This window comes from Pelobates fuscus, chromosome 3 (genome assembly GCF_036172605.1).
Source record: "Pelobates fuscus isolate aPelFus1 chromosome 3, aPelFus1.pri, whole genome shotgun sequence".
Lineage (NCBI taxonomy): Eukaryota > Metazoa > Chordata > Amphibia > Anura > Pelobatidae > Pelobates > Pelobates fuscus.
The window spans coordinates 381,446,728-381,590,906 of record NC_086319.1 but is presented as its reverse complement, the minus strand read 5'-3'; the positions used below and the strand labels follow the sequence as shown (position 1 = coordinate 381,590,906).

At 42.7% G+C, this 144,179-nt stretch overlaps 6 protein-coding genes and 4 non-coding genes across 11 annotated transcripts; 3 read left to right on the top strand and 7 right to left on the bottom strand.

Moving 5' to 3' along the window:
- Window positions 1-29,928: 29,928 nt before the first annotated feature.
- FBXW9 (F-box and WD repeat domain containing 9) lies at window positions 29,929-38,023 on the bottom strand. Its single transcript, XM_063445961.1, has 11 exons — window positions 37,997-38,023; window positions 36,889-37,346; window positions 36,219-36,358; window positions 35,937-36,065; window positions 35,067-35,179; window positions 34,883-34,974; window positions 34,589-34,737; window positions 34,218-34,331; window positions 31,545-31,634; window positions 30,650-30,715; window positions 29,929-30,342 (listed from the first exon to the last, which is right to left on the bottom strand). Exons 2-11 carry the CDS (start codon window positions 37,304-37,306, stop codon window positions 30,268-30,270), a joined length of 1,386 nt encoding a protein of 461 aa, XP_063302031.1. The 5' UTR covers window positions 37,307-37,346; window positions 37,997-38,023; the 3' UTR covers window positions 29,929-30,267.
- Window positions 38,024-40,184: 2,161 nt separating this feature from the next.
- Window positions 40,185-62,943, bottom strand: TNPO2 (transportin 2). Of its 2 annotated transcripts, none has more exons than XM_063449588.1 (25): window positions 62,831-62,943; window positions 58,416-58,529; window positions 56,365-56,440; window positions 54,974-55,123; window positions 54,354-54,460; window positions 53,944-54,077; window positions 53,773-53,854; window positions 53,030-53,152; window positions 52,819-52,937; window positions 52,664-52,724; window positions 50,812-50,980; window positions 50,457-50,609; window positions 50,113-50,338; window positions 49,659-49,830; window positions 48,728-48,814; window positions 48,216-48,323; window positions 47,940-48,098; window positions 47,749-47,836; window positions 46,873-46,971; window positions 46,666-46,761; window positions 45,170-45,245; window positions 44,974-45,073; window positions 43,800-43,874; window positions 42,661-42,807; window positions 40,185-42,184 (listed from the first exon to the last, which is right to left on the bottom strand). In XM_063449588.1, exons 1-24 carry the CDS (start codon window positions 62,900-62,902, stop codon window positions 42,700-42,702), a joined length of 2,754 nt encoding a protein of 917 aa, XP_063305658.1. In that variant the 5' UTR covers window positions 62,903-62,943; the 3' UTR covers window positions 40,185-42,184; window positions 42,661-42,699. The 2 variants fall into 2 exon arrangements, with proteins under 2 accessions (XP_063305658.1, XP_063305659.1); XM_063449589.1 differs by having other exon boundaries at window positions 58,416-58,525.
- On the bottom strand, window positions 49,365-49,434 carry LOC134603918 (small nucleolar RNA SNORD41). Its single transcript, XR_010090655.1, has one exon. It is a non-coding gene; the product is annotated as a small nucleolar RNA SNORD41 (small nucleolar RNA).
- LOC134603917 (small nucleolar RNA SNORD41) lies at window positions 50,691-50,759 on the bottom strand. The gene has a single exon (XR_010090654.1). It is a non-coding gene; the product is annotated as a small nucleolar RNA SNORD41 (small nucleolar RNA).
- Window positions 54,809-54,877, bottom strand: LOC134603916 (small nucleolar RNA SNORD41). Its single transcript, XR_010090653.1, has one exon. It is a non-coding gene; the product is annotated as a small nucleolar RNA SNORD41 (small nucleolar RNA).
- On the bottom strand, window positions 59,956-60,023 carry LOC134603919 (small nucleolar RNA SNORD41). The gene has a single exon (XR_010090656.1). It is a non-coding gene; the product is annotated as a small nucleolar RNA SNORD41 (small nucleolar RNA).
- Window positions 62,944-74,104: 11,161 nt separating the features above from the next.
- Window positions 74,105-80,442, top strand: LOC134601466 (RING finger protein 11-like). Its single transcript, XM_063445960.1, has 3 exons — window positions 74,105-74,297; window positions 78,698-78,867; window positions 79,922-80,442. Exons 1-3 carry the CDS (start codon window positions 74,199-74,201, stop codon window positions 80,091-80,093), a joined length of 441 nt encoding a protein of 146 aa, XP_063302030.1. The 5' UTR covers window positions 74,105-74,198; the 3' UTR covers window positions 80,094-80,442.
- A 5,450-nt stretch (window positions 80,443-85,892) lies between these two features.
- Window positions 85,893-93,677, bottom strand: TRIR (telomerase RNA component interacting RNase). The gene is made up of 3 exons (XM_063449587.1): window positions 93,180-93,677; window positions 89,807-89,887; window positions 85,893-86,681 (listed from the first exon to the last, which is right to left on the bottom strand). Exons 1-3 carry the CDS (start codon window positions 93,543-93,545, stop codon window positions 86,574-86,576), a joined length of 555 nt encoding a protein of 184 aa, XP_063305657.1. The 5' UTR covers window positions 93,546-93,677; the 3' UTR covers window positions 85,893-86,573.
- Window positions 93,678-94,101: 424 nt separating this feature from the next.
- On the top strand, window positions 94,102-111,912 carry GET3 (guided entry of tail-anchored proteins factor 3, ATPase). Its single transcript, XM_063449586.1, has 8 exons — window positions 94,102-94,294; window positions 104,089-104,236; window positions 104,372-104,520; window positions 106,577-106,727; window positions 106,810-106,917; window positions 109,844-110,041; window positions 110,825-111,392; window positions 111,424-111,912. The coding sequence occupies exons 1-7, from the start codon at window positions 94,152-94,154 to the stop codon at window positions 110,954-110,956; spliced, it is 1,029 nt and encodes a 342-aa protein (XP_063305656.1). The 5' UTR covers window positions 94,102-94,151; the 3' UTR covers window positions 110,957-111,392; window positions 111,424-111,912.
- An 11,950-nt stretch (window positions 111,913-123,862) lies between these two features.
- Window positions 123,863-142,038, top strand: BEST2 (bestrophin 2). The gene is made up of 10 exons (XM_063449584.1): window positions 123,863-124,012; window positions 134,147-134,335; window positions 134,826-134,920; window positions 135,222-135,455; window positions 135,619-135,773; window positions 137,887-137,964; window positions 138,361-138,513; window positions 139,588-139,668; window positions 140,086-140,240; window positions 140,315-142,038. The coding sequence occupies exons 2-10, from the start codon at window positions 134,184-134,186 to the stop codon at window positions 140,739-140,741; spliced, it is 1,530 nt and encodes a 509-aa protein (XP_063305654.1). The 5' UTR covers window positions 123,863-124,012; window positions 134,147-134,183; the 3' UTR covers window positions 140,742-142,038.
- Window positions 142,039-144,179: the final 2,141 nt, after the last annotated feature.

Sequence of the window (144,179 nt, the reverse complement as noted above, 5' to 3'; positions counted from 1 at the left end):
TGGATCATAGGATGGATCAGATGGCTCTAGCACTACAGGCGCTGCTGTCTCGCCCTATTAATCCACCTGAGGAGAGGCGTAATACTTCTGCTTCCTCTGTGGGTTCGGGGTTAGAGGTAGATACTGTAGGTGCTTCTTCCCGAGTTACCCCACCTGTACGTTATGCTGGTTCTCCTGAGAGGTGTCGTGGCTTTTTGAACCAGATCAGTATTCATTTCGAGCTACAGCCCCGTTCATACCCTACTGATAGGGCAAAGGTGGGATTTATTATTACCTTACTCATTGAGAAAGCTCTGAGATGGGCTAATCCGTTGTGGGAGAATGATAATCCATTAGTCTATAACTATAATTCCTTTGTAGCTGCTTTTAAAAGAACTTTTGACCCTCCTGGCAGGAAGGCCAATGCAGCCAGATTACTGTTGCGCCTTAGACAAGACAACCAAACACTTGTGGATTATGCACTAGAGTTCAGGTCTTTGGCGGCAGAGGTAAAATGGAATGAACAGGCCTATATAGACGTATTCTTAAATGGATTATCTGATGTAATACTTGATGAGGTAGCGACAAGAGAGCTTCCCGAGAATCTGGAGGACTTAATTTCCTTTATCTCTCGTATTGACGAACGTCTAAGGGAGAGACAGAATACTCGAGATAGAACCGCTAAATCTTTCTCTAGACTAGCATCATCATTTCAAGCTTCTGAAACCAAAGATCCACAGGTTTCAGAACCTATGCAGTTAGGCCTTACTCGTCTCTCAGAGGAGGAGAGACAGTACAGGAGAAGAGAGGGACTGTGTATGTATTGTGGGTTCAGAGGTCATGTACGTTTGAGCTGTCCCAGCCGTCCGGGAAACGCTCGCACCTAAGTTTCTCTAGAGGACAGACCTTGGGTGTTTCGATTTTGTCCTCTACTCATAACTACAAAGAACATAGACTCCTATTACCGGTCTCTTTAACTTGGGAGAAGGGAACTTTAGAAACTATGGCATTGATAGACTCCGGCGCTGCTGAGAGTTTTATCGACCAAAAGTTTCTCACCAAACACACTATCCCATCCCAGTTAAGGAAGACACCCTTGACGGTTGAAGCCATTGATGGTAGACCTTTAGTTGAGCCTGTGATTTTCCGGGAGACCACACCTCTTTACTTAACTACTGGTATTCTACACAAGGAGGAGATATCCCTACTACTCATTTCATCCCCTTCTGTTCCCATAGTCCTGGGATACTCCTGGCTTAAGAAACATAACCCCGTGATAGATTGGAGATCAGGGGAAATAGTTTCATGGGGTCAGAATTGTCAAGAGAATTGTTTAAAGAAAGTGTCACCTCTTTGTAGTGTCAACTCACTTAATAACGCTACTGACTCTACCAAAGTACAGATACCGTCCTTGTATCAGGATTTAAAGGCAGTATTTGACAAAAGAAAGGCTGATACCTTACCACCACATAGGCCTTTTGATTGCAAAATTAATTTACTTTCTGGTACCATGCCCCCCAGGGGTCATGTATACCCTTTGTCCACGAATGAAAACTTAGTTCTAGAAGAGTATATTCGTGAAAACCTAGACAAGGGGTTCATTAGAAGATCCTCCTCTCCTGCTGGGGCTGGATTCTTTTTTGTTAAAAAGAAGGATGGTTCTTTAAGACCTTGCATTGACTACCGAGGTCTTAACAAAATAACCATCAGAAATGTTTATCCGATTCCCTTGATCACCGAGCTTTTTGATCGATTAAAAAGTTCTAAAATTTTCACTAAGTTAGACCTTAGAGGTGCTTATAATTTGGTGAGAATCCACGACGGTGACGAGTGGAAAACTGCATTCAATACTCGATATGGGCACTATGAGTATACTGTAATGCCTTTTGGTCTCTGCAATGCTCCGGCAGTATTTCAGGACCTTATTAATGAGGTTCTTAGGGAGTTTCAAGATGACTGTGTGATTGTATACCTTGATGATATTCTTATACATTCCAGGGATATTGAGACTCACCACAGCCAAGTCAGAAGGGTTTTACACAAACTTCTTCAGCATGGCCTGTACTGCAAACTAGAGAAATGCAGCTTTGACCAATCCCAAACTACCTTTCTTGGTTATGTGATTTCTGGGGAGGGGTTTGAAATGGACCCGGAGAAACTCCAATCCATATTAGAGTGGCCTTTACCTAAGGGGCTCAAGGCTATCCAGAGATTCATTGGTTTCTCTAATTACTACAGACGTTTCATTAAGGGATACTCCTCTATCATTGCTCCCATCACCAACATGACCAAACAAGGGGCTGAGACTAAGAATTGGTCTACTGAAGCACTTCTGGCTTTTAAGACACTCAAAGAGTTGTTTGCTTCCGCACCAATTTTAGTTCACCCTGATACTACTCTACCTTTCCTACTCGAAGTTGACGCTTCTGAGACAGGTATAGGTGCTGTTCTGTCCCAAAGGTTGGGGGTAGATAAACCATTACATCCTTGTGGATACTTTTCCAAAAAATTGTCAGGTACCGAAAGCAGATATGACATTGGTGACAGGGAACTACTAGCGGTTATAATGGCCTTGAAGGAGTGGAGACATTTATTGGAGGGTACTTTGCATCCTGTTACTATTTTGACAGATCATAAAAACTTATCCTATATTGGAGAGGCTAAACGACTATCATCTAGACAGGTTCGTTGGTCCATATTTCTCACTCACTTCAACTACGTGCTCACATATAGGCCAGGTTCTAAGAATTCTAAAGCCGACGCCTTATCTCGCCAATATGAACCTGCCGCCGTATCTGAACCGGTTTTGTCCTCTATAGTTCCCAAATGTAACATTATCGCTAACACTACTCTCAAGGTTCATTCTCCGCTACTTGATCAGATAAGGAACTTGCAGCATCTGGCACCTAGACTGACTCCAGTTTCCAGACTTTTCGTTCCTCCTGAACTTCAATTGGAGCTCTTACAGTGCCTTCACGAGAGTAAGGTGGCTGGTCATCCGGGTGTCCGCAAGACGTATTCTTTGATCTCCAAGGATTTCTGGTGGCCGTCGTTACGGAAGGATGTTAAGGATTTTATCGGGGTTTGTGTGGTCTGTACTAAAACTAAACTACCGCATTCGCTTCCTTGTGGTCTTCTACAACCGCTGGAGATTCCTGACAAACCTTGGTCCTGTGTGGCAATGGACTTTATTGTGGATCTGCCTGTTTCTAAAAAGCACACTGTTATCCTTACCGTAGTCGATAGGTTTACCAAGATGGCACATTTCGTACCTTTGCCTAAACTCCCGACTTCCCCTGAATTGGCGGAGGTCTTTGCTAAGGAGATTTTTCGCTTGCATGGGATTCCTTGGGAGATCACTTCTGATAGAGGCTCCCAATTTGTTTCACGTTTTTGGAGGTCGTTCTGTTCTCAATTAGGCATCAAATTGAATTTTTCGTCCGCCTATCATCCTCAGTCTAACGGAGCTGCTGAACGAACCAACCAGAAGATTGAGCAATACTTACGTTGTTTTGTTTCCGAACACCAGGACGATTGGGTCGGTTTGATTCCTTGGGCAGAGTTTGCGCACAACAATCTCGTTTGTGACTCCACGCATTCAAGTCCCTTCTTCATGAACTATGGCTTTCATCCATCCATTCTTCCCCCGGTTTCCTCTTCCCAAGGAGTGCCGTCGGTTGATGTCCATGTGGCCAATTTGAAGAAGTTGTGGGATCAGACTCGACAGATTCTTCTACACAATTCTGTACTGGTTAAGAAACATGCTGACAAACGTAGAAGGGCGGCTCCGAATTTTGTTCCGGGCGATAGAGTGTGGTTGAGCACTAGGAATATTCGTCTTAAAGTTCCTTCCATGAAATTCGCTCCTCGTTATATTGGTCCCTACAGGATCTTGACTCGAATTAACCCAGTGGCATATCGTCTAGCTCTTCCAGCTACTTTACGCATCCCGAATTCCTTTCACGTCTCATTACTAAAGCCTCTAATCTGTAACAGATTATCCTCCACAATCGCCCCTCCGCGCCCTGTTCAGGTGGAGGGTCAGGAGGAGTATGAGGTTAACTCCATTATTGATTCTCGTATCTCCCGGGGGCGAGTACAATATTTAGTTGACTGGAAGGGATATGGTCCTGAGGAGAGGAGTTGGGTACCACAAGAAGATGTTCATGCTCCCCGTCTTCGCAGGGCATTTCACTCCCGCTTTCCATCTCGCCCCGGCTCCTTCCGCCCGGTGGGCGTATCTGAGGGGGGGGGTACTGTCAGGGTACCTGGAGTCTCTACCTTTGAGAGAGGTAGAGACTTAGAAGCTTATCCGTCCGGACGCCATCTCCTCTCGGTCTCCCGCGGTTCACTCGGTCGTGCTAACGCCGGCCGCGAGGGAGTCTCTTCCTTTTATAACAGGAAGACCGGAGGTAGACGTCATGACGCCAACCCGGAGCATCCTGCCACTCAAATCTCGGGAGACGAATCAGGACTCGCCGGAGGCGTGTCCTCTCTCCCTAGCCAGGATACTTAACGGTGGTTCTCTCATTCACTCATTGCCCTGTCGTGGTTCTAGTCCGCCTAGTCACACAGTGCTTTGTGATTCACTTGTCTTTTGGTTCTGACCCGGCTTTGTTGTTTACTCTCCTGCCTTTCTGTTATCCTTGACCCGGCTTGTCTCTCGCTTACCTGTCCTCTGTTATCCTCGACCTCGGCTTGTCTCTGACCATTCTATTGTAGTTATACGTTAGTCCGGCCATTCTAAGGACCGGTATACGTATCAGCTACTCTTTGTACTCTGCGTGTTGGATCCCTGACCCGATCCTGACAGTATGTCTACAAGAGACCCACTTTGTAAACTTCAGAGTGCCCACCTTAGGCGCACAACATTACCCACATCAATTCCATGCAACACACTCCTCCAAATCCAGGGGGGCCTCCATTCTACTGCACTCCTCCTTAACAGTCGTAACACTACGCATTATCAGAGACAAACAGGGCAGATTTGTACTGCTGCAATGCATTATAAATAACTTGCCCTATACAATAGTAAGTTTTTATGCCCCTAACGTGCATCAACGGAATTTTCTACATAAGGTGCTCTCCATGCTCCCACCCTGTCAGACAGCCTCAATTATATTATGCGGAGACCTAAACCACCCCCTTGACCCACACTTGGATACCACACTACAGACCACGTCTCCAAGACACAAAGCACTCAAAACACAAAGCAAAGCCTCAACAAATTATTAGGGGAATATGGTCTATACGACCCCTGGAGGGCACTCCATCCAAACGAGAAATCATTCTCTTTCTATTCAGCAGTACATAAATCCTATTCAAGGATTGACTTCATTCTCATAACCGGACCGCTACTCACTAGGGTGACTCACAGCGAGATTGGGGACATCACATGGTCCGACCATGCCCCGACCACAATAGAGATGACTGAGGACTATCAACACAGGGGCAGGCCACCATGGCGGCTGGATGATTCACTTTTATGTGACCAAAAATTCTCTGCCACAATGTCAGAAGCTTTGACATCATACTTCCAAATTAATGATACACCAGATGTGCTCCCAACTACCGTGTGGCAAGCACATAAAGCGGTCATTAGAGGGCTTTTGATCAGCAGGGCATCCTATCTAAAAAAGAAAGCGCAACAAGAACACCTAACCCTGCTACGCACCTTAAGAGATACAACGGCGGCAAATATAGTAAGCCCCTCAGCACACCTAGCAAGACTAATACAAGACACCACAACAAACAACCTAGCAATCTCTAAAACAGTACACATATCGCATAGGCTGAAACAAAAATATTATTCACAAGGTAATAAAGCAGGAAAACACCTGGCAACCCTACTACGTCAGAAACTATCCAGCGCAAAAATCACGTATTTACTAACACCCAAAGGCTCTAAAATACATAACCCGCAGGACATTAACGACACAATGGCAGACTACTACCACACACTATACAACCTCAAAGACGACCCTAAACTACACCAACCCACGCCACAGGAAATACAAAGTTTCCTACAACTGTCCACGTTGCCAACACTGACGGAACAACAGAAAACTATACTGCAAAATCCTGTCACACACGAAGAAATACATACAGCCATACACACACTCCCCCACGGAAAATCACCGGGACCCGACGGGCTTACAAATTCCTACTATAAAAAGCTGGCCACGGGGCGGGGCCGAACCGCAGAGCTGAGCAGCAGCAGCCATTAACAGCTCCTGCATCACACTACTTAAAAAGCGAGATAACCCTACCAAAACGGCACCTAGAAGCCAGACCGGGACCACCAAGCGATGGGGGAAATCGGGACAAACAAAATGATGCCTTACAAGCGACGATCGACCCGACCCACGCCACTCGCACCGGTGAGGCCTACTAGCTTGGCGGGAGAAGTGGCCGCCCTCCTGCAGCCGAAAACTAAGGGACAACCAACTCAGGGCCCTCGTTCCCCCCCCCCTGGACCGGCGGGGGATATCCCGGTCCTACCCCACATACCCATCCAGCCACACCAGACCCAAGCATCAAGACCACAAAGTCCGGGGAACGCAGATGGAGCCTACAAAATGGCGGTCGGCACATGCTCCACTGCCGTGCACACGATCAAGAGGGAAACGGAGCTACGGTACGACCGCATATTCAGGGCGACCTGGGAGAAGCTGCAGGCTCTACTGTGGCCCCAGCAAACGGAATCCTCCTCTGGCGGGACGCTGCAGGGACTGAAGCGAATGAGCACAGCGACAAAGGGAACTAACCCCACTCTTAAAACGGACACTCACGAGAAAGGGCCCGGCCCACCACTGCCCAAACGGAGCATTGCCGCAACTAAACTCAAACCCCACCAAACTAAGGGGACTCCCACTGCACAACACCACAGCCAGCCTCGCTGCAAAGCGATGACCCAACGAAGATCCAAAAGATCCAAAAGGGGCAAAACCCACCCAGGCAGACTAAGGGGATGGCAGACCGTCAAGCCTGAACTGACGAACACCGCCACACGGCCACAGCATCGCTCAGCGCAACTTACAGCCAGGACCCCAGGAAGTTTACCAGGCGAGCCTGTAACCTCCACGGCCGCTCCTTTCCTCTGCACATCCAGACCGCGGAGCAAGGAGCCCAGACACCCACAGCAGGGACCAGCACGGAGGGAGCCATCGAGACCAAGCGCTGGATCCCCTCAAACGCCCATCACATTGTGGGGCACCCTACTCCAGCCGCATGGTCCAGCCTACCGACTACAAACAAACCCGCTCGACCACTGCACCACAGCGCGGCGTCATGGACGACCACGGCAGGGCCCTGTACAGCCCCAACGAGGCATAGGGTGAACCATGCTGGGGAAATCGGGACTCTAGTTCTCTAGCCGGGTGTCCTGCCAAAACACCTTAAGCCACAGCACGAACTTGGGGAACCGTTATTTTATCTCCCGGCTTGTTTGGTGAGGGACTCCTGCCTGGGGGGCCTCAGGGGGTTTATTATTTTTCTTATCCTTCTACCTTTTTATGTTTACCACTCGCAATCTAAGTGAGTCCAAACAACTTACCTAATCAGCCAATGTTACCTTTTACATGTACTCTACCAAATCGTGTTTCTGCATGCTTAATAACATAAAAGTGTTTACTTTCCTAAAAATGCTATGCAACATGCCCTAAGTTCTCAGCATAACTACTATTGAAACCTGCATAGATAGCCTAGCTACTCTACTATCATTTACTCCAGCGTTCCTAGCCTGTTATTTCTAACAATATAAAATGTGCTATTTTATCTGCCATGTCATTGATTGCTATTGAATTGCTTGCATCTGCTGTCGTGGCTCTGCAAGCTTGTATGTTATCTTATGCACAAAAAAAATAAAGAATTAATAAATTGGAAAAAGCTGGCCACAATCCTCACTCCACACTTAGAAAAAACTTTTAATCATATCCTCACAACGGGACACATGCCCCAAGACATGCTTATGGCACACGTAGCTACGCTACCAAAACCAGGCAAGCCTCCCACGAAATGGCAAAACCTAAGACCAATTTCCCTTCTCAACACAGACATCAAACTGCTGGCAAAGATTTTCTCAAACAGATTGATGAATATTATTCCGACCTTAATACATGAAGACCAGGTGGGATTCGTCAGTGGTAGGCAGGGAGCGGACGGGACGCGAAAGGTCCTGAACCTGCTACAGGGGGGGCGCGGGGGAGGGGCCCAGTGCGTCATGTTATCACTTGATGCTGAAAAAGCCTTTGACAGGCTGCACTGGCCCTTCCTCCGAGCCGTCCTGCTTAAATATGGCTTTCCAGACACCTTTTTGAGGTTGGTAGGAGCGTTATACTCCAAGCCGACACCAAAAGTCACCAATGGAGGATTCAGCTCGAAACAATTCCACATAACCAATGGATCACGACAAGGCTGCCCACTATCGCCTCTCCTTTATATCCTATCCCTGGAACCACTCACACAACTCATTAGAGACAACCCCAATATACACGGCATCACAAGACAAGGGAAGGAATATAAACTCACACTTTTTGCAGATGACATACTTTTAACACTGGAACAACCACACATATCCTTGCCTAACTTCCACGACACACTCTCCCAATATAGCAGATGCTCTTTCTATAAACTAAACATGACCAAAACCCAAGCAATGGGTATCAATATCCCAGCAGGTGACCTAGATAGGCTGCGCTCCTCCTTCAGCTACGATTGGCGCAACGACCATCTAAAATTCTTAGGAATCAATATCACCCCAACTTTAACAAACCTATATAAAACCAACTATCAGAAAACACTGAATGAAATAAAAAACATATTGCTAGGCTGGAAGGGGAAATTTATATCCTGGTCGGGGAAAATAGCCGCAATCAAAATGATTATTGTACCAAAATTACAATATCTGTTCAGAACACTGCCTATAAAGATTCCACCCAAATTCCTACAAGACGCACAACAAACGCTACTAAACTTTATCTGGGACAAACACAAAGCAAGAGTGGCGAAAAGTACATTATACCTACCACGCAAGGCGGGAGGCATGGGAGTACCCAATTGTAGCGGATTGGTACCGGGCTGTCCCACGACATGTATGAGAATAAGTGTATTTGGTCATATGGCTGGTTTAATGTGTATGTACATGTATAGAAAGCATGGTATCCGGGTATAATGACAGTTAAATGTATGTAAAGAATTGTATTCCTCTAGTTGTTTAGTAGAATCATTCAAATAAAACAAGGGAATGAAACTACCGAACAACCAGACCACCCAGGAATGAGTGTGCCTCCAATTACCGTTTGCAACAATGTTACAAACAGGTAATTGGCAATCAGTGCAGTGTGGTCTTTGTCCTCTGGGTGGCCGCCATTCGGGAAACAAACACGTGGCGGCGGCCATCTTAAACTACCGAACAGCGGTGTTTTGCCGTCGAGTGTCTGGAACTAAAATCGGACACTTGACTGGGCAAACACCGCTGAGACCTCCATACTTCCAGAAATTCGTATGGAAACTACTGAATGACCCGCCGTTCGGTAGAAAGAGCCCCATAAACAAGGGAATTCATTCAAACCCTCTCCAGGCTCTATAACACAGGCAATTCGCCTGTTTTCATTCCCTTGTTTGTGACCGACCGCAGGGCCAAAATGCATGGAACTGTTTTCGGATACTTTACCCATGCGGTCGGTCAAATCTTTGGAACCCCATATCTCACGAACCATTCATCCGAATGGGCTAATTTTTAAGTATGTTGGTCCCCCAGAATAGAGCTATCTGGGGATGTTGGATTTGTGGATGTACCCCAAGTATTTAGGGTACATCCAAAACTCGGGGAAAACTGTGTACACAATAAGGGGATTATGATGCTAGAGGAGGGGAGGAGATCTGTGGGAGGTTACTACTTAGAGATTGGATAATGTCTTAAGTGATAGAACCTCCTCCCTTGCATGGGAGAGGGCTTTATAAGGAACTGTGGAATAAAGCTTGTCAGTCTACTCCTGAAACTGTGTGTCGTCCAGTTATTGGGATTGCGATGGGGATACTGCTGTATTACTTTACCTGCTGGAAACCTTGCCTATGGACTTAACATCACCTTGTTCCTGAGCCTCACTGAAATCTCTAGTGGAGAATAGCTGTGCAAGATCGGCTCTCCGCTACATTGGTTGGCAGCGCTGGGATCCAAACTCACAGAGGAACAAGCGTAAATGGAGTACGGATGGAGATTGATTTTTCTGCGCTAAAACGCTCCACGCTAAAGGACCTCCTAGAGGCAAGGGGTATACAAGCCAGCAATAAGAAGAAAGCAGTACTTGTTACAGAACTCATGGCAGAGTACAGAATGGAGGGCGATTCAGTTCCGGCACAGAGGGAGCCGGGAGGAACACCACAAGGATCGGAATTCCAGAGGCAGGTTCAGTTCAGGCTATCCTTTTATGGGGAAAACCCCCCAACAGAAATTGTTACCAGGACAATGGCCGAGGTACAAGAATTCATCCTAAGGACACAGGCACCAGAACAAAGCTCTGCAATTAATGTGCCACAGGAAGGTAAGCCTAAAATACCATACCAGGCTTTTAAAACATATGTGGAGGCAGAGGAAGATATAGACGCTTTCCTGCAAGACTTTGAAAGACTGTGTGCACTGCATAAAATTAACGCAGAGGACTGGGTACCTATTTTGGCCGGAAGGTTAACCGGGAGGGCAGCAGAGGCATATCGGACTGTACCTAATGACGAAATAAGGAATTACAGTAAAGTGAAAGAAATTATACTCGCCAGGTATGCTATAACACCCGAGGCATACCGGCGGAGGTTCCGGGATCTAAAGAAAACAGAGAAGGACTCGCACGCAGAGTGGGCATGCCGATTACAGGGGGCAGCGCTCGGGTGGGTGCAAGCTAGCAAGGCACGTTCTATGGAGGATGTAATACAAATGTTGCTGATGGAGCAGTTCTATGAGGGAGTAACCAATGAGGTCCAGGAATGGGTAAGGGACAGAAACCCTACTTCCCTTACCGAGGCGGCTAGGAAAGCGGATGACTACCTGGATGCACGCAGGTCACAAAAACCTGCAGCTCCAAAAGCAACCTTTAAAACATTCGGGGGAAACAACTACACCCCAGCTCCACCGAGACCGCTACCACCACCTCCACCACCCGCTGCACAGCCCCGGTTCCGACAACCCACCGCTGGCCCCTGTCATCACTGCCAGAAGTGGGGACATTATAAAAGGGAATGCCCACAGCTACGGGACCGTTCCACCTGGATTCGTCCAGGCCCACCTCCACCCAGGGCGGCCGCAGCCCACCACTACCAGGACCTAGTCACCACCCCATATGGTTCCGCAGTCCCCATTACTACTGTGGAACAATGGGAGATACTGCACGAGGCAGATCCGGTCCAGGCCAATGTGGATAATCTACGGCACCATCGACAGACGGTATATCTGAATGGTACAGCAGTCCGGGGATTACGAGATTCGGGAGCCACCATCACTTTGGTACAGAGCCACCTGATTTCAGATCAGGCAAAACTGAACAAAACTGTTGCCGTCCGGGTAGCTGGGGGAGCAGTGTACCGGCTACCTACAGCAAGGGTACATTTACATTGGGGAGCGGGGGCAGGGGAAGTGGAGGTGGGGTTGATGCCACATTTACCGGCGGAGGTTTTATTGGGGAACGATCTGGGGAGGCTCACTTCTGCTTTTGAGCCCCAGTCACCCACCACAGGAGAGGTCAACCCTGTAGTCACCCGACAACAGGCCCGCACCCAGGACCACAACACACTGCCGGAGGTCCAGGTAAGCAACCCTACCCCCCCTCTAGAATGTGTCCCCTGGGCTCCACCTAATGAATTTGTAGCTGAAGTCGCAACAGACCCCACGCTTCAGGTGTATAGGGACAAGGTTGGCACGGGTTCCCCCGGGGCGGAGGGAGAGAAGTTTATCTGGGATAAACAACTTTTATACAGGGAAACAACCAAACAGATTACGGGGTTAGACCCGATAGCGAGGAGACAATTAGTGGTACCACAGCGGTACCGGGCTGAATTACTCCGGATAGCGCATGATATTCCGCTATCCGGACATCTAGGGGTTAGTCGCACCAGGTACAGACTAACCCAGAGTTTCTTCTGGCCAGGGATTAGCCAGGAAGTACGCAGATATTGCACGACTTGCGATACCTGCCAGAGAGTGGGAAAAAGGGGGGATCGCAGGAAGGCTAAACTTCACCCCTTACCCATAATAGAGGAACCTTTTAGCCGAATAGCGGTGGATCTGATAGGCCCCCTCAATAAAGTTAGCCCGTCAGGAAAACGGTATATTTTAACGGTCGTAGATTATGCCACCAGGTATCCAGAAGCAGTGGCTCTGACCAACATCCACGCTGAGACGGTCGCGGATGCCCTCATGCGGATATTCTCCCGGATGGGATTACCCAGGGAGATTATCTCGGATCAGGGTACCCAGTTTACCGCAGAATTCACCCAACACCTCTGGAGGATCTGTGGCATTAAGCCTATTATCAGCGCCCCTTACCACCCCCAGACGAACGGGCTCTGCGAACGATTCAATGGTACCTTGAAGCAGATGCTCCGAACCTTCGCAGAGACCCACAAGGACTGGGAACGATTCCTGCCGCACCTCCTATTTGCATACCGGGAGGTGCCGCAGGAATCCACAGGGTTCTCCCCGTTTGAATTATTGTTTGGAAGGAGGGTCCGAGGCCCATTGGATCTTATTAGAGAGCATTGGGAGGGAGACCGGAGCACAGATGGCACTCCCATCCTACCATATGTGTTGGCCTTTCGGGACCGCCTAGAAGCGTTGACCAAGACGGTACGGGAAAACCTTCAGGAGGCCCAGACCCGCCAGCGTACATGGTATGATCGGGGAGCCAGGGACCGTAGCTTTCAGGTCGGGCAGAAGGTACTAATTTTAAAACCTGTCCGACATGATAAGTTACAGGCCGCCTGGCAGGGCCCATATAAGGTGGTGGAGCAAAGATGCGATACCACCTATATTATCGGCCCCTGCACAGGGACTGGGGGGCGACGCATGCTCCATGTGAACATGCTGAAGCCCTACCACGAGCGTACTGAGGAGGTAACCGCCATCTGTGCCCCTAACACGGAAGAGTTTGACAGCTTACCCCTCCCCGATTTGCTGGGGGATGGGCAGCTGTCCGGAGATTTAGGGCGAGGTTACGCTGGGAGATCGGCTGAGCCCACAGGAGCGGATCGAGGTACAGCAACTATTGGAAGAGAAACGCGACACGTTCTCTAATGTACCTGGATACACGCCTCTGGCAACTCACCGGGTCGAGACCCCAGGGCAACTACGCATGCGCCAGACGCCATACCGCATTCCAGAAGCGGTACGGGCAAACATGCGTAAGGAGATCGACGAAATGCTCCAACTGGGGGTGATTGAACCCTCAGACAGTCCTTGGGCATCTCCTGTAGTCCTCGTACCAAAGCGAGACGGTACGACCCGCTTCTGCGTGGACTATAGGAGATTGAACGAGAAGACTGTATCTGACGCCTATCCGATGCCCCGGATAGACGAGTTACTGGACAGAATGGCCAGGGGCCAATACCTCACCACTATTGACTTGTGTAAAGGGTATTGGCAAATCCCCCTGGCCCCAGACGCCATCCCGAAGTCGGCCTTTGTCACCCCATTTGGCTTGTACCAGTTTAAGGTCATGCCATTTGGGATGAAAAACGCCCCAGCCACCTTCCAAAGGATGGTGGATCGACTCCTAGATGGATTCCAGGACTATACATGTGCCTACCTGGACGATATTGCTATTTTTAGCAATACGTGGCAGGAACACTTAGCTCACATCGGAGCTGTACTAGATAGGATAAGGGAAGCAGGTCTGACCTTGAAGCCGGCCAAGTGTAGTATCGGCATGGCTGAGGTACAATACCTGGGACATAGAGTAGGGTGCGGTAAACAAAAACCCGAACCCGCCAAAGTAGAGGCTGTAGCCCAGTGGCCCACCCCTAGGACTAAGACCCAGGTTTTAGCGTTTCTAGGGACAGCAGGGTATTACCGGAAGTTTGTTCCCAATTATAGCGCCCTGGCCAAACCCCTCACTGACCTGACCCGTAAAAACCTTCCCCGCCAAGTAAACTGGACCCCGGAGTGTGAGCAGGCATTCCAACAATTGAAAAATGCACTGATAAATGCCCCTGTCTTGGCAGCTCCCAATCCAACTAAACGTTTTCTTGTTCACACAGACGCTTCTATGTTTGGATTGGGGGCAGTACTGAGTCAAGTCGGGGCCGATGGCGGGGAACATCCAGTGGCTTACATCAGTCGCAAACTGTTACCTCGAGAAGTAAGCTACGCCGCCATCGAAAAGGAATGCCTGGCTGTGGTGTGGGCCCTAAAGAAGCTACAACCCTATTTATATGGACAGCCCTTTTCCTTGCTCACGGATCACAACCCGTTAGTCTGGCTGAACCGGGTGGCTGGAGACAACGCCAGGCTGCTGCGCTGGAGTTTGGCGCTACAGCCTTTTGACTTTAATATCCAGTACCGGCCGGGTAAGCAGAATGGAAATGCTGACGGGTTGTCAAGACAAACTGACTTAGAGAAATGATCCGTGAGCCCCCGGACATCCCCAAGCCAATCCGTGTTGGATCAGACTGTGTATGCCGGCTTGTGGGCAAGGGGGAGCAGTGTAGCGGATTGGTACCGGGCTGTCCCACGACATGTATGAGAATAAGTGTATTTGGTCATATGGCTGGTTTAATGTGTATGTACATGTATAGAAAGCATGGTATCCGGGTATAATGACAGTTAAATGTATGTAAAGAATTGTATTCCTCTAGTTGTTTAGTAGAATCATTCAAATAAAACAAGGGAATGAAACTACCGAACAACCAGACCACCCAGGAATGAGTGTGCCTCCAATTACCGTTTGCAACAATGTTACAAACAGGTAATTGGCAATCAGTGCAGTGTGGTCTTTGTCCTCTGGGTGGCCGCCATTCGGGAAACAAACACGTGGCGGCGGCCATCTTAAACTACCGAACAGCGGTGTTTTGCCGTCGAGTGTCTGGAACTAAAATCGGACACTTGACTGGGCAAACACCGCTGAGACCTCCATACTTCCAGAAATTCGTATGGAAACTACCGAATGACCCGCCGTTCGGTAGAAAGAGCCCCATAAACAAGGGAATTCATTCAAACCCTCTCCAGGCTCTATAACACAGGCAATTCGCCTGTTTTCATTCCCTTGTTTGTGACCGACCGCAGGGCCAAAATGCATGGAACTGTTTTCGGATACTTTACCCATGCGGTCGGTCAAATCTTTGGAACCCCATATCTCACGAACCATTCATCCGAATGGGCTAATTTTTAAGTATGTTGGTCCCCCAGAATAGAGCTATCTGGGGATGTTGGATTTGTGGATGTACCCCAAGTATTTAGGGTACATCCAAAACTCGGGGAAAACTGTGTACACAATAAGGGGATTATGATGCTAGAGGAGGGGAGGAGATCTGTGGGAGGTTACTACTTAGAGATTGGATAATGTCTTAAGTGATAGAACCTCCTCCCTTGCATGGGAGAGGGCTTTATAAGGAACTGTGGAATAAAGCTTGTCAGTCTACTCCTGAAACTGTGTGTCGTCCAGTTATTGGGATTGCGATGGGGATACTGCTGTATTACTTTACCTGCTGGAAACCTTGCCTATGGACTTAACATCACCTTGTTCCTGAGCCTCACTGGAATCTCTAGTGGAGAATAGCTGTGCAAGATCGGCTCTCCGCTACACCAATCTAACCAACTACTACAAAGCAGCTAACTTAGGCCCCCTACTAGCAGCATGCAACCGACAAAGCCCAACCCAATGGATGGACCTGGAGGCACAACATGCTAATAATATACCCATTTCCATACTAGCATGGCTCCCCCGACACAACAGGCCGCTATGACCGAGCTGCTGCCAACCACGGCGCTTACCCTGTCCATCTGGGACAAGTACTGCCGCACAGTGGGATGGTTAGACAAAATTTCACCAGCAATACCTATGAAAGCATTACACTATATGATACCAAATTTCAACTATGCAATATGGCATAGACATGGAGTGACACACTTACACCAATTGCTTCAGGAACACACACTCCGAAGTTTCAAAGATTTAACAACCTCATACCAACTAACCCAGATGGCCTCATTCTCTTATATGCAGTTAAGGTCATGGTTTCTTAAGCAAACCTTGACAGGGTCTAACAATGTAAAAGGGCCACAGCTGACGGTGGTAGAGAAAATATGCTCACATCTCGCAATTCCAAAAAAACTCATTTCGGAACTATACATAAAAATGCAAACCCCCAAAACACACGCACAACTCATTTATTGCAGCATGGGAAAAAGAATTTAAGTATACTCTTGACGAACAACAATGGAATGAGATTCTCCTTGCACACAATTCCCTTTCTAAATGTGCCTCCCACATGGAACTGTCCCGGAAAATCTTATACCGGTGGTACCTAGTACCTACACGCATAAAAGCTACCTACCCACAGGCTTCCGACATCCGCTGGAGATGCCAACAACACAAAGGCACAATGCTCCACATTTGGTGGGATTGTCCCTCCTTAACACCATATTGGGACGATATCACTGCCATTATACATGATGGCGCCAAAACACTTATAACCCGCAAGCCAGAGACGTACCTCCTCCAACTATTTCCGAAACATGTGCAGGGTAGGCAAAAATATCTAATCTACCATATACTTATGGCTGCGCTAACAATTATTAGCAGACACTGGAAATCCACTACCCCGCCCATAGCAACAGAATGCATAAAAACCATAGAAACGACTAAGCTCTATGAGCTCGCAGCCAGACGCTCAAGCCACTCCAAAAAAGATTGGTCACAAGCCTGGAACATCTGGCAATCATATATGGAGCGTGACACTATACCCCCCAAGCGAGACGAATGAGGCAGAGACCTACGGACCTACAGCTGTGCCCTTCCTCAAACCAATTGTACATACAAACATAATGGTGACTGAACACATGAAACTACAAATAAATGTGGACGCTACAAAATGAAAATAGCAACACTACCTTTAGAAAAACCATATGCCTAAGGGAACAATAACTTGACAGATGTAACCACCAACGACCGACTGCCTGGGAAAACCCTAAAACCCCACCCCCCCACCCACTTAACCCTCTTTTGTTCCCCTCTTATTCGTTACTTAGACCCCCCTAATTCCCCCCCTACAAGAGGTGTACGCAATACGAAGAATCTAGACAAACCTAGATACCTAGGTACCTTGCAAGGTTCAGCATGAGTTCCCCCACAATGCTGGGAAGACCTGACATGTCAAATACACCTAGTACGACACACTGATGACGTATCAAAATGTTGGTTATAATATGTGTGTATAATGTCCTTTTTTTTTTTCTTTTCTTTTAAGCCAATGTATGTATGATACGTTACCTTACCACTACTTCCCCATCCATATTCTCTTCTGTACCCTTATAAAACTTCAATAAAAATTTTCGAAATAAAAAAAAAAAAAAATTGTCAGGCGACAGACAGTGCTGGGTCAGTCGCACTTTTGTAACTGCTAAACCTATAGCAGGAACACAAAATCACGCATGAACTATATTTTTTGGCATACCTGGAAATCCCCAAAATTTGAAATCTTGAAGGATTTCAACCAGCACAATGTACAGTATAATTTCGATTTTACCAATGGCAGCTGGTAAAGTTTAAAGATGGCGGGCACTGCCCCCTTCTCGACTTGTTGGCATCTCATGCGGCTAAGCGGTAAAGCCCATGTCCTGATCTAAACCAACTGCACTTTCAGTCATCAATGAAGCGGAGATATAATCATTATCGACACTTACAAATAGTCCCAACAGATTAAGGTTTCTCCCACAAAATTGGCCTTTATGGAGTAATTCTGGTTCAACATCTTAAAAATTGCTAGTTGTGCTCATTTTCTTCTAAAATAAATCGTAACTGATCCTGACAAAGACGTACCTTTGTACAAAATGTTCTTTCGTTGCATGGAGCAGTAAAACAAAAATGAAACTCTGCACCAAGGGCCGCTTTTCTGCAGCGATTACCATTTATTTTCACGAGTTCTCCCCGTCCCTACGGTTTATTTTATTCAATCTTATGTCTAAAGTGAACATTTTTTGGAAATTCAAAGTCAAGTTAAAATTTGACACCAAAATAGTGCTGTGGGAATTAGTTACTCCGACCATCGTGACCACTTCAGATGTAGGAGTTTGTATGCGCAGTGTTTCAGAGTGATACCCAGCATATACAGAGTTATTGTGGGACTCGAGAAGCAGCGAAACTGGAAAATTTGACGAATTGGAGAATCATTTTCAGAAATCGAATTCTCTCTCTATTTTTAATTTTTTTGTCCATCTTTTTTTATTGAGGGAAGGAGTAATTATGATACATATACACAAAATAGGGGATAATCTGCTAAGCCAGTAAAAAACAGTAAAACATAGCGATTAACTGTGTAGGTAATAAACCACGAATGTTGTGTTCCCAAATGGCCAACATTTGTGGTTTATTACCTACACAGTTAATCGCTATGTTTTACTGTTTTTTACTGGTTAGCAGATTATCCCCTATTTAGTGTATATATTTCGTGGAAAACAGGAGGAAGTTTTCGGGGTACCTTTGGAAGCTTCATCTTATTTGCACTAATTGTACTTTTGGTTTGTATATACACATATTTTGTTTTTCCTGCACCTTTTGTAATTATGATACAGACCGTAAGGAGTCATATTATACATGCATAGAGAAGAATGAATTAAACATGTGTAAGAGCATGAGCCCTTTAAGGCTGGTAAGGGCAATCAAATAGACACCTAGCGGAGACTGCCCTATTCTTTAAATTAAAAACAACACGAAATGTAAGAAGTAAATACATAGAAAGTGTTAACATGCTAGTTATCATGATAGTACAGGTACCACTGGATATGAGTAAATAACGAAGGTGGCCAAGATTATATTACACGTGTAAGTAGCTTGCAGTATTAACTAAACAAAGTAAAAACCATCATAACATCTGATAGCCAACTGGTCTGTTCATGAAATGCCTTGGATGGCAAAAACCTCTGCCCCCTGTCAGAAACAGCATCCCTGCTCCCTGTTGAGTGCTTCTCAAACCAAAAGACAACTGTGCTGCATTTCTTCGGCTCCAGGCCTGAACAGGAATGTCCATAGATCCCCCGTACCAAGGTGGGAGGATCGTGATCTTGCAGGTGCACTGACTTCCATGACGGCCTTCAGGGGTTAAGTGGAGATTTCTCCATGTAGGACCCTGGCCCCGAAGAGGAACATGCGGCTGGAATATCACTCCAGATGTGTGTCAGGGGTGTGTGTGAGGGATCTGCAAGCAGCATTAAGCCAGAATCTTTGACAAAGGGCATCAAATTTTGTTAGGAAGAGGTCTCTCCATTGTTGACCCTTCAAGCTCAGTTGGCCATGGCAGCCATTTTGATTGCGGCACGTGGCTATGATGGCTTCAAGCTTTATTTTTCCTGTGAGTGGAGAGTTAAGCTAACCCAGTGGGGTCCAGGATCACCCCGCCGGTCCAGGAGTGAGAGAGGGAATGGTAACGGGGCTCCTTGAAATCTGTAGTTGCGTGCACACACAGCTGTGGGAGATCGTCCGCCTCTCACCCCAGCCTGCGTGTCAACACCAGTAGTCCACAAAGATGGACACAGTTGCTAGTCGGCAGGTGATTCTGGATTGAGCTGAGGAATTTGTGCTTGGCTATAATAGCAATCTGTTTGCAGCTCATGAATCTTATGGTGCAGGATTTTGAGGCGTTTTCCCCTTGATTTTTGACCAATTTTCCAGGATCTGCAGAAAAGCACAACCGGCCATCTTGTAGGTCAGGCTCTGCCCCCCTCTTTAGATATAGTAATTGAAGTCATACTCTCAGGATGCTGACACCACGTGTGGATGCTGTCATTAAGTCCGTCTGCTTATTCATGTGCCAGGTGATGGACTGGAGGGGAAGAGAGAATCAGGCCTATTCACTAAAATGCAAAGTGACAGGTGTTCACCCAGAAATTCAGTTTCAAATCTTAGGACAGATCGATTGCAAACTTTCTTCAATTAAGTTAAGATTCCATCAATTCTCTGGTAAAGTCCAAGCTGTCATTGCGATAGCCTGAAAGGGGAACCAAAAAGTGAGGTAAAATGAGGTAAAATCCAATTTCTGGGAACGATACAAACATGTATTCCTAATGCTATAGTGTCCTTCCCAGCCACTTACATTTTCTCCATCACCACTCTAGCATCTCTGCAGCCGAAATGCCACTTTGGCTGAGATCGTCAATCTTGATTATCTCGGCCAATCCAATGCGTCCCCATAATTTGATTGTTGCCACGTTGCACTAGGAGAAGCATGTTACTGAGAACAGAGTCTGACTCAGGCAGACAGCCACTATAGGGGTGTTTAATCCCCTATACAAAACTACGTTTTACATTAAATGGTTAAAACTACAGGGTCTCTACATCTCCATGGTTTGCGTGCCTTTAGTGTCCCTTTAATGTTTAACATTGTTAAGCTGATCTGGTCTTTAATGAATTCAGCTGTTGAACCAATTCACACGGACATCAAATACGATTTTTGTTTTGCACTATTTATCCTTAAGACCCACAGTTTAGTGTACCCATCTCACTGAACAGACCCCCGCACTGTGCACACTAACAAACTCAATGTTAGAATTTTATTTTCTATCTGAATATATCGATAACTTAGGGATTTTTTTTTCCCAGTTCATCTAATGGGCCCTGAATTTGAAATTCATTTGGGAGTTAAATTACGGTGAATTGTAGACTGAATTACAAAATTGAGGCTGAAGCAGACAGGCTGTCACTATGTCCGAGCTGGATTTTTCTCTCAAATGTTTCCACTGGCAGTGTTACTTGTGAAAATGACAATCGTTGGGAATTAAAAAGAAATTTCAACATTTAAGGCCAAAGTAATCGAATTGGAAGCAGAGCGAATAAAAATGCTTTTTATTTTAGCTTCGACCTTAAATTTGAAATTCACCTTAAATACCCACTATTTCTCACCTTAGTAAATAACCCACTGGGTTTTTATTTTTCTACAACTTTTTTTTGTTGTTGAAATTCTTTACAATTCACACTTAAGTGAATAACCACAACCGGTTTACAGACTGAGCAATCTATCAATCTAGTGATGGTGTGTATAGAGGGCGCTTGAAAAAAAGTTAAATATCTAATATATATGTAATTTAAATCTTTCAACTGCTAACCATACCTTGTGTAAACCTTTAAAGGATCACTATAGTGTCAGGCAAGCAAACTTGTTTTCATGGCACTATAGGGTCATTAGCCCCCCCCCCCCCCCCCCCCATTAGTGCCCCCCTCCTGCTGGGCTGAAGGTGTTAAAACCCCTTCAGCCACTTACCTCTATACAGCGCCGGGCTCCCTCGGCGCTGGTGACCTCTCCTGCCCCTCCAACGTCAGCTCCCGAGTGGTGCCGAATACGCATGCGAGGCCAGAGCCGCGCCTACATTAAAAACTCCCAGAGGAAAGCATTTCTCAATGCTTTCCTATGGACGTTCTGCGTGCTCAATCCGATTTTCGCATTGAGCTTCGGGGAAGCGCCTCTAGCGGCTGTCAGGAAGACAGCCACTAGAAGCTGGATTAACCCCAAATGTAAACATAGTTTCTCTGAAACTGCTATGTTTACAGCTGCAGGGTTAAAACCTGGAGGACCTGGCACCCAGACCACTTCATTGAGCTGAAGTGGTCTGGGTGACTATAGTGTCCCTTTAAACACTCAGTAACATACAGAACACTAAAACAATAAAAATGTAGTGTAGAGCTTTAAATTAAAAAAATAAATAAATAAAGTTTTTGTTTTGTACTATCAATATATCACATGAGTAACTGAACACCAAAACACGATACAGTATCCACATACATTTATTGTCAATAATCATATAAACATTTAAAACGTAGGATCAATAATTTCATACAACTTCAGACAGCAACACAATATCACAACGTGTAAAGCCATTATAGAGATGTAAACGGAATCGGTCACAATACCAAAGGATGGGAGGGGTGAACCCTTCAAAGCACAACATCCTTATATCATTACAGAGCACATCACATTTTGAGAGCAGCCAAGTTAAAAACCTGGAAGCATGATTTATATAGAAACAAAGTGCAATAGTAAGATGTTCCGATACAAATCCTCGCAGGGGAGCTTTGCAGAATGTAATGGAGCACGTAAACACATTAGTGACGGTCAAAATTGGACGGAAATTAAAAGGAACAGAAGGAGATGGTGTCTGGAACACTAGCACACTAAAGAAATTGTGCTACACTCGACCTATAAATGTAACCTAGCAACAGCCACAGATTAAAAATAAATAAATAAAAGGTTTCAATGAGACCTAAATTATTTGAATGGCATAAGGATCGATCAATTCTTCCTCTACTGTTGTAGATCTCTAGGACACAAGATGTCTTTGCACTGCCATCTAGTGGTGACTTTGGGGTATGTAGTAGACCGGTCCTTAGTGCATGCTACTTTGGAGGTAAATCGTCATATTCACAGTTAACACTGCCTGACCCACAATGTTTCTTGAAAATATTTAACTTTTACATATTTGTCTTGGCCTACACTGTAGGGCAAGACATGAAAATTCCTGCCCGGCCTTACGCAGTGATCTTATATTGATATTGCAAGAGAAATAGCAATTTTAAGGAGAAACTATATTGTCAGTAGTCCTCTCGTTTTTATGAATACATATATATTTTTAAATAAACAAATTAATAATGCAGAAAAATTTACTTAGGGGTCAGCTACAAGCTCACTGCTGCCTAATCAGAAGGATGCGGGGGGCAAGAACAGCTAAATAGCGAGTAGGACATTCTAGCATAAGGAACACATTTCTGTTAAGTGCGAAGTTTCAAGAAGCTCAATTAAAAGATTGGATAAAAATCGATAAATAGATCTTTCACAGGGGTGAAAGAGACCCAGTTTGGGATTATTTTAATTAAATTCCTCTACCTATCGGTAATGGGGTGATGTAAGGCACGCTGGCCTTAGTAATACAATAAGTGCTGTGATTAAACATTCAGGACCGTCAGGTTGGTAAACCTTTATTTTCTTTACATTATGTCGTAGAGCCCGCCATGAAGAACTGTCACGTTTGAACAAAAATACATATCTTATTAGTGTGTATATGGCACAACGAACAATGCCAGACATCTCGGGTGTAATGTTAGGTGGTAGCACTTAACATCTACAGATACGCAGGACCAATAAGAGTAAAGCATACGGGATCCTGCGCAGGAAAGAACTGGTTCCATTACAAACACAATTAGACTCGGAGAGTCTAGACAGGGCATTGTAACAACTATCCGATGGTTTCCAAAAAGCTATTTCTACTGATTGTCTACGTAACAAGTATAGAAAGATTTAACCCCAAGACAAAGTTGTGTTGGCCCCGGCAACCTGTTATTCTACCACTCTGAAAGTCGTTACTACCTGGCATTGGCATCTTTATACCATTCTTACAACAAAGTAATTCAATAGGCAAATATTGTTTTTTGAAAATAAAGCCGTAATAACTTTTATTTCTAGGGGACTCCACCATCAACATAAAAGATTTGGGAAATTATCTCCCTCCTAGCTCACCCCCTTTTTGTTTTACAGTTTTATAGTTACCTGTCTAGGATAGGGAGTCAATTATATCCTTTACATATATTTGGCGGAAAATGTAAAATTGTCGGAAGTCATTTAAGCATTGGGATTGTAATGATTTCATTTTTTGCCGCAGTGGCCTCTTCTGCTGGCATCAAAAGAATATCCTCTCTCTTTGGGCTGGTTCATTCTAAATGTAGAAATGGTTTGGGATAGAACAGGAAAGCCTTTGTTTTTCCAGATTATGAATAAACAAAATGATTAAGACGAGTAAAGCTGCAGAATGCAGAGTTTAAATTTTTTTATGCGGATGTAGTCAGTTCAGGTTTTTTATTTATTTTTTTATATATTTTGCCACTTCAGTTAACAAACATTGATGTGTAGGCAAATAAAAGAATGTGCGTGTTATATAATGTTATATATGGTAACTGCTTGTACCATATTACATGGGTATTCTGTTGGTGCTGCATATTAACCCACGACTGGTTTTTAGTTATTTAGTCTGCGCGCCAGCTTATCTACTTGGTATTTTATAGAATGTTATATTAACCTATTAAACCTTATCTGCATTATCTATGTATTTCTAATGGTTCATAAGAAAATCCGTTTTGGTATGTGTTTAATGAATCTGAAAAGTTATTATTCTGAATATGAAATCTCCATCTGGTAGAAATATTAAAGATTATTACAACCAGCAAAAAGCAGTGTTTACTTTTAAAAATCCTGATTTAAATTAAATCTAAAGAAAAACATGTTACTTGCGCTCTCTCCTTTATCCCTATATATTTTTAAAACAAATGCGGGTTTTTTAGTTACCTCCAATGGCCATGAGAGGATGAGCCCACCTGCCAACGTCAAGGCAGACCCCCCTAGGTGGGTCCTAACTCTAACCATTCACCTTGCTTCCTTGAGCCTCTGGCAAAAATCTCTACTGAGACAGAAAGGGGTATTTTTTATATACAGCCCTCTACATTATTAACCCTTAAAGGAACACTATAGTCACCTAAATTACTTTAGCTAAATAAAGCAGTTTTAGTGTATAGATTTCATTGCTCAATTCTCTGCCATTTAGGAGTTAAATCACTTTGTTTCTGTTTATGCAGCCCTAGCCACACCTCCCCTGGCTATGATTGACAGAGCCTGCATGAAAAAAAAAATGGTTTCACTTTCAAACAGATGTAATTTACCTTAAATAATTGTATCTCAATCTCTAAATTGAACTTTAATCACACACAGGAGGCTCTTGCAGGGTCTAGCAAGCTATTAACATAGCAGGGGATAAGAAAACCTTAATTAAACAGAACTTGCAATAAAGAAAGCCTAAATAGGGCTCTCTTTACAGGAAGTGTTTATGGAATGCTGTGCAAGTCACATGCAGGGAGGTGTGACTAGGGTTCATAAACAAAGGGATTTAACTCCTAAATGGCAGAGGATTGAGCACTGAGGCTGCAGGGGCATGTTCTATACAACAAAACTGCTTCATTAAGCTAAAGTTGTTCAGGTGACTATAGTGTCCCTTTAATAGGGAACACATGGGATGGGCGGCTGCATTGTAACAAGGCTGAGTGATACAAAAAATGGATACAAATGCAGAAAGATAAGTCCTGCGCTCACTCCCATCACTGGGCGGCTGCAAATGACTACAGTACACATCAGCCCCAATATATACCTAGGGGGGTCTGCCTTGACGTTGGCAGGTGGGCTCATCCTCTCATGGCCATTGGAGGTAACTAAAAAACCTCCATTTGTTTAAAAATACATAGGGATTAAGGAGAGAGCGCAGGTTACTTGTTTTTCTTTGGTTTTTACTATATATTGGGGCTGATGTGTACTGTAGTCATTTGCAGCCGCCCAGTGATGGGAGTGAGCGCAGGACTTATCTTTCTGCATTTAAATTAAATCTACTCCAAAATAAATCCAAGAGCTATTCCAAGCCAATCAATATTCTCATTACTTAGAAAGCACAAACAAACAGTTCCAGCAACATTTTATATCAGGAATGTATTAACGAAGGGCATATATTGAAGGGACACTATAGTCACCAGAACAACTACAGCTTATTGAATTTGTTCTGGTGAGTAGAATCATTCCCTTCAGGCTTTTTGCAATAAACACAGTTTTCAGAGAAAATGCAGTGTTTACATTACAGCCTAGGGATACCTCCACTGGCCACTCCTCAGATGGCTCCTAAAGGTGTTTCCTGGGGCAGTGCTGCACATTGTGACTGTCATGGAGACACTAAACTTTCCTCATAGAGCTGCATTGATTGAATGCATCTCTATGAGGAGATGCTGATTGGCCAGGGCTGTGTTTGGCCTATGGGAAAGCAGATCAGGGGCAGAGCTAGCACCAGCATACTGGAATAAAAGTAAGATTTTACTATATTTAGGGGGTAAGGGGAGGCAGGGGGCTTGATGGTGTTTTAACACTATAGTTTAAGGAATACATGTTTTTGTTCCTGACCCTATAATGTTCCTTTGAAATAAACAGAGCACATGCTCGCAACCAAAATGTACTAGTTCGTTCCAATGGGTGGATTCCCTGACACCAACACCTTTAACTGCTCAAAAATACAGGATGTCTGTGAGAAGCTGAAACATTTTAATCAACAGGATAAAAATGTGCATTTTGTAGGTTGAACTCTATGGACTAGAGTCTTTCTTCAACCTAGATTACTATGCAACTCCATTGCTACCAAAGTTATAGCTTAACTTCCAGTAGTCACTGGGGCGTCATTAGCCAGCCTAGAATAAGGGATCTGCACTGGCTAATGTCAATTCTGTGCATATTGCTATACATAGAATGTCACTCATTGGCTGAGAACAGTCAGCTGATTCTCAAAAGCAATGCCATCCAGCCGCTTTGGCTCTGCAAATGACAGATGCATGTCACAAGACATGCAAGGAGGCCTGGCCCCTGACACGAATCCAGGTAATAGAGCAAGGTTACTTATTATAACCACTACAATGGGCTGTAGTGGTTATGGTTCTTGGAGTAACCCTTTAAGGGCTTATAATATAAGTCAGGCAAAGTAGTAAGAGAAATGTAATTAAACATCCAGCATGTCAAGATTAAATATCAATGACTTAGATTTACACTGTGGATAATAGAAGGCTGTTTAAAAAAAAATTCTATATTTAGCTGACACTATTGCTTTCATTTTTTTTTTTACACACACATTGGATCTGAAATTATTTACAAATTTATTAAGTTATAGTACATTCAGCTGTAATTACCATTTAAATATTTGATTGATCAAACTGCACCATAATTTTTATAAGAGACATAATGAACATAAAATCCTGCTAAGAACGTGTCATTTCAGTAGCCAATCAGAGGCATGGATTTCCAGCTACTCGGCTTTGCTTTTCCGCTGAAAAGCAAAGATGGAATTTCAGACCTGCGTGATGATGTAACAGAACGGTTTCTATCCGAGTTAGGTGGGGAAAATGTTTTCATTTTATAGTGCTTGGAATAATCACACACCTTGAACCATTTAATATTTTATAGAGTTACAGTCTGAATTTAAAATAGGGTTTGTTGTATTTTTTTACCATTTGAGTTTCCCAACATTTCAAAGGTGCAAATATATATATTTTTTTTATTGTGACACAGAAGTTAAACAAATTGCCTTCAGAATTCATATAATTGGTTGCAAGTTGACCAACTATGAGTAATTAAAGGGATAATCCAGCCTCCATCGGGCTTTAGAAGTGGTTATGGTGCAAGCAATCTATGTGCAGTGTTTCTGGTTGAAATGCGCTCTATAAAAAGAAAACTGATTTGTGTCGGTATGTAGTTACGCCTCCAGCACACGTCACTAAATCAACTCGGAACCAATGTGAATCCTGTACAAAAAAAAAAAAAAAGCGGCCAGGGTCTGGCTGTTTGCTGGTAACAAATGTCATCAGCTTCTTTCTTTGCAGGCAGTGCTGTGTGCGCACCTTTAAGGAGGAGCTTTAAGGACTGTGAGCGTGTGGCTGATGCACACACAGTCAGACGACATGCCTCAACTACAGTTTTTTTCTCCTCTCATCCTTACACAGGATTAAAAAACACAAACAAAACAGCATCGTAAGACCAAGGAGTGATCAAAAACTATTCAGATAGGGGGCGGGGCTGGTCCACCATGCTGTGAGGATGCAAGAACAAGCAGCTCCTGCAGTTTTTTAATTATTAAGCTCACCACGGCGATTAACTTGCCTATGTAACACCTGGAAACTGCGGTCCAAGTTGCAGAGCAGTACTGGTTCCGAGGCTGAGCCTGAAAATTGCCTCTCGGTCTCTGGGAGGGAGATCCTTGGTCCACGCAGCTGAGGCCTACTCTTGCAGTGAGTGTGGTGGGCGGCCACAACCCTGCTATCCTGTCCAATTGCAGCAGATCGGATCCTCGGTCCCACACAGTGCTGGACCCGTTCACCCTCCCTTTGGACCGGCAGGGGTCATCCCGGTTCTCAGCTTGGGGGGGTCCACTGCTACTAACAATCCAGAGTTGCTGAAACCAACTAGAGTGGCAGAGAAGCCGCACCTAAAATGGCAGTTGCTGCATGTCGGAACGACAAGGAGCATGACGATTTCCTCTTGCCTACCAAGGTCTCTGTTGGCTCTTGGGACAATTTGAAATGGCGCCTCGGCCTTATTGCGAGTCGGGAGCGGATTGACAGCCCACCCCACGACCTACCAGCCGGGTTCCAACACATGGCTCCGGTCCGAGAGTTAGCCCAAATAGGGATGCGGTGTCGGAGACACCCCAGTACAGCTGCCACACTGCATGGCCCACCTGGGAGCCTACATCTTGCAGTCGCCAGGGAGGCCAGTGTGCCGTGGAAGGGACCAGTGCCCTCAACCAGCCTCTTTCTCCACACCATCTGGATGCTGCTCTGGCCTTGGCTGGGGCTATGGAGCCTCCTGCTCCTTAAGAAATGTGTATTTCATAGCTCTCACTTTGGTGCGTGATCCCCCGGGTGACATTTCAGTATGTTTCTAAAGCTACTCAACTTTTTTTTTTAACTCACTCTCCATGCATAAGCCTCAACGAGTTACTAGAGTTTCATTGACAAGCCTAGCACTGTTAATTTTGTCAATTTTTACGTTTATTACGCACAAGTTAAATTAGTACATACAACTTACTCACGCATTGAGCAAACCTTTTCCTTCACATGTACTATATCTTCTCTTGTTTCAGCTTAATTATATAAAAATTTATAGGTTTCTCAATTACACAAAGATGTTTTACTATGTTTTCTCCAGCTGTCGTGATAAAGCAAACTTGCTTGATTAACCTATGCACAAAAAAAACTATTCAGATATAACATTCTGAAGAAGAGAGAGAAAAAGAATATAAAAATAAATACATGAATTCCCAACCTTTGAACCATTAGTAGGGTTTTTTCGCTGGTTGGATGAGACCAAAAGCGTGGCCTAAAACCAACACTGCTGATCACCCGGAGAAAACCAAGCCGACAGTGTAGCGGTGGTGGTGTTATGGTGCAGATTTTCATCTTAAGGGACTGTTAGACTGGCCACGGTGCCTATAGAGTTTCTTTTAATGCCAAAATACTCGTTAAAACCACCATTGGCTGAAGTTACAACAACTGACTGCGCCAAAACCCTGAGACGTGACGCAAGCAACTCTTAATGTAGCTTGCACCTTCACGTTTTGCAATTTGCATAAATGAAATGGTCGAAAATCCAATAAAACCCATTTTAATCTCAGACTGTAAAACTACCTTTTCAAAAAATAAAATACGGTAACATTAAAATTAACAAGACAAGATATAGAATAGTGCAAATACCCCTTCTGATGACACAGCTACTTTAAAGGAACACTACAGTCACCAGAACAACTTAATGTAGTGGTTCTGGTGTCTAGTCTGTCCCTGCAGGCTGTTTAATGTAAACATTGCCTTTTCAGAGAAAAGTCAGCGTTTACATTACTGCCTTGTGACACCTCTAGTGGCAGTCACTCAGGCGGCCACTAGAGGTGCTTCCTAGGTCAGTGCTGTACAATGTGCAGCACTGACATTCAGCGTCTCCACAGTCTGCATGGAGGCACTGAATGTACCCCATAGAGATTAATTGATGCAATGCAGCTCTATCAGGAGATGTTGATTGGCACAGTGTTTTGCCGCACATGCGCAATAGTCTTCCAATGTTTTCCTATGGGAAAGGATTGGACTGGCAGAGAGCATCAAAATGTATGATCTCCGCCATGAAGGCAGAGCGTTTGTAAAAGCACCTTTTCAGAACATTCTGAGGGGGGGGGGAGTGACCTAAATAGCCACACCAGCACCATACGGTCAGAAATTCAGGTTTCTATTCCTGACATTATAGTGTTCCTTTAAACTATGTTTACAGCAGAGAACATGAAATGAGAATTAGTCTGACATTACAAAAGAGAATTAGTACATTAATGTTTTTGTTTTTTAAAATTATTTGGTCACTGAGTGAGGTCTCGTTTCATTTGTTTCCAAATCAAAAGCCAATCATTTAGCTCAGTTTCACCTATTGTGATTGTTCTTCCCTGAAAGACTGCGCTCTCCAGCAACGATTTTGGTTTTGTATTCGGAAACAATTCCGTTATTCTTTAAATCTCCAGATCTCCACAGTTTGTCCTCCAGAGGCAGCTGCAACAGTTTGCCCGGCTACACTCACCTGAGAAACAAAAGGTAGAGAGAGAGAGAGAGAGAGAGAGACAAGGGAGAAGACCATGGAAGGCACGCAGAACACAGAGAGGAGAGCAGAAATGATAATGGAGAAGGAAAGAGAAATGGAAACAAAATTAAAACCTTGAGCACATTGTGAAGGACTCTAAAAAGGTAAATAATGGCCACAAAGATCATCAACAGTTCCCACATCAGTAACAGAAGCTAAACCTTTCCCCTGCTCCAGGACTGAAGGACTAACTGATTAAATGTCAGTGTGGGCCAGATACTCGCTCATGATGCTCTGATAATCTTACCCCATTGACCACACTGCTGTGCACCTCCGTGTAGATTGTCCGAGGGGGATCAGTGGGAATATGAACCTGGAGACAAGAATAGAGTGATTATCTAATGGCCCAGGGGGACCCAATACCAGTAAGTAGGGAGAGGAAAAAAAAAAGAAAAAAGAAACTCAAAGAACTCCATTAACGAAAATAAATAATGACAGAAACTCAAGATATTGCTGCTGCTGGCCATGGTGTTTTTGTGGTAACCGGCCCAATGTCTCCTTCATCTAGATACCTAATAACTGTGAAACATTTAATGGGTTAAAGTGTCAGTCCAATTACAAAACACAGAGGCATGTTTGAAGGGACTCTAATGTAGTGGTTCTGGTGGATATAGCCTGTCCCTGCAGGCTTTTCAATATAAAAACTGTAATTTTAGAAAAAAAAAGGCAGTGTTTATATTGCTGCCTAGTAACACCTCTAGGTACACTTACTCAGACAGCCACTAGAGATGCTTCCTATTTCAGTGCTGCACTATGTGCAGCACCTACATTCAGCGTTGTCACGATCTGCATGGAGATGCTGAATGCTTCACTGATTCAATGCAGTACTATAAGGACATTCTGAATGGCGCAGGGTGGCGTTTTGCTGGCCATTCGCAATAGAATTCCAATACTTTTCTATGTGAAAGCATTGGATAGGCTGATATTATCTCACATGGAGGTGTGACCAGCTACTGCAAGACCTTTTATCCCCACTCTGAGGGGGGCAGAGTACCTAAATAACTAGTCCAACACTATCGTGTTCCTTTAACCCCTTAAGGACCAAACTTCTGGAATAAAATGGAATCATGACGTGTCAGACATGTCATGTGTCCTTAAGGGGTTAAAGGGTCAGTCCCTAATTTCACCCAATTCTTGCTCACCTTCATGGTTTTGTCAGTGGAAGTGGTATAAAGTGTACCCGCTGAATGGAAAACGTCAGTGACCTGGGAAGAGTGGCCAACATCAAAGCACTGGGACAAGAGACAAAGAAAAAAAAAAAAAAAATACAAGAGGATGAAGATACGATATACGCTAACAAATTGTTTGTCACTACAACTACACTCTGTTTTTCTTTTAACAAATGATCAAGTGAATATAATATGTTATACCAATATAGCCTAACTGGAGGGATAGAATATTTCCAATTCAGCCAATTTGGCCTTAAAGGATCACTATAGTGTCAGGAAAACTGTGGTGAAGGACTCTAAAAGGTAAATAATGGCCACAAAATCATCAACAGTTCCCACATCAGAGGCTGGCTTAATCCTGCAATGTAAACATAGTTTCTCTGAAACGGCTATGTTTGCATCTGCAGGGTTAAAACCGGTGGGACCTGGCACCTAAACCACTTCATTGAGCTGAAGTGGTCTGGGTGACTATAGTGATGTAGATTAATTTAGAAATAAACAAATATGTTTAAATGACTGTTCCTGTCCAAATCTGAGATGATTAAATTGCGTATACGCAGAAGTAAGTTCACACTGACACACGGAGTTCAGGTTAAAAGCACTTCGAGAAGATTTAATGGCATCTGGCAAAAAACAGGCTTGCAAGCCCTTATAAGAGCAAAATTACATCATCATTGAATATCAAGATAACAACAAATAAACATCATTAATTGGTCTATGTATTAAGTGGTAAGTTAAATGCCCTCCCATCTGTATTAGTAATTGGCTTAGGGATTTGAGTGGCTAGTGGGGCATCCTCCCATCATGGGATGTCGTAATTTCTGACAAGGATTCAGTCGCCATTGCTCTTTAGCACGAGGCTCTCTCGATGGGAGGGGGAATCTGGCAGCTAGCCATTTTGAGTACTTGGCACCGTTTTAGCTCCAAGGTTAGTTTCTCAGTCTTTTTAGAGAATGGACATTTCATTAGAGCAGCTTTCTCATGGCCTAGCTATGATATACTTTGTTTCATGTTACAGGAATTTCATAATTCCGGTGTTAGTCATATTCTTCTAGAAAATACATTCTCTATTCAGTATTCTAAATGCTGTTAGGAAATCTTGTCATGTAATGAAGTTAAATGGAGTTAGTGCAATAATTCTAATTTAAAGGTTTAATGAAGGTTTTTAATAATTCTACATCAATAGTGTCCCTTTAAATTTGAAATTCCCTTTGAATTTCCCACAATTCTCACTTAAGTTAATCACTCTGTAATTTATCAAATCATGGATGAAAGCTCTGTGCAGAGATATGATACTGATATGAACTGATACCAGAAACCAGGAGCCATGTTTAAATCACTCATAGTACAACCAATGCCATTTTAATAGTAACTAGTGCAGGACTCGGCAACCTATGACACATGCCATGCACGGCACTCCAGGCTGCCAGTGCAAAATAGGCTCTGGCCTATCAGGAGTCCCAGTGAGACTTCAGATATCTGCTAGTGCAACCCAAGCGTTGATTGCAGGCGGTGAGAGACAATCCTTAATTTACATGTTGCAGCACTTAGATGAAGTGATCACCTCCTCCCAACACTTGTGAACGGGAACCCACACTGGAGTAGAGCAGTTATTGCAGCTCCTGCCCTTGACCTGTACATGGCCAACCCGGTCCCCACTGATAGATAGACACCCACCCACACTGATAGATATACACTGCAAAATAAGCCTCCCCCTCATACAACTAATACAAACAACCCACACACACAGTCCTCATAACACCGCTGACATACACTCACAACTTCACAAGCAGCCTCTCACTTGCAATACTATAAGCAGCTCCACCCAAACACTCACATCACCAAACACACTAGGTGACATATCATACACACACACACACACACACAATACCACAAACTACTCATGAACATATACGCACAAATACAATGTTACCAAGAAACTGGAGCACCTATAAATAACACAAGCAGAATACGGCAACATACACACCTCGATTTAAATAAATATATATTTTTTTAAAATAGGGCCGGCATGGCAAGGGGCTTTATGAACTTGTTTTGGCACAGTACTACTAAAAGGTAATATTTTAGTAATACTGTGTGAACATCATATAGAGAGCACCCAGTGTATTATACCGTAACATTACATACAGATCACCGAATGCATTACAAAGGAGCTGGTGATTTTAAAAGTCTTGGCTCTCTCTTTCCTGGGTGTATCCCGACCATCAGGTAAAGATAAAGCACGCAAAGTAATGTAAATAAAAGGGTTACAACTTTCTGGGTTGTTTGTTTATGATGCCAGGGGTATTCCTAGTACTGGGGCAAATCATTTTGCAACGGTCTGCCCTCTTACCTGGTCCTGTCATGTTCCTGATGCCAATCCGGCTGCTCATTGACTGGCTCAGAGCATCACCTGAATGCTTTCAGCCAATCAATAAGCGTCTGTACAATGAAATTTACACAGAATTGCCATTAGCCAGAAACCTTGCTCCGTGCCGGCTGATGATGCCCCAGCGAGAGGTGCAATCACAACTCCAGCAACAGAGGGGTTAATCTCGCTATGCGCATTTCATAGTGAAATCACTGATTACGGTGCTTGAAACAAACCTTTAATCTTTACTTATGTAAAAATTATTACTATAATACCCGTAGTTTCTGGAATGTCCCACTGTGGCTTCCATACACATGAATTAGACCTTGATTGTCACCAGCCCACAGCTGAGGAGATTCATACGACATGCAAAAGAGGTAATTTTCAAGCTGGAAAAGTAAGAGTTAAAAAAATAAATTAAAAAAAAAAAAACAACATTTAAAAATGGTGTACCATACATAAACCTTTTGGGTTTTTAAAATTGCAAGTAGTATTTTACCCTGTCCTCATCTCTAGACATTGAAATGTTCATCTGAAGGACAACCATGGGGTTAGTATAGAAATCAATGGTGAACATATAAGACAAAATGGTTTAACTTCTTAATCAGATAGGATTAAAACATAGATAAACAATGCCCCTTCTTACCTGTATCCTCTGTAATACTGCATTAGCTCTGCGGTCAAACACCACCAAGGTTCGGTCCTCGCCCCCGGACACAATGTGACGCTCATCGGCCACCAGGGACAGCACCGGACTGGAATGGATCTTCCGAGAACGGATCAATGGATTGGAAGCTGCACACAAAGGATTTAAATAGGTAAGAGCCTAAACCTTTATCTGACATTATGAAGACTAGACAACTAGACAGTAATGTAGAACAGCAAATTTACTCATCCACAAATTCAAATAATAACCAAGAAAATATGCATGGCTCCTCACCTCTTGGATCATATACACTCACTCTCTTGTCATATGATCCAGCCACCAGTATATCCGGAAGGAGTGCTAGACACAGCACTGCTGCCCGTCCCCTAGATGCAGAGATCGTGATGTTATCGTTTGGTTCACAAGGCCTTACCAAGCAATAAAGGATATAAAACCATATGTCACACAGCTCTCGTACCTGATCTGTCCCACCTGCTGGCCCTCAGCTCCGATGTCCCAGATCTTCACAGTGCTGTCCCAGGACCCCGAACCTAATAGATTTCCACAGGAAGCAAGACACCAGGCCCAACCCTGCAGAATGCACAGAACCAAGTATCACCTCTACTGCGCAGGCACGTCTAGTCTCAGTGCATACACAGGTATTAGAATGATATATGTCTCAGAGGGAGCAGCTACAGATTAAATTATTTTAAGACTATATCAGAGTGAAAGTCAGAGCACATAGATCTTCCAACATTTTTGCAGAAAATCCTTGGACAGTTACAGGCAAACCGTTGGTGGATCACTGAGTCTGCCCTCTTCAGGTCTCATCACATAAAAAGGTTATTCACTAAACAGTGACTTTTAGGGATTGCATTTAAATTTAAAAAAAAAAAAAAGCATCTTGTGGAGGGGGAGAAATCCCCAACTCCAACACCTGTAAGCGACAAACATTAACACTAAGCGAATGAATGGAGACAAGAACATGTCCGATATGAAGCTCTGTTCTTAACTTGCACTAACCAACCACGTTTCCCTTTTGTAAAACAAACAATACTTGAACAATGATTTTGGATTCTGTGAAAGCCTTTTACTGTTGTCTAAATGCACTTCTGTTTATGCAAAAATAAAGAACTAAAAAAAAATTTACAGTAATTTTACAAGACCTACGCAAGTATACAACGTATGTTGAACGGGATACATGTATACCTGACAAATACATAAATAAATTCAAGGTATTCACACAAAATTAGTATGCAATCTGAAAAAGCTGTGAGATGGAATTTTTCTCCACTAAGCAATGCATATGGTTACAATATATGTACTGGTTATAGAGATCAACCTCTACCTTATGGGTTCCAGTTTTCTCTGTTCCCAATGCCTTCACTTTAAATTTCTCTTGCCCTGGTTCCAGATCTCTCAAGTCCCAGAGGCTGACGTTCCTGTCTCGGGATCCAGAGACGCATAAGGAGCCCCCCTGAGGGTAGCAAAGCCAAATGAAGGAGAGTCACTCGCACCTAATGCAACTGTACAAGACACCAATGCATTACAGTCTTATGACAGTATGCTAAACTTTGCTCTCCGTGTAACTATCACAATTACCAGACCATGACTGAGCCACCCACTTTACCTGAAGCAATAGCACTGCATCTACAGAGGCGTAGTGTCCGTCACTTAATGTGAAATGCTCTGCCTTCTTCCCATTGTCTGACCAATGAGAGAGCTGCTCTTCAAGTTCCATACAGGCAGTTGGCCAATCAAAATTCTCTTCTGTGAAAAAAAACTTGGATTTAATTCCTGGTTTCAGGAGAGCTCGCTGAAAATGTGCCAACACAAAAAGAAAATTCAAAAGTACCTGTACATAAATATTGGTTTTTTTTTTGCCTAGGTTCTTTTTTGGGGTGTTAAAAAAATAAATAAAAATAAAATGTAAAAAGGAATAAAATCGGTAAGCTTTGAAGTTGCGGTTTAGTGCATGAGTGACCGTGTGTGTGTGTCGAATATATATATCTAATATATATTCGGAAAGTCAGTAGTTGAGACAGTTGCAGTCTGGCGTGTCCCTTAAATATTCATTTTTAAAGAAGACATTTTATCACCCTCGCTGGATATCTACATGACAAATCCCAGGTTACGAATACTGTAATATTGTATAAATTATATGTATAGTGTATTTTGTGTTACATTTATGTATTATAGAAAGGTATTTATTTTCCATAGCAGCCATTTTAGATTATATAAAGGGCACTGCCTTTTATTTTATTTTATATTCCCCTCCTTTCAATGCTCTGAAAACTTACGTTCTACCACTGGAAAGTTAGTGGAGATTCGCTTCTTGACTCGTGTTCTCCATGTTATTTTCTCTGCCACAATAGCACTGAACGTTTTACACACTTGCGGCAAAACACCAAGAATAAAGCGAGGATCCAAATGAGATAATATATGGAGAATGAGCTCTAAGGGGAGCAACAACAGCTGGCAACGCTCCTCAGCATCCTCCTCTGCCACAGGTGACTTCTTCAAATCCCAGCCTCCTTGGTAGGATTCATCCCAAGACTCCAGGGGAAGGTCATCTGGCGTTGTCTTATGAAGTTTCTCACTCAAGCTCTGGCCACTCAGAACTCTAGAAATATAGTCCAATGCTTGCGTATCGGGGTCCTCCAGTGTTTCCACATCTGAATCGTTGTCAGATTCTGCCTGCCGACCGCTTGCCATCATACGACTAAAAACGCAGTGTGTCCCGTCACCATTAACGTACCTACGGTTAGATACAAAATCAGTGAAAGGGTGATCGTTTACATATACGGAGAAGACAGACATCAAGTGTTTGGATTTGAAGAACAGATAGTCTAAGGAGATTTAGCTGACACAGAAGCTTATCCTGATACATTACAGCCTGCCAATAACACACAATGATACAGTAACCCCCATCTCTCTATATTTATAAACTAACAATTCATTAAAATACAGCTCACATCTATCTTATAAAGCTGATTAATTTAGATTCCATTTAAATCTCCATTGTTTCCCATAAAGCAGAGCATTCTGTGCCATTTGCATTGTTTCCCATAAAGCAGAGCATGCTGTGCCATTTGCACTGTTTCCCATAAAGCAGAGCATTCTGTGCCATTTGCATTGTTTCCCATAAAGCAGAGCATGCTGTGCCATTTGCACTGTTTCCCATAAAGCAGAGCATTCTGTGCCATTTGCACTGTTTCCCATAAAGCAGAGCATTCTGTGCCATTTGCATTGTTTCCCATAAAGCAGAGCATTCTGTGCCATTTGCATTGTTTCCCATAAAGCAGAGCATTCTGGGCCATTTAGTAATAATCTCTTCCTTGTACCCGGTTTAAAAGCAGATCTCATTAGTTTATAAAGTTAGATGGGATATACTATGAGAGCACACACCTGTCTCCTAAGACACTCCTGCATTTCCGTCTCCTCCTTATGACGTTTCAACACAGCAGGCGCCTATTGGTTGAGCTGATAATTGCAGCCATGGATACCGTGCGGCAGCCAATCAGGGAGCTGTGAATGGGCGGGTACTGACTTGGGCGGCCATTTTTGTTCAGGGCACTAGGTTTAGGCCACTGTTCTTCTACTTTTTTTTTTTTTTTAACTCCCTAAGGCAGTCAGTGTGATGGGTGGTAGTTGTGGTCCATGGCTCACTTTATGTATAATTACAAACATTGAGAAGGTAACTGTATGTGTGCCTTAAGGCTTCCAGCCCCACCAGGTTTTGCTGGGTATGAAAAGTGCTGCTGCTTCTTCCCCCCCCCTCACAGCTTACAGTAACAGTGAGAAAATAATTCAGTTAATGTGACAAGTGAATGTACATTTAGGCTTCCACTTATGTCCTGGGCTATAAATTAAAGGTATAATCTAATCAACAAAAGCACTTTATCTTAAGTGGTTTCATTGTGTCCCTTTCATTGGACAATGTTTCATTTGACCCAAATCTCTCTGGTGGCTGTTAGAGACACAACTAGAGTTGTTTCTATGTTTAAGTACATAGATTTAAGAACCTCCTTGTTAATTTACTTAATTGCGCTCAACATTTCTGCTTAGTTGAAATATTATATATTATTTATTTTGCTAATGTGTGGATGTCCAGTGGGTTTTAACACAGGTGTAGTCGCTGCATATAAACACATTCGCTCACTTTTCAATCTAGTGCAGGGTTCAAACTGTCCACTAGTCATTGGTGAGTAGATATTGCCCCCTGGTGTCCCATGCCCCTTCACGCTGGCAGTGGTGAATAAGGTAAAGCCTTGAGGCCGGGCTAGCAGCATAGGATTTTAATGGCAAATTGAAGGAAATAGAAAAGTGAATGGAGGCAAATACAATTAATTTGGAAAACTTTCCAACAGAGATATAGTCACAGGCTGACTATTTTAACTTAAAATTTACAACTTGCAGATTAGTGAATAAATCGCATTAATCTTGCATTCCATCAAGGGACAGAAGCACACAAGGACATCACCATTAGGAGTTCCGATATAGACAAAAACAAACAAGTGGCAGTCAGACAAAATTAGAAGATATTTCAAAACGATTGTGGTGGTGCTGCTTTTAAAACATCGAAAAGGAATTCAAAATTGTAGGCTAAAATATTTTTCTTTATACATGGCCACAAAGCCTTGTATAGGGAAACAAAAACTATGATATATTAAATTGTTTTTAACAACCTCCGTTTCCCGTAGCAGCAACATTATCCACCAAACTGCCAGTTTCAACTGGTGTATTATTCAGCTAACAGTGATCTATTTTATGCAATTTCAGTAGCATTACTTGGGACACAGAGGAGCAAAGAAAATACATTATTGTTTACAAAACCCCATTATAGCCATCAGGAAACTGACCAAGTAGTCACCTGCATCAACTGCAATTTGTGCTTAGGAGACTTTTTACATCAGGAGTGTAGCTCTCCGACTGGCGGTTTGTATCTTAATCGGTGGGTTTCGATATCAACCTTTTCTTTTATAATGAGCCACATAGCAGAAATGTTTAAAAAAAATATTTTAAAGCGGACTCATCGCCTGCAACTTTTAAATAAATAATAAATAAAAAGCCTTAATTGGAAAATTCTTTAGCACTATTTTCCAGATGGGTAATTCTGGCTGAACCATTCTCAATTCTTGATTCTTATTTTTTTTTTATGAATAGCCCTCCTAGGTTTCTTTAAGTGATGTCACAGTTTATAATCTTTGCATATATAGTAGCAATCTGTCTGTTGTAAATGTCCAGGTTTGCCAACTGGCCGCTCAATTCCCTCTTTTTGAATATTGGGACATATTGTAAAAGTGTTTAAGAAACCAGGAGATAAAGAGACAGGCCCTCAAAATTACAATAGTGTAATGAGCAACTAACTCTGCATGTAATGAAACTTTGGATTCATTTTCAGAAGCAGTTCCACAAGATATATTAAATTTTCTTATGCTGGTTTTAAAATCAGTAGGACGTGAGATATTGCCCTATAATAAAACATTTAACAAATTCCTGGGAAAAAGGAGTTATTTGGTTGTGCTGTACTCCAGAGGGCCAGATGGAGCTGCCTTTTGTTCCCTTTCCAAATAAAAACAATACACATAAAACATTTTAGAATCACAAAAAAACTGCATTTTAGTTAACAAAAAAAATAAACGAACAAAAAAAAAATATACATAAAATGAGAATATAATTCTCATCTGAGCAAAGGTGCAAGCAGACAGCTTTACACTAAGTACACTGCAGTTTTACCATAGGAAACATTACATCACAAATACCAATATACAGACCCAGAATTCAACTGGAGCCTAGTGGTGTGCCCTACTGTACAAAACAGGGAGGGAAGGTGGTAAAGAATGGGCACCACCTCATCGCACCCTGCACATATCATTGTGCCCTCTCCAGAGAGGTTATAACATCTAGCTATCTTTCTCATCCTCCGGATCTTGATGAGTCAAAATAGTCCCCTCAGTACCAAAATACATTTGGTTGATGTGAGTCAAAGTCCAGGTTATTCACTTCACTTCCCTGCTGCATCCACTATGCCCCTCTAACTTACTTAACAAGCCTAACCCATTGTAACCCTTCTCCCCCAAATTTTAGCTAGGTCCCAGTCTATGAATCAATAATCACTTTTAGGGTGTCCTGGAATTTCTAAAGATTCTCTAAATAAAATCCATATATTACTTTATGGGGAGAATAGAAACCTGGAATGTTTGAACAGACCCCACTGGATTCCTAATTTCTAGTGCTATGCGTGTTTTCGTTCCCCACCTGTGGGACCTATAATGCATAACATAGTCTGATAGGGTGCAGGTCCCACAATTGAAAGCAGTTATTGGAGTGATGGTGAACGTTATCTTACATTTACACCTCACTGAGGGTTCAAACATAAAATCTAAAAATCATATTAAATAATAAAAATAAAACATAAAAGTTGTCCTGATTCAGTTGTCATAGTGTTAGTATATAAAGAGGTAAGCTTTTTTTTGTTACAGGGCATCATTTAGACCCATCAGTGTCTGTAAACACATGTTCCATGCAGGTATCTACAAAGGGGCAGGCTTCTGCCTCTCTTGGCAATGGACACCATATGGATTAAAATAGCAGGAGTTCAGGTGAAAGCGGGCACACTCAAGGTGTAGGTAAATAGTCCTGCGAAGATCGTCTGTGCTACGCTCTCCATCTTCATGCAAGTATGGTTTACTTGCAGCCACTGCGGAATGCAGGAAGTACACGAAGAAGTGGAGCACTAAATGGTGCAGACATAAAATCCTTCATGCTAGTACCGGAAACTTGCGACACAGAGGTGGTGTTCTGATGCTGATGACTGAAGAAGAAAATTTTTAAAAAAATAAATAAAAATACCCGTTTCTAAAACTGCTTCCATCAGTGGATAGTGAAACCCTTGAAGCTAGACAGAAATTAAGACAAATATCCACCACAATGGACTGAATGCTGGTGGACCATGTGCCAGTGTCCTAAATCTTTTAAAAACTGGAATGGGGCAGCAGATTAAGACTTGTTTCATATATGCTATTAACTTCAGAAAGTAACCTCCCTCTTCCAGCCCAATTCATTACCACGAAAAAGGTTCCCCTTCCCTCCAGCTGCACCACAGACCTGCAATGATAATGGCCAGCTTTCCTATCCTGATGTGATATGGTATTTTGGCTCCTGCCTCATCTTCACGGCAGATTATCAGCCAAACGTCTTGATGCATCTATGGATTCCCAACCTCCCTCCCGCTCTGTATTCTAATCCTCCCGCCCCTCCTCCCGACCCACTAACCAACCCGCTATGCATGTTATCAGCTCATGTAGTAGGTCCCTATACCCTCCCTTCAGGGAACGTCTTGAACCAAGGCCCAACCCCACCCTTAATGCTTGATTTAAAAAAAAAAAAAATAGTCAATTTAAAAAAATAATTTAGGGTGTTGCAAGTTGAAATCTTGTTTTGTCCTCCTACTCTTCACAGATGTTCCCAGGAATTTGGGGTGGAGGGATGGTGGTACTGGCCCTGACAGTTCCCTGAAAACCCCGCTAAAGACTGGATGGGTGGGGTGTTGGACACCATTCTTCTCAATGACCGCATGGACCAAACAGGCACCTGGAGGAGAATGAAGAAAACGGGGAGAAAAAAATAAAATAAAGGTTAAGACTACTAAATAAATGTGACGGTTTACAGCTCCATCATTGAGACCATTTTATATAAACTCTTGAGACAAAAGAGAAGTAATCATAAAAATCTATAAAATATGCAACCTTAATCTTAATAAGCCATGTTCCTATGGCCGTCTCCTCCATACCAGTATTAGCCAGTGTAAGTATTAAGCTCTGTGAAAGAGGTTTGTTAGTGGTCGCTCTATTCTGATTTGTGCGGATTCAGCAAACGCGTGCACTGTTCGTTGACTGACACAATCTCTTACCAATAGCAAGTCAGAACAGGGCAGCCAATAACAGGCTGGCTGTAATCAATACAGACAGTGGGCAGACAGGAAGCAATTGGTGCAGTTTCCTTCAGTCCCCTAGGTACATAGTTTAGGTTTGCATTTCAAACTTGAAGGAATTCTCGAGTTGACTAACCTCCCATGCTGGGTTTGCGTAGATCCTCTTCTGCTTGCTTTAAACCCCATAGAATGCAGCCAGACGTTCCTTCAGCAGCGGAGGGAACTGCTCGGAGAACTGGTTCCAGTTTTCCTCCCCTACCTGCTCTTTGAAACCGTGCAAAATCTGAAAGGGAAAACCAGAATACTGCCATCATCACCACTTCCACAAAACAGAGCAAGCATACAGCGAACGCCCAAGTGATATTTACGAACAAGCACTGGGATATGGTCTTACACCCAAAGAAAAAGGGTTTTAAATGACCAAAAGTACATGCATATCCATTTTGCCTTTTTCATAGAGACTAGACAGAAAATAGTCCTCACTTTGTCTCAACGCACTGCGTCATCTCATTTAAAGTGACCTGTCATGACAGATATAGGTTTACAGTTTTCTAACCATCTGGCTTGACACGTGTTATACAATTAAGTGTTTCCTTCCTTAATACGAATACACTGTTGTATTTTAACTTATTTCAATTACCCCTGTGTCTGGCTGACAGTACAAATCATGTTTTCAGTCGGTGATACATCTGCTGTAAGACACACCTCTCCTACATAACCCAGTTTGAAGACCACAGACAAGCTTCCCAGAACAGGTTAAAAGCCCACAACTCTTTATATAGGCTTTTGTTAATAAAAACCGTACTGATCTTTGGCTCTCCATTATCAGGTTGTCTGTCCAAGGTTGCTGCAAGAAATCATTCTGGCAGTATCTCTCCACGCCGAATAGACTGATAGGCAGTGAAAGGGCCGTTTTATTTTCACCTCCGAATTTAGAAAAATCTAGACATTTACTAGCAATCTAATTAGATTAGACACTTGCTATCTTTCTGATGAGATCTGATTATCTGTTATTTAAGATTAAGTTGGATTTGTCATGAAGGTACTCTAAGTGGTTCTAGTGTCTGGAGTCCCCTGGCATTCTCCTACCAGTTCGTTCTAAAACGTTTCTAGTGTTTTGATGCTAGATGTTTTCAGGAAGATGGATGCTCACCATGGTATAAATACAAAAGTGATTGTTTTTTATACCTTAAATCACATCTACAACAACATTTATATTAAACAAAATCCTTTTCACTATGGCAAAGCATAATCCCATTTTACTGAATGCCTCACCTTATAGAACATATCTCGGAGATCATCCTTCGGACTAACCCACGATGCAACCGCGTCACAGAAAAAGATAAAATCCTGAAAAGGAAGAGATACGTGTAGGTAAACCCAAACATTTTGTGACGTACCAATGTAAACACCTTTCCATTTCCACCACACCGGTAAACCTGGATATTAAAAGCAATCCACTAAGAAATTATTGATTTGAGTGGGAAGGGGTTAAAATACACCTGGCATGCCAAGCGGAACTTGATGTCTTTTTACAGTGAATAAAATTGCATCTATATAAAGTTATAGAATGTGACGGCAGATAAGAACCATTCGGCCCATCTAGTCTGCCCAGTTTTCTAAATACTTTCATTTATAGTTGTAGACAAACTGCTAACCAATGTAAAACTAAATAATAATACACACATTTTTTTTATTTTTTATAATGTTAGCTGGGAACATAGCGACACCATTCAGAAGGGCTGCGGTCTGTACGTCAATGCTTTACATACACCCACACGATAGGAAAGGTGTAAATGCCTCTTCAACCAGCTGTCTGCACATCTGCGGACTCCAGAATGGAGTAAACTGTATTAAATATCGTTTAATGTACACATTTCTTGACCTTGTAATACCCTCTGTCATTCTCTACATAATTTGCTGCATTGCAACTCATTGGAAATCCACTGCTACGATGTTTAGGATTACACTTACATAGGTGAAACACGCCAGACTATGGCTGCATTATTTTTAGTCTGTCTGTATTTATGCATCCGAGATGCTTTATAGGATCTTCAATAAATTATATTGCTTTCACAATCCTGAGGGGGTTTTCTATTCATAAAAATGTCACGCGTATTCCTGGGAGTTTGCAGTGGAAAGGATTTACCTTGTTTTGAATTGTATCAACGCTGGCAGATTGAAACACTCCTTAACACGATCGTGCACACACCCAAGGATGGATAATTAACCATTATACTAAATATCTATTGCCAAATGGCAACTTTTCGAAGAATATCTTTTACATGATGTGTATGTGCACAAATAATGTTGAGTGGAGAACACAATGTGCTAAAACAAAGTACCTTCACTGTGTTTACTCATAATAATAATAAAAAAAAACAATTAAATCTCTTTTTTAAAAGCAGTACAATACAAATGTCGAATTTAAGACAAAACCTTTTTATACCTGCACTACACCTCCTGGGTTAACCCCAATCATAATACAGATCCCCCTGAAGGCAGAGTCTTTTTCCTCATTGTCACGGATGTTGCGTAGTGACGTGCACCTAAAGACAGGAAAATTGACAGATTAATGGAGAGCAGAATAGGGTGATCGACACAAAGCAGGTGTCTAGTACACACAGATTACTCTAGAGACCTACCAGGGCCTGATAAACTGCTGAAGCATGGGTGCCACTTCTTGGGGACATACACAACCCAGGCGCCCGATCGTAATGGCTGCAAAAGGAAGAGGAGAAACCACATGATTGAAAGCAGCAGTGAATGACAATTACTAATCCAATTAATACCAAACAATGACTCCAGATAAGTCAATATCCAACCTAATAGTGTACCACAATGCACCAAAAGCCACCACATCAATGTAAAATCAGACTTAAAACTATACAATGAAACAAACACGAGGCCTTCAATACATGGATCATGGTCTCGTCTCTTTCTATATGTGTTTTGGACAATGACCTAACACAGGGCTTGACAAATTTGTTTGGAATTTAGGAGTCCTGTGTCAGTGCTCTACATGGAGGCGCTGAATGTTACCCATAGAGAACATGCGTAATATCCTCCCAATATTTTTCTATGGGAAAGCATTGGCTTAGCTGAGATCATTAAGATCTGAGCTATGGAGGCGGGACAAGCAACAGCGATACCAGCACATCGTGGGGAAAAAAGTAAAAACACCAAATCATATGATCGGAGGGTGGCAGGTACCTAAACAGACACACACTCACACACTGACTGACAGACAGACACCCTGAAAGACATACAGAAACACAGACTCATTGACAGAAACACACAGTTATATTTTTTAATTCTCATCCACCCAACCTCTCTACCTTTGGGAGAGCTGAGTGGACTTTCCCTGGGGTCCAGTGGGGCTGATCTTACTCGATGCGAGGGAGCAGTGATCTTCCTGTAGCTCCTCTCTGCTCCCTCGCACTGTCTGCAGTGATGCCGGGGCCGGATTGACGTCATATTCCGGCTCCTGGCATCATTACACAGCGCAAGGGAGCAGAGAGGAGTTACAGGAAGACTCCTCCCTCACACGCTGGCTCAGCCTGCCGCCTCCATACCTCCCGCGGTCGGGCAGGCGGCCAGCTAAAAAGCTCCCTGAGCCGGTCGCCTCTATGCTCCCGCGGACAGCCGGCTATACAGCTTCCTGAGCGGCGGGCAGTCGGCCGGCTCCATTGATTGCCCAGCCGGCCACTTTAGGTAAAAGGGCTGACAAATCCCAGACGCCAGGGCAAAATTTCTAGTCACCAAGGTGACCTGGCACCTGGGATTTGTCGAGCCCTGACCTAACACATACAAATAAAACATCTATCTGGAGGTATCTGTTGAGCTATACAAATATATGGTTAGTACAAATAAGCAACACTGTACTATATTCACAAGGCTGAACTAATCCTGCATGAGAATCAGTGGATTAAAATGAGAAAAGAGAAAAAATAATGATAATCTTATTACTGCCACTACTAGTTCTGACTACATGCCTTCATTACAAACACAAACAAAGGACAGTTTACAGGTTGCAGTCACTATCAATGTTTCTGTACGGTCTATTGATTGCCACTTCAGTTAATTGTCAGTTAGTACACGTTAAATATTCACAAGTAAAACAAATGTAAAAAATGCAAACCTGTGTTTTCCAGAAGTGTTTTCGGGGTGTTTGGCCGGTTGATAATTTCCACAAGATTGTTTAAAACCATCGAAACATATGGCTGCATTTCTGCCCCTGTTAAATACAAAGCAAGCCCGTTCAGGACAATTCTCCTACTTTGAATGGCAGTCCATGTGCTTAGCTATGTACTGTGTGCTCATAACCTAGAGCAGAACTGTCACTCACCCATCTGCATGCAGATCTCTCCAATGGCCCACGTTGCATTGTTACAGACCGATATAAACTCTGGATTTAGGTTGGTGCCAAGAATGGGCATAAATTCAGCTATAATGTGCAAAAGGAAATAAAAGTAGCTGTATAAATACATAGGTTCTCAGAACCCACCTCAATGTGGTCTGTGCTGTTAATATTGTACAAGGATCCCACCCCTGAGGGGGCTGCGCTGTGTATAGTGTAATAGAAAGGAGTTGTATAAATACAGATATTACTAGGATCCCACCCCAGGGGACGCGCTGTGTATAATGTAATAGAAAGGAGCTGTATAAATAGAGATATTAATAGGATCCCACCCAGAGGGGTCTGCGCTGTATATAATGTAATAGAAAGGAGCTGTATAAATACAGATATTAATAGGATCCCACCCCAGAGGGGGCTGCACTGTGTATAATGTAATAGAAAGGAGCTGTATAAATACAGATATTACTAGGATCCCGCCCCAGAGTGGGCTGCGCTGTGTGTAATGTAATAGAAAGGAGCTGTATAAATACAGATATTACTAGGATCCCACCCCAGAGGGGGCTGCGCTGTGTATAATGTAATAGAAAGGAGCTGTATAAATACAGATATTACTAGGATCCCATCCCAGAGGGGGCTGCGCTGTGTATAATGTAACAGAAAGGAGCTGTATAAATACAGATATTACTGGGATCCCACCCCAGAGGGGGCTGCGCTGTGTATAATGTAATAGAAAGGAGCTGTGTAAATAAAGATATTACTAGGATCCCACCCCAGAGGGGGCCGTGCTGTGTATAATGTAATGGAAAGGAGCTGTGTAAATACAGATATTACTAGGATCCCAGTATATATTTAGCAAACACTTACAGATACATGGTTTCACATGCAGGAAGCAGGCCTTTGTTAGGTCCCCTAACAGAGCAAAGGAACTTTGTCGAACCTCAGGCATTATGTCCTATGAAGAAGGATGGAAATCATAAGTGGGAGCCATAAAACCAATGATCAATACCCTATCCATCGAATGTTAGGAGATATGAATTCAATAACATCTCTACTACCTGCATGCATTGGAATAGAAGGGTCATGATGTTGCTCCTGGCTACTAATTGCTCCACGTGTCCACCAAGTCCTTCTGCAAGTCCACTCAAGAGGTCCAGGGCAACAATCATAAAATCCTTATCTGGAGCTTCATACTGATCCGGATGTTGACTGTACATCTGCCAAGAAGACAATAAACAAATAATCCACTAGATATGTCCTGCTTCGTTGATTAACGACTACACAATGGCAGCTTTGTGAATCAGTCATCCAATAGCCCTGTGGGCAATACTCACCATGGCCTGAGCAAGGGTCTTTTGTACCAAGGTGACACAGCGCTGGTAGACCGGCTCACAATACGGAAGGAATCCACTCTGCAGAGCGGTGGCGATGGACGATAAGCACTGTGAAAAGAGCTTCCATTAGTGGATCTTTTCTACTAACAGGTAAATATATCAAAGGACGGGGTGATTCACAAATCTTGTCTCAAGCAATTCCAAGAACTCCTCAAAAGAAATGTGGCGGCTATTTATCAGCACAGGTCAGTCTGCTAGTAGGGAGTAAATGGCCTTCACATGAAAAAACACAAATTATGGACAAATTTCAATGAAGCAATCAACATGCAAAATTTTATTATCCAAACCAACGTTTCTGTGCGAGATTATGGTGACAGAGGGGTCAGACAGTATGAATAAAAATCTTTCATAGAGAAACTCATATTTCTGGTTCTGCATCATGCCCCATCAATGCACAGGTTTAAACGGAACATTCACCAAACTGCTATCTGTACTGCAACAAACTGACTTACCTCTAACAGGGGGAAAAGGTCTTTATCTTCATCCTTCAGTTCATTCCATTTCTGGATCAATGGGGGCATAAGTTTTTGGATGTACTCCTGGATCAAGGACAAACCGAGGACAGAACCATTATGTTGGGTTTGTCACATAAAAACATGTAAGGCCAGAATACAATAAATCACGCCCATGTAAGGCCAGAATACAATAAATCACGCCCATGTAAGGCCAGAATACAATAAATCACGCCCATGTAAGGCCAGAATACAATAAATCACGCCCATGTAAGGCCAGAATACAATAAATCACGCCCTTCTGTTCTACATACAATGACAAAATACTGAAACAGTCTGTTGTGGCCTTTTCATTCACAATAAAGTGCAAGATCATCTAACCAGCAATAAGCACAAAGAGCCGTAACCTTAAATTACAGCTGTGGGCGACTAAAGCCTCTATTAGGCACTGGAACCTTGGAATGTTATTTACTAGAATTAAAAGTGAGGCCAGAGTAGCCCAATTGAAAGCATAGCTGATTTAGAAAAGTTTTACAGTTTGGCTATTTTGACCATCACTTTAAACGATCGCCCTGTCGGAGTCTCCTCTCCGAAGCAGACATCCCCACCGCATTGCTCTCAGTGTTGGTTTCACACTCTGGATCAGACAGTATGAATAGAAAGAATCATCAGAAAACTTCACACAACATTATCTGCATCACTTCCAGAGGAATGTTTTACTACAGTGACAAACTTGGACATGCACACATTTATAAACCACATTTACTAAGAGCCTTTGCCAACAATAAGGTTCTAGGATCCTGTACAAGCAACTCCAGTATCAAGGTTCCTCATGTATTTATTACTTTATGCCCAGGTCACCAATGAAAACAGTGTAATCATACAATGCCATTGGCAGCAGCCATGCCCAAGAAGATCAATTATTTCTTACAGGTTGATTTAAATGGTGTCCCACAGAATCTGCCAGCGTCCCAATCGCATCATACAAGATCAGAAGATTCTTGTGCTGGTATTTCCCAAATGCAAACACCAACGTATCCAATATGAAGCTCAAGTACGGAACCAATTCTGTGCAGGCCTCTTCTTCCAACGTAGCAAAAGCGCTAACAGGGTAAAAAAAGAAAATGGCACTTACTAAACATTCTATTCTGCAGAGGAAGAAATAATAGGATACACCCAGATAAAAATATTTGTATTTTTATAAAAGCAATTATAACTGTTTGCGCAGCAGCTAAATAACATCGAAGGCGCACAACAACAACATCATAACATAAATAAAATGTTTTATGGAGTGTGAGATTATACATACATACACATGCCTTAGGGCTACCCTAAAAGCAAGATAGATACATTTAAAAAGATTAACAGCCTGAACTGATTGCTACCTGCAAGCTGCCTCCTGCACCCTCTTGTTGCTGTCCAAGATGCGTTTGAGGAGCTCCGTCATTAGCGGCTTCAAGTAGAGGTCAGGAGGTTGGCTGACGACCCAATGGGCATATCGGCTCAGTGTCCAGCAGGCAATGGAGCGGACCAATGCCTTCTTATCAGACAAGCACTGGATCAGATGAGGGATAAGTTCTGGGAGGTAAGGAACCATTCCCTGCATGCAACCTGGATACAAGAAGAATAGAACTTAGAGAAAATGTACACGGGTAGGAACTTTGAAAAAGCCACTAAATCCACCCCAAGCTCAAAGAAGCCAACAAGGATAAATTATAGGATGCGTTACCTTCAGCAATTGCCCCAAGGACCAGGATTCCTGACTCCTTTATGACCCACTCGGGATGGAAAAGGAGACCTTTCAGAAGAGGCAGAAGGTGAGGGAGCAACTCCTCCCGGAACACATTGGCAAGGACGTCGAGAGCAGCAGCAGAACATTTTCCTACAAGATGAGAGGGTAAAATAAATAAGTGACAAGTAAACTGAGACAACACCTACATATTCTCTAACATGGACTCTTCTCTGGGATCAGACAGTATGAATACAAGAACCATCAGTGAGCATCAAGTAAACAAGTCTGCATCATTTCCAGAGAGTGAGCATTCAGTTGTATATCCCCCTCACACTTCTTCACCAACACTTACTCAAATTCCAGTCAGACAATGTATCATCGTCATCGTCCTCGTCATCTGCATCATCATCACCTTCTGCACGATCTTCCTCGTGCTGCAGTGTCACTGTGCGAGACTTGTGGAACCGTGGCTTGATGTCCTGCTCACTGTCCGGCACGGTCTCATCCTCCTCCACATCCCCCTGGCAGAGACAGAATCATCTAAAGGTCAGTACTCTCTTTATTCTCCTAGACCTCTCCGCTGCCTTTGATAATGTTGACTACTCTCCACACAACCTTGGACTCCGTGACACTGTGCTTTCGTGGTCGTCATCTTCTCTTTCTGAATGCTCATTTAGTGTCTCTTCCTCAAATGCCATCTCCTACCTGCTGCCTGTCGCAGCTGGCGTCCCCCAAGGACCTGTTGGTCATTTTTACCTACACTCCCTCTCTCTGTAACCTTATTAACTCCTTTGGATTTACTTACCATACTCAGCTTTACCTCTCCTCCCCTGACCTTTCTTCTGCTGTCCTTAAACATCACTAGCTGCCTCTCTTCCATCACTAACTGGATGTTTAACAGTTTTCTAAAACTTAATCTTTTCCCCCTTAAACGCCTATTGCCCTAACCCTCAAGCTCGCTGTCTTAGTGTTACTTTTGAGTCAGATCTTAACTTTTTTCCTCACATCTAGTCTGTCTTTAAACCCTGCAGCTCCCACTTAGAAAAGGGTGTGCTATGCGCACAATATTTTTAAACGCATGCACTCATTACTTCCTGTACCCTTCAGGATCCAATTTAAACTGCAAAAACTAATCTACAAAGACTTTACTAACTCCACTTCTCACTATATTTCATCTTTACTCAACAAACCCCTTTTTTCCCTTCTAACAGGGTTATTCATTAAACACAACATTTTTGCAAATTGAGGCTTCGATTTAATAATTTTGGATAAGCTTTTAAAAAAAGACACAAAATCCTAAAAATATAATAATAATATGAGGCTAAACGTCTAATTTAGAAATATTCAACTCACGGTGGGGGGGGGGTGCTAAGCTGCATCTCATCTTGGCGAGATTTTGGGCCAGCATAGAGGCAAAGCAGCAGTGTACAGACACCAGGTCAGTGTACCTCTGAACCACGGGAGCACCTTACCTGCCCGCACCTCAAGCCCTCCAAGCAAACCTGCTCAGTTAACCACTTCTCCCTAGTTGGCAGCTGGAGATTCTCAGGCCAGGAGATTCTCAGTTTTGAAGTCTCAAATATGCAAACCATGCTGCACAGAGGATTACGAACCCTCTCCCAAGAACCCAGTCTTCTCGCAAGGCGTGTATCAGATGAGAGCACAGGCGGTTCCGATCGGCCTTCTGGTACACTGTGGCAACCCCACACGTTTGGACTTCACCTCTGCTCATTTATCTGTGGTTGACTCCTGCATAATGCTTGATTTTATAGCACTCAACTGATGTTTATTTCTAACTACCTAAGCTTCACCTACTCACCTTTTTTTTATTTATTTTTTATAAAGAATGTTACTCATGACATTCTGTGTTCTAATTAGCAGCCTGAAATTTTGCTCACCAAATGTCATGGTCAATTTATGTATGAATACCTGCACATTCAAAACAAAGAATGTCAAGAAAACAAACCAATATTCGACTTACAGGGTTTTTCAGTAAAGTGAAAATTGTTGGACGTATAAATGCCTTGGAGAATATTTCCAATTCAGCTATTTTGCCCTTAAAGTTAAAATTCACTTTGAATTACCTAACAATTTCCACTTTAGTAAATAATACTGTCAGGGACTAAAGCTACCCTCCCCAATACATTCTGAAACATTGTTAGTAAGAGCACACTGCACGTAAGCCGTATTGTCAGAAACCTTACCTTCAGTAGTATTATGTCAATCTCGTTATATTTCATCCCATTCACCAAGATTGGAATCAATCTACAAAGGAAGAGAAAGACCACCGTCATGCCATACTCCATGTACTGAATTGGTATTAATCTGTACAAGAATATACAATGTGTGTGGTACTCACTGCAGGAGGTGATTAGCGAGGGCATCCTTGCAGATAGGCTGGTCTGCCAAGGTGAGCCAAAATTCACAGGCTTCCAGTGCTACGTTCTCATCGCTGTCCTGCGTCCTTTCCAGCATATACTGGGGAGAAGAGGAACAATAAGTATTGCAAGCATCTCACAAGGAGAGGGTAGGTGCCATCTCAAGCAGCGGACAGAACCAGTGTTCAATACCTGGATTATGCTGTGCATGTGAGGCAGTAGCCGGTCTATTCGGACCTCCAGCAACATGACCAGCGCACGGCACACGTTCTTCCGAACCTCAGGGTCTTCATCCACTGCCAGGGCAAAAAGGTGCTGCAATGTAAAACAAAATGCAGAATCCTTACAACCCACAACAGACCAGAAAAAAAAAAAAAAAAAAATCAACCCCAGAACAACCGAACAAAGGTGTCCTCCGCATTAAAGGTGTGATGGGGTTTTTATGGATCAGACAGTATGAATACTTGGCCCTTCAGAGTACATCAGGCAAGTAGATTCTGCATCATCTCCATATCATTTAAAGAGGAACGGTCACTTCCAATGTTGTTTGTTTTTTTCATTAAGTTTACTTATCTTCTATATTAAATAAAAAAATCTAGAAATACACAATTTGTCTTCCAGCCACCTCCATGTCAATCATTGTTCTAAGTGTTGGTTCTTTAACCTGGCAGTCAGCAAACAGAGAAGAGTAGAATTCAAACAGTGTGTCTTTTTGCTCCTTATTTGCAATGAGTGACAAGGCTGTGCCTGGACTGACTTTAATTAGGATGTCATTTGCTAAATTAATTATATAAGTGTACAAGAAAATAGAGCATCACATGAAGGAGAAAGGTTGACGCAAGTTACAGGTAATTTTCAGTGTTTTATCTAATTGTGTACTTTCCACAACCATGACAGTTCACTCCCTTTACCTGGGAATCATCCATGGAACTCACCTCAATAAAAGTGTCTATATTATCCATGAGTGCTTGCGCTCGATCTGTGATAAACTGATTGACACAGGCGATAGCATGAGACCTGGGAGAGGAGAGAACAGGGCTTGTCACACTGGCTAATGGGTATCACATACTTATACAAGGTATTGTAAGGACACGGTTTAAACCCACCTGATTTTGGGACTGCAATGCTTAAAAAACTGGAGGAATTTAGGGATCATGATGTTGAGGGGCCTGTTGAGCGCATCACTGTCAAGGAGTTCAGAGGAATCTTCACAGATCTTCTGCAGAGCCCCAAACGCACCCTACAGATACAGCAAACAGACAAAATAGATTCCTGACTATTTATAATAAGAACCATCATATTCTAAAGCAGTCCTCCTTATAGACGGGGTTATTCAATAAATAGTAAATTGCCGAGGACAGTTGAAGTAACTGAACATATTAAGCCAAACTACACAAACTAGAGATTCAGTTTAGTTTGAAAGTTTTTTCAATATTTCTCTTCACTACGTTTTGAAATTACTAACTCCTGACAGAGTACTGGAGAAAAAACAAACACATGACTGGTCAGAACATACCTCACACGTGTTGTAATCCTCAGAGTTCAGCAAGTTACATAGCTGAGGAAGGAGCTCTGGCCACGTCTGCAGTTCACCCTTCGATGCAATGGTAGTAATAAGTATACCTTAAAGAAAGGAAATTGATCACCGATTAATGGCAGCAACAGAGAACGCCACCCCAGGCCGGAGAGAGCGGCATCCCGATCACAGAAAGCAGTACTATGATCACAGAATGTGGGTGTGTGTGTGGACAGCAGTGTGTATTGAAATCAATGTAGAATCTCGAAACCCAGATAACATAGGAACAAAGCAATGACTGGCTCAGCACACCAAGTCCAAATAGAGATCCTTTAGAGAAGTACCAAGATGTGAAATGCTGACTTAGTGCTACACTTTAAAGATCTACTTCTGAAACATGAACCCTAGGATACCAGAAAATCTCAAATCACACCCTAACCGAACATTTTGTCTCACTAGATCAGACAGTATGAATACGATAACCTTCAGTTGACATCAGGTATCAATATCTGCATCACCTCCAGGAGACTACCATCCACGCTCCAAGTATAACCAGCAGTCTCACGGAGCAACGAGCACACTGTGTGCACTGCCTGGCATCGAGAGGGACGCTCACTCACCAATTGTTGCTCTGATGAGAGAAGAAGAATCGCCAATGCTGTTCAAACATTCCTGCTTGATAAATTCAGACACTGGTTGAGGGAAGCTCTGATAATGGGCCTTCACATTGTTTTTCAGGATCAAACCACTCAGGGATCGTGTTGGCTCATCTACAAAATGTCAATACAAGTAAGTCAGACAATAACTTCTGCTCATCTGGTATACCTCTCACGGTACACAAACTTTAACTCACGTTAAACGGCATAAAACTGAATTTATACATAGTGCTAGCAGAATTGCAGGATCTGTACCCACTTCCCCAAACAAGCAATAGTGAAACTTACTAATACTTTATGATGGCTTTTGTGCTGTCAATTAAACCAGCACATTGGCATTAGGTTATTGGAGCTGTGCCCTGTTTGGAGCACCACAGGAAGGCGAAGGTGGTGGTTGGGTGTTACAGTAATGGGACGCCCATGAAGACAGCACAATGGTGGGACTTGCATAATGCAGTAGAGTAAAAAATCCACACTTCATTAAGCAAGCATATATGTTAGTGATTACTGTAATCAATTATATATTTAGCTTTATGTGATAATATGGATTAAAGGGAAACTGTTAATACAGAATACAATGACGTAGTCCGAACACAAAAAGCACATGGAGCAGAGGAAGAATTCAACCAGGTTTCTGGTTTTCCTTCTAATGTGTGCCCTGGTTCCTGTGTAATTTACTAAATCTTTCAAATGAATTTAAAAATAAAACCGATAATCACAAGGACAAAAAAAAATATATATATATATATATATATATATATATATATATTAAAATTTGAAAATAAAGGTCTGCAACTGGGCGTTTCCGTCTGAGGTCCCTGCCAATCATTGCTGTCAGCTCTGCCCTTTGTACCTGGCAGTCAGCATAGATGTTATTTCTCCTCCTCAATAGTAGTGTGTGCCCTGGCTTCATTTCTCTGGAAATTACCCTATTGAATAAAACACTGAAACTCACCTAGAACATGTCCCTACCATCACAAGAATACAGGTTAATTAAATAGGGACATACAAACAGAATATTAAAAATTGAGGGAAGTGAGCCTTTTGTTTTCTGTTAGGTGGTGCCAATACAGCATGCAGAGAGTGCAAAGAAAAATTATCTTTTCACAGGTATGAATATATACGTCCATATATGTAGCAAATAAAAGGACCTTATTACATATAATCAACAGTTTGCAAGCATTTTTTTTATATGCAGTTATTTTGTAGAGTAAGAAAAGGTTACAAAATATATAGCAGATCTAATCCAATCTCCCATAATGCTTGCTTGGTCACATGTCCCATGGTGCTTTGCCAGGAGGAAGCCAGATTGAGTTCCAGCTACCTGCCCATCACCGATCACCCTTAATACTAACCTTCAGACTTGAGCCGCGTCAGCACAAAGATTAAGTAGTTGTTGAAATCTGGATACTGGTTCAAATGTTTTAATTTCTGAGAATGGGTTAAGGAAAGCACTGTGTTTATGATTGTGGGCATGAGGCAATATTAAGGGGCAGACAGGCAAACAAGTAAAGTAGCAGATAACAGGACTAAAGATGGGACGCATATTAATGCCAGCAATATCTGAGGCAGGGAAGAACAGAACATAGTGATCATGAGAGAGCAGAACGTTAACCATCATTCTAGGACAAACTGTCACAGAGTGCGTCATAAAATCATATTTTTGCAAGTTATATAGTGCATGTTTTACAGATATTGGTATAAATGGTACAGACTATATTTCAGTACTGTAGCGCTCCTGGGAACAAGGAGCAAACACTCTGATCTTCACCCAAGGGAGAAAAGGTTTTCCATTGATCAATCGATTTCACAAAAAGGAACTGTAAATACACACCTAGTAAAGGACGGGAGTCTAGCAGGTAGTTCCTGTGAGAGGTGGTATGTGCAGCAAACAATATTCAGTGCTGCACATAAATAAAATACAGATACGCACTATACTCAAATGTAGACTGTTTAAATATTGGTGGCATTTTGGCAAAACATGAAAAAATTACTTTTTTTTCCTCCATAAATACACTTAAACTGGGTAATTGTGAAGCTCTGTCATACCTACTTTATTCTCTATACAGAGATATTAAGAGCATAAAAATCCCTACAGTTCATATGGTATTACATGGGTCTTAAATATTAGCACAGGCTTCCATAGTATAAAAACTAAACTACACCCCCACCCAGCTCATTGAAGTAGTCTGGGTGCTGTGACACATTTGAACTTAGTGCTGCAATGTAAAACATTGCAGCACTAAGTCTGCCCTCGGTGGCTGTCTAACAGACAGCCACTAGATGGCTTCCGGAATCATAACGAACTTTTGGTCCGTTATTGGACACTGGACATCCTCACGCTCTGCATGAGGACCTCCAGCGTCTGATTATTTTTCCCCATAGGAAAGTCTACTGAGTGCCTGGCATTTGCCGAGCATTCGCATTAGACCCCGCTCATCGAGGCATGGAGAAGGGGCGGCATTTCAACCCAGCGCCTAGGCACATCGGCGCTGGGATGTTTTTAACCCTTTATTTACTGGGGAGGGAGGCAGGGGGATCTGTAGTGACAGGAATACAGCTTTATATTCCAGGCACTACATTATAACTTTAAACCTCTATAGCACACAGTGCGTCACTGAATAATACCCCTAGCTTGTGAGCTTGTCCGAGCAGGGTTCTCATCAACTTTTTGTTCCTGCACCAATCTTAAATTGTCTCATATATGGTTACCTTTCCCACTTTGGAAGATTTTTAAAGCACTGTGGAAAAGGTTGTCGCTATATAAATGCCAATAATAGTTGCAAATTTCTGTCTTCAGATTTCACAGAAGACAATTAAAAAAACAAAAGGTGAAAAGTACAGTATTCATAAAAAGATTAGAAAAATAAAATGAAAAGACATGGGTTTATTCACTAAATTTTTCATATTTACACAAATACATAAGTCTGATAGTCACCAGTACGTGTGGAAACTGCAATATATAAACAGTGCCTCAGAAATTACACTCAGAGTTATTTAATAAAGTGAGAATTGATAAAAATTCAAATTGAATGTAGAATTTTAGACCAAAATAGCAGAACTGGAATCAGAGCGGACTAAGAATTTTTACAATCCATGTATTTTGGATTTGAATTTATGAAAATGTTCACTGTAGTAAACAACTCTGTTTGTTTTCATTTGCAAGGCTAAAGGAGCAGTTTTATGAAGTGCGGAGTGGCGCCCTTCGCTCTCCCAGGAGAGGTGGAGATCAGCACGGGAGGTTAAACCGGGGGAATTGCTGATACCATAACAACTTAATTTAGGTGAAGTTGTTTTGGTGCCTAGGCTTCCCCTTTAAGGTTAGTGATTGCGTTGTTTAGACTGTCCCTTCAATTTCTGTAAATAAAAATGGGTCTTTGGAAAAAAATAATAATTTAAAGGATACATCCTGGACTACCCGCTGCGTGGCTGTGTCTGGGGACTGCGAGTCTTTAAGCAGCTGAAGGACCTGCTGCAATCCTTCCTCATCTGGGCGCCAGTCCATCGCGACAACTACTAACTGAGAAAGAGAGAGTAATAAGCAAAAAAATTTTTTTAATTATGCAAGAAAGTATTAATTTTATAATTCCAAACACTGCGTTCACTGCAGAGGTTTTTGAGATACATTTCATATGATGCTCAACATATCTTTAAGAAATTGAGTCCACAAATTTCTTTGGTGGCCAGGTTAATCATTGCTGTGCTACATCATTGAACTAGCAAGCATTGCGGGAGAGATAGCATGCAACAGGTGGAGTGCTAGAAGATCACGTGCCAATGATCTTTGCTAAAATAAATTAAAAATAAAAAGGCGATGGAATTTATATACTTTTATACAATGCCAGTGAATCTCACAAGACAAAGGTTATACATGATGGTGAAATGCTATGTTTGCTGTAACCTGGGCAAAAGGCATGAGTTGAGCTGTAGCTCAATTATAAACTCTCACAATGCTGAGTCAGTCTTCTCTATCCTGACATCAAGATGACTGTAAATATGATTACACCCACTTGCAATATACTAAGAAAAACATACAAAAGGTTTACATTACCGAGCTGCTGATTTAAAAATAAAGGGCATTGTATTTGCAGTAAAAAAATAATTTAACATTCCAATTCATTGCTTTATTGAATGGCATACTGACATATGGCTCAGAACAAGTAAAACAAGTGTAGAGGATATGTCTAACTTAGGCTCTTACAGAAAATGAATACACATGACTTAATATATAGATATCTACGCCTTAGCACAGCAGATTCCATGATGCTCAGACACTCTCAATGCAAACGGTTATTGTGCCAAAGTTAGTCATAACAATTGGAAGATGTCAGATGAGCACGGCCTTTGGATGATCTGCTTTAACACTGCATATGGTGCCACTAGTGTTCTGACTGAGTTTTCCCTGTGACAGAGCATTGGTGTAAGACTGAGCAATGCTACGCAAGCTAATTTTCATGACAACGAACACAAAACAGGAAGCACAAATCATATTTAAATGTCAAAATCTGCAGTGAATCGTATTAAACACCAGAAGATGTCACAGAAACAGCCACAACACACAAAAATAGGTTTTAAAAATCAATGTGTTATATATTGGAACGGTAGTCTTTCAGCATCTGGTATACCAGATGTTAGCAATCACTGAAACCGTGCCCTACATCATCGGTGCCCAAAAGGTAGATCTTCACATGTTTTAAAACTACAGCTTTCATGATGCTCTGCCATTCTAAATGCATGCAAAGCATCATGGGAGGTGTAGTTCTACAACATCTGGGGATCTACCTATTGGGCACCCCTGCCCTACATGATCGGTTACAATCACCATTTGAGAAAAATAAAATAAAAATCACAACCCACAGTAACACTTAGTATTGCAATAGGGATGGCTGGTTGAATTACCCAAACTAACCAAAAATAGTTCAAAGACAAGCATTTTAATCTACACTCCAGATCAGACAGTATGAATACTGAAACCATCATAATAGTCAGTGTATTAAGTCTGCATCATTTCTGGAGTATCATTTGTGCATATCATTACATGTTCACATATCTAGTGCCTTCCTAGAGTTCACCCCAAGGAACCAAGATTAATATTCAAGTTCTTCCTTGGCAAGAATTAGTCAACCCAAAGTAAAACATCTAAAATCCCCACCTGTTGCCCCCCACCCCACTCAAATATTACTAGGTCAGCCCCACTTATCTCAACCAGATCGCTTTATCTCCCATGATAGTACATAATACACATCCATCTCTCAACATCTCCTGCGATATTACGGCCCAATCTCTATAACAGTGTTACCCACCAACACCCATAAAGTAGTGTCCCCAGATCTCTGTGAGATTACACCAGAGCCCGCCCTTAACACTATTATTACCAATCTTCCCCTGATGCCAGTCCCGAGCCTGCCCTTATCACTATTATTACCAATCTCCCGAGGTTAGCTGGCCAGTGCCGAGCCTGCCTTTATCACTATTATTAGCAATCTCCCCGATGTTAGCTGGGTAGTCCCGAGCCTGCCTGCCCTTATCACTATTATTACCAATCTCCCCGATGTTAGCCGGCCAGTCCCGAGCCTGCTATTATCACTATTACCAATCTCCCCGATGTAAGCTGGCCAGTCCCAAACCTGCCTGCCCTTATCACTATTATTACCAATCTCCCCGATGTTAGCCAGCCAGTCCCAAACCTGCCTGCCCTTATCACTATTACCAATCTCCCCGATGTTAGCCGGCCAGTCCCGAGCCTGCCCTTATCACTATTTTTACCAATCTCCCCGATTTTAGCCAGCCAGTCCCGAGCCTGCCATTATTACCATTTTTACCAATCTCCCCGATTTTAGCCGGCCAGTCCCGAGCCTGCCATTATTACCAATCTCCCCGATGTTAGCTGGCCAGTCCCGAGCTTTCCCTTATCACTATAATTACCAATCTCCCCCCGATGTTAGCCGGCCAGTCACGAGCCTTCCCTTATTACTATTATTACCAATCTCCCCGATGTTAGTTGGCCACTCCCGAGCCTGCCCTTATCACTATTTTTACCAATCTCCCCGATTTTAGCCGGGCAGTCACGAGCCTGCCATTATTACCAATCTCCCCGATATTAGGTGGCCAGTCCCGAGCCTGCCATTATCACTATTACCAATCTCCCCGATGTTAGCTGGTCAGTCCCAAACCTGCCTGCCCTTATCACCATTATTACCAATCTCTCCCCGATGTTACCTGACCAGTCCCGAGACTGCCCTTATCACTATTATTACCAATCTCCCCGACGTTATTCGGCCAGTCCCGAGCCTGCCCTTATCACTATTACCAATCTCCCCGATGTTAGCTGGCCAGTCCCGAGCCTGCCCTTATCACTATTATTACCAATCTCCCCGATTTTAGCCGGGCAGTCACGAGCCTGCCATTATTACCAATCTCCCCGATATTAGGTGGCCAGTCCCGAGCCTGCCATTATCACTATTACCAATCTCCCCGATGTTAGCTGGTCAGTCCCAAACCTGCCTGCCCTTATCACCATTATTACCAATCTCTCCCCGATGTTACCTGACCAGTCCCGAGACTGCCCTTATCACTATTATTACCAATCTCCCCGACGTTATTCGGCCAGTCCCGAGCCTGCCCTTATCACTATTACCAATCTCCCCGATGTTAGCTGGCCAGTCCCGAGCCTGCCCTTATCACTATTATTACCAATCTCCCCGATGTTAGCTGGCTAGTCCCGAGTCTGCCCTTATCACTATTATTACCAATCTCCCTGATGTTATTCGGCCAGTCCCGAGCCTGGAATTATCACTATTATTACCAATCTCCCCGATGTTAGCTGGCCAGTCCCGAGCTTTCCCTTATCACTATAATTACCAATCTCCCCCCGATGTTAGCCGGCCAGTCACGAGCCTTCCCTTATTACCAATCTCCCCGATGTTAGTTGGCCACTCCCGAGCCTGCCCTTATCACTATTTTTACCAATCTCCCCGATTTTAGCCGGGCAGTCACGAGCCTGCCATTATTACCAATCTCCCCGATATTAGGTGGCCAGTCCCGAGCCTGCCATTATCACTATTACCAATCTCCCCGATGTTAGCTGGTCAGTCCCAAACCTGCCTGCCCTTATCACCATTATTACCAATCTCTCCCCGATGTTACCTGACCAGTCCCGAGACTGCCCTTATCACTATTATTACCAATCTCCCCGACGTTATTCGGCCAGTCCCGAGCCTGCCCTTATTATTATTACCAATCTCCCCGATGTTAGCTGGCCAGTCCCGAGCCTGCCCTTATCACTATTATTACCAATCTCCCCGATGTTAGCTGGCTAGTCCCGAGCCTGCCCTTATCACTATTATTACCAATCTCCCTGATGTTATTCGGCCAGTCCCGAGCCTGGAATTATCACTATTATTACCAATCTCCCCGATGTTAGCTGACCAGTCCCGAGTCTGCCTTTATCACTAATCTCCCCAATGTTAGCTGGCCAGTTCCGAGCCTGGAATTATCACTATTATTACCAATCTCCCCGATGTTAGCCGGCCAGTCCCGAGCCTGGAATTATCACTATTATTACCAATCTCCCCGATGTTAGCCGACCAGTCCCGAGCCTGCCATTTCCTGTGCGGTTACAGTAAGCCCAGCGTGTGGGGGGGGGGGGGATGGTATCCGCTCCACCCCGAGCTCCCATCCCTTTACTCGCTCTCCGTTACAGCCCATCACACGGAGCCTTTCCCAAACCTCACCCCCACCCTCCCCGTGACCTCGGCCCCCGTGACCAACCCCTCCCCGGGTCACCCCGACCCCCTGCCCGCCCGGCTCCGGGCCGCTCACCTCGCGGAGATGGAGGAGACTCGCGGGCGGCGTAGACACAGAAAGAGAGAGAGCGCGGGCTGATGACGTCATTCGCACCACTCCAACCAATGGGGTGTCGTAAGGTGGGAGGAGCCGGAAGTGGCATGTCCCTGCGCGGCCGCCGTCCAGGCATTGGATTTGAAATCTTCCAGTGAGAACACCTGACCGGCAAAAATGACGTGTGACGGCCGCCATCTTAGTGGTGGAAATAGCTCATCATCATCATCATTATTATTATTACAATACCATGACAGTTATACCAATATTACTGTTATCATAATACTCCATAATAACAGCAATGATAACACTAATACTACCGTGATGTACTGTGTATAATCATTGGAATGATAACATTTTTAATTATAACACTATTATAATGATCACCAACTATAATAATTAGAAATAAAAATATAACATTACTGCCATTAATAATGATACCACTACTACAACTAATTCCCAGCGGTAGGGACTGCACCTTCTATTCCGCTCTCCATAATAGATACCTGGGAATTGACTACATATTTGGGCAACAAGAGTGGATTGAACTGATGCCATGGGCAGATCACAATCCAGTGAGAATTGAGTTGACCTTAGCACGCTACCACCCCCCAGAGTGGACCTTGAAATTATAGAGACACTATAGTCACCAGAACCACTGCTGCTTAATGTAGTGGTACTGGTGTCTATAGAATGTCCCTGCAGGATTTCTAATGTAGTATGTAATGAAGTGCTGAATATAACTGTGACGGATCAACTGGTCACCTTGGCTGGAAACATGCCTCCTCAACTGCCACAACTCCTAAAAGACTATATTCACTATCACGTATCTCTACAGCCTGTGTCTCCCAGCCCAGCGCCCCTTTTTAGTGGCTCAGGAGCCTCCCTACACCAGCCGGGGGTCTGCTGGGGCATGGCGTGTCTGAACGGGAGCTACCTCAAAACGCTCTGGAACTCCGTGCCGGATCGGAGGCTAGCTGCAACCCGTTGAAACTTGAACTTCCCCCTTTCTCGGGCTACCCACTTCCAATGTGGGTGCTTTTTGGACTAAGTGGGTGCTTTGAGCTAAGCTTCATGGGGACACTAGATATGTGCACGGGAACAAAAGTTATTTTGTCTTATTTTGTATTTCATGCCCCAGTGCCAAGGTTTTTGGCCGCTAATTAAATTATCAGCTCAGGTACCAAGTTGCTGGGAATGTTGCAATCCTATTGTTCTCCCTGAGGACCTCCTGTTGAGACCCAGGTATAAAAGGTGACATTGTGTGCCAATAAAACAGTTCTTCACCCTTTACTAAGTCTTGGCTAGTGTTTGGTTGAGGCCGTTACCCACTTTGCAATAGAGAGCTTGATCACTCAGCGGCTATATACACAAGGGTAAGGGTGACCTAGGCAGTAGTAACCCAGCTACTTGCGGGTAGAACATCACAAGAACATTTCCACAGGGGGAGAATGAAGCTCTGACAAAACTGTTTCTATTTAAATGATGCAAAGACCAATTGAAATACCTGGGGGTGGGTGGCAACAGACTTTCCAGCTATATCAAATAAACCATATGCTGCTTCTAAAAAACATACAGGTGGATTTGGAGCGATCAATGTACTTAAAATGAACGTCTTACCACATTTATAATACCTCTTCCAAATCAAATGGAACTCTTACAAGCTTTCTGTTCATCATTGAGGAGCTTGTCGATAAAATATGTTTAGAAGGGCAGTCGCTCAAGATTGAAACACAATGCTCTATGCTTTTCTAAAGCACTGGGAGGTTTAGATCTGCCTTATTCCCAACATTATTATCATGCCACACATCTGTTGAGAGTGCAAGTGTAGCGTAACGAACTTGGCTGGCCCTGGGGGAGTTGAGTCCGATCCATTAATAACATAGGTGTGAATGCGAACGACCTCTATACCCAGGTCAATTCCCACACAGAGTCCCATACACTCTACATCAAAATGATGGTATAGACTACACAAGACCACTGTGATCACTCCTATCCCTAGGCCGATTGAGGAATATTTGTGTGGGAGAATGCATTCCTAGGAAAGGAAGAGGTGATTTCAACGCCAACACCAGTCACCTCCAGGATTGAGGAAACTGATAGACTTGGTGACACCACAAACACCCACACTAATGGGTAGACTCAGCTTTGCACAGATAACACACCACTACCAGTCCATCTCGGGCAGGCATGAAACAGATGGGGAGCCATCTGTGTATGAGGACCTGTGCATGGGGGTGAGACTCTGCAGGACTTTCATGTCTATGTAGCAGGGGTTAGCAGTCTATGGCACTCAGTGCCTTTGCACAGCACTCAAGGCTTCTTGCGTCAAACAGGCTCTGGCTTATTAGGAGTCCCTATGGAACTTCAGAGATCCGCTAGTGCAAAAATATGGTAAGGGACAATCCTCTATTTACACAGTGCTGCACTTAGAGGAAGTGATCTCAGAATACTAACAGCCCACACACAAACACACACACAGTCCCCACAAACGCCACATACACGCAAACAATCCCACAAGAAGCCTCACATGCAAAACTACAAGCAGCCCCACCAACAAACACACCATGTGATATATCAGCCACAAACACAATTCAACAATATATTATATTTTATCTTTTTGGTACCAAAAATAGTAATGCGACTTTCCTGACAGCTAATCTTTGTGATGAAGATGTGAATCAGCAGAGGGCACGCACCTGCACATATGGCTGCCCTGCCCAAAAGTAGAACATTGCTGGAAGGATATACACACGACACTGACTGAGATTTTAGGGGACTCGCCACCGTTCGGGCCCCCGAGAGTGTCTGCCTGCAAGAAACCACATTACCTCTCTCTAAATACAACAAATCTATACTTCAATTTTTACTGAATGTCACTAAATAATAAAAACTTGCTAAGGAGGAAGACAGGGACTGGGCTGGTGGCGTGGTGCACCAGTGACGCACACTTTCTATTTCATCATCCCTCTCATCTTTCTCACCTCTCTTATCTTGACAATTATCCCCCCACTTCCCACTCACACACCCTCTATTCTTTATAAAAGAGAGAAAACATTTTATTTTATTTATTTATTTATTGCTCCTCCTTCCCTTTAGAGCAGGGATAGGCAACCTTCGGCACTCCAGATGTTGTGGACTACATCCCCCATAATGCTCTTACACCTATAATGCAGGTAAAGCATCATGGGAGGTGTAGTCCAAAACATCTGGAGTGCCAAAGGTTGCCTATGCCTGCTTTAGAGCTTATCACAAGGCTTTCATAATGATGCCGTATCCTTGACAGAGTGAAAAGCAAATATGACCTAGTAGAAATCAGGAGGTAGCGACCCTAGATGGCCAACGTGGGTCAGACATGGATTAAGAAACATCGGTGACTACGCTGGTTCACAGAGAAATGGTCCTCAATAATACAAGGTCTGGGGGGAATTGATAAATTGTATGTCTGTTGTTTTGTTTGTTTGTTTTTATTCATTTCAATGTTCTTTTACTATGCAATGACAAAATCTTCTTCAAATAAAGATTGTTAAATAAGTATACTTTGTATTAGTAAGATAATAATTTCCAGCATGCAATGTGCACGTACAAATTGGCTCAGGGCACGCAAACATCACTGAACTGTACACTTTCAAAATGGTGGCCAGGCTACCATTCTATAACAGTTCCAGTCACACATTCTAATGGACATGCCTGCCTTACTGATTTAAATTAATAAAATGTCAGGGGATAATTTAATTTCCCACCAGAAGGTAGCTAATAAAGCCATACACAAAATCAAATTGCATAACCTTTGGGCATATATAGTTCTGTAATAACGTCCCACCTTTAAATGGGGATGATTATGGGAAATTCATTGTAAGGCTGCTTTGAAAGAGACACTCCAGGCAGCAGATGAACACTTCTATTTAAATGAATGGTAGAATAAATAAAGAATTGAAAAATCAGAAATAAATACAAATTTAAAAAAAAAATCCTCACCTTCGACCTTTCTGCGTCCCTGTGTGATCCTCTGGATACGTATATCCTTTTCATCCAAGATCCGTTTAAAAAGGTAGTCATCTTTATCACTAAGATGGGGGATCCTAACTTCTGTTACTCCATTATCTGGACCTGAACGGGATTACAATGATAGATCAAATTCTTTTTGCTATTAAATCCAAACTCTGTGGTTTTCAAGGGGGGGGGGGGGGGGGGGGCTATAACTTGATTCAGGTGAAGGAACAAGAAAAATAAAAGACAGCATTTCACAACAGACAATGGTATTATGATTTTGCCGTTAAGATTTAGTAAATTGTGTCCTTCTTCCTTTGTTCCTGTCCTACACATTCATACAGAGTAAGTAAATTATGTTTCCATTAAGTCGATATCACAGAAGTTTGAAACAGCCCTATCGTTTATGATGTTAGATTAGATAAGAGGCAAACCTAAAGATCTGGCTCCAGGTGGAATTTACTCTTTTCAACAGAGATTAAAGAAGGCAATCATTCCAACTTTCAATTCCCATCATCCTTATCCAACCCGTGCCTTTATCGTGGAGAATGATAGTTCTGAGAATGGTGCTAAGCTATTCTATGCTAAACGTAATAAGGCCAAACATGCACCCTAGTAGTCCAGCTTCTCCAAGCCTTTTTATCAACAAAGAGAAACTGTAATACTTGTAACAGCGAACCCCTAATGATCATGGAGGACTTAGAAGAGTAAAAGCTCCGGTTGAGTACCTCCGCTAAGAACCTCTCCCTGATCCAGCAAAGTTGTTGGTGATTATAGCCCTCACAAAACCATCCGCCAAGACTTGGTAAAGGGTGAAATAGTGAACACTTTATTATTATTATTATTTTATAATTTATATAGTGCCATCAGATTCCATAGCCGGTTATTGAGTGAGATACAGGTTTATATAGAGATCATAGCATGGGTAAGCCCACCCAGGCGCCTCTGTGTCTTGGAGAGAATTGCTATACGCACTGCTTAATTCAAGTAACTCCCAGGTACACAAGTGCTTAATAAAAACATTCCCTGAACATATAAAAAACCTGCAAAAACATAGGGAAAACAGGGGTAGCCTCCCCCCCCCCCCCCCCCCACCCCTCACATGTAGTATTCCCAAGCGCCCAAATTGTTAAAATAGCGCTCTGATCCGATATCTGTGGCGGAAACGCCACCCAGTTAACCATTTGACCAGCCGCAGCTAAGATTCAAGCCAAAAACTGTTCCACGTGGCCAGCATGAAAATAGCGCTAGTTCCCCTTCGAGTCTTGGTCGGCATGTTGAAGGTGCCGGGTGGGTTTCGGTCATAGCCCTCTCACTTGGGTGTCTGCCAAAAGTTCAGGGAAGCCATATATGTGAGGACAGGTCTTTTTAAGTGGAAATAATATGGGCTCTTCACATATGGCATCTAACAAAATTTCCCAAAATGTACAAGACACAATTTACCGAAATATTTTGTGAGCTTATACCCTGATCCCTTATAATGTAAGCTAGTTTGAGCAGGTCTCTCATCACCTTATATTCCTGTATGTCCAACTGGTCATTTATTCTCATTAAATTGGTTATGATGCCTGGACTCCCCTGGCACTGTTCCATCATTCAATGTTTAACCATTTTCAAGCGGTTTAACACTAGACAAGGATCTCTGGCTTCCCATAGCCCCACCCCCAGTGGCTTTGTGGCTAAGGAAGGATCACACACTTCCTTGTATCCATACAAGCAATGTCACTGTGATAGGTTGAATGCAGTCAGCTGACACTATCAGCCAATCACAGCTGCCTATTGTTGCTCCAGTTAATGCTCCCTCATTAGCCCTAGCAGCACTGTTATGGACTCTTGTTTAGCAATAATACATTAAAAGCGGTTTAAAGCTGAAAGGAGACTCTAGATATTATAACCACTTCAATTAGAGGAAGTAGTTATGATGCCTACAGTGTCCCATTAACTTTCACCACCCGAAGGCTTTCTTTCATGTTAAGCTCAGCCATTTTAAGGACTGGTAATATTTCTTTATATCCCCTTTACACTACATCTCCAGTCAGGTGTCCTTTTATAACTTCAAGTTGGAAAGCATGAAGGTAAATGTTAAAGTACACCTGTCAGGCCTAAGATGGTTTGGGGTCACTTTAGATCACAATATTTCCTCCAAGCAATGTGTTTGCCAAACTCCTACCAAACGTGTAGGTAAAAATATATCCAACCGTAGAGAAATTTTGATGTTCTTAGGTTTGTCAGCAAAGTTGTAAAGACCAGCTATTTTGGAAGGGAAGATGATGACATGGCAGAGAAAGATCAAAAGTGATTGTATTGGTATAAAGTGAGCGAGGCAGGTGCTGTATGAATAGTAGTTATGGTATCAGGAATGTAAAGAATGAGATGGTGTGGAGAAGAATGAATCAGTAAGATGGAATGGGGAGATAATGTCAAGTTTGTTGAGATCTGAAAAGTTTGGGAAAGTGAGGATATAACTTCTCTAAATAGAAGGAGCAAATATATTAAAGGATAAATGTCACAAAATTTGCACCTTTAGTTTTTTAACATTTTTTTTTAAAAGTTTACTACATTTAATTAAACGTAATAATTTTTTTTTAAATGATGTATTCTTTTTGAGCAAATGTCACTTTTTTTAATCTGGCTGAGCAGCCATCTCGGGTCATACTTTACTGTCTATTATTTGACAAACTGCAGTTCCACATGGAACAATCACAGCAGCCAAGTTAGGACGAGCAGCAGTTGGTCAGATAAGAGTAGAGTCAGACCCAAGATGGCTGCTCGGCTAGATTAAAAGTGAAAAAGAAAAAACACACCAATATGTACATGTTAATAAAACATATCATTAAACACAATAAACTTGAATTAAAATTAGCTAAAATATTAAAACAATGAACGATTTAACAATGGAAGGAAGGCCACAGGCTACTCAAAATACTATAGACACTTCAATGAGATGGAGCAGTTATAGTGCCTACCGTGTCCCTTTAATGTCAAACAGACACCATCTACAAGCATTTAGAAGCAGATAAGCAATGAGATAAAGTCAGAAAACCAGGAATCAGTATAACTTATAAAATAGCCATGGGGAATATCCCAAATCAAATATAAATTTACTTATGCGTAGATACCACCCATATGGATATAAGGAAGCTTCTTCTTATACAATAATGTATAATATATAAATGCTTATTATATAATAATCTTTTATGACCACTGTTTGATGATCTAGGCTGGATGTTGTCACATTTTATACAAAAAAAGCCACTACACTTGTACATCAAAGACGTCACCTTTCTTATTTCTAACACAAGGGTCACTTTTCTTCTTGAACTTCGACAGGGAATTTTTTTTTTAAATAAATCGGAGATTTTCAAGATGCCAGTGAGTTCCACAACTGGTTTCATGCAATCTGTATGGGAGCCGGCCTGCCTTAGCTATGAAGGTGAACGAACAGTTCACAGTTGCAAACAGCAGTTGGTCTGTTTGAAACAGTTTGGAATATTGTCAGTAACTGCCTTTAGGTATTAACAGTGAATTTGTTTCATTAACTGGTGACATTGTATCACACCTCCCAACATTTCAAATGGACATAGAATGACACTTTCATTTTAGGGGTGTGAGCGAGGGTGTGGCCAATGTAGTTCTGTGAAATTTTAGGCAACATATTTATAACTAAAATTAAACAATGTATCTTATTCACACAGATTTATTTCTAGGCACATTTATTGTAGTTTAAAGACAAGACACGTTACTGTGAGTATGTTTGCTGTAGAGCACTGTTATACCCTCAGACAAACCAACAATATAGAGCTCCAAGAAAAGAGGTACATTAGAATGCAAAGAGGGTCAGGCCCAAACAGGGACTGCCCATCCTAAGTAGGGACACTTGGGAAGGATGATGTAGGCACTATAACCATTTCAGGTAACTGAATTAGTTATAATGCCTGGATTGCCTTTGCACGGTCCCTGCATTCAGTGTTAAACCATTTTTGAGAAGTTTAACACTGAATGAGGCCCACTGGCTTCCCATAGCTCCACCCCCGCAGGAGATGTGTCTAAGGCAGAGATTACACACTTCCTTTTATCCATACCGATTCATACCTGCAGTGGCACCTTGATAGGCTGAATGCAGTCAGCTGACACTCTCAGCTAATCACAGGAATAAATTGTGGCTCAGGCTAATGATTCCGTATTGTCACGGGGTCTTTACTCTAACTCCCAGGGGACTCTTGTTTAGCATTAATACAATTTCATAATAATAATAATAATAATATCACTGAATGGAAGAGGAGCACCAGGGGACTCCAGACACTAAAACCACTTCGGGTAACAACCCATCAAATATCATCTATGATTTATACTATGGGCAATTGTTTTAGTGGAAAATGTGTCTCTATTCATCCATTGCTGAGACTCAAGAGACTGCACCAGGGTCACAGTGGCCAGAGGGGCCGCCGATGCCAGGTAGAGTCAGGTGCCTCTCTGACACAGCTGGTAGTTCCTGTCGTGAAACTAGAGAGACAGTGTGCAGTCTGCATGGACATATTAGTTTAGAGACAGTCTCACAACGGCCAAGGGAACACGAGTACATACCACAATGGCCTTGGAGACGTGGTCAGTGTGTGTATCTGTTCACAAGTGTCTATGTTTGAGAATCTGTGTGTGTCTGTGTATGTGGGTCAGTGCTTGAGAATGTGTGTGTATTTGTACATGTGTGTCAGTGTGTGCATATCTGCAAGTTTGTCAATATGTGTGTGTGTATGTTTGCATGTGTGTCATTGTGGATTTCTGCAAGTGTGTCAACCTGTGTATATGTGTATGTGTGTGTGTGAGTCAATCTGTGTGTGCAACTGTTTTATCTCTGTGTTTGAGAGTTTCTGTGTGTGCCAATCTGTATTTGTGTGACAATGTTGTTTATTAGTGAATACACTCCTGCTTGCACACACTGACATTACACACAAACAAACAAAACACCAACAAAACACCACTGCATTAACAGACCAACACTACACACAAACCCATATTACATTTGCCATAACTATAGAGAAACACACCTCTATATTCAAACCATAATACTAGAAAACCCCATCTCTGCATTTAAACACCAACACTGCACACAAACCCAACCCACTCCTGTATTCAAACGTTCACACTACACACAAACACAACACTGCATTCAAATGCCAACACTGCACACAAACCCAACCCACCCCTATATTCAAACGTTCACACTACACACAAACACAACACTGCATTCAAATGCCAACACTGCACACAAACCCAACCCACCCCTGTATTCAAACTTTAACACTACACACAAACACACCACTGCATTCAAATGCCAACACCGCACACAAACCCAACCAACCCCTATATTCAAACATTCACACTACACACAAACACAACACTGCATTCAAATGCCAACACTGCACACAAACCCAACCCACCCTTATATTCAATCTTTAACACTACACACAAACACACCACTGCATGCAAATGCCAACACTGCACATAAAAACAGCCCAATGCGTACAAGCAACAGCTTTAAACAAAAAACACCTGTACATTCACCAACACTATAAACAGACACACCCCTGCATTCAAATATCAATACTACACACAAATCTATCCCTGCATGCAGACATCAGCATTATACAAAAATATACAAACATTCACATACATACTCCATGCAAAAGCACACCTATATACACACGCAGTCACTTTTCACAAACACAACCCTGCAAATATGGGCAAATGGTAGATAGCTTCAGCTTGCAAAGTGTCGTGGAAGTTGTATGACAATTGGAGTTCTACATTTTGACCATCCCTTAGAGGGGCTCAAATGTTTTTTTTTTTGTTGCACCAGGGCCCTCTCTACAGTACGTCCACCACTGCTAAAACTTGCAATGAATGAGTTAGGCCTTTCATTTCATGTGATTCCCTTCCTAGTAAGCTCAGCTGCCTTAGGCTAGGTCATCCTTCTGGGAAATAATACACTTATATTATCTCTTAAGCTTCACAAATCTCTTAGGAAACAGACGGAGGGCTCCCCTCCCCTCCATCTGTTTTACAATCATTTTAATACTGCTTGACAGATTTGACAGACTTTGTTCTGTCTAAGGATGAGGCGATTTACTAATTAATCGTGGATCAAAGTGATAGATAATATTAAACAAATATAAGTTGGGGTTAAGGCAGCTCAGCGTGTAGGGCGTGTTTATCTAAAATGATTGGGATTTCAGGGAAACTCTGAATGGCGAGAATTGTGTCTTAGTTGAGCTACTGTAAACATAATTACTATCACAATGTAATAATCCAAGCATTTAATGGACACATATATACTTAATATTAGTCAGACAGGGACATTCACTGCTGTTACAGAAATGTGACTCCCCCAAGCCTTCTATAAAGCATTCACTGTGTCTACCACCTCTGCTGTTAGGCTATTCCATGTACCTATAATTCTTCTGTAACAGTATTTCCTCATACTAACCCTAGATTTCCCTCCTTGTGCAGGTTATACATTCTGTCCTAAATCCCCTCTTTTAATTGAAAACGCCACCCATTGTGAAATCCCAGCAGGTGTTATATTTGTGTTTTGGACTCCCCTGCTGTGCCTGTGCCCCAAGTAAATAGTTTTGGTTTTCACAATACTGCCCTGCAGGCTGCAGTAGGTCGAATTCAAACGCTGCAGTGTTATGTTTTTTTTCCTTGCTGATTTTGGGGGACATGAAAAGTACTACCCTGCTGTAGGAAGAATTCATACGCTGTTGTGTTTTATCCTCCCCCTGTTGATTTAGGGGAAATGAAAAGTACTGCCCTTCAGTAGGAAGAATTCATACACTGTAGTGTTATACCCCCCTCCTGTTAATTTAGTGGGAAAAGGAAAAGTACTGCCCTTCAGTAGGTAGTATTCACATACTGCAGTGTTAAATTTGTTTCCTTGCTGATTTTGGGGTACTTAAAAAGTACTTTCCTGCAGTGTTATGTATATATTTTTTCATGTGATTAGGGGTTTACTGGCTGTAGCATTTGAATGCTATATACTATATGACAGCAGGTTCTAGGTGCTGCCCATCAATGTGTAGTTATATAGAGTCACACTCTATAACCCAGGGTGTACCAGCCATTTAAACTCTGCGCATGCTCAGTTAGTTTTAAGCGTCAACAAAACTTTATTGTTCCATAAGACTTTATTGTTCATTAAAACTTTATTGTTCATGTTTTGTTATCCGCAGCCGGGGAGCATGTCGGGAATCGTAGTTCAGAGCAGTCTTACTTCCGGGACCTGTGGTTTTGTAAATACCCCGGAGCCTGGTGGGGGAGTCCCTGGGCGGCTCTAGCCCCCCCCACCCCCGGGATCGGGGCCATGGGGAACTGCCTGTCCTCCCAGTCGGCCGATGACCTGTCCCTGCTCAACGATTCGGACGTGGCCAGCCTGCCCGGGGAGCCCCCGCCGCCGTACCAGGTGCCATTCTGGTGGGAGCTTGTCAGTACAGGCCGGGGACTGGGCCCCCGAGAGTGCAAGACATGGACAGCCAGCCCTGGGCTCAGCCCATAGCACCCAGACTGGCTGTCAGTATACTGGGCTCAGCCCATAGCACCCAGACTGGCTGTCAGTATACTGGGCTCAGCCCATAGCACCCAGACTGGCTGTCAGTATACTGGGCTCAGCCCATAGCACCCAGACTGGCTGTCAGTATACTGGGCTCAGCCCATAGCACCCAAACTGGCTGTCAGTATACTGGGCTCAGCCCATAGCACCCAGACTGGCTGTCAGTATACTGAGCTCAGCCCATAGCACCCAGACTGGCTGTCAGTATACATAGCACCCAGACTGGCTGTCAGTATACATAGCACCCAGACTGGCTGTCAGTATACATAGCACCCAGACTGGCTGTCAGTATACATAGCACCCAGACTGGCTGTCAGTATACATAGCACCCAGACTGGCTGTCAGTATACATAGCACCCAGACTGGCTGTCAGTATACATAGCACCCAGACTGGCTGTCAGTATACATAGCACCCAGACTGGCTGTCAGTATACATAGCACCCAGACTGGCTGTCAGTATACATAGCACCCAGACTGGCTGTCAGTATACATAGCACCCAGACTGGCTGTCAGTATACTGGGCTCAGCCCATAGCACCCAGACTGGCTGTCAGTATACATAGCACCCAGACTGGCTGTCGGTATACATAGCACCCAGACTGGCTGTCGGTATACATAGCACCCAGACTGGCTGTCGGTATACATAGCACCCAGACTGGCTGTCGGTATACATAGCACCCAGACTGGCTGTCGGTATACATAGCACCCAGACTGGCTGTCGGTATACATAGCACCCAGACTGGCTGTCGGTATACATAGCACCCAGACTGGCTGTCGGTATACATAGCACCCAGACTGGCTGTCGGTATACATAGCACCCAGACTGGCTGTCGGTATACATAGCACCCAGACTGGCTGTCGGTATACATAGCACCCAGACTGGCTGTCGGTATACATAGCACCCAGACTGGCTGTCGGTATACATAGCACCCAGACTGGCTGTCGGTATACATAGCACCCAGACTGGCTGTCGGTATACATAGCACCCAGACTGGCTGTCGGTATACATAGCACCCAGACTGGCTGTCGGTATACATAGCACCCAGACTGGCTGTCGGTATACATAGCACCCAGACTGGCTGTCGGTATACATAGCACCCAGACTGGCTGTCGGTATACATAGCACCCAGACTGGCTGTCGGTATACATAGCACCCAGACTGGCTGTCGGTATACATAGCACCCAGACTGGCTGTCGGTATACATAGCACCCAGACTGGCTGTCGGTATACATAGCACCCAGACTGGCTGTCGGTATACATAGCACCCAGACTGGCTGTCGGTATACATAGCACCCAGACTGGCTGTCGGTATACATAGCACCCAGACTGGCTGTCGGTATACTGGGCTCAGCCCATAGCACCCAGACTGGCTGTCGGTATACATAGCACCCAGACTGGCTGTCGGTATACTGGGCTCAGCCCATAGCACCCAGACTGGCTGTCGGTATACATAGCACCCAGACTGGCTGTCGGTATACTGGGCTCAGCCCATAGCACCCAGACTGGCTGTCGGTATACTGGGCTCAGCCCATAGCACCCAGACTGGCTGTCGGTATACTGGGCTCAGCCCATAGCACCCAGACTGGCTGTCGGTATACATAGCACCCAGACTGGCTGTCGGTATACTGGGCTCAGCCCATAGCACCCAGACTGGCTGTCGGTATACTGGGCTCAGCCCATAGCACCCAGACTGGCTGTCGGTATACTGGGCTCAGCCCATAGCACCCAGACTGGCTGTCGGTATACTGGGCTCAGCCCATAGCACCCAGACTGGCTGTCGGTATACTGGGCTCAGCCCATAGCACCCAGACTGGCTGTCGGTATACTGGGCTCAGCCCATAGCACCCAGACTGGCTGTCGGTATACTGGGCTCAGCCCATAGCACCCAGACTGGCTGTCGGTATACTGGGCTCAGCCCATAGCACCCAGACTGGCTGTCGGTATACTGGGCTCAGCCCATAGCTCCCAGACTGGCTGTCGGTATACTGGGCTCAGCCCAGAGCTCCCAGACTGGCTGTCGGTATACTGGGCTCAGCCCAGAGCTCCCAGACTGGCTGTCGGTATACATAGCACCCAGACTGGCTGTCGGTATACTGGGCTCAGCCCATAGCACCCAGACTGGCTGTCGGTATACTGGGCTCAGCCCAGAGCTCCCAGACTGGCTGTCGGTATACTGGGCTCAGCCCATAGCTCCCAGACTGGCTGTCGGTATACTGGGCTCAGGCCATAGCACCCAGACTGGCTGTCGGTATACATAGCACCCAGACTGGCTGTCGGTATACTGGGTTGGGCCCTCCAGCCATGTAACAGGGTGATTCACTGTCTGGCAGAGATATTTACTAAAGGGCGAGTTCAGGAAAATTCAGTTTTGATTTCAGTTTAGCTATTTTGGCCTGAAATCTGAAAATCACTTTAATTTCTCAAAAATGTACATTTCAGGGAATAGCCCTAATGTGTAGCTGGTTTGCTATGATGATTAATCACTGTTTTGTTTTTTGGTCTTATTTTCAGGTAAACAAGTGTGTTTTTTTTTTTTTTTTTTTTTTTTTTTTTAATCTTTTCTTTCTACATAAGACTGTTGGCTGTATAGCTATTATCATTGTTTGTGTTATGATGCACACAATGTCACCCTTACCGTTCTTTTAATTAGAGATGCCTTCTGCATTGTGTCTTTACATTGTTCGGCCTGCCAGATGTTGCGATTACATTTCCTTTGCTGCTTTGCCAGCATTATGGGAAATGTAGTCTACAAAATCAGGATTGCTGAAGGTTTCCTATTCCTGTTCTACATGTTTTAATCTGTTAAAGGAGCAGTCATGGCATATGACCACTATATGCTAGTATAGTGGTTGTGGTGCCTTCAGGTTGTGGGTGCTGTTTCTTCGTTCTTGATCAAACCGTTTGATAGGTTTGACTAAAGCTGGGCCCCCGAGCATCCATAGCCTGACCAGTTAGCTGAAACGGCTAACGCAGAAATTCAGCTTCCACATTACCAATATTTAAAGAAATTGATATTACCAATGTGGAAGTGGAACTTTTACATCAGGTACGGCACCATAACAGCTACATCAGCATACAATGTTGATGTTGCCTAGATTGCTGTTTTAAAGATTAAATGTGATCACCATAACATACATGTAATGTTATGAGAGAGTGTGCTTTAAGGACTTTAAATGAACTGTTAATAATGGAAGTCTATTGCCTAGATCCCTGAAATTACAATAAGACCGTGTATAGATTTATTTATAATATAATTATATATCATTTTATTAGGTTCTGTGTAAATGTACAGTGCTGTCCGCATGGTTTTGACTAAAACTGTACAGCTGGCCGATTCACAGTGCTTTTGGTCAGATATGTGTGTTGTTGTTTGAACATTCGTTTAAGCAAAAGAAGGTTTAATAGTGCCTAGAGTGTAATCTTGTTTGTGCTTCTGATTTTGTGATCTGGTGCTGTTGTTGTCTCTAAACATCGGAAACACACAGTTCAACGTAAATAAAGCAGGCCATCAAGAGGTTGGGGAAACATACAAATATGTAAGAGGCCAAGTCAAAATAGATGGCAGTGCTGCACATCCCAGGAAGCACCTAGTGGCCGTCTGAGGACAGGCCATTAGAGTTGTTCCTAGGCTGTAATGTAAGTGTATACATTAAAAAGCCTGCATATACAGGCTCTACTTACCAGAACAATTACATTAAGCTGTAGTTGTACTGGTGACTATAGTGTCCCTTTTAATAAAGCAGTTTTAGTGGACAGATCACTGCAGTCTCACTGCCCAATTCTCTGCCATTTAGGAGTTAAATCACTTTGTTTATGCAACCTTGTCACACCTCCCTGCAAGTAATGTGAACAGCCTTCCTAAACACTTCCTGTAAAGTGAGATCTAAGGTTTATATACACTTCCTTTGCAAATTGTTTCATTTAAAATTTTCTTATCTCCTGCACTCCTCCAATTTAATTCACGAGCCTTATGAACTTATAAGAGCCCCAGAATTAAATAAATAAGAGATGCACATGAATCACAGCTAACGACCCATCTGATAACAAGCTATATAATATTACCACCTCTAAATACACATTTCATGTGAAAAGACTGTAGGTTGTCCCTGGCCCACTGCTATTCAGTGCCTTGTGTGGTGTTGGTTGAGTGAAATCGCAAATATTTCGTCATAAATAAGAAAATTCCTGGAACTAAAACCATCTGGGTTTAAAACCATAAGATGCTATTTACTTACATTGTCCTCTTGTTTCAGGAGAGGGATGCTATTCCCGTGTATCACCCCACACCCAGCCAGACCCGCCTTGCAACCCAGCTTACAGAGGAAGAGCAAGTGTGGATAGCCCAAAGAATTGGACTTATACAGCATCTTCCTAAGGGCAAATATGATCCAGGATCTGACCATGCAGAGAAGAAGCTTAAAGAGTGAGTTAATACTTTATAGCACTTAAATGATATAGAAACAATGTATGCATGTATATCTACATTTCTGCCTTGTTTCCATTTGAAAAGTCATGTATTACTTGATGCTCCGCTACCCCGTTGCTATCTCCTTACAGAGGTAGGTGTTACAATTCTGTAGCATGCACATCTGGACCACCCTTGCTGCCCACCGTTTTGCTTTGCATTGGGAAGATTCCCAAGCAGAGAAAACCTCTTCCATGATGCTGACACACTGGCTTAGTTGTCCACATGTCAAATGTCTAAACGTAGTCATCTCAGTCACTCCATAGCCGGCGCTGCTAGTTACCATAGAAACCAAAACACATGCATTGCGGTTGCTATGGGTGGAGAGCAGAAGGAGGTCTCCTTTGCTCTCCTGGTCAATCAAGTCTTCAACGTAGTCTTATCCAAAGAATCGATTTTTCTCCCAATCTATATATTTACAAACAAAACCGCCAACACAATATATAGATAAAATTTAATGCTCAATAAAGAGAGCATGATTAGTTTGGGAGTTAAAGGAACAGTCTATGCCACTGTAGTGATTATGGTGCCTCAATGTTGGTAGTCTTGACTTCTTACCTAGGATACACCAGGCACTGCTCCATGCAGCTGGATGTTGTCGGCCAAGAAATTGGACCTGCATGGCATGCTTAGGTCAGGAGGGTTAAAGGAAGCTCATGAGCAGGAGATGAGGTTGCTAAGGGATGGGTATGTTCCTCTAAAGAGTAATATATACTGAACTTCTCTTTTATGCACTAATTATTGTAGAGGACCACATATCATGTTAAAAAGATTATATTTCATTTATAAGCTTAGTTACACTACAAAAAAATCAAATGTGTACCTCCTGGAACTAAGTCTTATGTTTCAAGTTTTTCTATGACTTTTTATTATGTTATGGTAAGTTATAACAGATTGAATAAAGGGTGGTATTCGCTGAGAGATAACCATTGTATTTCCTGGGAAATGGGAAGGAAGACAATCCTAAAAGGGGACTGAGGACATCTTGAATTTCTTCTCCTTGTTTCTGCAGGTGTGTGATTTGCATGTTGGACTTTGTTAGCGGAGACCCTGTACGCTTCCTCCCCTGTATGCACATTTACCATGTGGAATGTATAGACGACTGGCTAATGAGGTCGTTTACCTGCCCTTCATGCATGGAGCCAGTGGATGCTGCTCTCCTCTCATCCTACGAGACACACTGATTGGCTGTACACACAAGTACTCCAAATCCATATTAACAACGGAGCCGCTGAGGCTATTCCCTACTGGTACTGGCCAATGATGTGTGTTTAACTATGGAAAGATCATCTGCAGAAGATCACTGTTCTTCTAAAAGGCTTAGCAATGTCAGTGTATCTTCGTACATGGAGGAGTGGAATTGCTTCAGCAAGTCTGTATCAAACAGACAGGATGTGCTCTGGCTTACAGGATTGAATTCCCCAGCTTAATGGACTGTACTTTTGCAGGCATAAGGCTTTCTAATAGCAAATATGTTTAAAGTAGTCCATTTTGGTATATAACAAACATGGATACATAATATTGCTGTTTTTTTTTTTTTTTTTTTAAAGTCTATTGCCAAATACAAGACATGGTTATTGCAAGCTAATTGTACGTGCATTGAAATTCATACACCCCCTCTGGTTCTAGGATGGCCAAGGTGGGGGATTTTCCATAGAACTGTTAGTTTCTTCCAGGCAAAATGATATTTCACTAGTGAGTGGAGAGACTATACCATGGGAAACGTCACCCATGTGCAGTATAGGCAGCCCTTGCCCCTTATGCTATGCCCTGTAAAAAAATAAATGGAGGTCATGAGATACTATGACTTTGAATGGGTGAAACACAGCTGCTTGACCAATGAATTTTGTATAAAGTGGTAGATAGGAGTAATAAATGTATTCTGAAACCAAATATTACGATTTACTTGTGAGATTGCATTCATCTTGTGCAAAGAGTCGAAATTTCCAATCTTTGTAAGGAGCCTTATTCTGAAGCTGCTTTTTAGGAACTGTAGAATGTTCACAATCTTCAGCCCACTGTCTATCAGTAAATGAGTTTTAAAATTTCAGGCACTCGCTAGAATCCACTGTGCCAGACACGCAGGGCGGTGAAGTACCCCATTGCATTGCTGCACCTGAGAATCCTGCACCAGTTTACTGATTGTTAGTGGTGTCTGAAATCAATAGGGCTGTGAACTCAGAAGTGCCATGGGCTGCTTGAAACCTGGTTAATTTGTCTAGCGCTCACTCCAGGATATGAGCTTGTCAAAAATTGAAAAATAAATCCAGAATTAAAAATAAGTAATTTTGTAACCACAAGATTGCTGGTGGCATGTGTTTTGATCTGAGACCTATATTGGAGCCATGCCTGGTTAGCCAAAAGACTGCTACGAAATAGTGTCTAATCTAAAATTCTTCTTGTGATCATGTAGGTCAGGGGTGGGCAACCTTTGGTGGGGGGGGGGGGGGGGGGGGGGAGAGAGGAGGGGGGGGGGAAGAGAGAGAGAGTGAATTTGAATATTTTAGCATGAAATGCTAACTTGAGCAAAATAAATTGAGCTTCATGTGTACAATTATCTTTCTTTTTATTCTGGATTCAGTGATGTTCCTCTGTAACCAACCATCCATTGAGTGCTACTGAAATGACCACATTGTGTATAATAACTGCAGTAGCACTGCATGTCCCACCATCCCTACTCAACCAATATTGCCAGTCACCATAAACTATAATAGCACATCCCACATCCCACCTTATCTAATGGGGATAGACTGTCAAGTAATAAAGACACAAGTTCTGAAGGAAATCTCAAGTCAAACTATTACTCTTCTAAGATTAGATAAGTGGGGGTATTGTCTTGGTTTTATATGCTTTTACTTTTTTGGGCAGAATGTGTTATATTGATGTTTGGTTTTTAATAGTTCTTTAAGAACCACCTCGAAACTCACCTCTATCTTTACATCAGTCTTCCCTTCTTAAATCCCTAAACATGTTACCACATTGCATTTCACTGTCCCCTCTTACACAGGTGTGAAGTGAGATTTAAAGGGACACATACTATAGTCACCTGAACAACTATAGCTTAACTCAGTTATTCTCATGAGTATAGTCGGTCCCTGCAGGCTTTTTTTGCAGTTAACACGTTTTTTTCTGAGAAAAGGCAGTGTTTACATTACAGCCGAGAGATACCTCCACTGGCCACTCTTCAGATGGCTACTAGAGGTGCTTCTTGGGGCAGTGCTGCCCACTGTCTCCACCCTCTGCATGGAGACACTGAACTTTCCGCAAAGAGATGCATTGATTCAATGCATTTCTATGAGATACTGAAAGGCCAGGATGGCATTTGGCTCACCCAGGATCTCTTTGGCTGAGATCACTTCTGACAATGTGCAGTAACAGCACCACCAGACTAGAAATAATGAGTTTTTACTATATTTAAGGGAACAAGGGAGGGCCAGATAACGTTCTAACAGTATAGGAAACAAATACATGTTTGTGTTCCTGACCCTATAGCGTTCCTTTAAGTGCTTTAGCTCCTAAATAGAGAACTGAACTGTACAGGGGATGATCTATACATCAAAAATGCTCAAGTTAACGTTGTCTAGGTGCTTATAGAATCCCTTTGAATGTTACTTTTAAAAGGGAAGAATGTGTAGACACTGCTAGAACAAGGGAGTCTGTGACAAAGCTGTTACTCGGCAAGAAACACTTTAAAATCCATTCAATGTATTCCACCAGCTTATCTAGAGATCTCCGCTACATACACAAGTAATCACATTTCTAAAGAGGCACTTACACCAGTACTATACCTGGTGTGTCACAGCAAGTAGTTTCAGGTGTCCAAAGCACACCTGAATGCTGTATTCAAAGGGATATTACAGGCATCCAAACAACTTTAGCTTAAAGGGTCACTGTAGGCATTTAATTCTTCACCTTATTGAAGTCATTATAGTGCCTGCAGTCCTGCTCCCTGAAACCCAATTTTAAACAAATTAACAGGCTTAGAATCATACTTCCCTACTGTAAGATGTCACGCTGACATCACAGTGGACCATAGAGAAGCGTTGCATACAATTGTTTTCTATGTCAGCGAGCGTATGGAGGAGGAGACTTGGCCCTAAAGAAAACGCAAGCAATTTATTTTTACATTTGGGGAGCTAATTGAAGAGGCATTGGGGCTGTATCATTCGAAATAGAGATCTGTCCTGATACAGTTACATTTTACTGCAATAAAATACACATATGTATGCGTTGATGATGCCTCCCCCCCACGTACAGGTTTAAAGGTGTTTTGAAAAGTTACCAGGTCAAATACAAGGCTTGTCCATTTCAGTTTTTACACATTGATATTTGCCAGATTGGGCTGCTGGGCCTATGTTGTATGGCAGCCCAGGAAATAGAATTTCCCCAATGATTGCATATTATTTTTAATAGTAGGCAAACCAGGGTATTCCAAATAACCTTTTGAGATATTTGGTCTAGCCACTTCATAACTAATTGTGGCCCCACTTGGTGGTCATATTTTATTTTGGGTTTTTTCCAGCATACATGGATTCCATTTTCACTGTGAATTTTATCATCTCGATATGTTTTAATTAAATATTGTATCAATATTTGTATTTACTTTGTCTCAAAAATATAACATTGCCCCTCTGTACTTTTATTTGGTACATCATATAGCAAAACAAAGTAGATGCTCCTTTTAACTTGAAATTGACAAAAGTGATTTTCTGTCACATTTAAGAGAACATGGCACCCTAAGCAAGAAAAGTGCCCCCGTGAAGGTATGTCATTTTAACAAGTATTCTAAAAGTAGTATTTTGAGTTGTTGGGTGTAGCCACTTTATAAAGGCTGTGCATAATGTAAACAGGAACAGTTTCGGGGAACCCAGAAGTCAGAGTTATGGATAGAAAAAGCCAATAATTTGGTACAGGGAGCTAACACAATATTGAGGGTAAGCCGAGGTCAGGAATCCAGAACAATCAAACAGTCACATACAGTGACCTCTGTATAGGAAACTTTGAAACAGTCTGTTCTGCAAAGGACAGTAATAACTAGAATACTTTCAAACTCCCATCTTATAGCAAACATGACACTTTCTCCAGGGTGTGTATGTATGTGGGGGATGGGGATTTGGAAAGGAAAGTGCTCCACAGACTCTCTGAATATCCTCTGATTCCAAAAGAAGTTATAATGGACCATAATACAGAACATAAAGCCAAGAAATGGGTATGGTTTCCCTATATCTGCTTTTATGGATTGCAATTTTCATGTATCAGGAGCTAGTTTTTTCAGTTCACCAGATAAGGCTGTATACATTGACCCACCAGATCTACTCCTCCCATATACTTGCTGTAGTCTACAAAGCACAGTATTTTCCAGCTGCTCGGTGCTTCCTCTGACAGACACTGGCACTGTACTTTTGTTGTGTATTGTACACATCTTTCTTATCTGTCTGCAGAAAGTCCAGTATCTCATCCTGGCATGGAGCTGAAGACTAGCGTCTATTGCTTCTGAACCATGTCAGGGTCTGGAGCAAACCTCTGTGTGATTTATACACTGTGCCACATGCTAGGGTTTCAAAACTAAACTAATTCTTATATCAGCTCAAATATATCATCCGACATAAATAGCCTAAAATGGTTCACTAGCTTACAATCATCTACCATTCTTGTAATGCCAAGTGAGGGTATTTCAGGGGCTGTTAAGGGGTATCCAGTGTTCATCTGGCACTGCGGTGTATCCTAACCACCTTCTTGTAGATGTTGGGTCACCATCACTGGAGCACTTGCTTAGGGGCTCAATGTAAGAGCCTCTTATAAGTGCCACTGGGCTTGCCATAATAGTGTTAGACTCCTCAGCCGTATAAAAGCATGCCATTTAAGGGAGATTTTTTTTTTTTTTTTTTTTTTTTTTTTATTAATTTGCCTACCTGCCTAACACCCAATATGATAAACACCTAAAATTCACACTACCACACACAGAAAATTCTACATCCAACCCAAACATAATAATATTACTGATAGCAGATCAAACACCAGCACCAAAAGCGTTATTTTTCTTTATTCAATAGAAATGTGAGGAACAAAAAATCAGCATGACCAGATAGTCAGCCCTCTCACCCTGATACAGTACCATAGGATATTGTACAGTGATAAGGTAAAAAAAAATAACCCCCTCCCATCACCAAACAATGATCAAAGGGAGGAAAGAAGGACAGAGACAATGTCTCATTCATTTAACAGGCTGCCACTACAATCATGTATTTCAAACAGGTCCCCAATCGCCAGCATGGGTTAGAAGGCAGACTAATTAAAGCCCTCTAATTTTAGGATGACATAGTGTGATGTGGTCCATCAAGCAGTTTTAGTGTATAGATCATGCCCCTGCAGTGTCACTGCTGAATTCTCTGCTATTTATGAGTTAAATCACTGTTTATACAGCCCTAGGTACACCTCCCTGCATGTGCCTCACATTGCCTTCCTAAACACTTCATGTAAAGTAAGTTCTGTTTACACTTCCTTTATTGCAGTCTATTTCACAGTGGTCCAATCAAATACTCTTCTAGAAGCTTTTCCCATAGGAAAGCATTGATAACATGCAATGTCAAACATCATACAATGAAGTATTAGTGTCTGTATGACAGCCACTGGGAGAATGTTTAACCCTTCAAGTTAAACATGGTCATTTTTGCAAAAACGACAATTTTAACTTGAAGGGTAAATATGACAAGACCAATGCACCCAGGCCACTTCACTGAGGAAGGGAATCATGGGAGTTGTAGATCAATGCCCCGGCTGATGAGAAGAGGATCAAGAGGCAGATCTGCAGGTTCTGTTTTTCATGATCCCAAGTTTATGGAATACACATGTTTGCAACACATTACTAGACACATTCTTTTTCAAAGATACTCTCACTTCTCAAGTCCACTTTATTGCAGCCTGTGCACAAAAGCTGAATCTACGCAGAGCTCAGAAAATAATTCCACCAGGTTTTATACTGTTTCAAACTGCAGTTTAAGAGGGCCATTAGTATTAAAATAAGGTTAAGAATTTGCAGTGGTTTCTACATTTAAAAAAGCATGTAGGCGGATTCATATTTCATAAATAAGAATTATGTGGACTAGTGTTACACAGACTTCGAAAATTGAGGTTAGTTTTGGAAGCACTGTTCAGTGCTGTGGAATGGGTTAGCTTTTGGCAGATAAATAAAAGAGTTGTGAATATTGACTTAGTGCTAAATTACTTTAGTTTAATAAGAATGGTCTACACTGAGAATTATCTGAACAAAAGCAATCTGCGAATAAACGAAACATAAGACATCCAAGTCCCATAGGAAAAATAAACAAAACAAAAAAATATATATCTATACTCCTCAATTCTGCAGCTGTAAACAGGATTTTGGGGAGAAAGGCGTCAGAGGTGCTGAAAAATCCTTGTCTTTGAGGAAAAAAACAAAAACAAACCAACAATGCACCCCAAATTGAATTTCTGGTTAGGAAGTCTTCTCTCCCTTGAGTCTGCAAAGGGGTTTTAGCAAGGTATATTCCAAGATCACGAAGGGAACAACATGAACCAGCAAGGATGGAGAGGATATGTGGATTTGTGAATAAGATATCCCCTTTCATGATAGCTTAAAAGCAGTAACCAACAGTGCTTATAAAGCTGTTCGGTGTCTCATTGTGTTATTTGACCAGCGGTCGCGTTTTGTCATCGTCACTGCACTGGTGGGCTTTGTATTTTTTCACCTCGGCCATATATTGTGCCCAGGCTCCGCCTTTGTTTGACAATACCTGTGGAAGACATAAGAAAAGAGAATCAGACAAATCAAATGCATTTTGGAAACAGATTTACAATTTGCATCGGGCAAATGAAAATACTTTTAAGGGGAAACCCTGGCACCCACACATCTGAAACAATGTGTAGGCTTAAGAATCCTTAGTTTTACAGAGTACTGTTTAGTTTTGCATCACAGGTTTACTATTTCTAGCTCTCCTTTTTCCTCCAATAATACATATATGTATATGATGTAATCAGGATGCATAGCACAGGTTACAGAGAGTTGTATTTTAATTTACAGATTTTTACTGTAGAAAAGGAAAACAAGAACTGCAACTCATGAAAGCCCATGTTGCGCCTGGAAAGTTGTACTTAATGGGATTGTCAGTATTCTTATAGAAAGTCAAAGGTACACTATAGTCAGTAAAACAACTTTAGCTTAATGAAGCAGTTTTGGTGTATAGATCATGCCTCTGAAGTCTCACTAATTAATTCCCGTCCATTTAAACGTTTACAAATCACTTTGGTTTCTACAGGGTGGCCCATAAGTCCCTATCCATCCATATATCTTGTGTATCCAGTGTATCTGTGTGCTGGATGGGTAGGGACTTATGGGCCACCCTGTATATATACACACAACCCTAGCCACACACTGACAGCTTGCACTAAAAAATAAATTCAATCAGAGGTTAACTTGCAACAATTTTCTCCTGCTCTGTAAACCACACATGAGGCTTCTTATCTTCTCTACTGTTAACACTATAGAAGATAAGACATTCTTAAAGGACCACTATAGTCACCCAATGAAGTGATCTAGGTGCCAGGTCCCCCAGGTTTTAACCCTTCAGATGTAAACATAGCAGTTTCAGAGAAACTGCTATGTTTACATTGCAGGGTTTATCCAGCCTCTAGTGGCTGTCTTCCTGACAGCCGCGAGAGGCGCTTCTACGATGCTCAATGCGAAAATCGCATTGAGCACGCAGAACGTCCATAGGAAAGCATTGAGAAAGGCTTTCATATGGGAGTTTTTAATGCGCGCGCATGCGCATTTGGCTCCACTCGGGAGCCGACGTCGGAGGGGGAGGAGAGGTCACCCGGCGCTAGATAACGGTAAGTGGCTGAAGGGGTTTTAACCCCTTGAGCCCAGCAGGAGGGGGCCCTGAGGGTGGTGGGATTAAGGTTTATATAGTGTCCTGACACTATAGTGATGCTTTATTTAAACATACGGTGCAATAAAGGAAATGTAAACATTAACGTTTAGAAAGGCTGTGCACATTACATGCAAAGAGATATTACTTGGGTTGTATAAAAGTTATTTAAAGGGATTCTCTAGTGCCAGGAAAACAAATCCATTTTACTGGCACTGTAGAGTGCCCCCCCAGTACAGTGCCCCCCATCCCTCCCGCCTATATAACACATCGCTGAAGGGGTTAAAACCCCTTCAGTCACTTACCTGAATCCAGCACCGATTTCTCTTTGTGCTGCGTTAGGCTCCTCCCACGCTCCTCTCCCTCCGACATCAGTGGGTGGGAGAGACCTAATGCGCATGTGTGGCAATGGCTGTGCTCGCATTAGGATTTCCCCATAAGAAAGCATTATTCAATGCTTTGCTATGGGGATTCCGGTGATGCTGCAAGTCCTCATGCATAGCGTGAGGACGTCCAACGTCGTTTAGACAACAAAAAGTTGCCTAAGTACCTGGAAGTCCCTCTAGTGGCTGTCTTGTAGACAACCACTAGATAAGGGCTTAACCCTGCAAGGTAATTTTTGCAGTTTCTCAGAAACTACAATAATTAATTACCACTGTAGGGTTAAGTGACACGGGACATTGCACCCACCACTTTAACGAGCTTTAGTGGTCTGGGTGCCTACAGTGTCCCTTTAACTCCTAAATGGCATAGGATTGAGCAGTGAGACTACAGGGGCATGATCTATACACCAAAACTACTTAATTAAGCTCAATTTGTTTTGGAGACTATAATATCACTTTAAAGTGACTGCCACTTGCGTGTATTTCATAGAGAGATAATCTTTATGAAGTACTCTTGCGGACTGCGTTAGAATTTAGTTGAAATTCCAACAAAATCCAAAGATTACATAAGACAAAGTAGAGGTGAGAGATTCAGACATTGTCTCACACTCATTGTGAGATGAAATATAAAATATAAAATATATATATATATATATATATATATATATATATATATATATATATATATATATATATATATATATATATATATATATATATATATATATATATATATATATATATACACACACAGCTATGGACTCCTCCATAGACATAGGTGTTGCGCTCGCTAGAATACAGCACTGACGCAGCTTCTGGCAGATGAAGCACCAGAAGGTATGCAGGAAGTAAATGGAGACATTTGCGAAGGACAGTTTTAAGTAGCAAACCAACCAATATTTTTCTGTGGTGCTCAGACATATGACAGCTGACAGTTGCTCGTCAAAGGTTAGCTATTACAGCCATATACACAAAGATCAGGAAACAATATTGACATAAATAGAACATGCACTTATCCCCAAACAGAAACAATCATATTACAGAGAAGTGGGAGGTAGACAGGGCTGGAATGTAGGTTTAAAATAATTATAATAACAGACTACCAAGCATTGTAGTGGCACTTGCATGTTGTAGAGGAATTAGGATAGTACCTGCTAAAGCAAAATACAATTAAACTGTATTATAAATTGTATATGTGTTGCTATAGATTTAGGCAAGCCTGTTATGACACATTCACTTTAGGTTTGTTTCTTAAAAGTCTAACCTACGACATCCCATCCAGTGATATCAACCTCTAATAATCCTAAGGATCAAGACAATTTTCACTTGCTGGTTATACACCAAGCATTTAACTGCTGTCCAAATAAGAAACAAATCATTGTTTATTACAGAGAGAGTGAGCGCCCGCGCACAGAATGCTACACAGCAAAACTTTTGCACATAAAAAAAAAAAAAAAAAATGAGATAAAAATCACGAAAACCCAATTTAACTATTTTATTAAAAACACAATTTTCCTCAAATGTATAAAATGTTCGATCTTGCAAATAGTACAGATTACAGAGTGAAAGAAAGAATTAAACATAGAATAATTCAATATTTTTGCTTACCTCTTCTTCATCTGTCTTTGGTTTCTTTGCTACAATGCCCGTCTTCAGGGCCAGCTTCGCCCCTCCTCTACGCTTGCCCACCTGGGGGTGGAAGGAACAGAAGACTGCAACCGTTATACGAGCCCTTGCAGCCTCTCTGTGTCCCTCTATATAGCAGAATATAAGGGAGGCCTGGGTTAGACAGGCGCAATACACTCCCTACCAGCAGAGAATCTCCACATTCCCTAAACCAGACTCCTCCAGTATGCACAGGGTATATTATTAGCTTGAGACAAATATACATATATTAGTGTTGGCTAACCTCTAACAGCTGCTGTAGACAACACTACTACCAAAACAGCTGTCTGGGTTTTGCTGAAAACATCACAATAAATGTAGTTCCAAAGATTAGCCATCACTGCTGTGGATGCAAAGAAAGCCAATAGGTTAGCTTACCCCCTCTACTCAACCTCAGTTTGTAGTAGACCAAACTTCTGTAAATTACATTCACAAATCAGTCTAACATAATGCAGTTACACTGAGCACAATATAGTTAATTACAGACCAGAATTAAAAACTAAATCTCACAAGTCTAAATGTACACAAACAGAGCACCACAAAATTATGTCCTATTAAAATAAACTTTAATTAGTACATGCTGCTTTGGCTTTCAGATCATCATAAGAGCTAGAATCCACAACAACCAAATGGGTAACATTACAGGGACACTATAGTCAACAAAACAACTTAATAAAGCAGTTTTTGTGCACAGATCATGACTCTGAAGTCTCACTGTTCAATTTGGTGAGATGGCAAGGGCATGATGATCTACAGACTAAAACTGCTTTATTATGCTCAAGTTGTTTTTATGAATATAGTGTCACTTTAATGTTAAAACGATGAAAATATATCGGCATATACTCAAATATTCTTCCTAAAGCCAAGGCCGCCTGAAATGCTGAATACAGGATTTCAGTGTCACATATTTATAAAGGCTGCCAATTCTATATAGTGCATAATAAAATATTGTCACTCATCTACCACCTTTCCATCACTAAGTTACGTTCTACAAAACTGCATGCTCTCGTGTTCAGAATATAACAGAACACAATGAGGGGGGTTTGGTAATAATTGACCTAAATATTTTCTATATAATCACCATTTAGTTAGAAGGCACCTGTCATGCCCCAAACAATGTATGCTCGTTAGACTGACTATAGGATTTTATCTCTACACTGCGCTAGCAAATGTATAGATTAGGAGAAACACCTATTTAAAAATGCGTGCCGAGGCACTGACTGACAAGGAAAATAGAAAGGAAAGGAGCATGCGCTATGGAACTCCCCAGCCGGCGCTAGGAGTATAAAAACGGAGTGACATGAGCCAACAACCAAGCCAGCGTGCAGACATCCCAAACACAGCAAATCAAAGAATACCAGAGGCGGAGGAGAGGATTGCCAGAAGATGGGCGTTAAGCAAAGAGTAACACCCACGAAGTGGCGCTGGAGTGGAGGAAAAGTGAATAAATCGTTACATTGACTACACCATTTATTTTTATGATATATGGAGTATTCAATGTATATGGGTGCGATTCCGAAAGGTCATTTTTCCCATTATAGATTCACTTAATGGAATGTAAACACCTTAATGACAATGCAACGGGTACATTGCTGTAGATAAGGACCTTACTGTGGCGGTTGACATACACCAAAGCTAGGTTTTGCAGACAGGTTTTTCCTCAACTCTTGGACAGATTTACAAAATGTAATTTTATTTAGATATGCTTACTTCATCTGTTGGGGACTAGGTTTGCCACCAGGGCTGGAAACAAAACTGGTTCACCAATGTAAGGGGTTTATCAAGACACTAACTCCCACCATGTGTATAAAAGCTGTCAAGACACTAACTCCCATCATGTGTACCCCAGCTGTCGGGACACCAACTCCCATCATGTGTACCCCAGCTGTCGGGACACTAACTCCCACCATGTGTACCCCAGCTGTCAGGACACCAACTCCCACCATGTGTACCCCAGCTGTCAGGACACCAACTCCCATCATGTGTACCCCAGCTGTCAGGACACCAACTCCCATCATGTGTACCCCAGCTGTCAGGACACCAACTCCCATCATGTGTACCCCAGCTGTCAGGACACCAACTCCCATCATGCGTACCCCAGCTGTCAGGACACCAACTCCCATCATGCGTACCCCAGCTGTCAGGACACTAACTCCCATCATGCGTACCCCAGCTGTCAGGACACTAACTCCCATCATGCGTACCCCAGCTGTCAGGACACTAACTCCCATCATGCGTACCCCAGCTGTCAGGACACTAACTCCCATCATGTGTACCCCAGCTGTCAGGACACTAACTCCCATCATGTGTATCAAAGCTGTGTCAGGACACTAACTCCCATCATGTGTACCCCAGCTGTCAGGACACTAACTCCCATCATGTGTACCCCAGCTGTCAGGACACTAACTCCCATCGTGTGTACCCCAGCTGTCAGGACACTAACTCCCATCATGTGTATCAAAGCTGTCAGGACACTAACTCCCATCATGTGTATCAAAGCTGTCAGGACACTAACTCCCATCATGTGTATCAAAGCTGTCAGGACACCAACTCCCATCATGTGTATCAAAGCTGTCAGGACACCAACTCCCATCATGTGTACCCCAGCTGTCAGGACACCAACTCCCATCATGCGTACCCCAGCTGTCAGGACACTAACTCCCATCATGCGTACCCCAGCTGTCAGGACACTAACTCCTATCATGCGTACCCCAGCTGTCAGGACACTAACTCCCATCATGTGTACCCCAGCTGTCAGGACACTAACTCCCATCATGTGTATCAAAGCTGTGTCAGGACACTAACTCCCATCATGTGTACCCCAGCTGTCAGGACACTAACTCCCATCATGTGTACCCCAGCTGTCAGGACACTAACTCCCATCGTGTGTACCCCAGCTGTCAGGACACTAACTCCCATCATGTGTATCAAAGCTGTCAGGACACTAACTCCCATCATGTGTATCAAAGCTGTCAGGACACTAACTCCCATCATGTGTATCAAAGCTGTCAGGACACCAACTCCCATCATGTGTATCAAAGCTGTCAGGACACTAACTCCCATCATGTGTATCAAAGATGTCAGGACACCAACTCCCATCATGTGTATCAAAGCTGTCAGGACACTAACTCCCATCATGTGTATCAAAGCTGTCAGGACACCAACTCCCATCACGCACTGGGCTGGCTGAGGTTGAATGGTCTCACTCTTGCTGGCAGCCGCACAGTGAGTGATGGGAGTTACAGTCAGGCATGCTGGGGGGAGGGGCCGGGGATGCCCCAGCTCTATTTGTTCTGTGGCCCCTGGGGGTCCTTACAAAGCCGATGGGCCTCCTCTTCTCCGGCTCCGGGACTGCCTCCGCCGTGGGCCGGGGCTCCTCGCCTTTCCCCGCCGCTTTCTGCTCCATCTTCTTCTTGAAGAGCTCCAGGAAGCTGCCGTCGTTGGCGAACAGGTTGACCCCGGAGGAGGATGGCGACGAGTCCTGTCCAGGGGAGGAGGGGGTCCGGCTGGCGGGGCTGCGGGAGGCCGGGGCCCGGTTCGGACAGCTCGGGGGCCCAGCCGGGGGGGAGCTCGGGGAGGCCGGCCCTTCATCCCTCAGCTCCTCCGATACGGGACTGTCCAGGGCCTCGGCCGCTTCCTCCTCCTCGTCGTCCGATTCCCTCTGCCGGCTCTTGTCCGCCATGCTGGCCCAGCCGGGGATCAGAGAGCCCACACAGCGACCGCGAACACAGCGCGGGAAACCCCCACCAACGGCAACACCGCGCGCCTCGGAATTCAAAATGGCGTCCTGTTGCTCACTTCACGAAGACTCAAAGAGGGCGGGGACTGAGCGATTGCGTGCGATTGTAACTGGCCAATAGGGATCCAGTAAGCCGAGGACGCCATCCAATCAGACGTGTGGGAGGGTACGAACTAGGGCAGTGATGGACTGCGCGACGAACCAATGGGAAATAGCTGTTAGGGCAGTTGGGCTATGTGATTGGTAGATATGAAGGCCAATGAGCGACGAAAGAAAATATAGTTGACGCAGTTCTGGGCATAGACAGAATATATGAGGGCGTGGTTTGTGAAGACAAGGTATTCTTTAAGCCAATGAAAAAAAAAACAGGGGGCGGGACATGGGTGGACATTGATTGACACGCTCGGCAACCAATTACAGCACAATAAAACTATACATACAGCCAATCAGCGCTCACGGGCTGCAAAAATGGTTGAAAATAGAGAGAAGACAGGCGGGGACTTGCTCTCTGTGTGCTTGGCTGCCTGTGTCACGTGACGCAGCGGGAACATGGCGGCGCCGGTGGACGATGAGTTTGAGGATGCCCCGGACGTGGAGCCCCTGGAGCCCACCCTGAGCAACATCATAGACCAGCGCTCCCTGAGGTGGATCTTCGTGGGGGGGAAGGGAGGAGTGGGCAAGACCACCTGCAGGTAAGACGGGAGAGTGGGCTGAACCAAGTGACATGACAGCTGGGGGGGATCCTGACACTGACTGAACCATTCCACTGGGGGAGGGGGGGGGGGGGCATCCTGACACTGACTGAACCATTCCACTGGGGGGGGGGGGGGATACTGACACTGACTGAACCATTCCACTCGGGGGGGGAGGACAATAATCTATCTAATAATTAATTATAATGGCCAGGCATGCAGATAGGAATCCATAAACACTGCCTGATTTATTATTATTCCTATTTCGATTGGATGAGAGATTCCCTGTAATGCAGCACATGAATCCTTCGTACAGCAGGGGCAGCACTTTTCATTCTGTGCCCTACACTGTGTTTTAGTGATGTGTCCACAACAAGTGGCTCTGGCAAGCTATATTTATCCATCCCCCATGGTGAGCTGGGGCATATTTAGTGACCCCAGACTGACCGGTGAGCTGCAAAATGGGGGTTAAATCTCTATAGACAGCAATGCGGCGTGTGCAGGGTTAAATCTCTATAGACAGCAATGCGGTGTGTGCAGGGTTAAATCTCTATAGACAGCAATGCAGTGTGTGCAGGGTTAAATCTATATAGACAGCAATGCGGCGTGTGCAGGGTTAAATCTCTATAGACAGCAATGCGGTGTGTGCAGGGTTAAATCTCTATAGACAGCAATGCGGCGTGTGCAGGGTTAAATCTCCCATAGACAGCAATGCGGCGTGTGCAGGGTTAAATCTCCCATAGACGGCAATGCGGTGTGTGCAGGGTTAAATCTATATAGACAGCAATGCGGCGTGTGCAGGGTTAAATCTCTATAGACAGCAATGCGGTGTGTGCAGGGTTAAATCTCTATAGACAGCAATGCGGCGTGTGCAGGGTTAAATCTCTATAGACAGCAATGTGGTGTGTGCAGGGTTAAATCTCTATAGACAGCAATGCGGTGTGTGTGCAGGGTTAAATCTCTATAGACAGCAATGCGGTGTGTGTGCAGGGTTAAATCTCTATAGACAGCAATGCGGTGTGTGTGCAGGGTTAAATCTCTATAGACAGCAATGCGGTGTGTGTGCAGGGTTAAATCTCTATAGACAGCAATGCGGCGTGTGCAGGGTTAAATCTCTATAGACAGCAATGCGGTGTGTGCATGGTTAAATCTCTATAGACAGCAATGTGGTGTGTGCAGGGTTAAATCTCTATAGACACAGCTATGCGGTGTGTGCAGGGTTAAATCTCTATAGACAGCAATGCGGTGTGTGTGTGTGCAGGGTTAAATCTCTATAGACCGCAATGCGGTGTGTGCAGGGTTAAATCCCCATAGACAGCAATGCGGTGTGTGCAGGGTTAAATCCCCATAGACAGCAATGCGGTGTGTGCAGGGTTAAATCTCTATAGACAGCAATGTTGTGTGTCCAGGGTTAAATCTCCCATAGACAGCAATGCAGCGTGTGCAGGGTTAAATCTCTATAGACAGCAATGCGGTGTGTGCAGGGTTAAATCTTTATAGACAACAATGCGGTGTGTGTGCAGGGTTAAATCTCCCATAGACAACAATGCGGTGTGTGCAGGGTTAAATCTCTATAGACAGCAATGCGGTGTGTGTAGGGTTAAATCTCTATAGACAGCAATGCGGTGTGTGCAGGGTTAAATCTCCCATAGACGGCAATGCGGTGTGTGTAGGGTTAAATCTCTATAGACAGCAATGCGGTGTGTGTAGGGTTAAATCTCTATAGACAGCAATGCGGTGTGTGTAGGGTTAAATCTCTATAGACAGCAATGCGGTGTGTGTAGGGTTAAATCTTTATAGACAGCAATGCGGTGTGTGCAGGGTTAAATCTCTATAGACAGCAATGCGGCGTGTGCAGGGTTAAATCTCCCATAGACAGCAATGCGGTGTGTGCAGGGTTAAATCTCCCATAGACGGCAATGCGGTGTGTGCAGGGTTAAATCCGCATAGACAGCAATGCGGTGTGTGTAGGGTTAAATCTCTATAGACAGCAATGCGGTGTGTGCAGGGTTAAATCTCCCATAGACGGCAATGCGGTGTGTGCAGGGTTAAATCCCCATAGACAGCAATGCGGTGTGTGCAGGGTTAAATCTCTAGCAGCCAAATGAGTGGAGGTATTCCTAGGCTGTAATGTAAACACTGCATTTTCCCTGAAAAGAAGGTATTTACTGCAAAATAGCGCAAAGGGAATGATTATACTCACTAGGACAAATACAATAAACTGCAGTTGTTCTGGTGACTATGGTGTCCCTTTAAAATTCCCTTTGCTAATATTAGCACTGATATTACCAGAGGGAAATCTTTTTGGATTTGGAGTAAATTAGGGATTAAGATTCTGTTTATATTTAAGATTTAAAGGGTTTAGAATTATTTTTAGGGTTGTGATTAGGTTTCAGATTAGGTTTAGGGCCCGAAAGAGAGTGCCTCTGCTGCCATAAGTTTAGGGAACACCATTAGGTTAGGATTGAGATTAAGGTTAAAATTGGGTTTAGACATAGAATTGGGGTATGGAGTAGGTCACGGGGTAGGCAACCTTTGGCACTACAGATGTTGTGGTTCTCCAATAACAAAGCATCATGGGAGGTGTAGTTCAAAACCTCTGGAGAGCTGAAGGTTGCCTACCCCTGGTACGATTAAGGTTAGTTTTATTATTAGAGTGACACTGTAGTCACCAGAACTACAGCTTAAAGGGAAACTCCAGTGCCAGAAAAACGATCCGTTTTTCTGGCACCGAAGGGTCCCTCTCCCTCCCACCCCCCAATCCCCGGTTACTGAAGGGGTGAAAACCCCTTCAGTGACTTACCTGAGGCAGCGGCGTTGTCCCTCGCCGCTGTCTCCGCCTCCGCGACGCTCCTCCTTGTGATTGCTTCGGCCGGTGGGCGAGACTGATCTCGCCCACCGGCCGAGGAGACCTAATGCTTTCCTATGGGGTTTTGAGCGACGCTGGAGGTCCTCACACAGCGTGAGGACGTCTAGCGACGCTCTAGAACAGGTTTCCTGTGCTATGGACCAGGAAGTGCCCTCTAGTGGCTGTCTAGTAGACAGTCACTAGAGGTGGAGCTAACCCTGCAAGGTAATTATTGCAGTTTATGAAAAACTGCAATAATTACACTTGCAGGGTTAAGGGTAGTGGGAGTTGGCACCCAGACCACTCCAATGGGCAGAAGTGGTCTGGGTGCCTGGAGTGTCCCTTTAATGTAGTTGGTCTGGTGAGTATAGTCAGTTCCTGAAGGCTTTTACTGTAAATACTGCCTTTTCATGGAATAAAACGACCACTAGTGGGGCAGAGCCAAACACAGCCCTGGCCAATCAGCATCTCCTCATAGAGATATATTGAATCAATGAATCTCTATGAGGAAAGTTCAGTGTACACACTGATCCAGGAAGCACCTCTAGTGGCTGTCTAAGGAGTGGCCACTAGAGATGTTCCTAGGCTGTAATGTAAACGCTGCCTTTTCTGTTTAAAAGCGTGCAGGGACACGCTATACTCACCAGAACAAATACATTAAGCTGTAATAGTTCTGATGACTACTGTCCCTTCAAATACAATTCACATAAAAATGTGCTTTAAAAAAATTTAGAATATACATTTCAAAAAAAAAAATATTAGACTAAAGGTAAAATGAAAATAAGAATGAACTAGATTGTGAATTTTACTGAGTTTATGCAATTTTGTGTAAATGTATCTTCTCTCTGTGACGGAGCTTCCGTTCTCTGACCAAGTACCTCCGCCACGTCCGCTTCCTAGCGGCTTTCAGGAATCCTAGAATGCTTCAGCCGCAGTCAGCAAAGCATGACTGGGTCTGTCCGTAACTCCTCCACCAAACCAGGCTGCCGCTCTCTCCTTCCAGGCAGGTATTGCCTCCTTTGCCTATTCCTCTGCTGCTCTTCTTCCAGGCACGTATCCATACCTCCACCTGTAATGTGATCAGCTACTCGTGGCTCTCTTTGAATTTTCCTGGTCTACAGGGACCAGGCAGCCAGTCAACAGGTACTGGGATCCCTGAACAAACCAGACAGGATACACTGTTCCAAATGGAACTAACACCAACTTTATTTTAAATAAATGAGATTCCATTTCTAGCTCTTGTTCAGTCTATGTGCGTGGCTGCTGGGACTTCCCAAACCTCTCTTCCTTCTGGCCGGCCGTAGGTAAATGTGAAAAGGGAATGTAGTGAAGCAGCATTAATGTCCTCGAATCTAATTGAGTATAGGGTAACATTACACGATAAGACGACAATACAACGAAATATAGTGCAGTGAGTGATATTGAATAAGAAGAAAGAAGTGCACTTGGGTTTCTGGATCTTAGAATTCGCTTGGACGGTATGATCACTGCCTATGGATATATGGGATCGTGCCTGGTCTGTGTTGGAGGATATCCTCAGAGATGAGATCCAATATTTGAGTAATTATGTGTCTGTGGCGGAGCTCCTGCACTGCAGCTGAGTACCCCCTGCCAAGTGTGCCTCCTAATTGCTATCAGGGAACCTGTATTGCTTCAGACTCAGTCGCCGCAGCTTGACTGGGTTCCCTCCAGCGTTTATCTACTCTGGACCAGGTTATAGTGAATATAGCTCCGGAGTCCCTCTCCTATCCAGAGCAGTGATGATTAGCTTTTCCACCCATACATTAGACTAGTCTAGAACACCCTTTATTGATCCGCAGTAAACGTATAACAAAACAATACAAGTCACTCCCCAGCGTCTTGGTGTCTAGGACATAATTAGGTTAACTGAATTAGCTGCCTATCACCTAGACGCGTTGCACAATAGCTGTTACACAGTAACATAACATTCCCTCTGTTTTACATTTTATAGAATAACTCTCTAATAACATATCCTAACATGCTATACCTTGTTTGAAAGCCTGTGACCGTGCGCCCATACTGTCTAAATAAAAACCTGTGACCGGAGAATTTGCGCCCGAGTTAGGAGCTGGTAAAGTTTTACTGGATTGTGGCTATTCTCCGATCCGCTTTAGAGTTTGTAATTCCTGGTCACATTTTCCGGTGTCTAGTGGGTCCGGGGCAGCAAGCTCCCTCAAGTCCAAGGTGTCATTCGATTCCCATCTTCCTCCCTTATCTCCCCTCCAAAAAAACGCTCTGATAGGTGCCTCTGGGACCGAGAGCGCTCTCCTCAAAGTTTTACCGGACCTTGACCAAGAGTTCCAAAGAGTTTGTGGGTTGCTCCCAGTCGGCACGCCGTGCCTCTGTAGTCTCCCGGCCGGTGTTCTTTCAAAATTCGCTACCCGTGAAAATCCCCTACCCTCGTCACTTCCGGGGAGGGGAAATCAGCTGGATCCTGTGCTGCACATGTATGCTAGCTGCTACTCCTCCACAGCCAGGTCCTGGAAGGCAAGTAAAACTAGTTTTACACTTTCATTATAGTTGGTGCATTCACTAAGCTTAGGACATGGGACATTTAGGGTTAATGTTAGGGTTCAAATTAGGGTTAGGATTAGGGACTTGTTCACATTTATTGATATTTCACTATAGAGGAATATAACTAAATAGTGATTTCTCACACTTTATTTTAACCCTTACCCCAAGGGTTGAGGTGAGAATAGAGTGTGAGAGAGGTTAGAATCACTTACCTAACCCAAATTTGAACCCTCACTTAACCCTAAATGTCCCATGTCCTAAGCTTAGTGAATGCACCAACTATAATGAAAGTGTAAAACTAGTTTTACTTGCCTTCCAGGACCTGGCGGTGGAGGAGTAGCAGGAGTGCTAGCACACAGGTGCAGCACAGGAGCCAGCGGATTCCCCTCCCCGGAAGTGACGAGGGTAGGGGATTTTCACGAGGTAGGGGAATTTGATAGAACACCGGCTTGTGGTGACTCCTGGGCCTCGGGAAAGGGGTGCGGAGTTGGGAGACACGGACTGAAAGGGTAACTGTGGTAAATATAGTCCTTTCAGGGGGAGATGGCTGGGATTCCTGCTCCAGTTGTTTGTAATGGCAATGTGAGTAATAAAACTTCAGCAGACAAAACGGGTCTCTGCGACTAGCCCCGTAGTCTGGGCAGGAGGCCGGCCTTCACGCCTCTCCAAGAGTTTGTGGCACAGGAGTTCCCATCACAGTGTCTGTTCCAGATCTAATACTTTTATACATGCATACCTCCCAAGTGAACCACTGTCTTTCTTTTCTATCCTCATGTTCCGCTTTCCAAGGAGCTCCATATTGTCTGATTTGTATAACCAAGAAATCAGTCTGTGTAAATATTGTTCTCATTCTATAAATTATTAGGAAGTCCCTGCGAATTTCTCAGAACAGCCACACTCCCACCCACACCCCGTAATTTAACGAAATGTAGTCATTTATATTTAGTGATACAAAGTTGCTCCTCGAAAATGAGTGTTAAAAACACTTTCCTGATTCCAGTGCTGAAGTCCCTCTCAACTAGCTCAGTCAGCTGTCTCCAATTTCACCGCATAATGCACGTTAGGCCTTCCCCACAAAAAAAAAATCATTGAATTAATGCTTTCTTACAGGGTTTTCTGGGACGCTGGATGTCCTCATGCAGAGTGTGCGGACGTCCACCGTCCGTTACCGGACCAAAGTCTGTAAACATCTAGGAAACGCCTCTAGTGGCTGTCTGGCAGATATCCATTAGAGGCAGTCTTAGTGCTGCAATATAAACGTCACAGTTCTTCTAAAACTGCAATGTTCTAAGTTGCAGGACTCCGTGGGACGGGGACACTGCACCCAGACCACTTTAATGAACTGAAGTGGTATTAGTGCCTATAGTGTCCCTTTAAAGTGTCCCTCTTTGTTTGACATGTTGGAAGGTATGAACAGAGCGTACGCTGAAACCACAAGCGTGTTTCCCAGCACCTTCCTGATCTGCTCTACAAGATTTTTATATATTAAAAGGTTTTTTACGCTCCTTAACAACTTCACCTTGTTGAAATGCTTACGGTGCATGGACACTTATTGAAACGCTGCCAGTAAAGACTTATTATTTTTCTGCTGGGGTATAACTCCTCCTCCTGCATCTGTCAGTCATCTAGCCTGGAAAGAGTTCCTGGATTGTTTTGCTGTGCAAGGTTTGCGCTCATTGTCAATATGCAAAGTATGGTGCCTGTGAATGTCAGGTGGTATCTGGCATGGACTCCACAAGTATCTGACACCAAGACATTAGCAGCAGATCCTGCAAGTTGCGAGGTGAGGCCTCCATGGATTGGATTTGTTGTTCCAGTACATCCCAAGATGCTAAATTGGATTGGGATCAGGGGAATTTGGAATCTGAGGCCACCTTGAACTCTTGATGTTTCTCAAACCATTCCTAAACAATTATTGCAGGGTGGTTTATCCTGCTGAAAGAGACCACTGCCATCGGGGAGCACCATTGCCATGAAGAGGTGTATGTGGTTTGCAGCAATCTCTATGTAAATTGTACGCATCAAAGGAACACCCACATGAGTGCCAGGACTCAAGGATTCTCAGCAGAACATTGTCCAGTGCATAATACTACAACAGATTGTGATGCACTGTGTGTTCTGACCCCTTTCTACAGTGGCCAGCATACATTATTTTTTTAGCCATCATGAACTACAGTAGTTCTTCTGTGTGATCGGACCACATGGGCTAGCCTTTGCTCCCCACATGCATCAAAGAGCCTTGGGTGCCCAACAGCCTGATGTCCGTTCACTAGTTGTCCTTCTGTTCACTCAGATCTCTTCACTTGCCTATTTTTTTCCTGCTTCCAACACATGAAATTCAAGAACTGTTTAATTTCTGCCCAATGTATCCCACTCCTTACAGGAGTCATAATAACGATATAACAACGTTTTTCCTGGGCAGAAAGGGAGGTGTCGGGTCAGCATTGACTCAAGGAGCCAGTTCGAAGATTAAACCATATCTAAAACGTGAACATTACCTTGTTTTAACCCCTTAAGGACACATGACATCTGTGACCTGTCATGATTCCCTTTTATTCCAGAGGTTTGGTCCTTAAGGGGTTAAGTAAACTAGTAAATTCTTATTTTATTTTTCTAAGTTTTAATCTTTTACTTTAAAATTAAATAAGCTGTAGATTTAATAAACCGGTGTTTTCCTTGTCTTATATTTGAGAGACACAATTGAAGAAGGGAATAGAATTAGTCGGAGGCTGGGTGTAAGACTAGCAGGGGTTAATGGATGACGGGAATGAGCAGGTATATTTTTTTCCTTTAAATCGCTAGTCAGACAGCAATGAAAAAAAGTACAAGATTGTTCAAAATCATCCTATGACATGGCCTGCTGTTTTTTTTTGTTTTTTTTTTCATATAAAGAAAAAGAAGAGAATGAGTGGGGTATTAAGAGACTGGGTGTGGGATTCATTTGTGTTGTTGCTGATGGGAGTGAGGCTGGGAGTGAGATTAGCCCGTGTTTATTACTGATTGGAGGGAGCCAGTGGTAACACCGGGAGCGAGATTAGCCCGTGTTTATTACTGATGGGAGGGAGCCAGTGGTAAGACCGGGAGCGAGATTAGCCCTTGTTTATTACTGATGGGAGGGAGCCAGTGGTAACACCGGGAGCGAGATTAGCCCGTGTTTATTACTGATGGGAGGGAGCCAGTGGTAAGACCGGGAGCGAGATTAGCCCGTGTTTATTACTGATGGGAGGGAGCCAGTGGTAACACCGGGAGCGAGATTAGCCCGTGTTTATTACTGATGGGAGGGAGCCAGTGGTAAGACCGGGAGCGAGATTAGCCCTTGTTTATTACTGATGGGAGGGAGCCAGTGGTAACACCGGGAGCGAGATTAGCCCGTGTTTATTACTGATGGGAGGGAGCCAGTGGTAAGACCGGGAGCGAGATTAGCCCGTGTTTATTACTGATGGGAGGGAGCCAGTGGTAACACCGGGAGCGAGATTAGCCCGTGTTTATTACTGATGGGAGGGAGCCAGTGGTAAGACCGGGAGCGAGATTAGCCCTTGTTTATTACTGATGGGAGGGAGCCAGTGGTAACACCGGGAGCGAGATTAGCCCGTGTTTATTACTGATGGGAGGGAGCCAGTGGTAACACCGGGAGCGAGATTAGCCCGTGTTTATTACTGATGGGAGGGAGCCAGTGGTAAGACCGGGAGCGAGATTAGCCCTTGTTTATTACTGATGGGAGGGAGCCAGTGGTAAGACCGGGAGCGAGATTAGCCCGTGTTTATTACTGATGGGAGGGAGCCAGTGGTAAGACCGGGAGCGAGATTAGCCCGTGTTTATTACTGATACGAGTGAGCCGGTAGTGTGATGCTGGGTTTAGTTTTAGCACTGTTTATGGGTGAAGGTAATGAGCTTTTAGTGAAAATCTCAGAGTTGGATTAGAAATGTGTCTAGGGATTAGGTAAGAAGCTGCATGTGGTGTGTATTTAATTTTTTTAAAAAAAATATACTAGGAATTAGACAGTACTATTCGAATCAGTACCCTATTGGCACATGTTATGGAGAAGTGGGGAGACTCCAATGATCGCAGCAATAATAGCAGATTGGTTCAGAATTAGGATATTGTTTTGCTTTGGGTATGAACCAATTTTATGAGTGAAGAAGAGAAGGAAGTGAGACAAGTTAACTGTGTGAATGGGGATCACCAGTACGAAAGGAAAGAGAGGCTATATAGCAGAAAGTCCCCATTATAATACTTAAAGTACCCAAGTAAATCGTGTTAATTGATTGAGACGAGGACTGAGCGTATTGATTCCTTAAATCTGTGATGTACCGTATGTTTGTAGGACATAGTATAGTGAGATCTTGCTCTCTGCATAGAACAAGCAGTGGGGTGTGATGTCTAATATTCTCTCATTCCCTCCTCATGCAGTTGCAGTCTCGCTGTGCAGCTGTCTCGAATACGGGAGAGTGTCCTGATCATATCCACAGACCCCGCTCACAATATTTCTGATGCCTTTGACCAGAAGTTTTCCAAGGTTCCCACAAAAGTCCGTGGTTATGACAACCTCTTTGCTATGGTGAGTTGGCCTAGGACCTCTCCAAATTTTAAAGCCGTGTGGTTCCCATAGTCATGTTCAGTACTTCCAGTTAGCGGTTCATACATGTTTTACATCCCTCTCATGCTGATCTCTTTAAATTCTGCTGTAACGCAGGAGATTGACCCAAGTCTCGGGGTGGCAGAACTCCCAGATGAGATATTTGAGGAGGACAACATGCTGAGTATGGGTAAGAAGATGATGCAGGAGGCCATGAGTGCCTTTCCAGGGATCGATGAGGCTATGAGCTACGCAGAGGTTATGAGGTAAAGCATAGCAATGTGAGATGTTACTTTTATAGCCGCTTACAAAAGCAGATATAAATTATGGCACGTTTGGAGGTAAATTGTAAAAATTTGAGTAGTCGACGTGGTAACAAAGAGCATTCTCCTTTAGATCACTGTGTCCATGTTGGGCTGCTGTGGACTATTTTTAAGCATTAAAAAAGTTTAACCCAGAATGGAAGGACGGTGCCAGGGTACCCCAGGCACTATAACCACTTCAATGAGAAGAAGTTACACTGTCCCCTTTAAATAGCAATGTTTTACATTATCTGTGACAAGGGGTAGCATCTATGCATTAAAACCGCTACATTGATGTGGTTTTAATGTAGTGGGTCACTGTAACCAGTCTGACAGCTTTCTATGTATATTTGCACATGCAATAATGACATAACCTCTGCTCGCAAAACGTATAAATGGAGTTTGATTTTCTGTACAGAGGGAACAAGTCATGTTTGGACAATTTTATTTTAATCAGAGGGAGCTTAATTGTAAAAGGGCCTGATTTGAAGTTGGATGGTAGAATTTTGAAGGATAATGACCTTGTGGAATCTAGCCTACCAGGAAAATAACAAATAAGCACCAAAAAAAACGTCCTTCCTTCCATGTAGCCCATGTCCTTTACTTTAAAGCTGCTAACGTTGCTGCCCCCTTGTGGATTAGTGTCCCTCATGCAATGACTGTGGCTGTTGTCTCCTGCTAGTGGTTGGTTGGTCCGTTACTCTATGATTATGATTGTTGTCACACTGTCAGAGGAACTGGGCAGTTATTTCCTCCTTATCCACTGAGTTATTGAGCAGTGGTCATGGTGTAATCATGACTGACTGTAGAGAGTAGTTTATGTGGGGTCAAAGCTCTAGGCTGTCATTAGAAATGTTATTTTCAAAATCATCAGGCTCTGTTTAATGTTCTCTGCAGACGGCTCCTATTTAAATAATACTTTATCTCCCCTGGCGATTGTTATCCAGGTGACTATGTACTTAATGTAGTAATGGTATATGATCCTTACTTACATCAGTTTTAATATGGAGTGATGGATGCACTCTGTAAGTGGGATATATCCCCTGTCTAGACATGTAAGGGGTGCCGGATGTCTGACCGTTTAGAAGTTGAGTTAAGTATATCTCTCATGATCATAAGTTTCACAATGGGAGAAACGGTCCATTCTTACACCGTGCTGTGTTGAAGAAAATATAATTTAAGATCAGATTTCCTGCAAATGTATGTGCTCACTCGTTGGTGAATCCGTAATGAGTGGGACACAGTGTGTCTGATATAGATATGTTGTAAATAGGAGGTGGATTACTGAATCGTTCCACAGAGAGTGATTGAGAGGTGAACCATGGTGACTGAGTGCTCTGTGTGCAGACTAATGCATGCGCCATAGTGACTTTGTGCTCTGTGTGAAGGGTGACGCATGAGCCATGGTGACTGTGTGAAGGGTGACGCATGCGCCATGGTGACTGCGTGCTCTGTGTGAAGGGTGATGCATGCGCCATGGTGACTGCGTGCTCTGTGTGAAGGGTGATGCATGCGCCATGGTGACTGCGTGCTCTGTGTGAAGGGTGATGCATGCGCCATGGTGACTGCGTGCTCTGTGTGAAGGGTGATGCATGCGCCATGGTGACTGCGTGCTCTGTGTGAAGGGTGATGCATGCGCCATGGTGACTGCGTGCTCTGTGTGAAGGGTGACCCATGCGCCATGGTGACTGTGCTCTGTGAGAAGGGTGATGCATGCACCATCGTTGTTGTGACTGAAGGTTGATGGTGATGCCCTAGAGGTGTTGTGATGCATATGCCCCAGATCAAATCTTCCACGGAGTCTGGCTCTGAAACGTGTCAAACAATGGTCTAAGTGGACGAACCTTTATGACTTCATACCATGAGTGCTACTTTTGTGTGCCGGTGATACAAACACTTTCTTTTTTTCTTCTTCTTTTTTTTTTTCCTCTTCCATGTCTCACACTTAATATGTGAAGTTTTTAATAAAAGAAAATAACTTTTACATTAAAGTCTGTTTGTAAATGTTTGTCCCTTACAGGCTGGTGAAAGGCATGAATTTTTCAGTGGTGGTCTTTGATACAGCACCCACTGGACACACACTGCGACTCCTCAACTTCCCAACTATCGTAGAGAGAGGTCTTGGGAGACTTATGCAAATCAAGAACCAGATCAGCCCTTTCATATCACAAGTGAGACTTCTATCCCTTCATTAACTCTTTCACACCCACCCACTCTGATAGTAGCTAAAGAATCTCTCTCCCTTTTCACCAGATGTGTAACATGCTTGGTCTTGGAGATATGAATGCTGATCAGCTTGCATCCAAGCTAGAAGAGACCCTTCCTGTCATCCGATCGGTCAGCGAACAGTTTAAAGATCCGGTAAGAGACTTCTTACATCACTCACTGGTAGGGACATGCATCACTGAAACCGCTGTCTCCTTCAAAAGCTTTAGCTTTCAATCAGACTGTTGCTTCACTCTGCGGGCTATGATTATTTTTTTTTTATGCTTTCCACACCCACTCCAGGGGGGTAACCAATCAGTGTCGTATCCCTAGGAATGGTGGGAAAAGTTCATTAGGTATGCCTGACCAATTTACATGTGTATAGTTAAAATCTCTAATCCCATTGTACAGCGCTACAGAATCTGATGGCGCTATATAAATAATAGAAGAACTCTTTTATGTTGAAACATTCTGTTAGGGGGAGAAAATCTATGCTTTCTGGTCTCTCTCCTGCTGCTAGATATGGATAAGTAAGTGGTGGGTGGGACACACACACACGCACACACACGCTACAGCCACTAGATGCCCACACCATCTAGACACACGCGGGATACATGCATGCTACAGCCACTAGATCCTCCTGACACACAAACACTCTCTGCAGCCCCTAGAAACACACAACTGCCCCTGTAGAGACACACACTAAAGCCCCAATACAAACATAAACTACCCTGTGCACACAATCTACAGCCTGTATTCATTAACCTGCACACTACTTCCCCTGTATGCACACAGACACTACAGCCCTTATACACACAGTAGACCCCCTAGATGCACTACATCCCATAGACAAATGCATACATGCACTTTCTCTCTACCCAACCCCTAGACAGATACAATCTCTACAGCCCTAGACACACACACTTTACAGCCACTGGAAACACATAATCACACATAGTCCCTAATCACACACAGTACACCACAAACAGACCTCTTTACACACAGTACACCACAGACCATCAACTCTACGCACACACATACTCACCAGCAAATGTATTGCAATAGTGTCGTTACATTTGCTTGTGCTGTGTAAAACGCAGGGCATTGTTTCCACGGTGACCCATGGTATTGCCCCCCCACACATTAGTTGAGCCTGAATGCCGGGAGTAGATCTGTTTAATGCAGACAAGCACTCACAATTTATACACACCATAAACTTCTCCCCTGTGCCTGAGAGATAATTGATTCAGGAAACTTACAACTCAATTATCACCCCAGGTACAGGAAAATATTAAAAAATGTAAACACCCTAAAATCCATGGAAACCCCTTAAGTGTCACATCCCCAGATAGCCCTGATCTGAGTGCTTAACATATCCAAAAAGCACTCCGATCTGTTCAGTGGTTTGGAAATTCCATCCAGGTACAGTTTTGGCTGGCAGGCCACAAGGTTTCCGTTAGAGGTTTTTTTTGTATGAAAGCCATATGCAATATCCGAACGCTTTTAAGTGTCGAATGCTCCCTCCCCATTCGGTAGTTTATATCTTCTGAACGCCGTTGTATAGGTGGTCGGGAACTTGAATGGGCAGCAGTTCCATATTCACCGGTATTGGCGGGAGTGCCTAACAGAATTAAGTTCTCGGCACTCGACGGCCAGGTACCGCTGCCTGCGTTTGGGAGACCACATGTCCTCCATCCATTCTATCGACCATGTGCGTTCGGTAACACGAAATGGTGGCCACCCAGGGGAGTCTTTAAGTGATGGTTTCCGTTGTGGTTTTGCACTGGATACAGTTTTCCATGTTCTAATAAGGTGCTGGGGTGGTCCTCATTCTGGAACCGAACTATGTGGTTTCGAACAAGCAACCAAACAGGAAGAAACCAAACCAAGTGATGGGGTATTCCTTCACAACCACAGGCTATATCTTACTAGCAAAAGCTAAAGTTGTACCTTTCTTAAATAATTTTATAGTATATGTTACATCATGGATGGAGATTTCTCAAGGCAAAAATGGGTGCAGTTCTGGGACAAAAGCAAAGGAAGGGTCAATCGCCATGGAAACCAATAAAACATCTTGTCACATTTAACACTTTTGCACCCCAAATCCCACCAGTTTTATCCAGATCAACTCCCCCTTCTTTGCTTTTGTAACAAAGCAAACACAAACTTGAGGTAAACGTGAAGATTACCATATACGCAACAAATCTGATTCCTGGCTTTCTATTGATGACCTTGTGCAGTAAACCTTTAAAGAGATAAGGGTGCATTTTAATACATTCGCGTGTGAACGTACTTGTAACTTGTTGCCCTTGTTTTCTTTGTTTGTGCAAGGCTCGTACAACCACCTGCTAGCTGCAGACACAATAACAAGTGCCTGGGTAAACATCAACTCCCAGATTTATTAGGAGCAGTCATACATCTATATAAAACCGCCACCACTAAATAAAATATGGATAACCGCCTACAAGTTGTGTTAAAACCTTAAATAATGTCTAGAAGGTAATCTACGCTCTTAAATAGAGCAAATCATTTGCACTAAAGGGACACTATAAACACCACAACAACTACTGCGTATTGAATTTGTTCTGGTGAGTAGAATCATTACCTTCAGGCATTTTGCAGTAAACACTGTGTTTTCAGAGAAAATGCAGTGTTTACATTACAGCCTAGTGATCACTTTACTGGCCACTCCTCAGATGGCTCCTAGAGGTGCTTCCTGGGTTAGTGCTGCACAGTGTGACTGACATTCAGTGTCTCTACCCTCTGCATGGAGAAACTGAACTTTCCTCATAGAGATGCATTAAGTCACTACATTTTACTATATGTAGTGAGGCTAGATGGTGGTTTTAACACCATACGGTCATGAATACATGTTTGTGTTCATGACCATATAGTGTTCCTTTAAAATACAATTCTAGTATGGAAGGAATCTCTGCTGCATTAGGAAAGGTGTGTTGCTACGCTAAATAAGTTGTAGGCTTCTATCCCTGAGCTGAACTTAATGCTGTCACTTTTAAAGGAAAGCTGATGGTTTGGTGGAGAGGAAGCCTTGTTCATGTTCCTTGTTATCTCCCATGTACAGGAACAGACGACATTTATCTGCGTGTGCATTGCTGAATTCCTGTCGCTGTATGAGACAGAGCGCCTGATCCAGGAGTTGGCCAAGTGTAAAATAGATACTCACAACATTATTGTTAACCAGCTGGTGTTTCCGGATCCTGAGAAGCCATGCAGGATGTGTGAGGCCAGGCACAAGATTCAGTCCAAATATCTTGACCAGGTATGTAGCTTGTTTATAAACATAATTTTGGGGTGCATATCACATGTAACCTAGCCATGCTGCAGTTATAGAGTATGATGCTCCAAATACAGGGTGACACAGACAGGAAGGCGCTATCGGGCATTGAGTCTGTCCCTCCCCAGCACAGGGTGACACAGACAGGAGGGAGCTATGGGACCTGGAGTCTGTCCCTCCCAGCACAGGGTGACACAGACGGGAGGGAGCTATGGGACATGGAGTATGTCCCTCCCAGCACAGGGTGACACAGACTGGAGGGAGCTATCGGGCATGGAGTCTGTCCCTCCCAGCACAGGGTGACACAGACAGGAGGGAGCTATCGGGCATGGAGTCTGTCCCTCCCAGCACAGGGTGACACAGACAGGAGGGAGCTATGGGACATGGAGTCTGTCCCTCCCAGCACAGGGTGACACAGACAGGAGGGAGCTATGGGACATGGAGTCTGTCCCTCCCAGCACAGGGTGACACAGACAGGAGGGAGCTATCGGGCATGGAGTCTGTCCCTCCCAGCACAGGGTGACACAGACACAAGGGAGCTATCGGGCATGGAGTCTGTCCCTCCCGGCACAGGGTGACACAGACAGGAGGGAGCGATTGGGCATGGAGTCTGTCCCTTAAAATCTTTAGATAATTATATTACATACCTGTTAGTGTTTTGCTATTAAAAAGACTTGTGTTTTGGCTGATGTAATAAAAGTGTATTATTTGTACGTTCCTAATTTTGTTGAGGTGTAAGTTGTAACTTTCCCTGCCCTTCTCTTTCAGATGGAGGACCTTTATGAAGATTTCCACATTGTGAAGCTTCCTCTTCTCCCACATGAAGTCCGAGGTGCAGAAAATGTGAATACATTCTCCAACCTTCTCCTAGAGCCCTACACCCCTCCCAGTGGGGAATGAGTGGAAATGCGAGGGGCTATGTGGAATATAGTGCTGTCATTGCATAAACACTACACCAGTTTAATAACGAGTGGAGGGCCAGACATCTACAATTAATCTACCCGCTCCATCCCCTCCCTCCTCTCATCCAGCACTCTCCCTAGCCTTCATGGATGCCCCACTTCTTTAGAGGGGTGGGTTCTATTTATTCATTCTGGTATTTGGGGACCTGAGCGCTTTAAATTCTCACTGATGTTTATGTTGCCTCTGTCTCCAGTTGTGTGCCTACTTGTCTCCCAGTCTCTCTTCTCTCGTTTCCGCTAACTCTTAAAGATACGGACGTACAAACCGGCACAGAGCATGACTAATACACAAACTGTACTTTCATTGCATTGACTGTCCACTTCTTGCCCTTCCTTAAAAAAATAAAAAAAAAACACTGGTAGATCTAAGGAGAGTGGGGAGAGGAGAGGAGGAGAGGAGGAGAGGAGAGGAGGGGGGGGGGGGGTGCAAGTATTCATTTCTGTTCATAAAACTGGAGTGTTTTTATATATTCAGAATAACAAGCCGTAGCAGTACCTTTATGACCAGTGGACAGATTTTCTGAATTTACTCCATCAGCAGGCGATGGATTTACTGCCTTAGGCCATGTTACTGTATTACAGTTTCCAAAGTTTGTCAATGAATTATGGGAAATGTAGTCCACTAGCAGCTGGAGAACTGCCAAGTTTGGAGAGACACACCCCTATTTTTAGTCACAATTGTTGTATCAATGTTCTCCATCTCTACAGTGCAAGTGATCAGTATCTCCCCTGGAGAAGGTTGGAACTGTAGGCATGATTTCTGTAACCGGTAGAGGCTTCCTGAGGAGTTGCTAAAGGAAGCTGTTTGCAAATAGGTAGCATGATGTCATGTCACAGATGTTTTGCCAAATTCCCTTCCTTTCTACGAGGGAATAAAGAATAATTTAGACCATGCATTGGGTGTGATATCTTTGGATTCTGTAAATAGTATTTTACATGTAAACAGAATGGTTATGATCGAAGTACGGCAGGGAAATTAACTATGAATACTTAGCAATTCTCATTTTAGTGAATTTTAGTACTAAGGCCAAATTAACCGAACTAGAAACATTTCAGTTCAGCTAGTGTGGCCTTAAATTTGAAATTCACTTTTCCTTTCAGACCATTCTCCTCACCTTACTGAATAACCTTGACCGATAGAGGTGAGGGACTCTCACAGACTGCTCTGGACAACATCTTTACTGCATGTCCGGTTACTCCGAGCATCTAAAGTTCCTTATGTCTTTGGTATAAGACTCCATTTTGGTATAACCTGCACTGTTCTAACATAGCTGCTGACCATTTTAAGTAAATGATTAATTTATTATCTAATAGATTTTATGCTTACATGGTTTTTTTTTTTTTTTTTTTTTTTTTTTTTAAAAGTGGTTCTAGCTTATATTGTTGTGTAGCCTGGATGCAAGATAATGGAAGCCATTGTGAACCATATTGCCGTGGCACAGCTAAGGCATGCCATGTAAATGAATTCAACCCCCATGTTGTTGTTCAGGGGGCATGCACACATACAGTGCTATGGAAGGAATGTCCATTCCTGCATGTGCTCCAACAAAATTTTTCTTCAGATGTCTGATTATGTTTGAGTGCCCCCGGAGCATCGAGTGGTGATAATGTTGCTCTAAACATGGAAGGTCTGTGGAAGTATCTGTACTTTTAATTCACATCTGCCACAGTAACCCCGGTAAACACCTTAATACCATTTAATGGAGGACGAGAATGTGAAAATATCACTGTTAAGTCACTTTTCCTTTAAAAGTGTGCATCCAAATTCACTGTGTAAGACATGTTTTGTATTTAAATGTAGGCACATATTTACACACTCAACCAACTCTCAGCTGTAATTTTATTTTAACTTTGTTTGCACTTATGTCTTACAATGAGAATGTGATACAATACACAAAATATCAAACCGCATGGACCAAAAACAATTAAAATAATCAGTTTTGATGATAATGTAAATGCATGTACACTGATCAGCCACAACATTGAAGGGACACAATAGTCCCCAAGCTTAATGAAGCTGTTTTGGTGTATAGATTATGCCTGTGAAGTTTCAGTGCCATTTAGGAGTTAAATCACTTTGTTTCTGTTTATGTAGCCCTAGCCACACCTCCCCTGACTCTGATTGACACAGCCTGCAAGAAATCAAAATGGTTTGATTTTCAATCAGATGTAACTTACTTTAATTGGTTTTATATCTTGGAACTTTAATCACATACAGGAGGCTAATGCAGGGGATAAGAAAAGTTAAATTAAACATGATTTGCAATAAAGGAACTGTAAACATTAGATGACTCTTTACAGGAAGTGTTTATGGAAGGCTGTGCAAGTCACATGCAGGGAGGTGTGACTAGGGCTGCATAAACAAAGTAATTTAACTCCTAAATTGCAGAGAATTGAGCAGTGAGACTCCAGGGTCATGATCTATACACCAAAACTGTTTAATTAAGCTTAAGTTGTTTTGGTGACTATAGTGTCACTTTAAAGCCACCTGCCTAATATTTTTTAGGTCCTCCTTGTGCAGCCAAAACAGCTCTGATGTGTTTAGGGATGGACTCCACAAGACCTCTGAACGTGTCCTGTGGTATTTGGCACCAAGACCTTAGTGGCAGATGCTTTAGGTCCTGCTAGTGGCAAGATGATTCCTCTTTCAAAATTATTGGGGAATGGTGCCAGGGTCCTTCTAGCAACATAACCATTACTATGATACCTTGAGCAATGCTTGAAGGTTGGTTTGTTATAGCATTGTATTACATCATTGGTCCTTAAAAGGTTCAAACAGCTGTTGCTAAAGAGGTCTAATCAGTTACTTTAATTCTGTATTTATAATACTTTCACATTTTCACCTAACAAAGATAGCATATTTAGTTTAACATTTGAATATCTAATTTCCCCCACCTGCCATGTTGGAATTACTAGATTAAATTATATTAATGTTTTAAAGTGTTGGTTAATAAAATTATGCAGTGAGCATGTGATTGCAGCAGCCAATTAGATTGGGTTATGTCATTAGAGGCTCCCATCATTCCACTGTGCAAAAAAAAGGAAATTAATATTTGATTTCTCTGTTAATGCTGAATGTTCTACATGTTATTTATAGAAAAAAGGGAATTGGGGGGCACATGCGTTTCACAGAAGTAAACCTTAAAGGACCACTATAGGCACCCAGACCAGTTCAGCTCAATGAAGTGGTCTTGGTGCAGGTCCCCCTAGTTTTAACATGCAGCTGAAAACATAGCAGTTTCAGAGAAACTGCTATGTTTACATTGAGGGTTAATCCAGCCTCTAGTGGCTGTATTCCTGACTGCCACTTTCCCGATGAAAATCGCACTGAGGACACGCTGACGTCCATTGGAAAGCATTGAGTAATGCTTTCCTATGGGTGGTTTGAATGCGCGCAGCTCTGGCCGTGCATGCGCATTTAGCGCTGGCGTTGGCAGGGGGAGCCCGGCGCTGGATTAAGGGAAGTGGCTGAAGGGGGAGGACCTAATAACCCTATAGTGGTAGGAAAACGGGTTTGTTTTCCTGGAACTATAGTGTTCCTTTAAGGAACAGCACACAAATAAATACAGTTTTAAATTTCACTAGGCTACTTAAAAATCACCCATCTTGGCAAACTAATATGGATATTCAGTTATGCCACATGGCCATGTTGTGTTAAGCCCACTATTACGTCACAGTGTGAGACAAACATGCTAACTGCAATAGTTACGGTTTAAATAGTCTGTGCTAAAATAAAATATATCATGATAAATATATGTAAGCAAAAACACAATTAAAAAAGTAAAGTGCAATAACTAATGGAAGTGACAGTGCTTTTATACATAAACTGACAATGTATGTAATAATTCCACTCTATATCAAATAAAAAATATTAAAGTGACACTGGTTTAAAAAATAAATAAAAACTTTCTCAAATTTTATATTTTTCTGCTGTCACCTCTAAAGGGGTATCTAAAGTAGGTGAACGGGGCCTGGTACTGAACCCAAAATGAATCGTGTCTGGACTCCAATTATACACAGAAAAAAAAAGAAATTGGAGGCACACCCGAACATGAATTTATTAACCGTGGTGCTGAGTGGTCTATATGGCTGCCTCCCCCACTCCTGATTTTCTTTGATACCTACACCAATCAATGGAGGACTCTGGCTGCTGACCTCAGCCAAGGCTCATCTAGTGCCTATAGCAGCGGTGCCCAAAAGGTAAATCCCCAGATGTTTTAAAACTACAGCTTCCATGATCCTCTGCCATGCTAAAGGCATGCAAAGCATCATGGGAGTTGTAGTTCTACAACATTTGGGGATCTACCTTTTGGGCACCCCTGGTCTATAGTGATAAGATAATCGTCTGCTTTATAGTTAGTTTATGATGTTTAAACAAATACCCAAAGGTTGGGTGGTTATTTACGAAAGTGATAATCGTTGAGAATTCAACATGAATTGCAAGTTTGAAGCCAAAGTAGCTGCCGAACCCGAAGCATAGCTTACTTGGAGAATTTTTCCAATTCAGCTATTTTGGCCTTACATTTAAAATTAATTTTTGATTCCTGACAATTCTCTCTTTAGTAGGTTACCCTGTAAGACTACCAAAGTCCCTTGATAAAAGACCCCCATTGTGCACCACCTAAGAGAATGTGCGGCAAAATGCTGCTAACGCAGGTTATTAATCACATAGTAAAGGTGTGTTGGAGTAGTGCACCCAAATGTGCCGAGGTGGAGGGAGCCAAGAAACAATAGTAATTTGTAAACCTGATTTAAATCAGGAGTAGGAACTGTGGATGGCAAGTTCACCTTCCAGGTATAGATCTGATCTATACATTGCCCTGCCTCAGGGCAGACACTATAACCACTATACACACACTGCATCCAGATATCATGTCTGAGGAATACAAAACGTACAACCCTGACCACACCTACCCCCAAATTGGCTAACCTGCAACCAGGGTGTCGTTGGATAGCTTTGGTCCCTCACTGTCTCTAGTCTGAATATTGTCTTAATTGGGAATTGGGGCCCCGAGCGGGAAAAGTACCCAGTGAGGAGTACCAGGACATTTTAATGATTTGCCTAAGGGCCAATAAAGGTATAATTCCTGGGGTTTCCTGTGGAGCTCACCCACTTATAAGGTGTCATTTGAAAGCTCTGGACCCGCTCTGTCGGCTACATCCCATTAAAGTTTCAGCGGGTTGTGCCAAAGTTTCTATCAGCTCTGCACAGATTCTAGGATTGTCACAGGTGTCCTCATAGCCGATTGGTTCGGGAAGGCCAGCCTAGGTTTCCCTGTCACAGTGCCCAGTAAGCGCAGGGTGACGTGGACCTAAAAGGGGACTGGGAAGCTGAGAAAGGGAGTTCCCCATGAATCTGCCATGGCCCCCTCCAAAACTCAAACCTACCCACATATGTCCCCATTCTCAGGGAGGTTACCGTGATAATCGCACATTCCAACACGATATCTGGAACCCTGTGTTTCTAGCCCAGGATAGTTCCTATCACAGTGCGCTTTAATTCTAGAGACGTTAAATGTCAATAACAACGGACCTGTCAGGGGTTATGGAAGCAATAGTGTATTCCATATTAAGATTACACTGAATTAAAAATAAAGGTTGGGCAGGGACACGTTACAGCTTGATATGTACCACAGAACAATGGGAACATATACGGTAATATCGATTGGTTTATGTACGGATCTGACAATGGCTACAAATGTAAAAGAAAATGTCTAGGTAGATGCTCCTAAGAACATGATCTACCCCCGCCTCCTTCATTTCAACCCTAGTATTCTACATTGTTTCTGATTAACTCTAAAACTGACTATCAGAGGCTGGCGAGAACAATTTGCAAAAGGCAATATACTCTTGACAATATTTAAATGTAATTACAATTACCATGTAAAACAGAATGTGTCATGTACCCCTTTAAGATGACATTTTGACTTGCTGCCCTTGTCTTTTCTCATAAATAAAGAATTTAAATCAAGAGTTCTATTCACTAAAGCTCAAATATAACCTTTATTGGAATTGCCAAATTAATCCATGGGCAAAGATCTGGTTTATATTCACAATATTCATGGATACAACAAATAAAAAGGATATAAATATACGCTGGATTATAGCCCCTCCTGAGGGTTCTCAGTGCTGTAATCTGGTTAAACGAATTTGACATATCTAAAAGATATATTAATGAGGGGTGAAAATATAAATATATTATGTAGAATTCAGCACCTCGTTAGCTTGCACCAGACAGAAAACCCACAAAGGAAAGGAGACATTAAACAATCAGGTTTTTTTTTTGGTTTTGTTTTTTTTTACTAAGGTGAGAATTGTTGGGTATTCCAAGTGAGTTTCAGATTTAAAGCCAAAATATAGAAACTCGAATTAAGGCTTCAAGTCAGCTCTGCTCTCAGTTTGGCTACTTTGGCCTTGAATTTGAAAATCACTTTGAATTTCAGTCAAGTTTCATTCCAGTGAGAAACGTCGCCTAAACGAATGCTAGGTGATTCTTAATGTTTTATTCACCGATGAAATGATTGTTCCCCTTTAACATAGTAAGGATTTATTCAGGGTAAGTTGTGCTAGTTATTACATTTATTTACATTTTGTGTTTGTTTTTATTTTATTTTCAGTATATGTAGTGAGATAAGATGGCGGCTTACCACCAGCATAGAACATGGGTGTAGTAAACAAAAGAAAACACAAATAAATGTATTTACTAAACAGAGAACTGGGTTCAATCGGAAACAGCAATTCAATGGATGCAAAATTAGCCAACCCAGATAACTAGCTGCCTTCACACATAACCAGTGTTTAGTAAATACCCCTCATATAGTAAATGTCACTAAGACTTGGGGGGTTTATTTACGGAACACCCCCTCTCCCCCGGTGCTGGAAATGTAAACAAAGCACACACAAAGTATTGCTGCCCTCACAGTTAGTCATGTATTACGAAGATTTGTTGTGTGTGGACTAAATTAAATGTGCAGAGTTTATAAAGTATCGGCAAGTAAAAATGGCAAACCGAAAGAGGGTGTATTTATAGAAAGCAAGATATCTATACACCCCGAGGTCTGTGTGTTATAACTGCCCAGTCATTGTATTGACCTTGCAGTCTGATGGAGAGACTGGAGCTGGAGCTCTTGCTACCGAGCTATCTCACCAGCCGATATATATGTGTATATATACATATCCACGTTCAATACGTTATTGGTAAACCAGTACAAAAAGAAACAGCAGACTCCGAATTAATTCATGGAAATTCAGAGTCTAAGTGTTCTTGACTGAATGTTAATGCACTGCAATCAGACACACTCTCTCTCTCTCTCTCTCTCTCTCTCTCTCTCTCTCTCTCTCTCTCTCTCTCTCTCTCTCTCTCTCTCTCTCTCTCTCTCTCTCTCTCTCTCTCTCTCTCTCTCTCTCTCTCTCTCTCTCTCTCTCTCTCTCTCTCTCTCTCTCTCTCTCTCTCTCTCTCTCTCTCTCTCTCAGAAAAATAAAATAAAACTCCATAATATGGCAAAATAAAGTAAAACTCCCATGACAGAGAGGAAAGTGACTGGTAATGTTTTTTTACAATCCTCAGATAATACGTCTGTAAAGGTTTACTAAGATTGATTTATTTTGCAGAGTTTATACCACACATACTTGTTGGCTTAGTTGGAGAACTATAAACACGTTGGATTTAACTCAAACTGATGCAGGAACAATCTAGTAGAGTTATTAACTAAAGTGATAATTGAAAGTGGATTCACATTTAATGTTATAATGGCCAGACTGGAATAAGGCAGCTAGGCCTTTAAGGTTTGGCCTTAAATTAGAATATTCACTGTGAATTCTCCCATTAGTAAATACCGCTCTAATTATTCTACCATAAACTGAAGCTGTGCTACTAAGTGAAACATGAAAGGCTCGTTTTATCGTCTCGTATTTTTCAAGGGCATCACTTTCGCTTTTCACATTCGCCAAACCTGCCCTTTCCTTTGCTCTGTTTAGATTTTTACGCTTAACCGCTCTTCAACAAAGTAGCTGCAGGGGGGGCGTCTGGCTAAAACACGAAGTACCAAACACAGCTGGAGACCCTTATATAACAAACCAGAAATATCCACATCCGCATGACCTGGTGGGTCCCTCCCAGGGGAAACTGCTCCTTAATAATTTATTACTAATATAACCTTCTCCATATAGCATGGGAAGCATATAGAATCTCACAATGTCAGAGCGAACTCCTATCTTTTATTATTAAAATAACTCTTCTCTTTACTGACTTACAAACCGTGTAACATCTTATTACAGTAACCCGGCTCCTGAGTGCCTTATTACCCTGTAACATCTTATTACAGTAACCCAGTTCCTGAGTGCCTTATTACCCTGTAACATCTTATTACAGTAACCTGGGTCCTGAGTGCCTTATTACCCCTGTAACATCTTATTACAGTAACCCGGCTCCTGAGTGCTTTATTACCCTGTAACATCTTATTACAGTAACCCAGCTCCTGAGCGCCTTATTACCCTGTAACATCTTATTACAGTAACCCGGTCCCTGAGTGCCTTATTACCCTGCAACATCTTATTACAGTAACCCAGCTCCCGAGTACCTTATTACCCTGTAACATCTTTTTACAGTAACCCGGCTCCTGAGCGCCTTATTACCCTGTAACATCTTATTACAGTAACCTGGCTCCCGAGTGCCTTATTACCCTGTAACATCTTATTACAGTAACCCGGTTCCTGAGTGCCTTATTACCCTGTAACATCTTATTACAGTAACCCGTCTCCTGAGTGCCTTATTACCCTGTAACATCTTATTACAGTAACCCGGCTCCTGAGTGCCTTATTAACCTGTAACATCTTATTACAGTAACCCGGCTCCTGAGTGCCTTATTAACCTGTAACATCTTATTACAGTAACCCGGCTCCTGAGTGCCTTATTAACCTGTAACATCTTATTACAGTAACCCGGCTAGCGAGTGCCTTATTACCCTGTAACATCTTATTACAGTAACCCGGCTCCTGAGTGCCTTATTACCCTGTAACATCTTATTACAGTAACCCGGCTCCTGAGTGCCTTATTACCCTGTAACATCTTATTACAGTAACCCGGCTAGCGAGTGCCTTATTACCCTGTAACATCTTATTACAGTAACCCGGCTAGCAAGTGCCTTATTACCCTGTAACATCTTATTACAGTAACCCGGCTAGCGAGTGCCTTATTACCCCGTAACATTTTATTACAGTAACCCGGCTCCTGAGTGCCTTATTACACCGTAACATCTTATTACAGTAACCCGGTTCCTGAGTGCCTTATTACCCTGTAACATCTTATTACAGTAACCCGGCTCCTGAGTGCCTTATTACCCCGTAACATCTTATTACAGTAACCCGGTTCCTGAGTGCCTTATTACCCTGTAACATCTTATTACAGTAACCCGGCTAGCGAGTGCCTTATTACCCTGTAACATATTGTAACGGACCGTTTCAGCATATGAGGGGTTAAAATCCGTTTAGGCGATAATCCCCTTTTCCCAAAAAGGCACAGCTACTGTAAAAGCACCAAAACTCACGAACTGGATATAGATGAATAAGGTAGCACTCCAGCTGGAACCTCACAAATAGCTGCTAGCAGATGAATAGGAAAAGCAGACATCAGCTTACACTCCTAGCAGTCAAATCTCCAACAGCATACAGTGAATCCCCCCAAGAACGAGACAAGGCTCCGTGTTGAAGGTCAAGCAGTGGTCTGAGGTGCTGGGCACCCAGCCTGGTTTTTATTACATGAGTACACATACAGGCCACACCCAGGGGGAGGCATAAAAGAACCAATGACATAGATGTTACCTCCCACACATCCCCTCCCCTTAGTGTGACACTTAATCCCATTATGTGTACAGTTCAAAATATACTTTTACACAACTTTCATAACTTTAAAACCATACATCACATTCACATAAAAATACATATCCACAATCAATCCATTCAGGGGAACAACATATTAAAAAATGGCATGAATCAGACCAGGGGTTCAAAAGTTAGTAAAAGTATCTTTTATTCCCCCTGGCTCAAACAGTAAAAGTAAAACATCCCCACAATGCATCCTGGCTTCCTCCCTTCTGCCCTGGAGATAATTGGAGAAGAAATCTAATTATCCAGGACTAGAGGCAGACTCCATTAACCACATGGTTGCAAAACAACATAAAACTCTTTAAAATACATAAAGTCATATTTTATACAGTGAACACAGACATTTAACATATCCCCAGATAGCTCAGGTCTGCGTGCACATTATTAGGTGAATGGCACGCAGACCACACAAATACAGTTTAATTGCCATGGAGCCAAAGTCTTTCCCATAGTCTTTCATTATATGAATAGGCTCCATGGCATAGCTATCTGGGGGGTATCACTGCTCACACAGGGCAAGTACCGAATGGCCCCACTGTATTTAAAGGGCCAGAATGAGTGACATGCACTCTGTTAGGGCCGAATACTGTTTGTAAAGGGCCCAATCTCCCAGGGCCATAGTCCAAAGGCAGCAGGCGGGCAACCAGGCTCCTCCAATACAATGTGGCGAGATTGGTTTCGTCACACATCTTATTACAGTAACCCGGCTCCTGAGTGCCTTATTACCCCGTAACATCTTATTACAGTAACCCAGTTCCTGAGTGCCTTATTACCCTGTAACATCTTATTACAGTAACCCGGCTCCTGAGTGCCTTATTACCCTGTAACATCTTATTACAGTAACCCGGCTCCTGAGTGCCTTATTACCCTGTAACATCTTATTACAGTAACCCGGCTCCTGAGTGCCTTATTACCCTGTAACATCTTATTACAGTAACCCGGCTAGCGAGTGCCTTATTACCCTGTAACATCTTATTACAGTAACCCGGCTAGCAAGTGCCTTATTACCCCGTAACATTTTATTACAGTAACCCGGCTCCTGAGTGCCTTATTACCCTGTAACATCTTATTACAGTAACCCGGTTCCTGAGTGCCTTATTACCCTGTAACATCTTATTACAGTAACCCAGCTCCTGAGTGCCTTATTACCCTGTAACATCTTATTACAGCAACCCGGCTCCTGAGCACCTTATTACCCTGTAACATCTTATTACAGTAACCCGGCTCCTGAGTGCCTTATTACCCTGTAACATCTTATTACAGTAACCCAGCTCCTGAGTGCCTTATTACCCTGTAACATCTTATTACAGTAACCCGGCTCCTGAGTGCCTTATTACCCTGTAACATCTTATTACAGTAACCCAGCTCCTGAGTGCCTTATTACCCTGTAACATCTTATTACACTAACCCGGTTCCTGAGTGCCTTATTACCCTGTAACATCTTATTACAGTAACCCGGCCCCTGAGTGTCTTATTACCCTGTAACATCTTATTACAGTAACCTGGCTCCTGAGTGCCTTATTACACTGTAACATCTTATTACAGTAACCCGGCTCCAGCAATTTTATAACGCAGGACAGAAACACCTCCGTGGTTGTCTGCGGTATTCTTCTGATTACAGAGCTAAAGGAAGAGACCGGTGCACTGGGCTACCACGCGCATGCCACCCAGTTTCCCAGTGAGCTATGCTGCAGGTCCTTGAGAAGCATTGGAAGGCCGCAATTGCGTACACATGCACGGTTGTAACTCTCGTACAATGAGAAGCTTCTGATTGGTGTAATTCCTGGCCCAGACTTAAATAAAGGAGAGCTTGCAAAGGCAGTACACAGCAGGTCGGAATGGTTTAAAATCTGTTATTTCACATAACCCCCAGATAAAACATACAAATATACAAGCACGCGTGCTTTCCTTGGTGGTATATCTCCAAAATAGTTTTTAAAAATACCACATATTAAAGTGTTCCTTTAAGGGAGGACCTCCCAGGGAGGGTACTGTTTCTTAAAAAGAAAATTCATATTCACATTAAGTTGGCATCTACTTCGATGCAGACCTTCAAAACCCATTTTACAAAACCATTTTGAAATCTTTCCTAAGCCCCCTATTTACCTGCTAAACCAATTTGTCGCACTTTATAAGACTTTAAAGGGACTCTATAGTCTACATATAAAAGCAAGAAAGACAGGTCCCCCAGCCTTCCTTCTTGCTTTTATATGTACTTTCAAATATAAAAAATCATTTTCGATGCTTTTTTATATTAAAAACTTACCTCCGTTCCAGCGCCGAGCTCCCAGCCATGCCGCGCCCCCTTTTTCGTCAAAATGACGAAATCGCGGGGCCCAATAGGACGCTTCTCTGAGAGAAGCGTCATTGCTCCCTTGTGCGCATGCGCGACTTCGCCACACATGCGCACAGACTTCAGAGGGCGGCATTCATGCCGCCCTCTGAAGTCCTGAGCGCACTACCGCGCATGCGTGCGGCCGCGAGCTGAGCTGACTGACAGCTCAGCTCGCGGTTTTTGCCCACCCCCCTCTCCTCTCTGACAGGCTGGAGAGAGAAGGCGCGCACACAGTGCCTTCTCTCTCCTGCACACGTCAGACGTATCTTAATACGTCTGACGTGTACAGGGCCTTTTTATGGCCACTGGAGGTATTCCTATCAATCAATGTAAACACTGTATTTTCTCTGAAAATACAGTGTTACATTAGATTGCCTGCAGGAAGCTATAGATAATACCTGAACAACTACATTAAGCTGTAGTTGTTCAGGTGACTATAGTGTCCCTTTAAGTGAAATCAAATTTAGCTGAAACTGGAGAGATGTGAGATAGCTTGAATAAAACAAGTGTTAATTAGTATTGGGCAAGATCCTCATTGTATGTAAACTTCTCTTGAATCCCACCATATACTCCCACCCTCCCCCATCACCTGCACAATCAGATCCAGGGGTGAGAGGGGAAGTCTGATGTTTTGTTAGGAGGAGATCAGAGATGCCTGGGCAGGCATGGGAGGAGATGTTAGTTTTCTAAGGGTTTTTTTTTCTTTTTGGGCAAACGACTCAAAAATTTGTGGTTTTGGTCAGAGAGGAGAAGGTGCTTGTGCTGTGATCTCTGAAGGTGAGTGCTGTTTTCTAATGGATACATTTTCGTTTCTTTTGTACCTCAGTTTCATTTTATGAGGTTCCAAAATTCTAAAGTGTCAAATACTATCACACTTTGACAGGAAGTATAGTTACTGATTATTTTTTTTTTTATATATATATATATGTATACCTGGGGAGTCTGGAGTAAATGTTGGGTATGTGTGATATAGGTTATATTCAGTGTTATTTTAGTGTTTTTGATTTTTTTTAAAAGCACTTTTTCCACTGTTATCTGATTTATTTTGAATTTAAAGGAGTTGTTCCAAAGGTATTTAATTTTTGTTTAATCTAATCTGCAGTGATTGGTGATAACCTTACCCCATTTTTGTTGTGTTTCTGATTCATTTTCAAACCCAATTCACAATGTTTTGGGGTACTATGTGTGTGGCCATGTTGGCTACATTTGCAGTTGTGGACTTTTCAAAATTAGAGGGAGATACCACTAATGCAGCGTCTATAGGGAGATACCACTAATGCAGCGTCTATAGGGAGATACCACTAATGCAGCGTCTATAGGGAGATGCCACTAATGCAGCGTCTATAGGGAGATGCCACTAATGCAGCGTCTATAGGGAGATGCCACTAATGCAGCGTCTATAGGGAGATGCCACTAATGCAGCGTCTATAGGGAGATGCCACTAATGCAGCGTCTATAGGGAGATGCCACTAATGCAGCGTCTATAGGGAGATGCCACTAATGCAGCGTCTATAGGGAGATGCCACTAATGCAGCGTCTATAGGGAGATGCCACTAATGCAGCGTCTATAGGGAGATGCCACTAATGCAGCGTCTATAGGGAGATGCCACTAATGCAGCGTCTATAGGGAGATGCCACTAATGCAGCGTCTATAGGGAGATGCCACTAATGCAGCGTCTATAGGGAGATGCCACTAATGCAGCGTCTATAGGGAGATGCCACTAATGCAGCGTCTATAGGGAGATGCCACTAATGCAGCGTCTATAGGGAGATGCCACTAATGCAGCGTCTATAGGGAGATGCCACTAATGCAGCGTCTATAGGGAGATGCCACTAATGCAGCGTCTATAGGGAGATGCCACTAATGCATTGTCCTGTAGGGAGCGCCATAGAGCACAGCTATAATTAGGTAGATGCACTAAATGTATATAATGTATAATGTGTTATTTATTTTTATTTTTGAGGTCTTTTTGTATGTGTTGTGTGTTAAAATCTAGCACTGTATGTGATACTTTTTTTTTTTTTTTCTGTAAACCTTTTGGCCGCCTGGGCTCAGACTGGGTATCCGCATTTAATGAGCACCTTTTGTTATACATTCAGTGGTCTCTCTTTCTATTGACTGGGGGTCAATGATCACAGCAGGCAATGGAAATGGTGAAATCACCAGCTTCCCCCATGTAGTCCTCTTCAACCTATTGTTCCTGTAAGTTTTCTTGTAATTGTCCTATTTATAGTTAAATCCCCCACTCTCAAAATATTGTAAAGCGCTACGGAATCTGTTGGCGCTATATAAATGGCAATAATAATAATAATAGGTAGGAGGGGATGAGGAAAATGGGCCGTCTAAAGGTGGCTCACTAATGTACAACTACAGTATATATAATACTATACTATAATATAATACTATATATATATATATATACACACAATATACTAGAAAAGTTAGCAAAAAAATTAATTATATATATATAAAACTTAATATTTTTTTGCTAACTTAACTAGTTCCTCTTGAGTGTAAATGCTCCATCTATCTCTTCTTTTCATCCATGCTTATCTTGCAATAAGGAACATGGGAACATACATGCCGAGTGTCTGGGATTTGGAGGCACAGTCCTGATTATGGCCCCATGTCTCGTCGTCTCACAATTTTTCTTTTGGTGTTTCTCGCAATATCTGTACGTAATGAATGTTTGCTGGCATTGTGCTTCCTCTGCACATGGGCAGCCCTGTATGGGCGTCTTGTAAGGCCAACATGCCCAATATCTGCCCTCTGCCTTACCTGTGTCACTGGCCCCACTCTGAATTCATACCTACCGTTGTGTTGAGGCGTGTGTTCAAGGTTAGTTATAGGATCATTTTTCTAAAATGGAAAAACTTTTACTAAAAACAGCCACTAAAACAAACAAAGACAATCAATGGCTCTGTGTACCCTGGAATTATCACCGTCCTTCGTGACATTTTTACAGACCTGCTTCTTGGCAAACTATCTAGGACAATGTGTGTTCATGTCAGGAACGTCCCTGCTCTCTATTAATCCTCATTTCTCTTGGTTTTGGCACAACGGACTTCCCGCTGCTCCTTGTTAAGACTTCTTAATCTTGATCTCCATGGCTGCGCTCCTTCCAGGTTCTCATCTCTCTTCTCCCATTTTTAAAAAAAATGTTTTTAGATGTTTATTTTTAATTTTATTTGTTGTTTAACTTTGGCAGAGCTGTATTAGTACAGCAGAATGTAGACATCGGGGCACACAAAAAAGGCAAAGTTTGGTGCATAGATAGATCCTTCCTCTGCACCACCATAGTGAGCAGATAACCAAATGTCTCCAGCCACAGCAAGTCCTCCAACACGCTCAGATTAGGTACTAGTGATTTATTAATTTATTTTAAAGCTTTTTCTTTTCTGGCAGCTCTAACTAGTACTCTTTAGCTGGGGTACCTCAGTGTTGAATACCTCCAACAGTTGTGAACAAGGAATTGGGCCGGGGTGGCCGGGCACCTCGGGGGTGGGCTATGTCAGTGACACGGACCTTGTAATCAGAGATGCCTATAACTTGTGGGCCTGTACAGAAAGGCTGGCTCCCAGTCCCAGCTCTCTGGACCATGATGGGAGCCCTCCTAACGATCCCATTGCACTGTGCAGCCTAGGGGCAGTTCCCTGGTGTCAACAGATATGAACAGGACGCCTAAAATGGGACTGTTCTGCCAAGAGCAGGATTTTTAGGAAGCCTGGTGTATGTTTTGGATTCCGTTCTATTTTTATTCAATATTGGCAATCCATTGGTTTTCAGTACGTTGATGGCACCCAGATCTCTTCCTGTCTCCCCTGATCTCTTATCCTTTCTTCCTTCAAGTGACCAGCCATCTCTCCTTCTCCTCTTTATCTGGAAGACTCCCCCCTTTCTGAAACTGAGCCTCTCCAAACCATCAACCCTACAATGGAAGTCTTGGGGTCTGTGAGAAATGCAACCAGTCTCACGCCTTGATTACTGCATGTGCTTGAGTTATCCCGTGACAGTCCATTACAAATGCTCCTGCCAAGTTTATCTTTCTACCTGCGTATTTCTCTCTTCCCACATTTGTCCTTCCTTATTACACTGACGTCTTGTCCCTTCTAGGACTAGGATTTATAACCACCCTCTCTCCACAAGTGTGCCTTCCAGGAATACTCAAAGCACTATAACCACTACAGCATGTTTTAGAATGGTGTGACTTCTTGCATGCTGTTCGCTGGGTGCTGTTCCCTGCCTCCACTACATCCGTCCAGAGAGCTCTACGCAATCAACTAACGTTCTCAGCCAATACTAGACCTGTATTTCAGGAGAGCTAATGCAGTGTTCTGGCTCTCTGGGATACTAAGGATTCACGCGCACCTTGCAGCAGCTTGCTTCTTCTGTGTCCGCACCCCAACTACTATCTTCAATTATAGGATTTCCCTCAAGTTACCCCATTCTTATGCAATGCACCGACGTCCACTGTCACCAATCCTTTATAAATAAAAAAAATCCCATTCCATATGAGGAATCTTTTTGTCTTAACACTTTCAGTGTTCTCCTATTGCATCCCACCTTAGTCTCACCTTGGGTAACTTATCTGCCCTAACCCTCCCCCATACTACATTACTCCCATAGGGCATGTATATACGTAAATACTGTATCTTGTTATGTCTGCTATCCGTCCAGGTATTTTGCCATTGTGACCTCTTTTGTCTGGTAGACCGCCACTAGAGGTCGAGTTAACCCTGAAACATAATTTTTGCAGTTTCTTAAAAACTGCAATAATTACCTTTGCAGGGTTGAGATACCTAGGACACTGGACCCAGACCACTTCAATGAGCTGAAGTGGTCTGGGTGCCTATAGTGTCCCTTTAAACTACAGCAGCAGGCAAGTTAGGTTGAGCAGCAGTTGGTCAGATAACAGTAGAGTCTCACCCAACATGGCCACTCAGACAGATAAAAGTGACATTTTATGTTTATTTTATTTTTTAAATTGCATAAAATATGATATTGTTTCATTAAATGTAAGAAACCTAACAATAAAATAATTAAAAGTTAACATTTTGACAGCTGTCCTTTAAGCAGTAATAGAGAACCTGGAACAATTTTAGGGTTAAACCTGATCATTCAGTGACTCTCCTCTGGACAATAGGACTACGGGGGTGGGGTAGTAACTGGGCAGTGGGACGCCATGCGTCCCTTTACTATATTTGCAGAGTTGTCATACTTCATACAGAGCACTGATTACACCGCAGGAGTATTCGCACACGGCAGAGATGTATTTAAAATGTGCAGAGACACTGATTAAAGTGTAAACTTTTTCAATTGTTCATATTTGATATTTGACTGTGCAACCCCAACGTATACTTATTCCTCATTCTCGGTTCCTCTACCAGAGGCCTGGGAGTCTTGAGGGTTCTGCGCAGTATCTTAGCTGTTCCTAAAACTCCACTCTTCTGGACAGCGATCTCCGATGTCCCACCTGGAATCTGTTGAAGCCACTCTCCCAACTTCGGGGTCACATCCTCGTGTGCTCCTATCACAACTGGGTCTACTACTGCCTTCACTTTCCACATCCTTTCTAGTTCTTCTTTCAGTCCTTGGTATTTCTCCACCTTCTCATGTTCCTTCTTCCTGATGTTATAGTCACTGAGTATTGACACATCCACCACGACTGCAGTCTTCCGTTCCTCATCTTCCACCACGATGTTGGGTTGGTTGGCCAGCACTTGCTTGTCTGTCTGGATCCGGAAGTCCCACAGGATCTTAGCCCTGTCGTTCTCAACTACTCTTTGTGGCATCTCCAATCTGGACTTAGGCAGGTCCAATCCATATTCTGTGCAGATGTTTCGGTACATAATCCCAGTAACTTGGTTGTGTCTCTCAGTGTATACTGTCCCTGCTAACATCTTGTTGGATTGTGTCAGAGGTCTCTTTGCACAGTCTGCCCCTTGGGTCCGGTCTTGTGTGGTTAGACGCCGCTTCTATTGATCTGATGCTGATATATACACTAATAATAATTTTAAATGATTTTACTAGTAAATGTACACTTTCCCCTAATATTTTTCTCTGCAGTATTGTACGCTTCCAATACACAAATAGGATATTATTATTATTTAACCCCTTATGACCGGAGGGCGTACTATTACGTCCTTTTAAAAGCGGCTCTAAACGCCGCAGGGCGTAATAGTACGCCCTCCGTTTTTTAGTAACTTACCCGGTCGCCGGCGGTCCCACGCCGGCGATCGCGGTTGGGGGGACTCCCAGGGAGCCCCCCCGCGGCAGATCTTCCTCCTCCGGTCCCTCCCGGTCATGTGAGAGTGAGGTCCTTGCGAGGACCTCACAATCACATGGCCGGGATAGCTGGCTTCTGTATTGCCAGCAGGGGGACTAACTGTAATGACAGTTGGTCCCCCTGCTGGCTGAAAATAAAATCAAATAAAGTTAAAAGTGTAAAAAATAAATAAATATATACTTAGATCATATATATATATATATTATATATATATATGATCTAAGTATATATATACACATATACACACACACACATACACTGTCTAGGTGTATTTTAATATTAAAAAAAAGGGGGGTAAGGTTAGCGCTAATAATATATTGAACAGGCAGCGACCTTTAGAGGGTAACCCTCTAACCCTCTATATAAGAGATATACAGTAAAGAAAAAGGTTGCGCCACAGATTAAATAAAAAAAAAAAAAAAAATAAATAAAAGTAGGAATAACAATACAAATATAAAAATATAAAAATGAATAAAAATACAAATAGGTATAGTCCAGAATGGTTGGTTAGTTCCAATAGGTGTCTTGAGGTAAAGTAGGTATAGTCACTAATTCCGCTGTGGGTGTAGGTTCTCTTGTTGTAGTAGTTTCTACCGTCTCGTAGTATGGAAGACACAAGGTGAAAGGACTAATCGTGCGGAGTGTATACACTTAATGTGACAGTATAAATAATATATGTTGCACTCACATTTAGTTGAGCTATAGCCAGCTCAGGGTTTGTAGGCATACAGCGGTATAATCCCCGCTTATGGGATATATTGTTGCTTGTCCTCCAAGGGGTACGTCCAACTCTCAGGAGAAGAGGGAAATAAAAACAGCAGATAGTGCTCTCTGATTAAATTAAAAGATGGTGAGTAAAATAAGATAAAATATACTCACAGGTAAAGTGCAGAATCCACTGCACTTTAGAAATAGCGTTAGTGGTATAATCCCCACTTCAGGATATGTAGAATAAAAAATGCCAGGAAAAAATAAAATAATAATGATAATTGTGTATATAAAATGATAGTGGTACAATAGTCTGACCAAAAAATCATTTATTATAAAATAACACAATATAAATAACCATTTAACGCGTTTCACCGCTGGGGCTTTATCAAAAATTTTATAATAAATGATTTTTTGGTCAGACTATTGTACCACTATCATTTTATATACACAATTATCATTATTATTTTATTTTTTCCTGGCATTTTTTATTCTACATATCCTGAAGTGGGGATTATACCACTAACGCTATTTCTAAAGTGCAGTGGATTCTGCACTTTACCTGTGAGTATATTTTATCTTATTTTACTCACCACCTTTTAATTTAATCGGAGAGCACTATCTGCTGTTTTTATTTCCCTCTTCTCCTGAGAGTTGGACGTACCCCTTGGAGGACAAGTAACAATATATCCCATAAGCGGGGATTATACCGCTGTATGCCTACAAACCCTGAGCTGGCTATAGCTCAACTAAATGTGAGTGCAACATATATTATTTATACTGTCACATTAAGTGTATACACTCCGCACGATTAGTCCTTTCACCTTGTGTCTTCCATACTACGAGACGGTAGAAACTACTACAACAAGAGAACCTACACCCACAGCGGAATTAGTGACTATACCTACTTTACCTCAAGACACCTATTGGAACTAACCAACCATTCTGGACTATACCTATTTGTATTTTTATTCATTTTTATATTTTTATATTTGTATTGTTATTCCTACTTTTATTTTTTTTTTTTTTTTTTTTTTTATTTTATCTGTGGCGCAACCTTTTTCTTTACTGTATTTTAATATTAATATATATATAATTATATATATATATATTAATATCAAATTACACGTAGACTGATACTGATTAAATATATATATAATTATTGTTATATATATATTTATAAATAATATAAACAAAATAAATATGTAAATACGTAAAAAAATAAAAAAATAAATAATTAAAAATAAAATATTAAAAAATATATAGATGTGTTTTATTTCGTTCTAACTGTATTGTGATATTAATATATATATTTATATCAAAATACACGTAGAACGAAATAATATATAGATATCTATATACATAAATATATACGTGTGTGTGTATATATATATATATATATATATATATATATATATATATATATATATATATATATACCTATATATAAATAAAAATATTTAAAAAAAAAAAAAAAAAATATATATATATATATATATATATATATATACACATATGTATATATATACATATATTAATTCTACACATATATTTATGTAATAATTTTACATAATTAGGTATCCTAATTAATTACAATTAGCGGGACCTGCCTGACCACCCATGCCGAAAGTATAGGGAATTTAATTTGCTAGCACTATATTTAACCCTATAACTTTCCAAGACACCATAAAACCTGTACATGGGGGGTACTGTTTTACTCGGGAGACTTCGCTGAACACAAATATTAGTGTTTCAAAACAGTAAAATGTATTACAACCATGATATCGCCAGTAAAAGTGAAGTTTTTTGCATTTTTCACGCACAAACAGCACTTACACGGACGATATTATTGCTGCAATACTTTTTACTGTTTTGAAACACAAATATTTGTGTTCAGCGAAGTCTCCCGAGTACAACAGTACCCCTCATGTACAGGTTTTATGGTGTTTTCAAAAATTACAGCGTCAAATATAAGGCTTGTGTTTCATTTTTTTCACATTAAAATTCGCCAGATTGCTTACGTTGCCTTTATGACCCTATGGTAGCCCAAGAATTAAAATTACCCCTATGATGGCATACTATTTGCAATAGTAGACAACCAAAGGTATTGCAAATGGGGTATGTCCAGTCTTTTTTAGTAGCCACTTAGTCACAAACACTGGGCAAAATTGGCGTTTTTTGCATTTTTCACACACAAACAAATACTAACGCTAACTTTGGCCAGTGTTTGTGACCAAATGGCTACTAAAAAAGACTGGACATCCCTTATTTGCAATACCTTGGGTCGTCTACTATTGCAAATGGTATGCCATTATGGGTGTAAATTTATTTCCTGGGCTACTATACAGTCTCAAAGGCAACGTAACCAATCTGGCGAATTTCAATTTCAAATGTAACACGCTATATTTGACCCTGTAACTTCCCAAAACACCATAAAACCTGTACATAGGGGGTACTGTTTTACACGTAAGACTTTGCTGAATACAAATATGTGTATTTTATTGCAGTAAAAGCAAACAGTATTATGACATTGGCAGTTAAAATGTCATGTAGAACTAAAAAAATCAAAACAATCTTATTTTCTCCCATTTTTTTCATATTAAATTATGTTTCATAGCTAAATATTTGATATTAAATGAAAGCCCTGTTTCCCCTGAATAAAATGATATATAATAAGGGGGGGGCATTTAATATGAAAGAGGTGAATTACGGTTGGACAGACATATAGCGCAAATGGCAGGTTTTGTTTACGTTTTGTTTCGTTCACAACTTGTACATTTGGCTGCGGTGTTAAGGGGTTAATAGTATTATTCTTATTATTTTTCTTCTTTGGCTGTATATTGTTTATTATGTTTGTGTTGCACACCAAATCCAGATGCAGGAGTGGCGAGTGTCATCTTGTCTAGGGTTCCAGAAATCCTGGCTCAGACTGTCAATAGTGAGGGCCGTTATCAGTAGAGTAATAAATTGGTGGCGTTACTAGAGTTGGTGTTGGTTTCAAATTTCCTTTTAATACTTTCGTGAAAGGGTTATAATATTAAAACCTAGTCTAGAGGTGACAGTTGTCCTTGTTAAAGGTCCTATCTCTGCATCGAATGTCCTGCATTTATAGTGCATTTATTGGTTGATGGGGTCTACGAAGAACTGAAAATTGCGTAATCCATGCCTGGACCTTAACACGATCGGGCTTTAATGTCTCAGCGTGCACTGGTCTGACGTCTGCAGTTTTGGTGTGAGCAGAGTTAAATCAATCAATACCTGGGACTCCCCTCTGTCCGCTGGCGCTGTTTTTAGTGGCCTGAGACTGACCGATTAACCGAAGTCAGCGCTGCTTAGAGCAATTTAAATTAATTCATAAATCTGTGGCTGAGCCACAGTTTTTGTGGTCTGCTGGCTCCTTTTAGGAAAAAGTGCCCCCCAGTGTCTAAATAGTGTCTAAATATAACCTGCCAGGGTCTATCTGCCTGTGTAATTGGCTGGGATGTAGGCTCCATTGATAATGACATTGAATGTAATTATGGAAATAGCCAGTAGATGGCAGTCACAGACCACTATCTGTTTTTTTTTTTTACTTCTGAAACCCATTCTGAAACCCATTTTCTAATATCAGAATCGATTATTCAGGTTAGGGTTACTGGTGGGGTTAGATTTAGGGATAAGAGTCAAGTAGGGTTATTGTCAAGGTCCGGGTTAATGCTTTAAAAAAAATAAAAAATAAAAATTTTAATGGGGGGTTAGGGATAGTCTAGAGTCAAGGGTAAGCTAAGAACAGGTACTGTTCATGGTTAGCGTTGGTGTAAGCATAGGGTTATGGTTGGTAGTGTGTGTGTGTGTGTGTGTGTGTGTGTGTGTGTGTGTATAACCTGGCTCCCGATTGCCTGATTAGCCCCTGTAACATCTTATTTTTCCCCTTTAGGATATTCTCCCCAACGCTGTCCTTCTAAGCAGGTGAAATGACCGTCACATACACAGCCCGGGTGGCAAAAGCCCGTTTTGGCGGATTTTATAAGCTGTTGCTGCTATGGAGGGGGAGTATATATAAATTGTTGTACAAAGAATTTTTGGCATTTTTCTTCATGTACGCATCCCTCAGCATCACTTACAGGTAAGGCGTTAGTTGGACTCAATAATTACTGAGCAGAGATTCTGTTTAATTGGTGAATTTTGAGGGACAGGATTAGGGGACGGAGTTTCTGCTCGACGGGTTGGGTGCGAAATGTCAGGATCCATCCATGGGGCAATTACATTATAAATGAAATCTCACGCATAAATCAAACCTTTTGATCATGTGACCCAGGCTCCGCCTCCCCATCCCTTATTTTGAACAGACTCCTGCTCACTGGAATTGTTAATTAATATAATGATAAAGAGGATGTTTTAAGTCTCAAGGCTATAAGGTGTACAGCTTAACCCCTTCATGGCAACGGTTTTGGGACATTTCTCTATAGTAGGACTACCCACCACTGACACTGGGGTTAAGGTGAAATGGTGGTGCCTGTCGCATGTGGCGTTCAAAGCGCAATGCTCTGCAGAAGGGTTGAGAGGGATGATCTGCAGGGTTGCCTTATGTTTTGAACTGCTTTGCGCTTTTTCAGGTTCTTTCTATCAGATGAGCAGAAACGTTGTTTTGAGAAAGTGTCGATCTACTGCAATAACTACGCAAACTTGATTCCAGTGTCCTTCGTCCTGGGTGAGAATCTCTTCCTTTCCTTTATTCATTTAAAGTTATAACGGTAATCTGTACTGTAGAATGTAAACGCCCCCCTGCCCTCACCTGTTGGATCCTAGGTTGGTAATTTTTCAATATATTGTTCAATTGTTTAATTTCTAAGGAAATCACAGTTACTTAAAAAGTGTCATGTAAACCTCCTGGTCTGACTTTGTTACGTTTGCGTTTATGGAGCCATCATCTGGTTTTAATGAGATTTCTTGCTAGACCTTGTGCACTCAACCCATGTTCTTCCAAACCTAACTCTCCTCTGCTCCTGCAGGTTTTTATGTTACGCTGGTAGTGAATCGGTGGTGGAATCAGTATCTCTGTATGCCGTTTCCGGACCGTGTGATGTGCGCGATCTCCGGCACTGTACATGGGACAGATGAAAGGGGACGATTATACAGACGAACGCTAATGCGCTATTGTAGCCTGTCTGGGCTTCTTATCTTGCGTTCTGTCAGTACTGCTGCCTTCAAGCGGTTCCCGACTATAGATCATGTTGTGGAAGCTGGTGAGTTTGATCTTCCATGAAATTGGGAGAGAACAAATTGAGCTGCGGAAATGAAGTGTCATTCCCACCATAGGATGACCCAGACAAGATGGAGTTATGATACACTGAAACTTTATTTTTCAAAATTAACTTTTTTTTTTGTTGTTGTTGTTTTTTTCTTCAGGTTTTATGACTCGTAATGAAAGAAAGAAGTTTGAGAATCTTCGCTCGTCTTATAACAAATATTGGGTTCCGTGTGTGTGGTTTTGTAACCTGGCTGCGCAAGCACGGAATGAGGGCAGAGTACATGATGACCATGCTTTCAATATGCTCATTGAGGTGAGATCTGGTTGTAATGTGATGTAGGGTGCTGTGATTGGCAATGAATTGGCAGGGGACGCAGCATTGTAGGGTGCTGTGATTGGCAATGAATTGGCAGGGGACGCAGCATTGTTGGGTGCTGCGATTGGAAATGAATTGCAGGGGACGCAGCATTGTTGGGTGCTGCGATTGGAAATGAATTGGCAGGGGACGCAGCATTGTTGGGTGCTGCGATTGGAAATGAATTGCAGGGGACGCAGCATTGTTGGGTGCTGCGATTGGAAATGAATTGCAGGGGACGCAGCATTGTAGGGTGCCGTGATTGGCAATGAATTGGCAGGGGACAAAGCATTGGATGTTCACCTCAGTGGTGTTTGGTGTTAAAGGGATTCTCTAGTGCCAGGAAAACAAAGCAGTTTTCCTGGCACTATATAATCCTACAGTGCCACCCCTCCTGCGGCAATGAAGGGGTTAAAACCCTCTCAGTCCCTTACCTGAATCCAGCGCCGATGTAGAGCGTGAGGACATCCAGCGTCAGATACCGGACCAAAGGTCAGTTTCAAGTCAAGAAGTCCCTCTAGTGGCTGTCTGGTAGACAGCCACTAGAGGTGGAGTTAACCCTGGATAATAGAAGGAAAGGTGATTACGCAATTTTACCCAGATTTTGTATATAATCTCTAGGCTCTGTGAATACAGAAAACCAACATAGGGTAATATGTTTTACCCTATGTTGGTTTTCTGCATTCACAGAGCCTAGAGATTATATACAAAATCTGGGTAAAATTGCGTAATCACCTTTCCTTCTATTTTCTTTTATATGTAAGTGCTACAAAGGGACTGTGCACTTAGGTGTTTTTGCTGCATGCTACAATATTTCTGTTAATTAGCGCCACCCTTTTCCTTTTTCTTTTTTGTGTTAACCCTGGATAGTAATTACTGCAGTTTCTCAATAACTGCAATGATTACTATTGCAGGGTTAAGGGATATGGAACACAGCACCCAGACCACCTTAATGAGCTGAAGTGGTCTGGGTGCCCACAGTGTCCCTTTAACCACTTAAGGACACATGACATGTGTGACATGTATTGATTCCCTTTTATTCCAGAAGTTTGGTCCTTAAGGAGTTAAAGGCTGGTGTGTGGGTTGGTGGACTTTGGTTGAGGGACTTGTGCTAACGTTATAGACCAGAGACACCGGGCTGGTGTGTGGTATGCCGGGTTTATACCAAGTTACTTGCAATTTTCTCTCCATGTCCTGTGTAACTATTCCAAAAGCACTGCTTGCTGGGAATTTAATAGATTTACTCCAAGCAGCTTGGCATGAATTGTATTGCCTCTGAACAGCCAAAGCTGCAACCATGATAGCACCTCGAACGCTGACTGTGCAAATTGTAATATAATCAAAATTTACATGTGTATTTATATATTTGCATTAATTATTATTTTATTCTTCCAATATTGCGTTGCAGAGTGTTATGTACATTTTACATCTCTGAAAAATGCATTTAACAAGTCTGGACAGTTGGGCAAAACACTGGCTTTGGAAGATTATTTCTTGGGTGGTATTAACCAACCTGCTCTAGACTGTAGGATCGTTTGAGCAGGGCCCTCATCTACCTATTGTTCTTGTGTCACTGTGTAATTGTCTAATTTATTGTAAACCTCCCCCCCCCCCCACCCCCTCTACCCCTTTCATAATATTGTAAAGCGCTGTGGAATTAGTTGGCGCTATATAAATACCAATAATAATATAATGTATTGTGAAAACATGTGATTGGAAAGAGTAGTGTCATAGCTCCCTCTCTCTGCATCGTGAGGTATGGCAGAACCAGAAATTGCCCATATATGGAAAAAACCATTGGAACAACTGCTGCCCCAAAGTTCCGCCTTTACTGGTGAAGGAATGAAGTATATGGTGCAAGTATATGGTGTTGGATGCAAATACACTGTTATACAGATCTGTAAATATAAAGGGTTCGGGTAGAACCATCGGTAAAAGATTTTTGAAGGGGGCTCTGAAGGCCAATATCCATGTAATGGTGTCAATCTCCGGTCATCCCTCCTGCTCCTGCTTATAAAACGTCCTTAGATTATTGAAGGCAATTTTACCAATATATTCCTCTTTCTTTTAGGAACTGAACATATTTCGAGGGAACTGTGGCATGCTCTTTCATTATGACTGGATCAGTGTCCCGCTAGTCTACACTCAGGTAAAACCTCCGTTAAAGCAGGTCGTCCTGTAAAAAGAAATTCAGAGTGGACACAGAGACTCTTTAAATGTTCCCTTTAGTAAATAATCATATCCCGCATCTCACTATTTCACTGCGTTGGCTTCTGCCTCCTTAGATTCCCTGTGTTTTTCATATTATTTAAATGATACAATAATACTTCTGAAGATCATTTCCCACAGTTTAAGTTATTTATTTTGTGTGTATGTGGATTAATTGTGCTCCGGCTAGTAGGGGAAGCCATTTTCCTGCGCACAGCTTTCCTTCGGCGATGTCTCGGGGAGCTGGGGAGCACAAACAATGTTTTCCTGGAAACAAGTCACTTTTTTCCCCAAAGCCTTTTTTAACTTCCCTTTCCTCTCGTTCCTGTACGATCAGGTGGTGACGATTGCTGTTTACAGCTTTTTCCTGACCTGTCTGATTGGGCGCCAGTTTCTAGAAACTAAACAGGGCTACGCCGGCCACGATCTGGATCTGTATGTCCCAGTCTTCACCTTGTTGCAGTTCTTTTTTTATGCCGGATGGCTGAAGGTAAACGAATACCGCAGGATTTTCTAAAGATCTTAATTTTTTTTCACATTGATGGACACACACACAACATACAATCCATCTAAATGTACTAATTCCATAACGCTGCTTTCCCTTCTGTAAAATAACATCCGATTCACAAGGATTCTTAAAGGGACACTATAGTCACAACAATCACTTCATCTCAATGCAGCGTCCCCGTCCTTTTAACCTGGCAATGGAAGACATTGCTGGGTTGTTGTTTTTTGTTTTGGGGGGGGGGGGGGGGGGAAGGAGGTTGTTGTGTGTGGTTTAAAAATAAAAAAAGTTAACATTTCAGGGTTAAATGCACCTGTAGGTGTTTTCATACTGACAGCCACTAGGGGTGCTTACGCTGCACGAGATGCATAAGCCCCATTTGAAAACATTCATTAATTGCTTTCCTAAGGGGAAGCTTGAATGTGCTTGTGGCACATGCCTTCCCAGTGACGTGCATTGGATTGGACAACACCGGAGACCATGCACGAGGCATAGAGTTGATCAGTGGCATGGGAGCCTCCGCGGGGGGCACTAGAGACAGGAATACAAACCTGTATTCCTAACGCTATATTGTTCTTTTAACACAAATGGAGTAATGTACTATGGCACATTTAATGTTTTGCTACCCCTCGTGAAAGATGGGAATGAAACCCAGGGGGGTGCTCCAAAAAAGTGCCTTGGTTTTCCTTACTAAGAGCATAAAATACTGGCCAGTAGCAGATTGAACATGGAGTTTTACTAAGCCAGCTGTTGGCAGATTCCATCTTTATATGACTGATAGGGGATCACAGGAAAGGTACATCCTAAATGGAACATTACAAGGTCCCCTGCACGGGCCCTCAAGAGTTTAAAGGAAGTCAATGTTATCTATAGTTTCCCACAATGTGTGCATTTTAAAACCCTTATTAGAATGGTCACTTCCAGCATTTATTGAGAGAGAGAGAAAGTGTTTTGAATCCAATTTATCATATTCAAATAGAGGGTAAGCCCTCACAATCCAAGAACTCCTTGAGACTAGTAACTCATACTTTCTGCTAAATGCTGTCTGTGTTCTCTCAGGTTGCTGAGCAGCTCATTAACCCATTTGGAGAGGACGATGATGACTTTGAAACAAACTTATTGATTGACCGAAATTTCCAGGTACGGCCCAGGCTCTGACTGATTTCATTGCGTATTATTTCTAAAAGCCTACATATTTTGCTGTGATGTCCAGTAGGTAGACAGGACTCCTGAGTAATTGCAACAAGTGTAACATACAGAGAGAGGAGATATTGACACTGCTCACGTAGCCTTACAGTTGGAACCTTTGGAGGTTGGGGGTTAATTCTGTGTTCTAGATGGACATTTTATTTATTTATTGCAAGGCAGAGTATATGTAACTCGGTAGAGGGCAGTGGTCATGGTAGAAAGGGTGTAATGGAGATGTGACACTGAGCACCAGTTACAGAAGATACGGACTAGATTGTTACCAGCTGTTATTTAAATACAGGAACGTATCCATTGCGTCTGGGTTAGTAGGTGTTCAGTGAACCTTCAGATTTGTCCATTTATTCCTAGGTGTCTATGATGGCTGTAGATGAGATGTATTCTGACCTTCCTCTGCTGGAAAAGGACCGTTACTGGAATGACACCAATCCAAGACCTCCGTACACTGCTGCCACATTATTCCAAAAACATCTCCCATCCTTCCAAGGTTCTACATTTGACATGGCGTGAGTACACCTCTTTTTGTGTTTCTCTATAGATTTGTGTAGGCCACAAAAACTCACTCGTCTTCTTCTCCTAGGTTGGTTAAGGAAGACATGCAGTTCCAACCTCTCACCGACATCGAAGAGATGAATGAAGACACTCTACCTTATCCTATGCACCCCTGCAGCCGTCTCTTTTTGGGCGTTGGGCAATCTCCACTTATCTCCGCTGCAGGCCGAAGTGCACCTTTTGTTGTTCCTGGAAGCCGCTTTACTCTACTAAGGCGTTCAGTAAGCTCTGCCTCTGAATCATCAGACTTTGTTATCCAAGAAACCAACGCAGATTTCTCGTCCAACCCCATGGTTGCCATGTCAAAGCTAGCCCAGTGTTCCGCCAAGCCAGTGTTTCATGTTGAGTCCCAATCCTCCCTCCCACCTGCCGATCAATCTATGTCATGCGACATGGACAAAGAATGTGACCCTATGGAGGAGGAGGAGGTCAAAGATCTATGTTCGGAAGCTTAGACTGGAACTGTATGAGCAAAAGAGAACATGTAGCTCGACATATTGACCTTGCCATCATTACGGTTTCTTTGCTGTAGGACCAGATCGTGCTACAGACTGATCTAACTCCATTGACCTCTCTTTCCCCTACCTACTGGGTGACACACTCCCTTTTTTTACAAGGCTCACCACTCTGGATATCCATCTCTTTGCTGAGCCCTTTTCACAGCTAATCAACACTAAGGTCCATGGATTCCGGGATAGGAGTTGGTGTTTTTATTATGTAACTTACTAACTATGGATTTACCATTATTTGTATTATTTTTTGTCCTTTTCATCTTCGCCATCTTTTTTTTTAATAAGAAGGTAAAAATTAAATAATAATTCTAATTGTAGGCTCTGCAAGTGATTTGGATTCTACACCCAGACATGTTCTCTAGTCTAGGTGAATGTTTGTTTGTTTTAAAGGGGCACTAAGTGATACTATTGCAAGTTGTCCTACTGGTCCTTTTCTCTCAGCACGGCCTACCCATGATATAATACAATTTTAAATGTCAATTTTGTCTAAGCTAATGTAAAACGGGGAATATTGTACAGATATGATATGCCACATAACTACACGCAGATGTAGTGAGTTTGTGCTTGGTGTCCCTTTTAAAGGTGAGTAAATATTCTGTATTGGGTAGTGATGGACTACCCAATATATGTTGGTGGAATTTCAAAAATGCAGATGGCTCTGGTTATTTACTAGACTCTGGCCGTGCCTCCAAAAGGCAAAATATTGATGAAAAATATTCTACCTCCCCTGTCAAATTTCCCTACGTGGTGGTTGTGGCGTCCCACCAGCTAATGACCTAGTGGGGGCAGGGACCATTTCCTTTGCATTATATGCAGAAAGTGAGTGAAGGACACTCCAGGCACCAGTACATATATGATATATTTATTCTACAAGATAAAATATTTAATATTTTTGCACAAAAAAAAATTAATGTTTTGCAGAATGTTGCAGCAAAAACCTCCCACTTTGCCCCTACTCGTTAATCCTGTCTGCCAAGTTTCATGGAAGATCCTTGTCTGAATGAGGGAATCAAGAGCAATTGGCTCAATCATAGTTGGGCTTTATCTTGTCTATAAGTTTGTCCCGAGACGTGCGAATATATAGTTTTAAAGTGGAGGGTTAAAAGACTCCTGGCCGCTAGGAAGGTATGGGTAGCCAGTCATCTAGAGTTGAATGGTACTAAAGGAGGGACTAGTAATAATAAGCAAGTCACTGGATTGATGGAAAATTCCATCATCTGAAATGTGGTCCGCAGTTATGCCACCGTATGCCAGAGAGGCACTCTCACATATATGCAACATTGTGCCTTCTTGAGTGCTACAGCGCCAACAATGTGAGGGCACTTACAAAATGTAAAAGGTGAAATAATAAATCATACCAATCGTTGAGTGGTTTTTTTTGTTTGTTTTTTTAATACTTTTCCCAAGTGAACATGTACGGAAAGGGGAGGGGGACGGGACTATAGAAATATAGTGCGATACTGTTCTATAAAATCGACCAACATTAAAAATGGTCCTACTCAAAATTACGGGTGCTTATTGAAGTAAGCTCCCTAACCGAAGAATTTTGCACCCATTCACAGGTGGTACCACATCTTTCATTAATCAGGTCAGACTATGTGGTTTCTCTTCACCCAACAATCAAAATAAATAAATGGCACTATCTAGTGTAGGTTATTCCCAAAAACATTTTAACAAAGCGGTATATTTTTAAAGCGATATAAAAACGCTTACAATAAATGTGAGTCGATCGTGGGGAAATAAATAAAAACATTTATGCTATAAATGTTACTCCAAGCACAATGACCACTTATGTGACTTCAAATGGTTGTGATTCTTTGACTCTGCATAAACCTTCATCACCCTGGAGTGGGGTGTGAAAAACACTGAGGTGGAATGTAGTGTTTTGGCAAATTTTGAAAAATTTCAAATTAAACCAAGCTCTCATAGGAGTCAGAGAACGAAGTTTCCTGGTCTGAAATAAATCTTACTAATAAAACAAAACATTACAATCCTACTGGCATGTTCTCTCAATACAGACAAATGAATCACCCGAACCATTTACCGCAAGAAAAATTGTAAACTAAAAACGGGTCAGCCATCTTATGATGGAGAGGATGGACTGGGTATAAAAACTGGAATATTATCCACATCCCAGGTAGTAAATGGACCTGTGTTATAAGAACCTGTGTCTGAATCCCCTATCAACAATCAACGAATAGGGTGATCCTCATTTATTAGGAATGCTGCGTCATGAAGTTGTTTGATTCCCATTTTAAGGGATGCGCCACTGGAATGTTGGGTGATACATGTCATTATAATAATACAGAGAATATTGTTAAAAAATAATGGAAAATGTCATTTGACAGCATTCAAGAGAAGGTCTTTATCATTGCATGCGTGTTGTAAAACACAAAACATCTTGTGGTACAGAAAGCTGTGTGGATAGATTTGTGGTGAGCTCAATGCTGAAAGCGATCGCTGAATAAATTGAGAAAGTTCCACTTTGAGTTCTAGTAGAATCTTGCTTGATACGAACAACTTGTATGAGTACTTCAGTGGCCGTAATTCACCCGAAGGTCTTCCTTGATGACAGACATTTCCACAGTGAAGAAGGCCTTTAAGTTCACTGTATATTGCTGATGTAACCCTTTAACATCTGGCCAACTGTCACCAATAAGCATTTTAGAATTGATTTTGCTATGAAGATACCCATATCAAAAACAGCTCAGATCCTTGACCCATAAGTGACAAACCAATTTTAAGCAGGTTGACCGCTTACTGTAGAGCTGCACCAGGGGACTTCTGGCATCATAACCACTAGTCGTGGTTATGGTGCATAGAGTATCCCTTTAAATATGAAGAATGGGTTCCTTTTAATATTATTTCAGAGACCAATTTTTCAGATTCCAGGAGCCTCTGTCACAGTATCCTTCCAGATTTAATCTTGTAATTATTAATCCCAAACAGTGATTTATGGGGCCCTATACAAATGTACTAATCTGCATATCTCCTCATTGGCCTAAATTTTGTCATTTCGTTTGTTTGTTTTTTAAATCAGGTTTACAGTAATCTCTTACAATATACAAAAGGGAAGCAACGCTTATTAGATAAGCACCTATTTATTTCTATTCTCTATGTATGTTTCAGCAAATACAACCCTATCCGGGATATTCACAAAAAGTGGAAATTCAAAGTGAATTTCCCATTTGAGGCTAAATTAGCTGAATTGGAAATATTCTCTAGGGTAGCTATGTTTTGTCTAATTGTTAAATACACTTTGAACACTGACTTTATTGAATAACCCTGTATGTTTAATTAGGGCAAGGTATCTGTAGTTACTGATCTATTAAAGGGGAGAACTGAGCTTGCCGAGTGATTTATCATAATGGGCCAAGCGTT

Bases quoted from the DNA above. Each gene is read 5' to 3' on its own strand.
- FBXW9 (XM_063445961.1), bottom strand. From the start codon at position 37,306: ATGATGGCAAGCGGTCGGCAGGCAGAATCTGACAACGATTCAGATGTG. The intron at 36,359-36,888 runs GTAAGTTTTCAG...TTTTTTTCACAG, and splicing joins TAACTTTCCAGTGGTAGAAC to AAGAGAATTTTGATTGGCCA. The intron at 31,635-34,217 runs GTATTATAGTAA...CTCTTGTCCCAG, and splicing joins GGACATTCCAGAAACTACGG to TGCTTTGATGTTGGCCACTC.
- TNPO2 (XM_063449588.1), bottom strand. From the start codon at position 62,902: ATGACGTCATCAGCCCGCGCTCTCTCTCTTTCTGTGTCTACGCCGCCC. The intron at 56,441-58,415 runs GTATCCTTTAAA...ACCCATTCTCAG, and splicing joins CGCAGCGGGTAGTCCAGGAT to AAATTAAAACATTTGAACCA. The intron at 48,815-49,658 runs GTAAGAAATAAT...TCCTTGATCCAG, and splicing joins GACACCATTTAAATCAACCT to GAGTACATCCAAAAACTTAT.
- LOC134601466 (XM_063445960.1), top strand. From the start codon at position 74,199: ATGGGGAACTGCCTGTCCTCCCAGTCGGCCGATGACCTGTCCCTGCTC. The intron at 74,298-78,697 runs GTGCCATTCTGG...CTCTTGTTTCAG, and splicing joins AGCCCCCGCCGCCGTACCAG to GAGAGGGATGCTATTCCCGT. The intron at 78,868-79,921 runs GTGAGTTAATAC...TTGTTTCTGCAG, and splicing joins GCAGAGAAGAAGCTTAAAGA to GTGTGTGATTTGCATGTTGG.
- TRIR (XM_063449587.1), bottom strand. From the start codon at position 93,545: ATGGCGGACAAGAGCCGGCAGAGGGAATCGGACGACGAGGAGGAGGAA. The intron at 89,888-93,179 runs GTAAGGACCCCC...TTCCACCCCCAG, and splicing joins AGAGGAGGCCCATCGGCTTT to GTGGGCAAGCGTAGAGGAGG. The intron at 86,682-89,806 runs GTAAGCAAAAAT...TGTCTTCCACAG, and splicing joins CAAAGACAGATGAAGAAGAG to GTATTGTCAAACAAAGGCGG.
- GET3 (XM_063449586.1), top strand. From the start codon at position 94,152: ATGGCGGCGCCGGTGGACGATGAGTTTGAGGATGCCCCGGACGTGGAG. The intron at 104,237-104,371 runs GTGAGTTGGCCT...GCTGTAACGCAG, and splicing joins ATGACAACCTCTTTGCTATG to GAGATTGACCCAAGTCTCGG. The intron at 104,521-106,576 runs GTAAAGCATAGC...TGTCCCTTACAG, and splicing joins AGCTACGCAGAGGTTATGAG to GCTGGTGAAAGGCATGAATT.
- BEST2 (XM_063449584.1), top strand. From the start codon at position 134,184: ATGACCGTCACATACACAGCCCGGGTGGCAAAAGCCCGTTTTGGCGGA. The intron at 134,921-135,221 runs GTGAGAATCTCT...CTGCTCCTGCAG, and splicing joins TCCAGTGTCCTTCGTCCTGG to GTTTTTATGTTACGCTGGTA. The intron at 135,456-135,618 runs GTGAGTTTGATC...TTTTTTCTTCAG, and splicing joins AGATCATGTTGTGGAAGCTG to GTTTTATGACTCGTAATGAA.